This window comes from Malania oleifera, chromosome 4 (assembly GCF_029873635.1).
Source record: "Malania oleifera isolate guangnan ecotype guangnan chromosome 4, ASM2987363v1, whole genome shotgun sequence".
NCBI classification, from domain to species: Eukaryota; Viridiplantae; Streptophyta; class Magnoliopsida; order Santalales; family Ximeniaceae; genus Malania; species Malania oleifera.
The window spans coordinates 75906901-76051079 of NC_080420.1; the positions used below are offsets into that span (position 1 = coordinate 75906901).

Consider the following 144179-nt stretch of genomic DNA (forward strand, 5'->3'; position numbering starts at 1 on the left):
AATTAATTAAGTATTTTGGGTAAAGTAAATTACTCCACCCGAGGGCTTGCTGAGAAAGGCGAGTACGCTAGTAATTAATTGGGGGTACCAGAGTAGAGAGAAGCCACTTGTATGGGTGAGTGATCTTCCTTATTCTCGGTGACTTTACCTAAATACATAACTCGATGGCTTACTGAGAAAGGTGAGTGCCCTGGTGTTAACACTAGAGTAGAGGGAACCCACTTGTATGGGCGGGTAGATTTCCCTATTCTCAGAAACTAACAGTAAAGTACTGATGGTTATGGATATGTGATTAGATGATAAAGGCGTTGATCTTGTGTGATTATGGGCATGTTATCTGGCTTCTTGTGAACTGTGTGTACACTTTAGATGGATATTTTAATTATATTAGAAACAGTTCAACCAAACACTATTGTAAACTATTTCTTCCTTACTGAGAAATGTCTCACCCCATCATATGTTAAATCTTTTTCAGGTTATCCAGGTGATCGAGCTTAGGTAGCTCCAGGGAAGGGGAGTTTTGTGAGTGATATTTAAACGGTTATGTTTTAGTTTTTATGTATTATTTAATTTCTATCAGGTTTTGTATTATAGAGAACTTAGATGTGTGAAATGAGTTTGATGATGTACAAATATAGAACTCTGGTATATTATATCTGAGGTTATTTTATTATTATTTTGCGCTGCGTTATTGGTATCAGAGACGCGTGTCATTCTCATAACACTCCGGACCCCACATGGCGGGATCGGGGTATTACAACTATAATTTAAGATTAAATCATGAGGAATGACGTGGAGACCCCTAGATTCCAAGATGACAAGAGAAAAGAGACTCTCAAATTCCATTATTAAAAAAAATGAAATAAACAGTCATGCATGAAAGTCTAACATTTATCAAGACCAAATGAACTGCCATGCATATAAACCAAAGATTAATCGAAGTAGAGTAGACAAGCATGCATGAGAACTATCATTAATCAATGTGAAAAAAAAAAAAACTATTATGCGCAAAGACCTAGCATGCGATAAAAAATGGGCATCGACTAGGAATTACAAAAGGAAGGTTCTAGCACCCCCTATACATCAGTTCTACGAATGGTACTTTATTAGTTTAGGATTATCTTTAAATTCAACCAATCAACACATTTGTTCTTTCCTTTTTATTCATTTACCATCCTTTTAAACATTATGCAACCTTGTATAGATAGATATTGCCCTCGCCTCAAGATTCTCATAAGCATACATAGATATAGCTTCCAAGATTTGTTATTAGATAGATTTTATCATGTGTTTTCTTGTTTATTCAAATAACATAATGTTGACACCAGGCGTGGGTGGCTCGTTTCGATTGTCAATATTTTGGTGACTATTTAAAATTAGACAATTATAGACAACCTAACCATTGGTTCTCTAGCTTGCCTATTTATTTTTAGAAAATGAAGTCGCCACTTTATTTTAGTGTTAAATAGTCAAAATAAAGGAAAATATTTTTGAATATAGATTAGGTTTGGTAGTACCATTATGAAAAGGGAAGGTAAATCTTTTAATTCTTTTATGTTGGAATTCAAAGAACTAGCACCCTATAACACCCATTTCATGAACGATGTTGAAACCTTACTTTGTCTGAGGTCAATTTAGCAAAAAATTCAGTTAATTTGGAGTTTAAGAAGCATGAAAGTTAAGGTGTAGTCCCAAGAGGGGGGGTGAATTGGGTTTATAAAATTCTTTTAAGCCTTTTTACAAATTCACAATCCCTTTGTATACTTATCAAACACACAAGAATGTTTTGAATTTAAATATTCAATTAAACCAACCACAATCAACACTCAATATCAATCACAAACCGAAATACCTTTAACAATAACAACCAATAAACCAATCACACAATACTTAACCAATTTGTGAGAGCTGCAGCACTTCCTTATTTTAGCGTTTGCAAAAACTCAGTTTAAAGTTTTAATTAAAGCCCTGTATGAATGAATATTGAAGTACTTCTTTTAACCAAGATTTTCGCAAACGATTAATCAACTACCTCTTTAAGGTTTCTGCAAAAGATTAACCAACGTACTTTCTTAAATTAAAAGGTCTTCTCAATCTCAATTTAAGCTATTTGCACTTAGAAACACAGTTTATAAATGCTGAAAATTTAAAGAGTAAAGGTAAAGAGTAAGACCGAGATTTTTTACGAGGTTCGGCTTATACCCAGCCTACGTCCTCGCCTTAGACAAGACCACCTAAGGATTCCACTAAACCGTTCCTTTGTAGGCAGAACAAATCATTTACAATCCTTCCTTTAGGGTGGAGCCCCCTCTCCAAGTGATACCTCATGCTCAGTTACAATGATCCAATGACATGAATCATCAAAGAAACAAGGAAAAAAGAAACAATTTCTTTTGTACAAGAGATGCTCTCCGATAGAGCTGGTTAGTGCAATTGAAAGCACTAATAATCTTCAAAACAAATATCAAAAGAAATTGAATTGAAACTCAAGAATTAATTCACTAGACTTCTTCTCTTAATAAGAATCAACAATTCAAAAGTTTGAACTCTGAGAAGATTGATCAAAGACTCAAAATATCCCAACAATTCTCTGGGTGAGCAAGACAGCTTTGAGAGAGAAAGAGCAATTATGGCTTGAGAGTATATTTTTAATGTTTGGTACTAATTTGATTTAAGAAATCATGTATTTATAGGCTCAAAAAGGTTTAGTTCATGTTGCCCAAGTTACTTGGAGTGTTTCCCAAGTTTATACGAAATTTGGGGCACAAGAAATATAAATTTGAATTTTAAAACTTTTAAAAAATATAGTCGTTAATAGTGTTCAGGCATCTAAGGTCTCGGGGTCAGTCGCCTGAAGTTTTAGAACACAGTGTAATTTTCTACTTGAAATAAGATCAGGTGTCTGAGGTTGCAAGGGTCATGCGCCTGGGCCTATACAGCCTATTCAGAATTTGTTCAAGAAATTCTTCAAGCACCTAAGGTTTAATCTTCAATCGCCTGAATAGATATAAATTCTAATTTTCATTTTAGTTTTCAAAAACACTTAGTCATCTTGCTTTGTTATTTTAAAAGAACATTTTTCGGGGTTTTAAAATAAGGTCTCTAATTCCATGACAACCCCTAATGAGCTTCAAAGCATTTCAAAATGATATTTAGTATGAAGTACTTACATAATTCATCCTAAAGACTTAAACACTCTAAGCTTGAAGTCTTCACGTAAGTCTTTGTTTTGAATCCTCTTAGACTTGAGCTTGAGTCATCTTTAAGTGTCCACATGCTTTGAATATCTTGGTCCATTTGAGCTTTCTTTGGATCACTTTGTTGATGGAGTATGGCTTCATGGTCCTTGTGATCTTGAACTTTCATTGCTTTGATCCTTTTGAACTTTGTCATATAAGGTTTCCTGAAATGCCATCACTTAAACAACAACTTGTTAACATCACCTTTATTTGTTATCATCAAAACAAGATTCGAAAGTCATGTTAGGCCAACAAAGCAATTAAGAGTGAATTTGAAAACGATTAATTGAAAACATGTTCTCTTTTCCTGCATTTCAATGTGCAAATCTCAAATTCAAAGAATTGCAGAGCTTTAATTTTATGTTTTGAGAATCATTTAATTAAGAATTTGAGTTTATCCTCATTTAATATAAAATTGGATAAGAATAGGGTAAAAATAGGGCCCAAACAGCCCTTTTAAACATGAAAGTAAGCTCTTTTTAAGAAAAAAGATATTTGTGGAAGAGAAAAAGCAGGGAAACCCTAACTTTGCTCTATTTAAAGGGGATTAGGCTTCAAAGCAACACACATGAGAGAATGCAAATGGAGTGTACGTTCATTCCCAAGGAGAGAGAGAGAGAGAGAGTAAGAAAAGAAAGCAAAAAGAAGGAACCAACACAAGGAAAATCTAAAACCCTAGAGCGGGAAGGTCCTAAAATAAGAGCTTGAATATTCAAGCTAGAAAAAGAAGATCATTTAAACTTGGAGAAAAAAAAAAAACTATAAGAAGATCAAGGTAAAGTTTCATTCTTCAACTCTTTTTTTGCATCATTAAGAATACGTGACGTCTTCCGTATCAAAGTCTTTTTGTTTGCACGCCAAAAATAGGATTTTTTATATGTTTCTTGATGCATGAGTTTAAGCTGTGTTTTTTTCTACAAAATACTACATTAACGTTATAATTTCTTGGGTTTGATTGCACATGTTCAACCATATGCTTGAAGGTGTTTGTGATTTAAGATAACGTTATTTATGTTTGGGATGAAAATCAAAGGTAAATTAAGCATAGATTTTTAGGTCTTATTTATGTTTAAAATCGAAAAAAAAAATTAAAATAGCTAGAACTCGCAAAGAAAACACCATAATGATGGAGAGTTTTACAAGAGTGTCGTTGGCTAGAAAAAAGAGACGAGGATGGAGAGTTTAAAATGATAGAGTTTTTAGGTGCTTGAGGGGTTAAAATAGTATGAAATAGGTTAACTAATGTCCTTTGGGTAGAAATAGCAAGAAAAATACGGGAAAAATTCAAAAAAATATAAAATTTGGTTGTTGCCATGGTCGCCAACGACGGCTAGCCAACCTTGAAATAGTGCAATTTTTTAAAATTTTTGGTCCATATTTTTTATTGGAAATGATTCCTGGTATCAAGAAGAGATGAATGAAAAAAAAAAAAAACCAATGCTCAATTTGGAGTTAAAACGAAAGAGATATAGCCATTTGAATTTTTTAGGTTTCTAGCATCTTCGTCTATGATTCATTAGAAGATGACCAAAGAAATCTTTGGCCACCTCTTTTATTTTTTTATTATTTATTTATTTATTTAATAATCTATTTTCATTTTAAAAGTTCATAAAAATACTTTTGATGTTAGAAAATTATGAAAAGATAATTTTTCTTAATTTTATTTCAATTTTTTTCTTAATTTTTTTAATTATTTACTATTTTTTATTTTTTATTTTAATTAGTTTTTTTTTCCAATTTAAAAAGCATTTTCTTTTAAGTTTTTCTTTAAATTTATGCTTTGGAAATTTTAAGAGGCCCCTTTTCAACATTTAGAGATTTTTATTTGTATTTTCATACCTCCTAATAAATTAATAAAAATTCATAAAACTTACAAAAAATTCCTAAAAATGCCAAAAATTTTCAAAGATGTTATCATTCTATTTCTGAGATCTTAAAAGTGTTTTAAGCCCCTTTGCATCCTAATTTAAGTGTAAGGATCAGAGAACATATAAAAATTGAACTTCTTTGGCCCCTATTATCTCGTTTTGAGTGTATGTTTATCGATTGGTAAATGTTTGGATGATTGAATGATGCCAAATTTCAGTGGTCATACACGCTTGTGATGTTTGTTAGAGCTAATGATGGTTTGAATTGCCTATGATGATTTAATGACATATGACCCTCATTTATTATGGTTTAACTGCGACTTGTTAAAAAATTATGATTAAATCTTTATGTGAATGATGAATGGTCTAAATGAATGATAATATAAAAATTACAAATGCTAATTAATCAATTTGATGATGGATCCCCGAAGAACATGTTGTTGTTCTTCATGTGGTTCTTGAGATGTGGGAAGCCTTACAACACTTACGGGTTGCTTGATGGTTGTAAGGTAGAACAATATTTAGTGGCATGATAAATAAATTCACTAAACTCCTCTTTCATGTAGCATTGTATTATGTCATATGAATGTGATTGTATGTATTTAGTATTAATTTGAGATTGAGCATGATAGATGTGTTGTATAATCCATGTGATGAAACTATCCTTGCCAACATCATGAAACTTAATTAATGAATTCGATGACAAATCCCAGAGGAACATGTTGTTGCTCTTCGTGCAGTTCTTGAGGAGAGAGAAGTCTCACAACATTGACAGGTTGCCCAATAGTTGTGAGGTGAAATAATATCTAAAGGAAAGGTATAAAAAAGATTCAAATACCACCTTGATTAATGTTTGAACAATTCGAACTTATCATGGTATCATTCCAAAGGAAGGGTATGTAGGGGGTGCATAATACCTTCTTCTCACATAACTGAACTCCCGAACACAGCTCTAGAATGTAGACTAGAGACTATTGGTTCCTTGGACCCTAGGATTAGTTAGAGACCAATTAATCGGTAGTAATTAGGTGAACTTAACCACACCTAGATAAAAAAAAAAAAAGGTTAGTGGCGATTCCGTGAACTTATAAAGTGCAAGATAAAAGACATTTAGAACATTCTTTGGATAGTCATTCCCCATCGAGGCATCGTATCTTGATCCGCACGTGTTGACATTTTGGCAACTCTACTGGGCACTTTGTAGAGTTGAGCTAAAAGATAACGTTGGGATTAGTCCAACATTAAATCGAATACGGTCTTTAGATCTTGTATATATATTCTTTGATTGGTTGCTTTTCATGAATAGGGGTATATGCTATGGTTTATGTCATAATGTGGCATGTACACACTTGTAAACTTTATACCCAGACTATAAATTAAAAACCTAAATCTTGAATAATCATGATTCTCTCTTTAAATTATGCGAAAAATAATTAGAGTACCTGAATCCATTGGGCAAATCTTGGAAGAGTAGGCAAACCCTTTGGAGAATGGCGGGTAGGAGAAAAACAGTTTCTCTCTTTTGGCCCCAAAAGATGTTATGTTAATTACACAAATAATGATGGTTATTTTGTGTTTTTATAGGGTAAAGAGAGGACCAGTTTTCCTTATTTCATAATGACTCTCTTTCCATCAAAGATAACGCCCAAATAGGAAAATAATTGTTAACCCAACACGGCTTACTAATCTTATTTTGATGATAACAAATATAAGGTAATTTAACATGTTTTGTTGAAAGTGATGATACTTCAAGAATCAGTTTTTTTTAACTCAAGTTCAAGTAATCATGAAGCTCATTGCAAGACTACATGAAAAGGAAATGAAAGCTTAAAGGACATGAAAGCATAAATTCTAAAGATGACTTGATGAAAGCTAAAGAATTGAAGCTTAAAAATAAGATGGACTCAACCAATGACAAGCATGAAGACTCCAAGTTTAGAATATGTTTAAAGTCTTAAGAGAGTCTCTATGTAAGTACTTCATTCAAATGATGATATGATTGGATTTGAAACTTATTAGGAAACTCGTTGACTTAGAGACCACATTTTGCAAAACCCCGAAAAATATTTTTCAAAAGTTTTAAATTACTTAGACGAAAACAAAAGAACAAAAAGTTTTTGGAAACAAAATGGAAAATAAGTTTTTTGGTCTGTCCAAGCCCCTGACTGAGATGGCCTAGGCGACTGCCAAATAAACAGAAGGAATTTGAGAGAACCCAAGAGGACCCAAGCAATTGACTCTTTGTACCCAGTCCACTGAGTTTTCGAGAATTCAAATTTTAAAAATAACGGGAAGTTTCCAAAATTGAGTTTTTGAATTCTAAACGTTATGAAAACTTGAGAAACACTTCAAGTTACTTGGGGAACACGAAATACTCTTTTCTAAACATCTATAAATACCCTCCAACACAAAGGATTCAATACACAAAAGCAATACACAGTAATCAAAGCTTCCTTACTTACAATGCTCTCAAAAGCTCTTTTGCTCACATACGTTCTGAAATTCTCTACTGAGTTTTGCTGTGAAACTCTCTCAAATTTCTGAACATATTCTGAATTCTTTCCATCAAGAAAGAAGCTCACAGTGATATACTTCTAAAGTTTCAAATTTTTCTATTGTTATTTTGAATTGAAGTATATAGAATTGTGCTTTATTGTTGTACTAATCAGCTCTTGTAAAAAGTGTCTTTGTACACCAAATTTGTTCTTGTTTTTGTAGACGATTTAGGTTTTGAATCATTATTGAACCAAGCGTGAGGTATCGTTTGGAGATGCAAACTTTAGCATATTGAAGAAGGGATTGGAAATTATTACTTTTTTTAAAATTTGAAAATCAAAATATTAATTGACCAATTAAATATTTCACAAATCAAGGAATAGATTATTAAATTATTTCCAAATTTATTGACATATTAAATTATTTGCAAATCAAGGGATAGATTATTAAATTACTACAAAATAAGTTGACCTATTACAAATTTGTAATTAGATTAATTGGCCAGATTTAATATCACGCATAGGATGAGAATCATAGAGTCACTGTTGCATGCGTAATCTCGAGATTCCAAGGGGCAGATTGAAACACTGCTACCCTTTTGAAGATAGAATATATAGTTTTTTTGAAAGAAATATACTTATTAAAGACTTGAGATTACATTAGAGGATTAAGCATTGACCCTTAGCCTAGGCTGAAATTGTCATTGCATGTAAACAGATTAGAAGGCAAGGAGGATCTGTATAATTATAATATCATATCATTTATTAATTAACAATAATATTGTTATTAATGTATAATTATAACATAAATTTATCACACCCATTTATGTTAAAAACAGTATTAATAACTAAATTGAAATTTTTAATTTTTTAATATTAATTTAAATTTATAGATGGTTCTTTTTATTCATTCTATAATTTAATTATATTTTATTAATAATTAATAGGCTATAATGCATAGTAAAATAATATATGATTAATTTTTAATTAAAAATTTAACTAGTAATTATTTTATTTATTATTCTTAATTAATATTTAAATATTTTTTATTAAGCAAAAAAATTAAATATTATTTTTTGATTAATAATAATCTTGTTCTAATATATATTTATAACATATGATTATTTTATTAATTTATATTAAAATAATATTTTAATTAAATTAATATTTTTAATTTTTAATATTAATTAAAATTAATTTTATTTCAAACTTTAATTATGTTTCATTAATAATTGAAATATTAGATTGCATGATAAATTAATATATGATTATTTTCTTATGTATTTTCAAAATTATGAAAGTCACTAAATTTTCTTATATTTACAAAATTGGCCAACCTATGAATACTACCACTTATAAATGGTCAAAAGCTATCCTAAATTGTTTCTCAAAATTCACTTGAATAGTTTTCAAAAAAGGAATTCTAGAAAAAGTACTTATTACAATAAGTATTTGTTGTAATATAAATAATCGATACTTTTTGGTGAAAGTATTTATTTTAAATAATAAGTGTTATAAGTACTTTTTTAAAGTGCTCCTAAACAGGGGCTTAATCTGCCCGCCATCTTCTAATCTAAGCGATTTCTTTCTTTGACAATGCATCAAACCATTTTTTTGTTCTCATCTCCTTGCATGAACCTTTTTGTTTTAGCTCTTTGGATCCATTTGATTTCCTCCATAAGAAGCAGCTTAATATTTCTGTTGCTTCTCTAATCTTATTAATCCATTTAGCTTCTCCTGATTCAAGATTTGTTTTTTGATGTTGCCTACTTCCTTTTGGCGCCATATTTTGAGACATTAAGCCACAATCTTAAGCTTTTCATACACTAATCATGGGAGATCTTTAATGTTGCAGTCTCAAACCATTTCGAATAATTTCAACCACACCTTTTTTATGGAGCCAACAGTTTTCAAATTTAAAATTTGATGCCCTCTTGAACATCTTCTCTGCTGTAATTAGGGCAAATTGGAGAATGATCCAAACAATTGCAGGGGGGGATTGTAATTTAGGGTACCAGAAATATTTTTCTTTTTCCTTTTTCCCTCAGAAAAAATATACAAACCCCAACCAAACACCATCCCTTCACTATTTTTTTATTTTTTTTCACTCTTCCTCTCCTTTCCCCCTATTTTACCTGGTAAAAGTAAAATGCATACAAATTTCCATTTTCTTCCTTTCTTCCAACCGCAGGTAAGGCAAGGCATAGAACCCAAACAATCCAGGGGCTTGCACATAAGGTTTATTTAAACTGTTTCCAGTGGGGGCAGAAAATCAATACATTTGGATTGATCTTTTATAACCAGGAAAAGCATTCGAGGACACCAGCAAAAATCAAAAAACCAGTTTCAATGTATCACAAGCCCCCAAAATCCCTCCTTTCAAACACTGTACACGTCAATAAACACCCACCTCCACCAGGAAAAATGGAAAAAGATAGAGGCGTAAATTTTGAAAATAGAAATAAATTGGCCCTGAGGTAAGAATGCTGAAAGGGAAAAAGATGGAAAAAAAAAAAAGTGACCTCGGCTAGAATACTTGAAGCAGCATAAATGGACACAAGCCTTTATTCTATGCATCCTTCGAAATCTTTCTCGTGTTTTATGGTTTCAGGCACAAAGATGCTGGTCCAGGATCTCATGCTTGGATAGCTTGTATCATTGGAATAAAATTATCTGCAATCTGCACCAACTGCTTCATAAATAGACTTAAAACCATCCTTCTCTAAGCATTCAGCCAGTTCAACCTAAAAGCACAATAAAATTAAACAAATCATTACGGTAAATCCAGTGGAGCATGGGGGGCTTTCATCTTGTGTATCTCCATTTATGCAGCTTTTATTCGTTAAAAAAGAACATCAGAATGCAAATAGGTGCCAACCTATCAATAATGATTACTGCACAAAATTTTCATTTCATTATGGGCAAATCAAAAGCATATTTTGAAGAGCATGTGTTGTCTAATGTTTGGCATCAGAAGTATCTAGAGCCCAAATACCCAGCTTTAAAACCTTTTCAGTAGTTCAATTACTACAGAGAACCATATAAATTGACAAACGATTGCTTGTTCATTCGAGATAAATTTTAGTGTTTTGATCAATGCCAGGATTTTTCAACCAACCACAATGCAACCCAACATAACTCATTAACTGTAGTGTGAGCCAAATGGATATACTACCAGAGTTACCTAAATGGCAAAACCAAGCTTCATCTTTACAAATGTAACGAGCACACCTACAATCTAACTGGCAGAAGAGAATTCGTATTTTTACTACCGGTGCATAAGCCAGTGCCAACTTTTCCCTAGCAATATCTTTAGATCAGCATGCCTATAAAGCCAAAGCAAGAAGCAAGGACAATAATTGGCATTATCAATAAGGATTTGAATTTTGGCATTATCAAATAAGATTTCACTTGATGTCCATTTTAATTGGCCTGTATCACAGCATTATTGCAGCTACAAAAAAAAATAATAATGGCTAACAAAATTAAAAATATTAGAAATTTGATGGCTCTGTTCCAAGAAAGCAAGGCTCGAACCATGTGGAGAGCAGAAAAGCAAACAATGACAGATACTGCTTTAAAAACACATGAGATCGAAATGCGAGCAATTAACCATGTGCCAGGAGTTTGCAACTAAAGAATGTCATATTCATACTTATCCTAAAATATTTATAGAATCTCTCCCAGAATTATCCCTAGTCCAATCCCAACAACCAGTACTATGTCCTCAACATCCTCAGCATATAACATGCGTATAGGATTTCATCTTGAATGCATTCAATGAGGTCATCCACAAATGATCCAGACAGATTTGATGGCTGGCCCTAGACAGAAACCTATAATGATAAAAAATACACCTCTCTCCCACAATTGCCCTCGTGCTAGTTACGATCCTATCATACATGTCAATGTAACAACTAGATATCTACTTTCTCTATACAACAAATGACTTTTATCTCGCAACCCAATCATAAGTTAATTTTTTGGTTCTAAAGTGATCATATATATATATTCCATTTTTCTCCCCATACCTTTCCATACATTACCCAGTCGAAAAATAATCTCATGTTCTTTGGATAAAGTAGGATTCATTAGTAACAAGAAATGCATATAGCAAGGATGCTCGTCTGAGAGCATGATTTTAAAACCAACATGGTGAAATTACTGGGTTGGTCAGACCGAAAGAATGAGTGGGTCAACACAGTGGTTGAACTAGTGATGTCAGCACATATATATATATATATATATATATATAGTGTGTGTGCGTGTGTATAAATATATACAGACCACTAGAACCAGTGGGTCAACACACTGGTCAAACTAGTGATGTTATATATATATATAAGCAGCTCTGCTGGGAAGGTGTGTTTTATCTAGCAGCCACAGGTTTGAATTCCTCTCTGCACAATTCATGATTTTTTTTGGGTGTATTTTAAACAGACTGGGTCAATCTAACCAGTCCATCAGTTTGGCCAAGTCACTCCAAGTTGCTCAATTCTGGCCAACAGGCTCCGGTTTTGACTCATTTCCAGGTTTAGGATCTAACCTATACAGGGCCATGACCTGTCCAAAACCATGTCTCATAGTCTTCATTATCTCCTTGACATAATCCCCAATTGCGACTGAGATGACAGTCGAACTAGTAATGTCAGCTCATATATATGTGTGCGCGTGTGTATATATACATACAAACCACTAGAACCAATGGGTCAACACACTGGTCAAACTAGTGATGTCAGCACACACAGACACGCACACACATATATATATAAACAGCTCTGCTGGGAAGGTGTGTTTTTCTCTAGCAGCCACAGGTTTGAATTCCTCCATGCACAATTCATAATTGATTTTTTGGTGTAATTTAAACATACTGGGTCAATCCAGCCAGTCCACTGGTTTGACCAAGTCACTCCAAGTTGCTTGATTCTGGCCGTTAAGCTCCGGTTTTGACTCATTTCCTGGTTTAGGATCTAACAGTCCAAAACCATGTCTGATTGTCTTCATTATCTCCTTCGCATAATCCCCAATTTGGGCTTGAGATGACGATCGAACTAGTAATGTCAGTTCACATATATGAGTGTGTGTGTGTGTGTGTGTGTGTGTGTGTGTGTGTACATATATATATACAGACCACCAGAACCAGTGGATCAACACACTGGTCAAATTAGTGATGTTGGCACATACAAACGTACATACATACATACACACACACACATACACACACACACACACATATATACATAAGCAGCTCTGCTGGGAAGGTTTGTTTTTTTCTAGCAGCCACAGGTTTGAATTCTTCCTTGCACAATACATTCTTTTTTTTGGTGTAAATATAAACAGAGAGAGTCAATCCAGCCAGTTCACCGGTTTGGCCAAGTCACTCCAAGCTGCTCAATTCTGGCCAGTAGGCTCTGGTTTTGACTCATTTCCTGGTTTTGGATCTAACCTATACAGGACCATGACTAGTCCAAAACCAAGTCTGATAGTCTTCATTATCTCCTTGGCATAATCCCCAATTGGGACTCAGATGACATAGAACTAAATATTTAACCCATTCAAAACTATTCCAGATCAAGAAACAGAAATTAAACCTACGATGCTAAACATATAGGAAATTACTCTCATGTCATCACGCAAGGAAACCAGCACATGCAGCTAGAAGAGTGAAGTCATCATGTTCAATGACCTAATCATTTGTGTATTTGACCCAAAAGAAAGCACTAAGATGTACTTTTGCTTTATTGAGGACACAATAGAGCAAATGAATAGTAATCACATTCATGCCCTCACAAACCTGTTCACTAAGAGTCAAGCTAAAATTTGACTTGGCAAAAAACTTGCTGTTCTTACACCCGACATTTCATTACCTTCTGAGATTTATCAGGGCCAAAAATGCTTGCCAAATATTAAATTAATCACAAATCAAGAAACATCCCATCATACTCAATTTGAGACCTATTTAATTTTTTTTTTTTTCTACTTTGAGTTTTATTTAAGCTTTCCACATGAAAAATTATCAGTTGACTGTTATATCTGACCTACAAGCACAAAAACTTTAGCAAATGTGCCCTACAAAACTTAACTAAAAGTTATATACATTTGCACTCTTATACGCATCTCTCAGTTTACCTTGAAAATGAAGTCACAAAAAATTAAAACCACACCTTGATCTGTGGAATAAGGGCAGGTCCACCATAGGCAAATGCTGTATAAATCTGAACAAGTGTTGCCCCAGCTCGTATCTTCTTATATGCATCCTCACCACTGAATTAACAGCATAAGATTTCAGTCAATAAGTCCTATGCCAGTCATTAATTTTATCAAAAATATTTGACAACACCAAGAATAAACAGATCTGTGGGCCCCACAGCTATTGATTATGTTGCTTCTGAGAAGATGTTAGAGACAATGTATTATCTTGAGTTTTTACATTTTTGGTTTCTGCACTGTTTTCAATGAAAAACAAAAAAAAAAAAAAAAAAGAGGGAGAGAGAGACAGTACACTACTCATTTACCTGCTAACACCCCCACAGCCAATTAAAGGAATCTTTCCCTGAGAAAATAATAAAAGTATAGTAAGGCTATTGCATGGAATATCCAACACAAGTATCAAATGGAAAGGGAACTAAAACTTTTAAAAGTTCAAAACACATGACGGTCTGCTTTTCAGTGCCCAACATTCCCCTAAATAAATAATTATGAGCTATTTTATCATTTGTCAATCTTCTTGTTAATGGTTATTTTAGTCTTTTAATATTATTAAATGTGTTAGTGTAATGTTAATTAGTGAGAGTTAGTAAGGGTATTATGGTTATTAGAATGTATTTGATATGTATTATAAATAGAGAGACAGACCTATCTATGAGTTAGGTCATTCATTTAATAAAAAATCTCAACATGGTATCAAAGCTTGATCCAACCCAAACCCTATCACCAACCCAAACTCAACTGCCACCAGAAAACACCCTCCCATCGCTGCCTTTCTTTGAGCCACCACAACCTTCATTATTTCATAGAACCAACCATATTGCCAAAAACAAGACCCTTGGAACCATAGCCCTACAAAATCCCATTTCCAAAAACCTCCCCATGCGCCGACCGAATGCCGGCAGCCCCAACCCCACGCACTGGCAAGTGAGAGTGTTCTAGGCCACTTTTTTTTTTTTTCTTTTTCCCTCCAGCATTTTCTGATCCCTCTCCCAGACCATATTACCAAGCTATTGAGCATGTTTTTTTCTCAAAGATCCAACCTTTTTCAACCATGCATTTGTTGTAATCTGTTAGTTGTTGTCTTGTGTTCATAAAGGCTATTTGTGAGTCTCTTGGAGCAGTAGCAGTGTTCATAAGTTGATTTGTGAGGCTTTGGCAGTGTTATAATAGTTTTAGTGATTCGCCTTGTTTGTGGTTGTCCCAGTTAGTTTTGATTGTTCTTCTTGTTTGACAGTAGTGTGGCTGCTGGTTTGTGAGTGTTAGGACAGAATCTATGAATCCCAAAAACATATTTCCTTCTTCGCTACCATAGATAACTGTGGATGGAAAGTGTAGACACCCCAATTTTAACCAGGTCGTTCTGAGAAGACCCTTGGTACTAAAAAGTTGAACTTGTATTCCCGGAAATGGGAGGATCCGATTGAGTCCCAAGTCTTCAAAATTGAGTCTTTTTATTTTAAAATTGAGACATGTTATTTTCAAAAATTGAGTCCCGTTTTATTTCAAATTCGAGTCCCGATTATTTTTAATTGTGTCCTTTTCAAAATTGATTTTTAAGAATCCGTATTTCTAAATTAGGTCCCATATTTTAAATTGAGTCCCAGATATTTAAAAACTGAGTTCCAGTTATTTTTAAATTAGAGTCCAATTTTAACTTATTTTTATCGAGTTTACTTTTATTTTTATATTTATTTTGAGTTTGGGTTCTTTCTTTTCCTGGAATTAAGTCCATTTTTTTTTTCGGGCCTTTCTTTTAATAAAATTAGGCGCATGGGCTTGCGTGGCCCACGCTCACTTAAGACCTAGGGTTTCATTTTGGGGCTTATAAAAGGAGTTCACGCACACACCCAAAGGCAGAGCTACGGGGGCGGGGAGACCAAACAAGAAGAAAAAAGAAAAACCTCCGAACTCCCTCTCTCCCATTCTTTCATGCACACACCCACACAGCCCTACTGCTGCTCCTCAAACCCCTCTGCAGCCCCACTCGCCCAGCTTCATTCATCCCTTCTCACGAACACACTCCCAGACTCATAACCTCTTTCTCTCACCACAACCGCAATCACCTTCTCCTTCGTCACCGCCGATGTATCCAGCTCCACGCTGCAAAGCAGCCCCGGCCATCCATCACGATTATTCATATCGATGCCCACAGCTTCTGGCCATCATCTCTCCATCCCCAGCAGAGTCGCCAAGCTGTCGCAATGTCCCGGAGATGGAATGAGGCAAATGAAAAATATTATGTTGTATTTTCGGAGAAAAATAGGAATGGAGTTGCTACTAACCTTTTAGTGTGGTTAGAACACTTGATTATTACCCAATTAAGGGTAGAATCGGTCTGCGTTACTAAAGCCAGGATTGGGAGTTTGGTTATGCAAGGGGAAGGTACAAACACCCCCTACACACCCGTTCTTACGAACGGTACCTAATTAATTATGAAATTATCCCAAAGTAAATTTAAAAAACATTTTAGGTTACTCCTTTTGTGAATTTACAATATGTACATGAAAGCCTCACACAAATATTTACATAATAAATATATATTCCCTCAGAAACGGGGTACATGAAGCTCAAAGAGCTCATACCATTTTGTTAAAATCATAGGGATATAAAATCAAAAATAATAAATAACAAAATGATAAGTTAAAAATAACACAATTAAACACACGTATGATTCAAAATAGAATAATGATAGTCATAATAATAATAATGATAACGAATACAAAAATAATATTAATAATAATAATAACACTAATGATGATATACAATAATAATAATAATAATAATAATAATAAATGATAATAATAATAATAATAAATAATAAATATGATAATAATAGTAAGTAATAATGATAATGATAATAATAAATAATAATAATAGGAATAATAATAATAATAATAATAATAATAATAATAATAATATTTATAGTAATAATAATTTACATATTTTATTTACCTTAATATTGACACCCAATTAAAGATATACAATACACACATATATAAGCAATTAATTAATGAAACAAATCAAATTTTAGATTTTATGGCCACCAAAACTAATCTATAACCCTAAATATATAAATTTATGCATGTATTATATATCTTTAATTGGGTGTCAATATTAAGGAAAATAAAATATGTATATTATTATTACTATAAATATTATTATTATTATTATTATTTATTATTATCATTATCATTTATTACTTACTATTATTATCATATTTATTATTTATTATTATTATTATCATTTATTATTATTATTATTATTATTATTGCTATTATTATTATTGTATATCATCATTAGTGTTATTATTATTAACAACAACAACAACAAAACCAAGCCTTAGTCCCACTAAGTGAGGTCGGCTATATGAATCCTTTTCCGCCAATTTATGCGATCATGGACCATTTCTTTTGATAGATTCAAAGATATTAAATCCTTACTCACTATCTCCTTCCAAGTTATTTTAGGTCTACCCCTACCCCTTCTACTGCCCCCCACCTATTATTATTATTTATTATTATCATTATCATTTATTACTTACTATTATTATCATATTTATTATTTATTATTATTATTATTATTATTATTATTATTATTGTATTTCTTATTGCTATTATTATTATTGTATATCATCATTAGTGTTATTATTATTATTAATATTATTTTTGTATTCGTTATCATTATTATTATTATTATTACTATCATTATTCTATTTTGAATCATACGTGTGTTTAATTGTGTTATTTTTAACTTATCATTTTTTTATTATGATATTTTCTTTATTAATTATTTTCGATTTTATATCCCTATGATTTTAACGAAATGATATGAGCTCTTTGAGCTTCACGTACCCCGTTTCTAAGGGAATATATATTTATTGTGTAAATATTTGTGTGAGGCTTTCACGTACATATTGTAAATTCACAAAAGGAGTAACCTAAAAGGCTTTTTAAATTTACTTTGAGATAATTTCATAATTAATTAGGTACCGTTCGTAAGAACGGACGCGTAGGGGATGCTTGTACCTTCCCCTTGCGTAATCGAACTCTCGATCCCGGCTTTGAGAATGCAGACCGATTCTACCCTTAATTGGATAGTAATCAAGTGTTCTAACCATACTAAAAGGTAAGTGGCGACTCCATTCCTATTTTTCTCCGAAAATACAACATAATATTTTTCATTTGCCTCGTTCCACCTCTGGGACGTTGCGACAAAAAGAATTATGTTCAGTGGTCTAAGGTTGTTCAAGTTTGTTTAGCAAGATTAGGAAAATTGAACCACTTGCTCCAATCTAATCCTTCTGATGAGAAGAGAAAAGAAGTGCCAACTTAGGAAGATGATTTGATTGTTTCCCTCTTATGGAATTCAATGGAGCCCCATATTGCTCGGATGTGCATGCATCTAGATACATGCAAGGAGATTTGGGATTATGCCAAGCTTTTGTACTCTAGTAACATTACACATATGTACGACTCCTAGGAGCACTTTCAGTTACAACAAGGAGATAGTAGCAATACAAATTATTTTGTTGGAGATCTCTAAGTATTGGGCTTGAATCTCAAGTTTGAGGCAATCTGGTCCCAAATACTTAGTAGTTCAGAGTTTCCATCATTTTCGGATGTTTATTCTTATGCCCGACACACATTCTCCTACTCTTGCATCAGGCTCAAGAGGACAGCCTTTGCCACGCATGGTGATTCTAGTTTTCAACCAAGCAAACCTCAAAATTTATCGAGGCGGTTCGAGCGGTTGTGCTAGTAGAGATGGAAGAGATAGAGGCACTCCTCGCAAGTGCGCTCATTGTAGACAAGGTAATCATACTATTAAGTAGTGTTGGGATCTCCACAGTAAGCCTTCACGTGTTGCCAACACAGCCACCACCGACTTCACACCTCTGGGGCCAAGTTAAGGTGTCAAGAGCAGAGTATTTCACACCTTGTGAAAGGTTGTGCAGCACTAGCTAAAGCACTCTTGCTTAATTAGTTAGCCAAAGATTGTTGCAGTTTACCAACAAAACACATTCATAGCAATTGAATGAAATGTAAATGAAAGCAATAAGCAATTCATGAAAGTAAATGTCAAGCAAGAGGTAAACACGAAAGCAACGTGATTCATTGAGCAACATCTCCGTAAGAAACATGTGTTTAGCAAAGGAGGCAAGTAGGCTAAACATGTTTCCAATGACTAGTGAGTTTTAAAAGATTGATGAACACTCCCCCCCCCCCCCAAACCTAAAGAGCTTTATATGCTATTTTAACTCTAGTACTAGGAAACATTAAATTGTCCAAGGAGCCATACTCCCATTTTTACACTAGAACTTTAATACCATGAAAGCAATAAACCTATACTAGTATTTACATTATGGTAACCCATTCCATGCACACGAGACAAGCGGCAAATGACAAGCATAATGCCCTTCATGTGCTTATAATGCAGCCACCACCGACTCCACACCTTTGGGGCCAAGTGGGGGGGAACGTAGAATACTATGTCAGTGGAAAAGTATTTTAAGTTCCAATAGTATCGAGTGTCACAACAAGCTTCTCTTCCCATTGCATCTCTTGCCCAAACAAGTAATCCCACAACATGCCTGTCATCTAGTACTTCTCATCCTAGTCCTTGGGTTATAGACTCTACTAGCGCTAATTATATCACGGGTATACCTAATTTCTTATATACTCTCCAGTATCTTGAAAACTTACCTTGCGTTACTCCTGCTAATGGATCCACCATTGTTGTTAAGGGAATTGATACTGTAAAAATCCCACTTATTCTTTTCCTCTTCCTTCAGTTTTGTATATTCCCCAAGTTTCCATTCAATCTTATGTTAGTTAGCAAGATTTCCAAATCCATACACTATTCAGTAACATTCTTCCTTGAGTCAGTGGTCATTCAAGATTTGACGATGAGAAAGACAATTGGTCATCCTCTGTTGGAAAAGTTGAAATGTCTAGTTTTTTATTTGCGTTTTGTGTCTAGTCTTGATTATGTCTTTTGTTAGTTGAGAAAGCATCTTCATGTCCCTTTTGCTTCTCGAGTCAATAAATGGGCTGCAAGCCCTTTCATGTTAGTTCATTATGATGTTTGGGCTCCTAGTATAGTTGTGTCCAATTTGGGTTTCCAGTACTTTGTAACCTTTGTGGATGATTATTCAAGGATGACTTGGCTATATTCAATAAAAGATCGTTCTAAGTTAAGTCATATATTTTGTGCCTTTTGTTCTAAAATAAAGACTCAATTTAGTTTGCCAGTTCAAATACTTCGGAGTGAGAATGCTAAAGAGTGATTCAATACTTAGTTCACTACTTATTTGACTCAGTTTGGTATTGCTCATCAATCACCTTCTGCCCACACTCAACAAAATCAGGTTGCAGAGAGGAAAAATAGACATATCCTTGAAATCACTCAGGCCTTTCTTTATCAAATGGATGTAACCAAAGTGTTTTGGAGTGTTCCTATATTTACAGCTTGCTATCTTATCAACAGGATGTCGTTCCTTGTGCTTAATGGTAAAATTCCCTACTTTGTTCTCTTTCCTAATTCACCTCTATTCTCTCTACCTCCTATTCAGGTGTGCTCTTTGTACATCAACTAACTCTTGCAGTGGATAAGTTGGATCCTCGTGCTATAAAATGTGTCTTTCTAGGCTACTCATATACTCGAAAGGGATATCATTGTTATAGTCCTACTTTGCATCGCTTCTTTGTTTTTTGCAGATATTACTTTCTTTGAGTTTACACCATACTACACTTAGTCCCTCAGTGCTTCTAATCTCAGTAAGTCTCTTGCTCCACCTAATCTTCCAAATTCTAGTTTGTTAGCCTTACCCAATCAACCACCCGTGTCTACATGTTTTTAAGTCCTTCTCATTGTCTTTATCATCCTAATTTGGAGGTGAATCCACGACGAAGGCTTCAAGGAAGAGTTTCCCCTCTAGCTTCTACTACCACGCTTGTGGTTTCCTCGTCTAATAATCATATTCCCCATGATGTTGATCCTACCATTGTTGTCCCAAAAGGTAAACACAAATGCATACAACATCCCATCTCCAACTACGTTTTCTATGACTTCTTATCACCCCCCCCCCTCCTTTATTGTTTTGTTAATACTCTATCATCTGCTTCTCTTTCTAAATCTATTTTGAAAGCCTTAGCCCACTCTAGATGGAGGAATGCCATGGTTGAAGCAATGAATGCTTTACATGACAATGATATTTGGGAATTGGTATCACTCCTTCCTAACAAATCTACGGTTGATTGTAACTGGATATACACTATGAAAGTCAACTCTGATGGTTCTGTGGCTCGCCTGAAGGCACATCTTGTTGCTAAGGGGTATACTCAAGTGTATGGTTTGGATTATTCCGAAATTTTTTCCCGATTTCCAAACTTAATTAGTATGTCTATTCATCTCCTTGGCCACCACTTATCACTAGCCTCTGCATCAATTAGACGTGAAGAATGTCTTCTTGCATGGAGATCTTGAGGACAATGTCTATGTGGAGCAACCACCTGAGTTTGTCGCTTAGGAGGAGTCAAGCTTAGCGTGTCGACTTAAGAAGGTACTATAAGGTTTAAAATAGTCTCCCAAAGCATGGTTTAGTCGATTAGTTTTATAGTACTTGAGTTTGGCCTTCAACGATATGTAATGGATCACTTTGTGTTTTATATACTTCATCAAGTAGAATCCTTCTTATTGTGTATGTGGATGTAATTACAAATGATGATGATCAAGGTATTCATAACCTTAAACATTTTCCACAGACTAAGTTTCAAACCAAAGATTTGGGACCATTGAAATACTTCATTGGTATAGAAGTATCTAGATCCCGTACGGGAATTGTTTTGTCATAAAGGAAGTATGTTCTTGATTTGTTGGATGAGACTAGGCTGTTGGGATCCAAACTGATTGATACACCCATGGATGCTAACAGCAAGTTAGTGTTGGATATGGGTGATTTGTTGCCTAATCCTATACGATATTGAAGACTTGTTGGAAAGTTGAATTATCGCACAGCAACTCGGCTAAAGATATCTTTCGCAACAAGTGTTATTAGTCAAATCTTGGATTCTCCGAGGACAAGTCATTTGTATGCAGCAATTTGCATCTTGAGATATCTCAAAGGTGCACATGGGAGAAGTCCCTTATATCGAAATCGGGGTCACACTTATATTTAGGGATATACAAACGCAGATTGAGCTGGTCACCTTCCAACCAAAGATCCACAACTGAGTATTATATCTTGGTTGGTGGTAATTTGGTTTCTGGGAAGAGTAAGAAACGAACTGTGGTGGCCCCATCAAGTGTTAAATCAGAATATAGAGTTATGGCTCATGCTACGTGTGAACTTGTTTGGCTGAAGAACATGTTGAAAGAATTGGGTTTTTCACATTCTCAATCTATGGAATTGATGTGTGATAATCAAGCTGCTGTTTGTTGCCTCCAACCTTGTCTTCCATGAGTGAACGGCACACATAGAAGTTGATTGCCATTTTGTTTGGGAGAAACTTGAACAGAAGCTCATTACTGCCGCTTATGTGAAGTCTGATATGCAGCTTTATGATTTGTTTACTGATGTAGGATGAGAAGCACCCATTTGGATGGATCATATCGACCCAATTTGGAGGCTTATGTCAAAGAATAGGGTGAATGGTTTATTGGATCCGAAATCCAAATGTACTTAGCTATTTAGTTGTTTAAGCATATGTGTGTAGTTTTGTTGTATTAGGATTATTTATGTTCAGGGCTTGTCTGTAGTAATTGTGTATTCTAGGGGTATGTTAAAGTACTTTTAGGGGTATGTGTGTAATTTCATATGTTTATAGGCTTTCTTATAAATAGTGTGTGAAAGCCATGATGTGGGCAGTTATTGATGAATGTGAATTGAAGTGAACATGAGTTCCTCCCCAGGTATCTCCTCTCTCTTCCCTTCCCCTTCCTCCTCCTCTTCTAATTTTCTCCATGGCTGCAGAACCTTGATGCTGCCCCTGCATCATTTGGTATCAGAGCCCAACCATGATCTCCCTTCTTCCATTTCGATCCACCCATTCTCCCTCACTCTTCTCCTTTTCTCTTCCTGTTCTTCCGTCTCTTCTTCTTCTTTCTTCTATGTTTCTGGTCTCCTTTTCTGTCCATAATTCACTGCTGCCCAGCAGCAATCTGCTCTCTTCTTCTTCTTCTCTTAATTCTCTCCCATAATTCACTCAACTCTCTGATTTCTGAATTCTGTTGATGTCTCCTCTACTTGCAGCAGTCTCTGTCCAGCAATTAATCTCTTTGTTTCTTCCATCGTCTTATTCTTCATCTTCCAATCTCTCCATTAATCTCTTCTTCTCTGTTACTCTCTCGTCTCATCATTTCCTTTCTGAAATTTCAGTGGTAAAAAAAAAAAAAAATGAAAAGCCGTTCTGCACTTTCAGAACTTTTCAGAAAATTCCAGCCGTGTCCCCATTTCTTCAAACACCACTATCCAGCCACCATCCTGCAACACCACCCACACCACCTAAAACAGAACCCCTCGAAGCCCTTCCCCTCAAAATTTCATCACCAACTGACCAGCCATGTAGCTCTATGCGCCACCTGAAATTCTCCAGCCGCCGCCCCATTCAAAATCCACCATAGCTGAAAATTTTCTTTACACACCACCACCGTCATTCGACTCATCACCCTACAATCTACCGCTCACCAGAAAATCATTTCCGGAAAGTCTATGCTGGCAACTCACATGCCTCACGGCTGGTGACTCTTGAGTGGAATTTTGCCGGACTCCCTGCTGGTGCCAGAATTGCAAGAAATTGGTGCCCAGCCATGAGATGTTTCCTCATGATATTTTGATTTGCATCATGATATTTTGGTTCCTAACTTGAAATTGTGTAAGAAAGCGCAATAATTTGGCATGCAACCCTAGAAATTGTCGCTGCCAGCATCAAAAGTCAGGTTTTATTTTGCTATTTGTGAGTTTTGCTAGTGAATTTGTTTCATTTTTTGCGTGATACTCAAGATTAAAGGTGACTTGAAGATTGTTCTTAAATAATTGAAAATGAAGTATGTGATTTGCTTCATATAAGTGCATCATGGTGAACAATGTTGAATTTTCTGCAAAGGTGGAGTTGTTATCCAGTAGGGTACAAAATATGGAAAATGCTTTGGAGATTTTACTGGTGCTTTGAATAGGCTAACAACCAAAGTTGCAGCCTTAGGTAAAAGGCCCATAGAATTTCCTACCAAACAAGATTGTGGAACAGCTACTGTACCTCATGCTTTTGAGTTGTGTAAAAGCCAAAATTATCATTTGAGTAAGGGAATTAAACTAAAAGTCTCAGATTTTAATGGTGATGGTTCTTCTGATGAGTTTGATGATTGGGTTTATTCATTGGAATACTATTTCCAATAGCATGAATGACTAAGGCTAGAAAGTTGAACTTTGCTGAATCAAAATTGAAGGGAACTGCTCAAATTTAGTGTATTAAACAAAGGGAAATCTTTAGAAGAAAGAGATTTGGTCAGATTAAAACGTGGCAAACCATGCAGGAACAGTTTCTGCCTCCCAATTATCAGCAGTGTGTTCATCTCCAGCTCTTTGATTTGAAGCAAGAAGAAAATGCAGTGATGGAGTACACTAGTAGTTCTATCGTTCAGCTACTCGTGCCGATATAGAATGGAAAGAGGACGTTATGATAGCTTTGTACGGAAAAGGGTTGAAGCCAACTATTGCCTCCAAACTTTCTGCATGTCATCTCATCACAGTTGGGGATGCAACACAGGTTGCCATTCAGATTGAGGAGATGCAATGCAATCCTCCTAGAAGACAGTGATGGAGTACACTAGTAGTTCTATCATTTGGCTACTCGTGCCGATAAAGAATGGAAAGAGGACGTTATGATAGCTTTGTAAGGAAAAGAGTTGAAGCCAACTATTGGTTCCAAACTTGCTGCAAGCCATCTCATCACAGCTAGGGATGCAACACAGGTTGCCATTCAGATTAAGGAGGACATGCAATGCAATCCTCCTAGAGTTGCATCAGCTCTTGGATTTGAGAAGAGCACTAATGGAGTGGTACAAGAGAAGACAGTTGAGCAATTGGGTAAAGGTGTTTAGACTAATACCTCTTGGAAGACTCCTGAGCATTCTGGTACAACTTCTAAGAGCTAACCATCACTCAAATGCTTTAAATGTCAAGGTTTTGGTCATCGAGCTGCACAATGTCCTAAAGAATTCATGGCTATTGCAGAAAAAGAAGAAGATGATGATGATGATGATGATACTCAAGTAGTTGAAGCTGAAACAGAAATTCCAAGTGACTTAGATGATGATGGCAATTTGAGAACCTGTTTAATGCTTTGGTATATGCTCTCTTCCCACAAAGTTAAAGAGATAGAGGATTGGAGGCAGACCAACATCTTTCAAACTCAAGCGATATGTCAAAAACAGCTTTGTACTTCGGTTATTGATCCTGGTAGTTGCACAAATGTAGTTTTTGAAGAAGCTGTGAAGAAGTTAAATTTGGAAGTTGATCCTCATCCCGAATCATATAAAATTGCTTGGGTGAATAATACCCACTTGAAGGTTCATGATCGCTGCTTACTTACCTTCAAGATTGGTTCCATTACGGAGACAGTATAATGTGATATCCTTGCTCTCAAAATTTGTCACATTCTTTTGGGCCGACCATGGTTATTTGATAGGAAGGTGAAGCATGATGGATACGAGAATTCTTACTCTCTCCATTGACAAAAAATAAGTATATGTTGATGTCATCATGAATTCTTCCACTCACCAAGTTGAAGCGTACTGCTGGTTCCTTTCTTATGAAATGAGTTGGCTCTATTCATGGTGATGGACTACTTGGTACTTGTCTCTTCGGAGACATCTGACAAAATTGGATTTGATACAGAGAAGGTCAGCATGGCCCCTGCACAAGGATGACATGCATAAATCGAGAAATGGACTCCTTGGTACTTTCCCCAACTCAATGAGTCAAGTTCTTTTCGAAAGGACGAAATTGATGTAGGACAAGAAGCGGCTATTTGGATAGATCATTTCGACCAAATTAGGAATCCTATGTCAAAGAATAGGAAGAATGGTTTATTGGGTCTGAAACCCAAATGTACTTAGTTATTTAGTTGTTTAAGTATGTGCATGTAGTTTACTTGTATTAGGATTATTTATGTTGGGGGCTTTTTTGTAGTAATTGAGTATTCTAGGGGTATATTTGTAATGTGTGTAGTTTTAGGAGTATGGGTGTAATTTCATATGTTTAGAGGCTTTCTTATAAATATTGTGTGTAAGCCATGATATAGGCAGTTATTGATGAATGTGAGTTGAAGTGAAAGTGAGTTCCCCCCTTGGTATCTCCTCTCTCCTCCCTTCCCCTTCCCCTTCCCCCTCCCCCTCCCCCTCCCCCTCCCCCTCTCCATCTTCTAATTTTCCATGGCTGCAGAACCTTGATGCTGCCCCTGCATCATTTACCAAAGCTTCAGAACTCGTTTTTCTGTAACAAGCTAGAAGCATATGCTCCAGCTTGAGGGGGTGTGTTAATGGTTATTTTAGTCTTTTAGTATTAGTATGAGTGTTAGTGTTATGTTAATTAGTGAGAGTTAGTTAAGGGTATATGGTCATTAGAATGTATTTGATATGTATTATAAATAGAGGGAGAGTCCTATCTTTGAGTTCGGTCATTCATTTAATAAAAAATCTCAACACTTCTTAATCCACATCAACTAAAGAGCAGCAAGATACAAGAGAAGAACATAGAATAAAGCATCTGGAATGCATTCATAAGTTACCTAGTTCAATGATAATTCAACTGTTTAATCTATTTTATCATTGTTTAAATGCCAAAAGATTGCTACATACCAGCTTTAGATTTAGTTTAGATTAGATTTTGTATAATACAAGACCAGCATCACCCAACCAATAGGTGGACTATTCACTGTATTTATGACTGCTAAACTTTTAAATGCCAAGTGTCTTGATAAGTGCAAAATGGGTGTGCCACAAGAATTCATCATCGGAATGCTAGTGTTTGACAAACAAAGAACATGACTAGAAATTTGTTAAAATAATGGTGTGATCAAATCATGCAATGTAGGCATGCTAGTGCACATGAACATGCAGCACAAGAAATGAGAACTCCAATGTAACATGACATAATTTCTATCTTCTAAATACTATAAATTTGTTTGTGCATACCACCAAATTTATAATTTCTATTAAAAAATAAAGGCCATTACCCAGTACTAAAAAATGAAAAATAAAATGAGGAAATTTCTAGAAAGATCAAAGAAAAAAAATATTCCCAGGTTTATGGAGCAAATAAAGAAATCTGAAGAGATCCAACTAAAATACACATCTAGACAGTATATTACTTCACTGGAGGTGAGCTCTCGATGTTTTCACAGTAAAATAAATAAAAATAAGAAAATAAGAATATTTAGAAGATATATCTACTGAAAATCCAATCTCTAATGTGATCATGCAACACGCAACAAGTTTGCAGTTTTTCAACCTAGTTTCAGGTTTTGTTTCTTGACAGTAAGGTCCAAGGCTTGAGGAACTTAAGCACAGAAAAAGGTTTACTGATGGTAAACATCCCCAAGGAATCTAGGATTGCCAAATTATTCCAAAATTGAGAGAGAGAGAGAGAGAGAGAGAGAGAATTTTAAGAAAACAAAACAAAAAAAAAAAAAAGCTGACAGAGGAAAACAAAAGAAATTTATTACGAATGAGAAAAGAAAAATTACAACCAAAGAGAGAATGACCAGTCCTAAAAAAATAAAAAATAATAAAAATAATAATAATAAAATAAAATAAAAAAAACAACAAAAAACAAGGAAAAAAGTTCCCAAATTACCCTTCTCAACCCCTTCCCATCATAATTTATAGCACAATTTAAATTAGCTAATTCACGTTGGCCTTTTCTTATCTTAAATATACCACCATCCACCCTAAAAACAACCAAATCCATCTTATCCATCAACAGGGGGGCTTCAATATACTTCACACTCACCTCTTCCAATTGATAGTCAGAAATAAGAAAAATTCTATTATCGACCTGAAAATAGGAATGTCTGCCACTAAATGTAAGGATTCTGAATCATTACAATATTGCTGAAATTTTTCATTCAACATTAAGTGTCCATCAGCACAGCCTCACTACCAAAACTACTCCTGTCCTCATACTCATCACCCCTTTTCCTGCTTGCCATTGACAAAGTACACTCACCAACCTTCTTCTGCATGCATAACCATATTAAAAAAATTATTTCAACATTAAGTGTCCATCACCAGCAGCCTCACTACCAAAAACACTCCCTTATACTCATCACCCCATTTCCTGCTTGCCATTGACAAACTACACTCACCAACCATCCTCTGCAATCATAACCATATTACTCAAAAAATTATTTCAACATTAAGTGTCCATCACCAGCAGCCTCACTACCGAAACCATTCCCTTATACTCATCACCCCATTTCCAGCTTGCCATTGACAAACTGCACTCACCAACGTTCTTCCCTGATCTCTCACCTCAGCTAGGCTTCCCCAGAGAGTGAAACTGCCATCATCATTCCCTTTTTAAAATTTTATTTGTATGCATCTCTTGATGAAGTCATTTTTCCTCTAAAATCTTGTGCATCTCCACACCAGCCCCCATTGCTTTTTGACATGTAAAAAAATCTTGAAAAGAACCCTGCAATGAACATTGTTTTCCATTACTGGCTGGGTAGTCGACTTCCACCACTGTTTTCCACCTTACAAATGTGGTCATCATTAAGGATCATCCCCAGCATCCAAAATTACTTCCTTTATGATTTCTTCACCATGCACTTTATCTTCTGTTCTAGAAGTATTCTGATTCCGGATTTAAAGTCACATATATATATATCAATGATATCAGCCTCCCTCTCAGCAACCTGAGAATTCCCCTCCAATTGTGCCTGCAAACAAGCCCCTTGCTGCTTTGATAAATTGCAAATGGAGTTCTGAACTTCACACTTTCTAGTTGAATGGTCTGTATAAGTTCCAAGTGTAGCAGACCCATTTTCTTATGAGCTTCCAAGTTTTATCAGTTTGTGGCATTACAGGTATTTGCACCAGGAAAAAAGTCCATACATCAGTCTCCACATTGGGCCTTTTGGCCTGACTATTAATTGAATGGTCCTTTGTACTTGGTTATTGGAGATATTTCCCATTACAACTGTCAGAGGTTATATATGTCTTCAGTATTATTATTGAGTGTGTTAGTATGTTAATTAGTGAGAATTAGTAAGGGTATTATTGTCATTAGAATGTACTTAATTTGTATTCTAAATAGAGGGAGAGACCTATCTTCAAGTTAGGTCATTCATTGTTAATCAAATCTTAACACAATATCAGAGCATGATCCTATTTAAACCCCATTTCCCTCAGCTATCGCCGGAAAACACCATTCCCGCAGTTTTTCTTCCCAGATCCACCTCCATCTCATACTAAATCACAAAACCATTCATACACCCAATATTAGAACCCCACGACAACCCACCCCCACAAAACTCCATCACTGGAGGGCACTCCACGCGTCGGCGTGTGAGTGAAGTTCCAGCCACTTTTTTTCTTATTTTCTTTTTTTCTGCCATGCTCTGATTCTTTCTTTAGACTATATTATCAAGCTGTTAGACCAGTTTTTTGCTCAAAAATTCAACCTTCTTCGACCATGCACTCACGGCATTCCGTTAATTTCTATTCAGGGTTTTTTGGAGGCTTCCTTGTGAGTTTTTTGGAGCCGTGGCAGCATTCATATATTCAGTTGTGAGGCTGTGGCAGTGCTATATCCATCAGTGAGTTGTTCACCTCATCTGTGGCTGCGTTGGTGCTTCACATGGTTTGTGATTGTTCCAATTATTGATTCTTCTTCTTGTTTTTTGTGTGGTTGCTGATTTGTGAGTGCTGTGGCAGCGCTATATCCGTAGGTTAGTTGTTAACATCATCTGTCGTCGTGTCAGTGCTTCACATAGTTTTTGATTATCCCAATTAGTTTTGATTGTTCTTCTTGTTTTTGGTGTGATTGCTGATTTGTGAGTGATGGGATAATCAAAAAACAACTCAAAAATTGGATTGAAAGAACTATGTTCAATGGTCTAAAGCTGTTCAGATTTATTTAGCAAGAATAGGGAAATCTGACCACTTGCTCCAATCTGATTCTTCTAATGAGAAGAGAAAAGACATGCAGATTCTTCTAAGAACAAGCTTCTTTTCCCATTGCATCTCTTGCCCAAACAGATAAGCACACGGAATGCCTGTCATCCAGTACTTCTCGTCCTAGTCCTTGGGTCATAGACTCCACTGCCACTGATCATATCACAGGTATACCTAACTTTTTCTCCACTCTTCAATATACTGCAAATTTACCTGACGGATCCACTACTGCAATCAAGGGAATTGGGACTGTAAATCCCACTTCTTCTATTTCTCTTCATTTGGTTTTATATATTCCCAAATTTCCTTTCAATCTTATGTCCATTGGCAAAATTACTAAATCCATGAATTGTTTAGTGACATTCTCCCCTGATTCTATGGTTATTTAGGATTTGAAGACAAGGAAGAAGATTGGCAAAGGGCGTGAATCTGATGGACTATCACTTTGAGTCGCTATCTCCTACCGCCTGCACTACTGCTGCCAAACCTTTCCAAATTCATTGCCTCCTAGGTCATCCTTCATTGGAAAAGTTAAAATGTATTGTTTCTAGTTTGAGTTATGTGTCTAGTCTCGATTGTGAGTCTTGTCAGTTGGGAAAGCACCATCATGTTTCTTTCGCTTCCCAGGTCAATACACGAGCAGAAAACCCTTCTATGTTAGTTCCTTTAGAGGTCTGGGGTCCTAGTAAGGTCGTGTCCAAGATGGGTTTTCGGTACTTTGTGGATGATTATTCAAGAATGACTTGATTATATTTAACAAAATATAGTTCTGAGTTATTTCATGTATTTTGTTCTAAAATAAAGACTCAACATGGTTTGCCATTTCGAATACTTTGAAGTGATAACACTAAAGAATTTTTTAGTGCACAATTCACTACTTCAATTTGGTATTGTTCATCAATCGTCCTATGCCCACACTCAACAAAATGGGGTTACAGAGCGAAAAAATAGACATCTTGAAATCACTCGCACTTTACTTTATAAAATGCATGTACCTAAAGTGTTTTGGATTGATGTTGTACTCATTGCTTGTTATTTGATCAATAGAATGCCATCCTCTGTTCTTAGCGCTAAAATTCCCTACTTAATTCTCTTTCCTAATCCATGTTTATTTTCTCTTTTTCCTTATATATTTGGGTGTGTTTCTTTTGTTCATCAACCAACTCCTCGGGTGGGTAAGTTGGATCCTCGTGCTATAAAATGTGTCTTTCTGGGCTAGTCATATACTCAAAAGGGATATCGTTGTTATAGTCTTGTGTCGCATCGCTTCTCTGTCTCTACCGATATTACCTTCTTTGAGTCTACACCTTACTACACCTAGTCACTAAGTGTTTCTTAGCTCAAGAGTCCCTTCCTTTGCCTAATCTTCTAGATTCTACATTGTTGTCCTTGCCCAACCAACCATCTGAGTCTCCATGTAGTTCAAATCCTTCACATCACCTTGATCAACCTAATTTGCATGTGTATTCACGATGGTGGCTCCAAGGAAGATAGTCCCCTCTAGCTTCTACTACCACGCCTTTGTTTCCTCGTCTTATGATCATACTTCCCATGGTGTTGATCCTCTTATTGCTGTTCAGAAAGGTAAACGCATATGTACTCAACACCCCGTTTCCAACTATGTTTCTTATGAGTCCTTATCACCCTTCTATTATTATTTTGTCACTACTCTATCATCTACTACCCTTCCTAAATTTGTTTCAAAAGCCTTGGCCCATTCAATGTGGAGGGATGCTATGGTTGAAGAGATAAATGCTTTACATGACAACGATACTTGAGACTTGGTACCCCTTCCTCCTTACAAGTTTGTGGTTGGCTGGGTTTACATTGTGAAAGTCAACGCTGATGATTTTGTGGCTCGTCTAAAGGCTCGTCTTGTTTCTAAGGGATACACTCAGGTGTATGATTTGGATTATTTTGATACTTTTTCTCCGATTGCCAAACTTACATCTATTCATCTACTTGGCTACTACTTGTCATTGGCCTTTGTATCAGTTAGATGTGAAAAATGCCTTCTTGCATGGTGACCTTAAGGAGGACGTTTATATGGAGCAACCACTTGGGTTTGATGCTCAGGGGGAGTCAAGCTTAGTGTGTCAACTCAATAAGGCTTTATATGGTTTAAAATAGTCTCCTAGAGCATGGTTTGGTCGTTTTAGTGCAGTAGTACTTGAGTTGGTCTTCGATGGTATACTGTGGATCATTTTGCGTTTATCATCATAATTCATCAGGTAGGATCATTCGTGTTGTTTATGTGGATGATATTGTTATTACAGGTGATGATGATAAAGGTATTTGGAGACTCAAACTTTTTCTACAAACTAAGTTTCAAACCAAAGATTTGGGACCGTTGAAATACTTCTTAGGTATAAAAGTATCTAGAACTCATATTGAAATTGTTGTGTCACAAAGGAAATATGTTCTTGATCTATTGGATGAAACTGGCTTGTTGGGATCTAAACCGGTTGATACACCAATGAATCCTAATAGCAAGTTAACGTCGGATATGGGTGATTTGCTACATAATCCTAGACAATATCGGACATTTGTTGGAAAGTCGAATTATTTCACAGTTACTCGGTCAGATATATCTTTTGCAACGAGTGTTGTGAGTCAATTTTTAGATTCTCTAAGGACAAGTCATTAGGACGCAGTAATTCACATCTTGAGATATCTCAAAAGTACACCTGGGAGAGGTCTTTTATATCATGATTAGGGTCACACTTATATCCATGGATATACAGATGCAGATTGGGTTGGATCATGGTTTTAAATCGCGGTAGCGGGTAGCGTAACATAACGGTAACGGGTGTAACAGGAAGCAGCATAACGGAAAGCGTGTGTAACGGCCGTGAATTTTTTTGAAGCACGCACAACCTTGTGCGTACTTGCATATTTTAAGCTTTTAGCCCTTCTTAGAAAGAGTTTTAGTGTATTTTGTATCCTTTAGTTCGAGTAACTAAGTTTTTTGATAAGGGCAACACATTTACATTTGTTTTAAACCATCAATGATAGAAAAATTACACATGTGTACGTATTTATACTTCTCATTTTTCTTATTTGTGATAAATTCTTATGTGCGCTAAATTAATTAATAAAGCAAGATACATTATACACGACACATAAGACAAACGAATAATACAAATATAAAATAGCTAAAAAAGAAAGAAGGTTGAAGTTGAAAAATATAGAACATAAATATCACATTACTAATATTGTCAAAATAAAATATTTTCCTATCAAATTGTTAATTAATGCATCTCGTGTGAGTATTTATAGAAATAGTAAATTTTGTATCATTGTCATCCTCATTATAATATTTTTCCCCTCTCAACATATGGTATATTGAGAATGATTTATGAATGAAAGGGAAAAAGTGCGAAGAAAAAGTAAAAAATAAAATAAATTTTTTTATGTAACAGTCCTATAGCGGTTACGTAATGGCCGTAGCAACCTTTAAGTAACGGTTGCGATCCGTAACGGCCGCTACAGCCGTGATTTTTCTTCTCACCGATTTCGTGGTGTGTAACGGTATCGGTAACCCAAAAATCGCGGCCTTTATTTAAAACCATGGGTTGGATCACCTTCCAATCAGAGATCTACCACCAAGTACTGTATCTTGGTTGGTGGTAATTTGGTTTCTTGGAAAAGTAAGAAACAAACTGTGGTGTGGCAAGGTCAAATGCTGAATCTGGATATAGAGTTATGGCTCACACTACCTCTAAACTTGTCTGGTTGAAGAACATGTTGGAAGAATTGGGTTTTTTGCATTCTCAACCTATGAAGTTGATGTGTGATAATAAATTTGCTCTTTATATTGCCTCTAACCCGGTCTTGCATGAGTGGACAAAGCACATTGAAGTTGATTACCACTTTGTACAGAAGAAACTTGTGCAAAAAGGTCATTACAACCACTTATGTGAAGTCATACATGCAGCTTGCTGATTTGTTTACCAAAGCATTGGGGTGCTCGTGTTAAATTCATTTGTAACAAGCTAGGAGCTTATGACATTTATGCTCCAGCTTAAGGGAGAGTGTTAAGAGGTTATATATGTCTTTTAGTATTATTATTATTGAGTGTGTTAGTATGTTAATTAGTGAGAGTTAGCAAGGGTATTATTGTCATTAGAATGTGTTTAATTTGTATTATAAATAGAGGGAGAGACCTATCTTCAAGTTAGGTCATTCATTTTAATCAAATCTTAACAACCATTAAACTTTTACATTGGGCCAAACCCCAGTCCAACTTGTCTAATAGAATACCCAAATCTACAACTTGAAACACCCCATGCCCAACACAACTCACACCAGCTCCTCTAGACTTTCAGTTTGCACTACTAAAAGGAAACCCTAGCTGAGCATCTCTTGCAACAGCCGACCTACCTCCTTGCCTGAAAACCTCATAGCTGCCATACTTCATGCCCATGACTCATGAGGAACCAAATACACATCTCCTTTTTCATTCATGGCCTCACTCCATTGATAAATATCCTTTTATCTTCTCAAAAGACTCTCTTGAATAAAGATGCTATGCACCTGACTCTAACTGATCTTGATAACCTTACACAAACAATCTTGAGTTATCTCCTTTTAGAATCTCTAGGAAAAAAAATTCAGTAATCCTTACGATGAGGTTCCACTCTGTCCACAGGATAAAAAATGCTCCTTCAATGACATTCCAATGAATGGACTGCCTGCATGGAAATATTTTTTATTTGGTTCGAGTTGCAAGATCCTAGGAATGTGCACAGAATGCCCACATATTTGATTCAACATAATTTCAAAAAGACTACAATTATAGATTTGACTTATGAATGGAACATGTAAAGAATGATCATATTTCCAGAACAAATACTTATCTAGAATGTATACCAAATTTAATCCATATCCTAGAAAGTTTGACCATCATAAATTTAAAATATAAAAAATAAAATCCAACATATTATAATATCATTACTTTCATTTTTTATATATTTTTTTAAGGATTATTTTACTAGTAATCCCTGTCACTCTCACTAAAGTGCATGCCCATGTGAATATCAATATATGACTCGTGTCTCTATTATAACATGGCAATTCTAAATAGAAAACGTTAGAATAAAATCATAAGAATATGTATGCTGCGCGTCTTATTTCCCTAATATTGTTATTTTCTTAGAGCATCACCCTGTAAAGGTGGAAGCTGTAGGTTCGAGCCCCATCACACCTGATGAGTCCAATAAAGACAAACTCATATTTTCTTTTTCTTTTTTGCGTAAGGATAGAAGGAACAGAATCCAAGAGGGAATAGGGCTATGCAATGCAAAAAAAAGTTTTCCACAGGAAATAAAAACTATTAGCCCCACATGTAGCTTATGAATAAGTAATTTGCTAGATAATGAGTAAGGAGTACCCAGTCTTTCTACTAAATAGAATGTATTGAAGTCATAAATCATTAGATACTTTTTAAAACATGTATTTTTTTTTAGTCTATTTATAAGGGGAGATCATGTTGAAAAGGTGACCAATTCTTTTGTTTCCTTGGGTCATTGGCCATCTGCAGGGCTATTTGGGATGAGACTTCTAAGATTACAAAAACATTGCACTAAACTCAGAGAGACTTGTAATATGGGATGAAAGAATATCACAAAGGAGAGAAAATATAAGAGAGCAAAAGCTAAGAAGCTCTTAGGAGACTGACTATTAAATGACTTAAGAGGAAAACAGAAAGATAAAATCTTAAGGTAGCTGAAGCATTAGAAAGCTCAAATCTTATTCAGGCCTTGCTTATCAACTCAAGACCTCTCCACTTGATTCATCAATGCCAACAATTTCACTAAATTTCTCACAAAAATAAATATTTTTTTGGTCAAATGCATGTATTATGCAACAGCCATATGCATGGGGCTATTCATATAAAAAAATGTGTGGTTTCGTTTGACAAAAAATCCACAAAAGAATGCTATGCTCATAGTTGACAAATCATGCTCTCCGTCTTTATAAGCTGTCGTTTCCATTTTTCGCTACAAAACCAAAACAATATGTCGAACTTGTCACAAGCAATTCATCCGACTATCTATATGAGAAAATACACTGAATGAGTAAAACTCTATCAAAAAACATCAATCTTTTGCAAAAATGGGTACGAACCACTATTGAAGGCCAAAATGACAGCATCAAGAAATATTTTTTGGAGAGACCCTTTCCAAGAATCAAAACTCAGACAAAACAGACAGAAATTTTAAGACCATTGAAAGCTCGCTGCATGATGCATGTGTAATTTTAGCTGTTTCCCTGTACAATTCATACATCCACACATATTGCTGCATTTTGACCAGGAAAGGGCTCATTTCCATGCTACACCAATATGGCAGCTTGAGGATTATCAAAAAAATATAACAATAACCAGCATACCCTTGTCAGAATATACATCTCCTTCAAAATACTGGTTGAAAGATCAAAGAGAGGCTTTCCACTTAAGCCACCGGTCTCTTCAGCTACCCGATTTTTGCTTACAGGATCTGGTCTTGAAATTGTTGTATTTGATATGATCTAGAAGGAACAAATAGAACTCCAACTTTAAAAGTACATTTTTTTCCTCCAAGACAATTCACAAGCAAGATTTAATAGAATGTACAAAATATATATAAAAACTTATCACTGAAAAAGAGCATTATAGTGTGAAGAATTATGCACTTCTTAAGAAATCATGTTCAATATTTTGTTTTGAGTTTAACAGATTTTTATTGAGATCTAGATCGTTCTTAAGTATTAGTGAAAAGATGCCCAACTGCTGGGAGAACTTGTTCTTAACATTTTTTTTTATTGGTATGAACCAATAAAAAAGCAGTGGTAAGATTAAATCTTTCAAAGTAATTTTTCTATTATCAAAACATAAGATGAAATTAAGAAATTTCACCTAGCATAATTAATTATGATAGAACAATGAAATGCACAAAACAGGTTTGCTAATACATTACATACACCACTGCAATTCCAAATAATCACTGTGATGTAGCATGCATACATATTTACATTTTCTGTCATCTTTGTTCGTATTTCCACAATTTCTTTCAGACTATTTTTATTAGATAATTTCTTCCAGATTCTGGAGTACAATTAGTTAAGAGTAGCAATTGAGCTTATATAGATTTCTAAATTAGCTTCCTTGTTTCCAAGTACTGTTAGCCTATAAAAGGCCTTTATGTGTTAGTTTTCTCCCAGAATTTTGAGTCTGTGACATCCCAAACCTCCCACATGGTGCAGAGTCTTCTGCACTGGATATTGTGTTTTCTCCATAAGGCAGTTCTCCTGTGATTGAACACTATCTATCAATGTCCTGATAGGGTTTGGAAAACCAACTTAAATTGCCATGCTTGTTGGTGTTTTACAAGGGTTTTTTATAAATTTCAACTCATACTAACATGGTTTAAAATTTCAACTTAATTCTTACATTTATTTCTTAAAATAAATAAATAAACAACAACAACAACAACACTAGGAAATCCCTCCATTGTTGCCACCATTGATAACAAAAGAATCCAATCAGCCTTGCTGCAAAAAACTGCAGCCACCTTCAGCCATATGTGCTGTCATGCAGCCAAGCCATCAGCTGTCATTGGCACATTAAAATCTCCACCTTCCATCCACTTACTGACAGCACCACCATCACTCATTGTTCATGCTGTCATAATCCAATATGCTCACATCTGAAATTCCTTTGCTCATCAAAGAGGACACACTCACCATCAAAGCACATGGATATCATCTGAGATTGCATTGCCCTGTCACAGCCCCATCATTGACACATTATCAAGACACAGCATCAGATTTTATCATTGACTTCACCACATCATTGAACATGTCATCCTCAATTCATTGCCACATAATCAGTTCTCTGCACAATTTTTCAAGAAAATGGTTGTTTTCTGTGATTTTTTTTTTTTTATTCTTGTTACAAAGATTCTATCCTTCGCACCATAAAATTGTTTTAGTAATTGGTGTGATACTTAGATTGAGACAGGAATCTATTAAACTCTGCCAACAAGAAATAGAATCTGCTCCCTAGTAAATTGATTCAAATTGGGGCACTTTAATGCTCTTGATTGTCTAGCATTGATAGGAAGCAACGAAAATGAATAAAGTAACCTCTCAGGTAACGGCTCTCAATTGCCAAGTATTGCTTTGCAAAATCTGTTTGATTCTAGTGTAAATGCAGTTGAATCCATGTTCCACACTCATAATTAATATTAATCCTTTTTCTTAATAGAAAAAGATCTACTAAAACATGGAAGAAATTATACAAAACAGGGAAATCCATTCTCCTAGAAAAAAAAATGAGGGCAAAATACCCTCGGGAAAAAAGAAGAGGGGGCCATTATCTTGAGAAGACAAATCACATATCATGCTAAAAACCTTGTAAAACTTCCTTCTGATTGCAACAAATCAATTTTTAAATTCTTCTAGGAATCAAAATCTAGGTGAAAATTTAACTCATGAAAGAATTTTTGCTTGCCAACAAGTTCTGTCCAGATAAATGAAGAAAAGGAAGAGCCTTACAACAAATGCATCGAAAAAGATTTACAAGAAAAAAAATAATCAAAACTTCTAGACTCTCAAGTCTGATATGGAAGGAAGGGTAAAGTGGGCAAGAAGCTCCACTAGATGACAAAGCTCCTCTGCTTCCCTATCATTCATAATTCTAAATAGAGCCCATTGTCGGCCCGGGTGCGCGTCTAGAGGGGGGTGAATAGACGCTCTTCTCACTTTTCACGGATATGAAAATTTTCTACAATCACAATATTATCTTGGCAAGATGCAAGAGTATTATATCACAATTTACATTCAAAGCAAATAACAATAAGCAAGCAATATGAAAGAGGAAGGATAAGAAAAACTTAACACGGCGATGTTAACTTGGTTCGGCACCAAGCCTACGTCCACGCCTTGAGATCAACTCAAGGATTCCCCAAATCCACTAAGCAACCCTCCTTCACTAGAGGAGAAGCCTTTACAATCCAACTGCTCACTAGGTGCTCACCAAGAGTCACCTTACAAAGGCTCACAAAGAACCCTTCAACACAATGAACTTGAAACAATGAGATACAATAACAAAGTGCCCCTACTTGAGCAGATATACCTACACCTCACACTTCTCTCTCTTTGCAAATGATGTGTAAACAAGAGTAAGGAGCAAGAGAGCTTGAGAGTACAAATGAAACCCTAGAATGAATGCTCAAATGAATGTTATCAACAACCAAAGTGCTTAACTTGCATGAAATAATGCACAAGACGCATTTTAAAGGCCAAGGGGGTCAAGCAAGGCGCTGGAAAGCCGTTGGGCAGTAATGGACATAAGACAATTTGAAAACTAGTCGTTAATACGCATTTAATAGTGTCTGCTGCCTGACATTCGTCAACAAGGTCACTCCTTCGTCGACGAGTTCCATGCATGCGTTTGTCGACAAACGCAAGAAGGCATTTCATCAACGAGTCCCCTGTGTACGTCGACGAAATGCCTTATTGCGTTCGTCGACGAAATACCTTCTTCCATTCGTCGACGAATCCCCTCTATTCGTCAACGAACCCTTTACTTGTATTGATGAGAATATGTTCAGAAATTAGTTTTCATCCAAGTAAAGGTTCTATCTTGTCCAGATTTAAATTTTACCAATTTTAAGATGTCTTGGTTTGATAAAACATGTTTGAAAGCCTTTTTGACATCTTATACAGGTTAAGTGAGTCGACATGCATGTGTATATCTCGAAATCATGTTCTAACCTACTATGAGCTATATGCATGTTTGATTTGCTCGTCTCTTGCAAGATACTCTTGAAACGTACCAACTGCACATGAGTTACAACATTAATCTCATACACACAACCCAACGCATATATGTAGAAATTATAAACACTATGCTTGAATGGTTGAATTTCGGATGTGTCGTAGGTTCGGCTTTGTTGATGATGGTTTGCCTATTTTATATATATATATATATATATATATATGTATATATGTATATATATATGTATGTATATATATATGTATGTATATATATATATATATATGTATATATTTGACCCTAACGCTTGTCTTGGAGTTTTCCTGTGTATCTGAACTGAGCCTGAGGAGAAATGTTAGTAAGCTTAAAGAACTACTAATGGGTTGTTGTCATCAAAACAAGCTGGAATGAAAGCCCTTAGCCACTAGGTCTAACATTCTCCCCCTTTCTGATGATGGCAAACCATTTTTGTTCTTTTGAAGGATTTTTCAAGAAAAATTGCTCCCCCTCAAAGTATGCATATATGTTAAAAATGTAACAGTTCCTCCCCCTTAATGTATGCACTATGTGATCATCATATTTAAGTTTGGAAAATAAATTCAAATGAAATTTCGGCAGCATGCCGTCCATAAATTAAGTATTTTCCATATTTTTAAACCTGCATCAATTTAATATTCTACCTAAGCAGTTCAGTATCACCATTCAACACAATCAGTTCAGTATTTCTATTCAATCACAAGCATCTTAGTAGAAGTATCAATAATGCATTTAGATATAGTCATATTCAGCATCTGTCTATTTGTGATTACAAAGGTGGTGTAAGGCAATTTGCATCAGGACATCAAAAGTGATGCAAATTCAACAATATGTTAGAACAAGAAAAAGAATCATCACCACATCAAAGTATCTAAAACAAAACGAAAAAGAAGTCATCACTACATCAAGGTATCTAAAATAGAGCCAGCATCAACATCATCAATCCTACATCATACATCATCATCCTACATATCATCATCTCCCCCTTTGCCATTATAAAAAAAAATGGGAGGTGGCGACCCAAAAGCTACTCCAGGGGGCGATCCAGTTTGGCGAAGATGGCAGCCAGGGCATCGTCAATGGAGTCAAAGCGTGCGCGATACTGATTGGCTTGCAGTGCCAGAGTCGCATCAATAGAATCAAAACGGGCACAATTACACTGATCAGATTGTGCCATGGTGAGCTATAGGCCATCGAAACGCTCCAGGAAGGATTAATAGTAGGCTCATCGGCCTCCTCATCTTCCTCCATGGCAACCTGTACCTCATCCACTGGTGCCCTCCCCTGCTCATGAACCTTTACCCTGTGTTCGTATCCTCGTCTTTCTCAAAATGCATGCAGCGCAGAGTAGCAAGTCTTATGTAAGATATCCTGGCACAAATGAGGCCGAAATAATTGAAAAAGGTGGTGAGTAGGCAACCGTACGGAAGACATCCCCGTTGTCGTTTCAGACTCTCCATCATATGTCGAATAATGACTGTCGGCAAGTAGATGCCTTTGCCATGCCACAAACAGTACATGCAGAAGATATCCCCCAACGTCACCCAGTGGCATCCACCGGTCCTTCAGGAGAAGTTGTACATGATCATGTGATGCAGGACCCGAAATTCAACGATGAGGTCCTTGGATTTAAGACGGGCTACAGAAGGAATGTGGGGGTCACCGATGATCAGTTTCAGAGCCTCGTAAGAGTCAAACAAGTCAAAATGAGTAGGCTAGGAGGCCTTGGGATAGCCTTGTATCGGATAGTGCTCGCAGCCTAAGACCTGAGAAAATGTGTTGTCCAAGAGGCGAATATGGTTCCACGAACCGTAGAATAGGCCGCAACACCTCGATGGGACGGAACAAAATTTGCATAAAATTCCCAGACGAGCTCCTCATATACAAGCTCTCCCAAATCAAACAACATATCCCATCCAACCGCCTAGATTTTGGTTAATAAAGTGGGGAAATGAGTCTGAAGGAAAGTCGAAGGAACAATCTTACCGTGCACGATGAAGCGCTTGGAAATGTCATTCTAATACTAGTAGGCGGCTTCAGAGGAAACGAAGCACTGATCAGCTTCGGTGGAGGCTTGCTAGGACGGTTCAGTGGGAGGGCGCTAAGAGGAACCCTCGCCAAGCTCGGGGTGAGAGGCTCTCTTCTTCGAGCGAGGGGCCATCTGAAGGAGAGGAAGAGAGGGTGAGAGAGAGCTAGGGAGAGGGAGGTAGGGCGCGAGAGTGAGCTTAGGAAGAATGGAGGGAGGGCTGGGAAGGGTAGGGTTTAGGGTGTTGAATGAGGTTCAGAGGGACGAAGGAGGGATGAAGGGGCCGAGAGCTAGGGTTTGGGGCTTTAAAAAATCAGACAAAATGCAGGGAAAGTTAAGTAGCCCTAACAAATTTTGTCGACGAATACCCTGTGTTCGTCGACGAAGATCTTTGTACTGTTCGGCAACGAATCCCCTATGTTCGTCAACGAAGTGCTTCATATTATTCAACAACGAATGCCCTGTGTTCGTTGACGAATAGATCTTCATGTCTCAGCAACGAATCTCCCATGTTCGTCGACGAGGTTAGTGAAAACTACTGTGTTTTATCTTTTGGGAGTTTTGAGCCAATGAAAGACAACTTGTTGTTCCTAAGAGAGGTTCTTGGAAGTGCACGTGCCCAAGGCATGCCTAATTTTGCTGAATCTTTCTTCGTTTAGGGGTTTTGTTAAAATATCAGCCAGTTGATTTTCTGTATTTACATATACTAACTCAACATCCCCCTTTTGAACATGATCTCAGATAAAGTGGTGTCGTATCTTAATATGTTTGGTCCTAGAGTGCAGGCACAGGTTTTTCAAGATATTGAATTATCACAATGGATTGGTGTACCTTTTATCAAGATTTTAAAGTCTTCGAGTTGTTGCTTCATATATAAAGCGTATGAACAACAACTACCGGTTGCCATATATTCAGCCTCGGTGGTTGAAAGAGCAACCGAAGTTTGCTTCTTGCAAAACCATGAGATAAGCAAATGTCCTAGAAAGTGACATGTTCCACTAGTACTCTTTCTATCGGTTTTGCACCAGTCGTAGTAAGCATCTGAGTGGCAGGTGAGGTCAAAGGGAGCAATTTTAGGGTAAAAGAGTCCTAAGTCATGTGTCCCTGCTAGGTACCTAAATATTCACTTAACGGCATTAAGATGTGACTCTTTCGGGACATGATTGGAATCTAGCACACAAGCAAACACTGAACATAATATCTGGCCTGCTAGAAGTAAGGTATAATAAACTACCAATCATTCCTCTATATAACTTTTGGTCAACATTCTTCCCTTTTTCATCATTGTCAAGCTTTGTTGTTGTGCTCATAGAGGTTGCTTTGGGTTTTCCCGCTTCAAGTCCAAATTTCTTGAGCATGTCCGTGACATACTTGGCTTGATTAATGAATATTCCATTTTTCAATTGTTTGATCTGCAAACCAAGGAAGAAAGTTAATTCATCCATCATACTCATCTCAAATGTCTCCTGCATAGTTCGAGCAAATTCTTTACGCAAATTTTCGTTTGTGGCCCCGAAAATGATATCATCTACGTAAATTTGAATGACCAACATATCATTTTCCTTATGTTTCAAGAACAAGGTAGTATCGAATTGTCCTCTTGAGAAGCCCTCTTCCAAGAGGAATTTGCTTAAACGTTCATACCATGCTCTAGGTGCCTGCTTAAGTCCATATAGGGCTTTTAAGAGTTTAGAGATATGTTCAGGGTGAGTATGACTCACAAAACCTGGGGGGTTGTCTAACGTATACTTCTTCATTAATGAATCCATTTAGAAATGCACTCTTGACATCTATTTGAAATAGTTTGAAATTTTTGAAACAAGCAAATGCAAGTAACATCCTAATGGCCTCAAGTCTAGCTACAGGGGCATAAGTTTCATCTTAATCAATTCCCTCTTGTTGGTTATACCCTTGTGCAACTAGTCTCGCTTTATTTCTCACAATGTTACCATCTTCATCTTTCTTATTCCTAAATACCCATTTTGTGCCTATTATGGTTCTGTTCTTGGGTTTAGTAAATAATTCTCATACTTTGTTCCTTTCGAATTGATCAAGCTCCTCTTGCATGGCAATGATCCAGTTTTCGTCATTTTCAGACTCCTCCAGGTTTTTAGGCTCTATTTGAGATACAAAGGCTATGTGATTACATCCACTTCTTAAGTGAGACCTAGTACTAACTCCTTGGGATGGATTACCAATGATAAGGTCAGTTGGGTGGTTTCTAACAAATTTCCATGCTTTAGGTTTTTCTTCAGGTCTTATAAAATCTTCCTTAGGTGATGACTCTTGACGATTATTCTTAATTTCTTGGGAATTTTCATTTTGTTTACCGTCTATCTTAAGTTGCTCAAATTCCCTCTCAATTCTCATTGAAGTTATTTGATCATCCTCGTCAACTATTTCTTTGGGTGCATGAGGGTGTCTCATAAAAAATAACATGCATTGATTCTTGAACAACTTGAGTCCTTCTATTAAATACTCTGTAGGCCTTACTGTTCATTGCATACCCTAGAAAGATCCCTTCATCGGATTTTGAATCAAATTTGGCTAAGTGATCTCTATCATTTAGAATGAAGCATTTACATCCAAAAGCCTTGAAAGTGTGAGAAGTTTGGTTTTCTACCCTTCCAAATCTCATATGGAGTTTTCCCTATTTTGGATCTAATAAGGACGCGGTTACTAGCATAGCTGTACTGACGGCTTCGGCCCAAAAATATTTTGGAAGTATAGAAAACCGAACGTCTCACACTTCAGGGTTTTTGGATGCAAATGCTTCATTCTAAATAATAGAGATCACTTAGCCAAATTTGATTCAAAATCCGATGAAGGGATCTTTTTAGGGTATGCAATGAATAGTAAGGCCTACAAAATATTTAATATAAGGACTCAAGTTGCTCGAGAATCAATGCATGTTATTTTTACAAGCAAAGTGTTTATAATTTCTACATATATGCATTGGGTTGTGCGTATGAGATCAATGTTGCAACTCCTGTGCAGTTGGTATGTTTCAAGAGTATCTTGCAAGAGACGAGCAAATCATACATGCATATAGCTCATAGTACATTAGAACATGATTTCGAGATTTACACATGCATGTCGAGTCACTTAACCTGCATAAGATGTCAAAAAGACTTTCAAACATGTTTTTATCAAACCAAGACAACTTAAAATTGGTAAAACTTAAATCCGGACAAGATAGAACCTTTACTTGGATGAAAACTAACTTCTGAACATATTCTCATCAATACAAGTAAAGGGTTCGTCGACGAATACAGGGGATTCGTCGACAAGCACAAGAAGGCATTTCGTCGATGTACACAGGGGACTTGTCGACGAAAAGATATCGAGACCACCTAAAAGTTCAAAATAGGGTCGTCGACGAATACAGGGGATTCGGCGACAAAGACATACTATTGGTTTGTCGATGTACATAAGGGACCCGTCGACGAAAAGAAACCAAGACCGAACTGAATTCAGAACAGAAGGTTCGTTGACGAACACAGGGTCTCGTCGACGAAAGCATGCATGGAAGTCGTTGACGAAGAAGTGACCTCGTCGACGAATTTCGGGCTGCAGAAAGCATAATATGCATATTAACGGCTAGTTTTCAAATTGTCTTATGTCCATTAATGCCGAACGGCTCTCCAGCGCCTTGCTCATCCCCTTGGCCTTTAAAATGAGTCTTGTGCATTTATTTCATGCAAGTTAAGCACTTTGGTTGTTGAGAATATTCATTTGAGCATTCATTCTAGGGTTTCATTTGTGCTCTCAAGTTCTCTTGCTCCTTACTCTTGTTTACACATCATTTGCAAAGACAGAGAAGTGTGAGGTGTAGGTATATCTGCTCAAGAAGGGGCACTTTGTTATTGTATCTCATTGTTTCAAGTTCATTGTGTTGAAGGGTTCTTTGTGAGCCTTTGTAAGGTGACTCTTGGTGAGCACCTCGTTGTAGCTCTTGGTGAGCAGTTGTATTGTAAAGGCTTCTCCGCCAGTGAAGGAGGGTTGCTTAGTGGATTTGGGGAATCCTTGAGTTGGTCTCAAGGCGTGGACGTAGGCTCAATGCCAAACCACTTTAACATCGACGTGTTAAGCTTTTCTTATCCTTCCTCTTTCATATTGCTTGCTTACTGTTATTTGCTTTGAATGTAAATTGTGATATAATACTCTTGCATCTTGCCAAGATAATTTTGTGATTGTAGAAAATTTTCATATTCATGAAAAGTGAAAAGAGCATCTATTCACCCCCCTCTAGACGCGCACCCAGGCCGACAATTGGTATCAAAGCGACATTTCCAAGTGCCACATTGTGCACAGTAAGATTGTTCCTTCGGCTTTCCTTCAGACTCATTTCCCCGCCTTATTAACCAAAATCCACGCGGTCGGATGAGACATGCTGTTTGATTTGGGAGAGCTCATCCGGGAGTTTTATGCAAATTTTGTTCCGTCCCATCAAGGTGTAGCGGCCTATTCTACGGTTCGGGGAACCATCATTCGCCTCTCGGACAACACATTTTCTCAGGTCTTAGGCTACCACCTCTATCCGATACAAGGCCTTCCCAAGGCCTCCTGGCCTACTCGTTTTGACTGGTTTGACTGTCACGAGGCTCTGAAACTGATCATCGATGACCCCCACATTCCTCTCGTAGCCCGTCCCAAATCCAAGGACCTCACCGTTGAATTTCGAGTCCTACATCACATGATCACGTACAACTTCTCCCCAAGGACTGACGGACGCAACTAGGTAACGTTAGGGGATATCTTCTGCATGTACTGTCTGTGGCATGGCAAAGGCATCTACTTGCTGATAGTCATTATTCAACATATGGCGGAGAGTCTGAAACAGCAACAGGGATGTCTGCCGTACGGTCGCCTACTCACCCCATTTTTCGATTATTCCGGCCTCATTCACACCGGGATACCTTGCATAAGACCTGCGCCAGACGACACATATACTGAGGCTACTCTGCGCTGCATGCATTTTGAGAAAGACGAGGATACGAACACTTGGGTAAAGGTTCATGAGCAAGGGGAGGGCACCAGTGGATGAGGTACAGGCTGCCATGGAGGAAGACGAGGAGGCCAAGGAGCCTACTGTTGATCCCATCCTGGAGCGCCTCGATGGCCTACAGCTCGCCATGGCACAATCTGATCAGCGTAATCGTGCCTGTTTTGATTCTAACATATTGTTGGATTTGCATCACTTTTGATGTCTTGATGCAAATTGCCTTACCCCCACCTTTATACTCACAAATAGACAGATGCTGAATATGACTATATCTAAATGCATTACTGATACTTCTACTAAGATGCTTGTGATTGAATAGAAATGCTAAACTGATTGTGCTGAATGATGATACTGACCTGCTTATGTAGAATATTATAAACACTTTGCTTGAATAGTTGAGTTTCGGATGTGCCGTAAGTTGGGCTTTGCTAATGATGGTTTGCCTATTTGATATATATATATATATATATATATATATATATATATATGTGTATATATATATATATATGTGTATATATTTGACCCTAACGCTTGTCTTGGAGTTTTCCTATGTATCTGAACTGGGCCTAAGGAGAAATGTTAGTAAACTTAAAGAACTACTAATGGGTTGTTGTCATCAAAACAAGTTGGAATGAAAACCCTTAGCCACTAAGGCTAACACCCTCATCTAGAAAATTACAAAGAAGAAAACTAAATTATTAATATTTGCCCCAACAAGTTTATAACAAGAAAAATGTAGTCAAGGATGCTTATGCTTCTTCTAGTTTTGCATAATCTGCAAATACAAGTCCGATCATTGACTCTAAGAAGCTCTTCAAACTACAATTTTATATCACCACAAAAAAAAGGAGTCCTTGGGCCACAAAACTCCCCATTTTGCAATGGTAAGGGGAGGTTCGTCATACTGTACACAGCCTCAACCCTCCTTATAGTTTTATATTGCCTCAAGATTGTTAAAATTTCTGCTTTCCACCACCGTTGAAATCAAAAAAGGAGGGAAATCCCAAACTTACTAGATTTCCTTCCAAATTCAAACAAATCGCAAAACATTTATGGAAATCTCATATTTTCAAAAAACAATTTCCTTCTTTTTTGTTTTTTTGAAAATTTGACTCTGGAACAAACTCTCCCTAAAATTCAAATCTTTTAGTTCTGAAATCCTCTAATAATAACTCAAATATAGTGTTGTTTTCATAAAGCATCGATGATATTTTGAGGTTTTAATGACTTAGGTACATAATTTCAAAGCATTTAATTTGAAAAAACTTTCAAATTAGATGGAAACTAAGTGTTTCAAATTGAACAATGTGCGACAAAGCAAATTAAAAAATGTGAACAAAATGCTAAGAAATTTGATAAATTCTTAGCATTTAAAGGTTTAAGGAAAATATGGCTAGATGGAAGGGGATTACCTCTCAAAACGAGGAAGACTAACCCTCATCAAGAGTAGCCCATCAAAACTCCTAGCATACTATATGTCCCTCTTCCTTATTCCTTGCTCGGTAGCCAAAAGATTGAAGAACATCAGAAAAGATCCCAGTGGGGAAACATGGAATAGGAATTTATATGAAATCTAGTCATTTCAAAAAGGTGATTTGGGTTTCAAGGTCCTCTCTATTTTCAACAAAGCCCTCCTTCGTAAATGGCTATGGAGGTACATGAAAGAAAAATTATCTATTTTGGAGAAAAATCATTGCTCCGAAATACTGCCTTAACCACAATGGATGTATGTCTAAAGTTATAGAACCCCGTGATCTTGCAAATGGATATGGAAAGGCTGGAAAAGCTCTTTCACTTTTATCAACTTTGAAATGGGGAATGGGGAAAATATTTATTTGTGGCATGACACATGGTCTCTTTCATCTTAGCACAAGATTCACCAATATTTTCAGCTTGTCCTGTGACCAAGACACACTAACTAGTTTTCTGAAAGTCCTTGGAGATGTGAATTTCTCATATCTATCCGCTTTTTCTTCCTTTGAAAAAATTCACTTCGGGAAAGGTAACTGTATCGGGTTTTGGGAAGATGTTTGAGTGGACTGCTGGGGTGGGATCAGGTGTCTTCCTTTTACTCAGCTATATCGCCTTTATTCCCATCACAATGAAGGGATTTCCCCTTTTCATACTGTTGGAAGGGATGCTTGTCCTTGGGCCTTTCATTTCAGAACGGATTTGAATGGTAGAGAGGTGGAGAGCTGTCTTCTTTAATCTTTACTCATTCTATGGAAGGCTGTCAGTTCCCCGGTAGGAGTGATGGTAAAATTTGGTCTTTGAACTGTTTGGGGGAATATTCTTGTAAATTTTTCCTTCCTCATCTTACTAAGATTGATGTGATCTTTCCTCACTATCAGGGTGTTTGGGAGGCCAAAGTTCCTTCCGAGATAAAGGGTTTTGTTTAGTTGGTGGCCCTTAATAGAGTTAACACCAACATTATGCCACAGAGTAGGAGGCCCTCTAAAGCTGTCGCCGGACACATCATATGTGTAGAAACAGTTCAGAGGATGTGTCTCACTTGTTTATCCTTTGTTCTTTTTCTAGGAATTTGTGGAATTCCCTTATTTTTCTTTTATTTTTTGTATCTTTTTCTCCTGCTTAATTTTCTCTTTTCCATCCACCAAAAAAAAATTCTATGATTAGCATTCACTTACAACTCGCAGGCAATGGTATAATCTGTAACATTCCCTTTGGTGAATGCCCAAGAATGGGATAGAGGTAATTTCACAGAATATTTTGGTAGCCTTTATAAAGTTTCATAACACCTCCCAATGAGCCAAAGAGGATCCTTGACAAGGATGGCAGCTTTTCAGTCAGCTTATTCTATAGGAAACTTATTTGTCCTGCAGTAACCAGAAGCAATTTCCCCTGGAAACCAATTTGGAAATCTCTAGCCCCCACATAGGTCGATTTTGTTTGTGTGTGTGTTTGTGTGTGCGAGGCAACTATTAACAAGCTTCAAAAAGGGGTACCCCTTGCTAAATCTTGATATACATTGTTGGCCCACAACTTAATAGCTTAAGCTTTTAGGTGAAGTGGTAATCTAACATGGTATCAGAGCCGCTTACCAAGAGGTCATGGGCTCTAGTCTTGTTGCCCGCGTTTACTATGTGGTATTTAAAAAAATTATTGTGTTCCCTATCATGGGTGCTATTTAACGTGTGTTTATCTCTCCATGTGCTATTGGGCTGAACGTGCGGGGGAGTGTTAAAACTTGATATACATTATTGGCCCACAACCTAATAGTTTAAGCTTTCAGGTAAAGTGGTAATATAACACCCCTTTAGTGCAAGGAAGAAGCTGAAAATCCATTGAACATATCCTCCTTCACTGCCCCTGGACCAGAAACCTCTGGAATCTGGCCGATGTTCTGGTCAGGTAAAGTGGGAAACTGATAGAAGAGTGAAGATGAAATCTGGGCCTGGGAAGGCATTCAATCAAGCAAGGAAGAAGGAAAGGAACAGAGAGACCTTTTTAAGGTCCAACTAAATTGCTCACTACTATCAAAGGCAGATGGATTACCAAACTCACTTCATGATATATTGGTTTGTAGACATTTAGACAATTCTTGAGTACTACAGGTGATTCTTTTCTTCTTAGATTTGGTTTGTACTCAGGTGGCACCCTCTTGGTGCCTTCTAAAGATTTCTCTCCTTGCCGAAAAAAAAAATGTCTCTTCAAGTTTTGATAATCTGGAGCTCTTTATATTCATTGAACGCCCTAATGTAGTGTAAACAAATATGTCGAAAAGTACACAAAATATATGTCAGATTATTATGTATGTGTTAAAGCTTTAACAACACCCCCCCCCCCCCTCCCCTGCAGATGCAGCTGAACAGCATGTGGAGAGATAAACACGCAGTAGTTAACACCCATTACAGGGAATAAAATAATTTTTTTTAAATACCACACAATAAACACAAGCAAAAAGACTAGAACCCAGGACCACCCGGGAACTAGCTCTAATACCTTGTTAGATTACCACTTAAAAGCTTAAGCTATTAGGTTATGGGCCAACAATGTATGTCAAGGTTTAACAATATGGATTTTATATTAAATTGACCTCTAACATATGGTCAATTTATATTTATTACTATCACTTCTCAACCTCTCTCTTAATGAATATATAAAATATATATTAGATTAGATTCCCATGCATGGGTTCTATAATATATTGACCATTGACATTTGATGAGTTATAATTTACTACTAGATAAACACCCCCCACCCCCCACCTCAAGAAAAGAAACACAGGAAAAGAAACAAGAATTAGTTTGACATGTTTACATAATAAAAATAACATTTAGTTGATTTACGAATTACATTTTATTATATATATATCCTTAATAAGTTAATAGTTTCGCTGTGATTACACTGTATATGCAGTGTACTTCATCATTTTCATGTTTTTCTTGCAATATTTTCATTTGAATCATGCATCATAATGTCTATTAGTAGTTCCCAAAATTTCACAAATGGCGTCCATGTTTTACTACTATTTCCATCTTAAATAAAATCAAATCAATATCAGATCAAAATCAAAATTTCCATTTTGTTAGGATTCAATTTTTTAGTCAAATCAAAATTTAAAGCGTTGCTCCAAACTTACCAAAGATGAATACCCATCTAAGTTTGAACAAGTAGCCAAGAATGCTCAAGAGTTCCAAGACATGCCCTGATATCATTTGTGGTATTAATCTGGTAAAGCCTCGACATTCCCTTACTATCTCTTTTCTTTGTCCCTGGTGCATAGTGTTATTCTTGCTTTCCTGTTACTTAAGCCTCCAAGCCTTGTCCCACATTACCTAGAGAGACTTTGCTTCACCTCATTCTTTATGGGAACACCTTCATGGACCTTTTGGATAAGCAATCACTAACAGTCTCCCACCTGCGCACAAGGCAAGGCACAACCCATTCATTTCGAGGGAGCTCACTCCAGGAATGGGTTAACAAGGCACAATACACATGATCCACAAGGGATTGCAAATTCTAGGTTTTGAGTCTCACAGGTGGGCCATCAGAAGATAAAAATGCCAAAATTGTATTTTCAAATTCATATCCAATTAGGTATATAGAGACAGATTTAGAACACCATTAAATAAAAATATATTTACAATGGACTTTTATTTCTCCCTTCTGAGTTTCTGTCAAGTCATATATGGTCAATACAAAGCAATTTTTTATGTTATTAATAAGAAAAATTCTGCTGAGAATCAGTTAAGAATGATCAACCTTAAAACCAGAACTAGCAAAGCCTCATGAATCAACAGCAAGAGCATAGACATTCTGACATCCTAAGTATTGCTAATGTGCAAGAGACAAAATTATCAACACATGTACACAAAAACATAGACAGTGGCAGCATAAATTTGCAATTGATTACACGTTGATAGAGGATTTCTAGACAAAAAAGGACTAATAACCCTTAAACTATTGGAGCATGGGTGACATAATTTACCTACTGATAAACCAGGCAGCAAGTAGATTTATAGTTAAATGCAGGAAAATTACCACAATATGACCAAAGTTACCAAAAATAATAGCATAAAACAAGCTTAAGATTCTAAATTAAAAACATTAAACATTCAAAGTTAAAGAATAGAAAAGTTTTACCAATCCATCCAAGCGGAGAGCAACAGCAACCTAAGGCCATGGAGAAGGAACCATAAGACTACTGTATGTGAATGCGTATAAATAAATATCTGAAAAAGAGCTTTAGCTTACTGCTGCAATATCTTCAAGGTCTTGTTTGGACAAGTCCGGAGCAATTTTCACAAGCAAAGGAGGCGGACCCTCCTCACCCCATTGCATTTCATCACGAGCAGCTTGAACCTACATGAAAATCAAAACATTAAGGCCTACATTCTAACATTGATCAATGTCATCAATTACACAGAGTAAACTGTAAGTTCATGTCTAGAGATCCAAACCTTCTTAACAAGGTCCTTTAATTGTTTCCTTCCCTGAAGCATACGCAGTCCAGGGGTATTAGGTGAAGAAATATTAATTACCTACAAAGGAGCATACAATTGCATTGTAAGATTAGGAGGAAAAGGGGAGTTTAAAAAAAAAGCATCCAAAGTTGAGACATCTGCAACTGCCAATAATGCAACATTATCCCAAAAATATCATGTTCACAAATTATGACAGTTCACAGTTATAAACTTTGGTCACTATTCATGCAATAAGCAGGTTAAAAATAAATGTTAATTAATTCAAAGTGCAAGTGAAAATAAAACTTGAACAAACTAGAGATAACTTCCTTCTTCTGTCACACGACTTTTCGTTTCCAATATTTTATAAATCTTAATAAATTAATAACATGATTCATAGAGAAAATCCCCACATATATAGTGCAGACCTTCAGAGTTTAGTTAGTATTGAGAATATTATCAGAGTTTATGAGGCAAAATTACTTCTCCAAACCAGAACATCAAGGGATGACCATTAGAACGGAAGGTTTTTAGGAAACTCTATGGATGGACTTTTGTCATCTTTTGGTTTGCTATTAGAATGGCTAGAGCCTGAAATGAAGGTTTTTGCAGTTTTAGCTAACAAGGTCTTCAATCTTGGGACCTTTCCTATTTCTTACCTTGGCCTCCCCCTGGGCACCAAGTTCAAAGACAACGGTGTTTAGGATCCTATCATTGGCAGGTATGAAAGGAACTGGCTGGATGGAAAAGGAATTATCTCTCCAAGGGTGGCAGAGTCACTCTCATCAAAAGCACCTTAGCCAATCTCTCTGTTTATTTTATATCTCTGTTTCACATCCCATATGCAGTTGCAATAGGTTTGAAGGGATTCAAAGAAGATTCTTTTGGTGAACACGGCGAGGAATTCAAATACCATCTTGTTAAATAATGGGGTATTGTCAAACAAACCATGCATTAAGGGCGGGCTCAGCCTTAGATCCCTTACTTTCAACATGGTGCTCTTGGGGAAGTATTCGTGGAGGTTCATGTCTGAGAGAAATTATTATTGAAGGGAAGTGATTGCCACTACATATGGCCATCATCACACGGTAGGGTTTCCAAAGAGGCTTCTAATGGCTATGGAACAAGTGTTGGAAATTCATTAGTAGTATTGAGAATATTATCAGAGTTCATGAGGCAACATTACTTCTCCAAACCAGAACATCAAGCAATGACCATTAGAATGGAAGGTTTTTAGGGAACCCAATGGATGGACTTTTGCCATCTTTTGGTTTGCTATTAGAATGGCTAGAGCCTGAAATGACGGTTTTTGCAGTTTTAGCTAACAAGGTCTTCAATCTTGGGACCTTTCCTATTTCTTACCTTGGCCTCCCCCTGGGCACCAAGTTCAAAGAAAACGGTGTTTAGGATCCTATTATTGGCAGTTATGAAAGGAAACTGGCTGGATGGAAAAGGAATTATCTCTCCAAGGCTGGCAGAATCACTCTCATCAAAAGCACCTCAGCCAATCTCTCTGTTTATTTTATATCTCTGTTTCACATCCCATATGCAGTTGCAATAGGTTTCAAGGGATTCAAAGAAGATTCCTTTGGGTGAACACGGAGAGGAATTCAAATATCATCTTGTTAAATAATGGGGTATTGTCAAACAAACCATGCATAAGGGCAGGCTCAGCCTTAGATCCCTTCTTACTTTCAACAAGGTGCTCTTGGGGAAGTACTTGTGGAGGTTCATGTCTGAGAGAAGTAGGAGAATTTTTTATCTCACATTCATTTCAGCGTGGGAAATAGAGGATGTGTTTTTTTGGCATAATATTTGGTGTGGCAAGTCCAGGATTAGCTCTTTGTTCCCTTCCATTTATAGGCTTGACTGCAATAAAGATGCCCTTATATGCCATCAGCAAGTTCCCCTGATCAGGAATGTTTATGATTAGGAGATTGGTACTCTTTTAAATATTTACAGTAGCTTCTACAATGTTCAGAACCGGACCGCCTCTAATAAGCCTGTTTGGGCCTTGAGCAAGAAGCGTATTTCACAGTCAAGTCCTATTATAATCATCTTAGCTGCAGTGTGTCAGAAATTTTCCTTGGGAGCTCGTTTGGAAAACAGGAGCCCTTCGAAAGTTGCTTGCTTCACTAGGGAGGCTGCACCGAGAAAGATCCTCTCTTTTGATAACCTTCAAAGAAAGAGCTTGATTACCTCAAATAGGTGTTGTCTCTGCCTTGAAGAAGCAGAATCAGTGAACCACATCCTTCTTCACTACCCATGGACTAGGAATCTCTGGAGCTTGACCATTTCCATGGTCAAGTAGATATGGGTCACGGCAGCTTCAGTTGAGGGTGAGATTTCGGCTTGCTCCAACAAAATCAAAAGGAGGGCTCTCTCTTTTATCCCCCTTGCTTGTTTTTGGGCAGTTTAGAAAGAAAAGGACTAGAAGGATCTTCAGGGAACAGTTTCTTCTTTGCAGACTGTCTTGGATAACTGAGTATCTAAATCCCTGGTTGGCATTTCCGTTATTCTTGATTTCCTAGATATACTTCTACGATCGGTGTATTGTTCTCACTGTACTTGTTTGGCATCCCCTTGATGCCCTACTTTTTCTAATGATATTTCTTCTCTGATAAAAATTTTATATATTAAAAAAAAAAAAAAAAAGTGATCTTCAATCTTCCTCACCATCGTTTCCCTATTTTAGTTCAATGATATGTAATCATTCTTTGGATCATTTTATGTTTTTATTTTGTCTAAACAAATCATTATCCTTCTCTCATGATGATGGAGAGCAACGTAGGAATAATTCTTGAGGCTAAAATGTGTGGGCCATTGAGGTGAGCTTGTCTCACAAGCTAAAGTAGGATAGGTTAGGCGAATCTCTCATAAACCATGTCTGGAGTGGCTGAAATGAAGGCATGGTAGTCAAAGGCGCAAGGCACATCGAGACGCAAAGGGTACTTGAAGTCAAGGCACGAAGCAAAGGAGCACACCTCACGAAGGTGAGGTGCACAATTATTTAAATTTTGTACAATGCCTATTTGGTGGATAATTGATATATGAACACACCAATAGTGATACTTGAATTTAAAATGCCAAAATATTCAATACCAAAGCATAAATGCATAGAAATTATGACAACCAAGTACCAAGTTCCAAGTGAAAAAAAGAAAACATAGTTCGACATAAGTAATTACGCATGCAAGAGTTCAAGCTTCAAATTAGAAATGAAATGAAATTGCCAGGCCGAAAGTCCAAAAGCATCAACATAGTTCAATATCAGAAGAAAATAGCACAATAAAAGATTCCAAAGTCTAAAATCTAAAATTCCTCCTCAATCATCAGTCATCACTCATCATCAACAAAGTCTACCAAGATATCATCATCCTCCTCTTCATCATCAAAATTTTCTTCTCCAACATCTTCTTCCTCTTCTGTCTCCTCTACACTGTCCACTTGGATCTCATCCTCATCTACAAGTTCCAACACTATAGTCCGGCCCCTAGCACTACTAGATGAAGCTCTTCCTCTAGAAGATGATGACATATTCGCACTTATTCTTGATCTAGTGTGATACAAGGGGTTATTTACTCCAAAAGCTCTAGCAACAGAAACCCAAGTCAAAAGATCATCTTCAAACACAAGTTCATCATCTTCATTGGAATCACTATCCATCCTACCAATCGACCACTCATTACTATCATCGATGTCCTTTAGAAGGATGGGATCAATGGTGTCACACTTGTTGTATCAATGCCTCAAAGTTTGATTATATTTCACAAATACCAAATCGTTCAAGTGTTGCTAGGCTAGCCTATTTCTACTTTTTCTACGAAGCTGCATGAATTTTAAAGTAATATAGTAAATAATGATTTTAAAAAGTAGTAGACTGGTAGTTCATGTTCTTTAATCCATGATATCCTAATGACACGTTGGAATATGATCCAATTTCTTTCACAACCCGTAGCACTACACATGAGGCTAAGGATTTTCACAGCAAACTTTTTCAACTTTGGAGCCAATGATCCAAATGATACCCACTATTGCGTTGTTATAAAATAAATTTTAAATGAATACCTACTAGCTAAATAGCAAAAATAATTTTAGATAGAAAGAGGTAGTAAAAATGTCACTTTACCCAGTGCTTTTATCTTCTTTTGTCTCACTACCAAATCAATTCCAAAGAGCACACTAGCGCTAGTGTAATTTTTTAACACATGTAAAACTTTATCTTGCAATTCATGGGTTGGCACCAACCTTGTAATGCATTTGCACAAACCCGCCATGATTTCTTCATCTTGTGAAATGTGGGGGTTTGAATAGAAATATTCCGAGTTCAAGTAGTGTGCAGCTGCATGCAAAGGTTGATGGAGTTTGTATTACCACCTCATATCAATAATTTCAAATGCATCCTTGAATTTATCCGCTCTCTCACTGAAAGCCTTAGCTATGGCTTCCTTAGCCATATCCATTGCCTCATAAATATATCCCATTGCAGGTATCTTTTTCCCATCAACCAAATAGGGTACATGGACAAGTGGGCCTGACAATTTAAGAGCATAGACAATGGTACTCCAAAAGATAGGCATCAAAACAATACTAGTTGATCTTTTGTCAGCTGCCTCCTTTGCCCATTTAGTAGTATTCTAATCTTCAAAAGTAAACATCTTCCTCAAGTTGTTCTATTGAAGGTGGATCGAACGAAGAGTGATGAAGGAAGTTGCAAATATTGTAACTGCATGTCTTAGTAATTCCTTTCCTCTGGTGAACTATCTCATCAAGTTCACCACACCAACATGATTATAAATATAACCATTCAAAAAATATTTCCCTTTTCAAAGTTGTATGAATTGTAGGCATCTTCCCAATATCCTCCAATATTAATTGAGGCAATGGGCAGCACATGGTGTCCAATATAAATGTGGCCTCATTGCTTCCAACAATCTCCCTATTCAAAAATCAAGGAGTGAATCCATTAAAATTTTAAAATAAACAATATATACACTATAGAATGTAGTTCTAGAAATAAGTTTTTACCTACTGCAACATAGTTTGAAGCATTATCAATTACTACTTGAATCACAATTGATTCTCCAATTTCCTCCACCATCTCATCAAGTAATTTGTACATTCTATCCGCATTCTTGACAATATTAGAAGCATCAATAGACTTGATGAGCACTGATCCCCTTTGAGAGTTCATTAAGAAGTTAATTATGTCCTTATTAGCAATTGAATCTCTCCAACCATCAGACATAATCGAGCATCCATATTTTGCTCATTCCTCGTTATGGACCTTCATCAACTCTTTCGTTCGACTAACTTTCTTCTTTAGGAAAGGAACTCTCACTTCATGATAAGTAAGCAAAAGATGATTTTCTAGTTTGAAGCAGCTTCATGACTCATGAAGACTAGCAATGACAACTCACTAGTTTGAAGCCTCTCGCTTGTTTGAAGGCTCTAGCAAAGGCTCTCTCGCTAGCGGAAGGCTCAAAGACTCGAAGACGCGGGGCTTTTGTCAATTGGGTTCTCACCAGATTGCTCCACAAGTGTTATTAGTACTTCAAATGAGATAATATATGTTGGAAGAGGGAGGCAGTGAAAACTAAGGAATCAAGGTTACGGGATTTTGTGGGTTTGGTTCAACTGGGAAAGAACTCAAAGGCAGGTTTTGAAGCCCTTGTCTATAAATATGAATACGAATCTGTTAAGTGTGTAAAAACTTCACCTAACAAAATATCTCTATTTTTTTTCTTTTTATATAACAAAGAAATTTGAAGCGCAGCTTAGGTGCAACAGTAAAGTTGTCGCCGTGTGACCTAAAGATCAAGGGTTCAAGGCGTGCAATCAGTCTCTTGCAAAAATGCAAGGTAAGGCTGCGTACTGTAAACCCATCGTGGTCCACCCCTTCCCTAGACCCTACATGAGCAGGAGCTTTGTACACCAAGCTGCCTTTAAATAAACAAAGAAATTTATCAAGGGAAGAAAGAAATAAAAATATAAAGCAAAGGATAAGGCATAATCCTAGTTAACAAGAAACTTAAAAAACAAAAAAAGGGAAAACTTAAAAACATCACGAGGTGAATAAAGCGAACCTCTTCAATCCATATGCAAATCATTCCTAGAAACTCCTTTCAAAAGGCCATTGAACTGCAACAATGCGGTGCAAGAAAGAGCACTCTCCTCCAAACCAAAGCAACAATAGTAATAAACCCTTAAAAAGTATAGCATTATGCTCCAACCAAATACACTAAATAAAAATATCACACTAGAAAGAGCATTTGTTTCCTTCTTTCGACCCCTAAACCAAAGAAGCAAATTATTCAAAAAAGAAGAGCAAACCCAATGCTCCCCACTAACACCAACTAGCTTATTCTAAATGCTCGAGGAAAAGGGGCAATGTAAGTACAAATGAGTTCAAGTATCCCCACTCTGGTAAAAGAACATAGTAGAAAGATATAAAGCAAAGGTTAAGGCATCCCCCTAGGCAACAAGAAAACATAAAAAACAAAAAACATAAAAAAGGTAAAACTTAAAAATATCACAAGGTTAATAAACCAAACCTCTTCAATCCATATGCAAATCGGTCCTATAAACTCCTTTCAAAAGGCTATTCATATAGGAGGGGAAAAAAAAGGTACAAACGAGAACAAGTATCCCCACTCTAGTAAAAAAGTGTAGCAGTAAGATTAAGATATAAAGCAAAGGATAAGGCATCCTCCTAGGCAACAAGAAAACTTTAAAAACAAAAAACAAGAAAAAAGGGATAACTTGAAAATATCACAAGGTTAATAAAGCAAACCTCTTCAACAAAAATAGAGCGATGCAAGATAGAGCACTATACTCCAAACCAAAGCAACAATAATAATAAACCATTGAAGATAAAAAGCATAGTAGTCACTTTACTCATGTTGTAGTAGTAGTTGTAGGCCTACCTCATGCTTTTACTTTTTTTGATAAATAAATATATATAATCTCAAAATATCCTCTCCTATCTTTTTTAATCAAATAGGCATGCCTGAAAAGACCACCTAAGCCAAAAGCCCAAAAGGAATCTAGAGAAACCACTCTATCCCATAAGAAGTAAGATGCTTGATCTTTGAATATCCATATGGTCCAAAGAATGGCATACAGAGCACAACTACAGAACACTTTCGCTTTCTTAGTTTTCCCAAACCCTCAAAACTTCAATAACTTAAAACCATCCATTGCTTGAACTTGAAGAGTCAGCCACACTATGCTAGCAAAGGATAACAACTTTACTAGATCTCCTCCCTTATAACTCATTTGTATTAATTCTTGAGTCTTGAGAACAAAAGTCTTTATGTCAAGAGGGAATTTTAGCCTTACTATTAAATTATCCCGAGAAAAAGGAGAAGGTTATGAGGATTCCAATGAATGCATTAGAAAAGATTAAGAAGTGAGTGTATCAGAATTATCTGCAAGCCAAACTTTAGTACCCCTCTTCATATGTGGAACAAAAGAACCCAAATTTATATATAAATGCTCATCAATCTCCCTTCCATTTTGCTTCTGAAAGAAATCAAAATCTCATCAAAGAGAGCTGCCCTCCAAATAATAGAAAGAAGCAATAGGATCATTATGCATGGAGAAATTTAAAAAGACGGGGAGAACCAAAACTCAAAGGATTTTCACCAACTCCTGCCAAAAGTAGGCAACATAACCATGATCAACCTTATAGCAAGTGAGGGCAAAAAGAAACAAGTCATATACCTTGGAGACGAACTTCTAGGGAGTCTCATGAGTAGCACAATCACTTCCTTTGACATCCCACCATTGCAACAGAGACCATGCTAACTGTTAATAACATTGTGCCAAAGGGAGCTTGTTTCTAAAGGAATCCTCTACAACAATTTTCCCACTTCAGAAATACTTTTAACACCAATCCAGTCCCAATCCCCTAAACTTAGATCTCTTAACAACATCCCAACTGAAAAGATTATTAAAGCAATATATTTGGAAAAAAATACCCTTCATTGTTTATTAAAAAATAAATTACATGGGCCTATAATTAAGCACTATATTATATCTGATAACAATATCCTCAGTTTTCAAGTTTGTTTATACAAAAAAACCCTTTCCTTAGTTCTGCAGGAAGTGTCACAGAAAAACAGACTTGACATGATTTTACTGAATCTTTATCCTGTAAATGCGCTGACGTACTTAGGTTGGCAACCCCATGGCGCCCTTTAGCCTTTTTTTTCCTTTTTTGCTTTTTTACTGGTCAAAAGCAATCAATTAAAGGATTTCAATAAAAAGGTGTGATCATGATTCATGACACAAGTATATAAAGAGGTGCAAGTGGAGAAACTATGATAAACATGAAACAGAAGAAGAGGCATGTACCAAGTAATCAGCGTACTGGGATAAGGTATGGACCCCTTGCACATAGTCTCCAGCAGCATCCTCACTTGACTTATTTTTTCCAAGGTTAACCCCAAGAATGCCAGGACCAGCTTTCCCACCATGTTTAGAATCATCATTGGATGACGATGAAGTTACCAAAGTATCATCTAATTTCCTTTTACCATGCTGTGCACCCAAGCGCTTTGCAACAGCAACAATTCCCTCACTATTAAAGCCACATCGGTTGATAATGGCACTGTCCACAAATTCACAGAGTTTAAAAGCTTATAAATCAGATACAAAAATTTCCATAAATTCAAGAAGAAAATTCACAAGCTCAAGCACTTCACTAACTTCCCATGTGCATAGGAAGTTATCTCTACAAAACAAAAATGTATTAGCACACAACCAACTGAAAAAGAAAAATAGTAATTCATATAAAGGAACTAAGATACGACATACATTCTTACCGTTCGTTCCGTAATCTGAAGATACGAGGCTTTGGATTACCCCCCTGAGGTACCGGGGTTACAGAGCCAACTTCTACAAAGCCAAAACCTAAACCTAGTAAACCTTCAACAGCCTCAGCATTTTTATCAAAACCAGCAGCAAGACCAATTGGATTGGAAAACTTCCTTCCCCAAACTTCCAATCCTAATATTGATGGATCAGGCCTCTTTTCCCTTGGTACCCAACTGCGAGCTGCAGCAGAGACAGCTAGTCTGTGAGCAACCTCTGCATCAAGAAGAGCAAACAAGGGATTCACAACTTTCGTTGCTGAGAATAGCCAGCCACTGCACAAAATTTCATGCTCTGTAAGTTAATCATTATGGAGCAGCAATGAAATAAATCAGGAGTCTAAAATTCAGTCCAAAAATTAAAAAATAAAATAAAAACTGTCCCCATATAGCCTGATCTGATCAATTAACAGAAAGGAGGCAGTCCAAATAATATAATAGATGGTCAATGTTCAAATAATGAAAACAAGCAAATGCCAGAGAACAAGATGCATAAATATTAAATAATGCATGTAATATAAACATACACCAAGTACACGTGAGACCCTTAAGATAAATAACTCCTATGGCAGCGCTCTCTCCCAGTGTGGTGGCAGCAGACCAGGCCACTACTGCAGCAGATAGCTGAGAGAGAGAGAGCGAGAGAGAGTTTGGAAAGAAAGGAAGGATGTAGTCCCCAGCAGCTGTGGCACCATTGCCAAGGACAGAGGTGGTTAGCCACAGGCAACAATCCCCTGGGAGTTGGTTGCAAGCCACCATGCACAAGACTGCAACTTATGGTTCCAAAAAACTAAGTTTGGAAAGATGGAGGCTAGTGTGCAGCAGTTTTTGCATGCACCAGTATAGTTGACCTGATTGACCAAGCCCCAGGTTGACCAGTTCCCTCCTTTATTGCTGTTGCTGTTGTTGTTGTTGTTGTTGTTATGTTTTCTATTCATTTATTCACTTAAAAATAACAGCCTTAGTCTTGTTATAATTATTGTTTTGTTGTTTTCTTGGATCAATGCTAAGATCACTGCTTTGTGACCAGCTCATCATGGATTCAAGTCCAAGAAAACAGCCTCTCTACATAAAAGCAGGGGTAAGGCTGCATACACTATGACAACCGTCCCCTACCCCCAAAGTGAGGAGCCCTGTGGCCTGGGGCATCCTTTTTTAATTAAAAACAAACCAAAAACACCAAAAAATTATAAAATTCCCTTAAATTTTGAAGAAATTTCCAAAAATAATGTGTCTTATTTCCATAGGTTTTTAGTAGTAATTATTACTATTATTGTTTTGTATTATTTTTATTGCTTTATCATTATTCTTGTAACTTTCTAGTTTAAAATGCCACTATCATTTGTTATTATTATTACTACTACTATTTTTTAATGTGGGTTAATCCTCTTGTTTCTAGGTTATTATTGCTATTTATTTTTTCAGTTTTTTCCCAAAATTATCCCCAAAAAAGCAAGAAAATTTATACAAAATCATAAAAATCCCAAAAGAATCAGGAAAACCCAGAAAAATCCCAAAAAAAAAAAACAATAATAAATCAACAACTAAGTGTTGGAGAAGGCATTGAACTTTAAGAAGAAAAGCAATATTGAGCCTTATTTTAGCCTTGTTTGAATTAACTCTCGTTTCTTGCATTTAATTTGTGTTTTATTTTGACCTTCCTTACTGCTTAGTGTACATGTCTTTCTTAGATTAAGTACTCGTTTAAGTTGTGGTCCCTTGGTTTTTCTGTGTTTGGTCATGCTTGTCTCTCATATCTCAATCTTGCCTTAAGAAGGATGGTTGGAAGAATCCTACCAGATGGTGCTTTCTCTCGTCTCCCTAGGCACAGTGGAGATATTCTCCTTTAAGACCGGATGGTCAACAGAAATGAGTACTCTCATCAATGAGAACGGCATTGGCTATGGAGGGCCAACATGAAATTCCTCTTGTTTGTCAAACTTGATTTTCAACAAAAATTCCCAAGACAAAATTTTTCAAAGCTTTATTTATTTAGTTCTCCAAAGAAGAAAGCCCTGTATCTTAATTCAAGAATTACATCTCCTTCAAACATGTTTCATTCAAATTGGTGTGCAAACCCAATGCTTTCATTCAAAACTTTATCTCTTTCAAACATGTCTCCATTCAAATCACTATTCAAACCCTATCTCTTTCAAAACTATCATTTTCAAACAAACAATGTCTATCATCTTATATTCGAGTTTACAAAATTACTGTTTACCATGGCCACCTTTCTTATAAAGAATAGTACTAGGGTCCTAAATTCTATGAGCCTTTATCTTCTGTACTCTTTGAAGGTGACAATCTCATTGAATGATCAAAGGGGATTTGTTTGTATTAAATTCATTCTTCTTGTTCAAGCATACACACAATATACAAAGGTAGTCATTCTTAGAATAGGTGACAATAGGGGTTCCGGTTGACAACTTACTCTTACCAAGGTTAGTTGACCACGTTCACCATGCACCAAACCCATCCTCCATAGTGTAGACTTTTTAGGGTTTTTCTTTGTTTTCCCTTTAAAAAAATAAGGTAATGACTCTACTTTCTTGTTTTTGCATCATTTTTAGTTAGTCTTGTCTTTTTCCTTGGGTTTTCTTGTTTGGGAGTGCCATGCCAAACCCCTCATCAGCACCCCTAAACAAAATTCAATGTTGACAACTTGGTGACTCTACTGGGGATATTTGAGAGTCAAACCACTCTTTTTGTGTGTTGCCTTCTTGTGTTAGTTTGTTTTCTCTAGCTTTGTTTGTTGAATCCTTCAGTTGCCTATGTGCTCCCTTATTCTCCTACGTTGCCTCTTTATTTCATTGTGTGTTCGTACTGTCTAATAGCATTTTTGTGTTATGTTTCAGAATTGTTTGTTTTCTCCTTTACATTTTCATAACTCCTGCATGCACTAGACACGAACACATATTACAAGAGTTCTATATCCAAATTCCAAACTCATACATATTAGGATTAGGAGAGAGATGAAGAAGACAGACCTCTATGAGATGTTATCCGCCACATAGGTCTTCTCGAAAACCTCTCACTCAGATAGAACCCTTTCTCCTTCAAGCCTCGATGAGGATCCATGGTCGTGCTAGCCAATGTTGGCAATAGTGAGGATAGCCTAGGAGCCTTTAAAACTTCAAGATAGAGTTAGAACTCTGCACTAATAGCCTTGTATCCAAGTCACTTTATATTAAAGCCTCCATCAGCAATCTTAAGTCATGCATAACCCTCTTTTACAAGGGCACCAAAAGCCACATTTTACTGCTAATTTTGAGGTTGTTACGCTTTATGGTAACATCATGACACTCAAAATTGAAGAAACATTGTAATAGTGAAATCCTTGTGACTTCCTGACTCTTTGATTTCATGAAGCAACTTTTTTGCAGGTTATAGTTGTTGGATGTGCATATCTATATTAATTTTTCTTTTGCTCTTCATATATTCTTCAATCCCATTTTAGACAAGATTCTGCACCTAACAAAGAATCAGCCCATTGCCCATGACCCATCATTACCGACCCAAGGGATGAGAAATGGATACTCAAAAGACACAACAAAGTGAGAGATTTTCAAACAAAAGGAATGAGGCATTGGAGAAGACAGTGACAGATTTGGTGGCACTAATAAAGAGCAAAGCTACAAGAGAAGATACATCCCTCCACCACCACCTGAGGAGGCTTCACATGGTAGCTCATCATTGATACCACCAACATCACAAGCACCAATCTATGTAATTGTGCATGATATGATAGTTCCAAAGGTACAAAAAAGGGCAAGGGAGGAAGAATAATAGGGAGCACATAGCATTTAAAGAAGATCAATTGAGATCAACACAGGGCATGGAGGACTTTGGAATAGAATATTTTGAGGAACTTTGTCCCTTTATGGACTCAGTCATACAAACTAATTTAAAGTGCAACACTTTGATAGTTTGTTAAACACAATCGAACTAATTGTCCAAGAGTTCGTATGCTGGGAAGATTTCGCATGCTCAAACAATAAGAAATTGTTGATCCATGTGTTTTAGGAGAGAGCCTCTCTAAAGTGGCTTTGCATTAGTATGGATCCCTGGATAGGCGCAAGGTGGAGAGGTGGAGAGATTTGGCATATGCACTCTCGTAGTAGTATAGGTTTAATGCCAACATGGCTTCCAATAGATCGAATTAGTAGAAGATAGAGAAGGAAGGACAGAAACTTTCAAGGAGTATGCCCAGCATTGGGGAGAGGTCATGACACAAGGACAAGCTCTGCTCTAATAAGGTGATGATGCACATTTTTATTAGGACCATGCAAGGAATATGCTATGACAAGCTGTTGGGGCATAGTATGACCAACGTTCACAGTCAAAAATGTGGTGGTTATCGCAGAATAAATTAAGCATGGTATGAGGTTAGACAAGATTGTCAAGTACATGACATCATAGCAACAATCACCTGCAAACAAAAGGGCTTCCTTTGTCAAGAAGGAGAAGGAAGGAGAAGCCAACATGGTGATCCATAGGGCAGGGAAAGAAAGACAACAACTGATTTAGCAAGCCTATACCCAACCAATCTACCAACATTATCCTTATCCAACTCAACCACACGCCCCATTTTTTGTACAAATGCATCCTTCAGCTATTTACCCCATGGAGAACCAGATTGCTCCCACGAACCAACCCAACATGCACCCAATATAACCTGCTAAACCCACACCTACTGCATCCAATCTTAATCCCATGAACTCAACCCAAGAAAATCAAGCTCCCAAACCAACGCAAGAGTTTAGCATCTTTACCTATACCATTATCAGATTATACTGATATTAGCCGCCCAATGCAAAACTGCACTTGTACCTATAAAAACACACCCTGCATCGAAGTGGCATAACCCTACCATGTGAATTCCACATCAATACCCTAAGAGATTCTGCGGAAAGATGTATTGCCCTCAAACATCAAATGCAGAATTTGATTGATGCTAATAATAAGAAAAAGGAAAATCCAAATGAAAAGACCAACCCATTGTCGAATCATGGTGGTCTTGAACAATTTGGAGAATTGAAAATTGTACACAAAAATGGATTTCAACTGCTGACTCTTAACTGGAGAGAGCCTAATATGATTACCTTCTGCTTTGCCACATCCATTCACTGTGACAATCAACTATGAACCATCATTCTCTCATGGCTTAACATGTGGCCACTAGTGAATTTTGTTTTAACAAGCAGAAACTAGAGAGTTTTTGTTTTTATAAGTGGCATTTTTTATTTTTAAATTGAATAAGCCCAATTGTTTTACTTTTCATGCATATATGAATTGAGTTGTGTCCCTATTGCTTCTTACATGTTTTCTTCTATCCTATGTTTGCAAGTGTGCCCCTATATTTGCTCCTCTCTCCTACATATGCCCTCTACTTGGTCCACTTTTTGCATCTGTGTAACAACATCCCATGCTCAAGAAAATGACATTGACTGCAATAATAGAACCCTGTTCCATCCCATTGAGGATGAGGAGAAGTTGGGAGTTTCAGTAAAGTTGTTGATATTGCTAGGACAAAATAGTGACGCACCAAAGGTACCCTTAGATGCTGACTTAGATAAGCTCAGAAGTTGGTGGTATCTTCAAAGTGCATCAACCAAAAAATAATAAATGCAATAAAGAATTTCATGCAAATCCAAATTTGATTGTAACAAATAGTTGAATCATTATGCTTTAAAATGAGAATCTATGATGGATGGCCAAGTTTGGCAATCAAAATCTCCTCGTTTACTTTGATAAAAGGCCAATATCCTTTGATGCCTAATCGAGCCTCCATGATTATTACTATTTCCTATCAATCCCTAGTTTATGTTCTTATTCTTGCATGCGCTCCAAATCTCATGTTTCACTTTTAACTAGTGAAGGATAAAGGTAAGATTACGAGAGGCCTTCCTTTCAGCTACCCTTCAAATAAAATATCCAAACATCTAGCCATTTTGAGCCTAAAAATTTTCTGTCATGAAAACCCAATCCAAGGTTCACTCTCCATATCGAGATCATTTTAATCAATCCCCGATACAAGGAAAGTTTTTATTTTCACAAGAAGTTTTTGGCGCCATTGCTGAGGACTATTTATTTTCTATTACTTTTGATACCAACTAGTTCTACATTAATTTGATTTTTCTTTATCTTAGTATTAATTTTTAGTTTTGTTTTTATTTTTTTCTTTTTATTTTCAGGCTTCCTGAGTTGTGCATGAGACGTACTCGAAGCTTGGATTTGACCCTGAAATTGAACGCACCTTTCAACGTCTGAACAAGGAGAAGAAGAAGGTTTCCACAACCGAGAATGAAGCAATGGAAGATCAGCTTTAAAACAGGACTTTGGGAGATTATGCTGTTCCTTTGGTCACCGGAGGTACTTCCAGCATTAGACGGCCTGCCATTCAAGCCAATAACTTTGAGATAAAGCCAGCTATTCTTCAAATCGTGGCCTCAATGGTGCAATTCAGTGGCATGCCATATGATGATCCAAATGCTCACATAGCTAATTTTCTAGAGCTATGTGATACTTTTAAACATAACGGAGTTTTTGATAATGCTATTAGATTGAGACTCTTTCCATTCTCCCTCCGAGACAAGGCAAAGGCATGGTTAAACTCACTTCCACAGTTAACTATAACTACATGGGACGATTTGGCTAAAAAGTTTCAAGCAAAGTTCTTTCCCCCAGCCAAAACCATGAAGATGCGAAACGATATCACCACTTTTGTCCAATTTGATGTGGAATCGCTTTATGAAGCTTGGGAGAGGTATAAAGAATTGATTAGAAAGTGCCCACATCATGGACTTCCTGTTTGGATTCAAGTGCAAACCTTCTACAATGGTTTGCAGCCTACAACACGTACAATGATTGATGCGGCAGCCAGAGGGACTTTGATGAAGAAATCACCAGAAGAAGCATATGAGTTGGTGGAGGAGATGGTAACCAACAATTACCAATGGCCAGCAGAACGAGTGACATCTAAAAGAACCCAGGGAGTTCAAGAAATTGATTCTTTTTCTGCTTTAGCTGCTCAAGTTGCAACTTTATTTAAGAAATTAGACAATATCAATGTGAGTGTCATTCAATCCACTAATACAATTTGTGAATTTTGTGGAGGGAATCATATGGGGGTAGATTTTCAAGTGGGAAATCCATTCACCAACAATAGTTCGGAGCAAGCAAACTTTGTGTCGAATTACCAACGACAAAACAATCCTTATTCCAACACTTATAATCCAGGATGGCGAAACCACCCAAATTTCTTATGGAGCAACTCCCAAAATGTTTCCAAGCCTCCACCAGGTCTCCAAAATCAACAACAAGAGAAGAAGTCGAATATGGAGGAGGCAATGACACAATTTATGGCCAAGGTGAATGCTAGATTTCAAGATCATGACATTGCTCTAAAGAACAACGAGAACACTATGCAGAGCATTGAAAGGACAGTTGGTCAATTGGCAAAATTAATGTCCAACAAATCTCAAGGATCACTTCCAAGCACCATGGACAACAACCCAAAAGAGCAAGTGAAGACCATTACTTTAAGAAGTGGAAGAGAGCTTAATTTACAAGAGAAAGAGCAAAATTCCAGAAGAGAGGAGCCGATCTGCAGCACCCACATGCAGCACCCACCCCTATCCCGAGCCAATTTGTGGAAAACTCGAGAAATCCTCCCGTTTCTTCTTCTCATACTTCTCTTTATGTTCCTCCTACACCACAAGCTCAATGATGTCACACGAAAAGACCACTTTCCACTCCCTTTCATTGATCAAATGTTGGAACGGCTCACCAGTCATGCTTATTATTGTTTTCAAGATGGATACTCAGGATACAATCAAATCCAAATTTCACCAGAAGATCAAGAAAAGACTACTTTTACTTGCCCATATGAAACATTTGCCTACCAGAGGATGCCCTTTGGTATGTGCAATGCTCCGGCCACATTTCAACGATGCATGATGGCCATTTTTTTGGATATGGTGGAAAAGTTTATTGAAATTTTTGTGGATGATTTTTCTGTCTTTGGTTCCTCATTTGATAATTGCTTAAATAATTTATCTTTAGTTCTACAAAGATGCGAAGAAACTAACCTTGTACTTAATTGGGAAAAATGTCATTTTATGGTTCAGGAAGGAATTGTACTTGGGCATAAAGTTTCTTCCAAAGGCATTGAGGTAGATCGAGCCAAAGTAGAGGTCATCGAAAAATTACCTCCACCTAGCACAGTTAAAAGCGTGAGAAGTTTCTTGGGACATGCAGGGTTTTATCGTTGTTTTATTCAAGATTTTTCTAAAATTACTAAACCCCTTTGTTCTCTTTTGGTTAAAGATGCTCCATTAACTTTTCCAATTATTGTTTGCAGGCATTTGAATTTTTGAAGAAGAAGCTAAGTTCAGCCCCAATAATATGTGCACCAGATTGGGCACTTCCATTTGAATTGATATGTGATGCAAGTGATTACACACTAGGAGCTGTGCTTGGACAAAGGAAGAACAAGGTTCTCCATGCTGTCTACTATACGAGTTGTACCTTGACAGATGCCCAATTAAATTATGCTACTACGGAAAAAGAATTGTTAGCGGTGGTCTTTGCTTTTGATAAATTTAGATCATATTTAATTGGGTCAAAAGTAATTGTTTACACCGATCATTCTGCTCTTAAACACTTGTTAGCTACAAAGGAAGCTAAACCATGGGTACTTAGGTGGATTTTACTCCTACAAGAATTCGATTTGGAGATCAAAGACAAAAACGGAACCGAGAATCAAGTAGCCGATCATTTCTCTAGACTTGAGCACACAACCAAAGAGGCAGCCCCACTTTCTCCAATAAATGAGATATTCCAGGATGAACAACTCTTTTTTCTACCTCTAACACAAGTTCCTTGGTATGCAGATTAAACTACTTTATAAGCAAGGTGATCAATCCAGATTTTACATACCAACAAAGGAAGAAATTCTTTTTGGAGGTCAAGTACTACTATTGGGAGGTACCTTTTCTCAACATGCATTGCAGTGATCAAGTGATTAGGAGATGTGTACCTGAGGAAGAGATAGAGTCGATCCTAAGACATTGCCATTCATTAGAGGTTGGTGGGCAACATGGAGTGAACAAAACGGAAGCTAAAGTGCTACAATCAGGTTTTTATAGGCCCACCATTTTTAAGGATACTTATGCTTTTGTTTCTTCTTGTGATAAATGTCAAAGGAGTGGTAATATTTCCTAGAAAAAATGAAATGCCATTGAATAATATACTTCTTGTTGAGCTATTTGATATTTGGGGCAAAGATTTCATGGGCCATTCCCTCCTCCTTCCTCAAATCAATACATTTTAGTAGTTGTGGATTATGTTTCCAAATGGGTATAGGCCGTGACCCTCCCTACAGATGATTCTAAAGTTGTGATGAATTTTTTGAGAAAGCAGAGATATTCACTAGATTTGGAACTCCAAGAGCAATAATTAGTGATGGGGGAAAACATTTTTGCAACTGCAATTTGAGGCACTCTTGAGAGAAAATATGTTGTTACACACAAGGTTGCAACTCCGTACCATCCTCGAACTAGTGGACAAGTAGAAATTCCCAACCGAGGGCTGAAACGAATATTGGAGAAAACCGTGAGCAACTCAAGGAAAGATTGGTCCAAAAAATTGGACGATGCATTATGGGCATACCGGAAAGTGTTCAAAACGCCAATTGGTATGTCCTCCTATCATCTAGTTTTCGGGAAGGCATGTCACTTACCGGTGTAGTTGGAACACAAAGTTTACTAGGCTATCAAGACTCTTAATTTTGACATGGAGGCAGCAGGTGAGAAGAGGATATTACAACTCAACGAGATGGATGAGTTTCAGCATGAAGCTTATGAGAATGCTCGCATATATAGGGAGAGAACCAAGAGATGGCATGATAGAAACATTCTCAAGAGAAACTTTGAAGTTGGCCAAATAGTTCATCTTTATAATTCCAGACTTCGCCTCTTTCCCGGAAAATTAAGATCCCGATGGTCCGGACCATTCACAGTAACAAGATTTTTCTCGTATGGTGCCATTGAGGTTTCTAACGACTCAAAAGGCACATTCAAAGTTAATGGTCAACGACTAAAGCCCTACTTCGAAGGAGATTTTAACAAGCAAAAAGTCTCCATTGATTTGTTTGATCAATGATTCAAAGAAGGAAAAGTCAAGCTAAAGACTATAACCAAGCGCTTTTTGGTAGGCAACCTGAATTTCTTTCCTGGAAAGTTTACTTTTATCCTTTCATTTTTTTCCCATTTTTTTTTTATTCTTCACATTGGGGACAATGTGTTCTTTAAGTTTGGGGGTAGGGGTAATTTATTTTAGAGTATCTATTTAGTTTAAATATACATACATATATATATATATATGTATATGTATTGTGAAAATCACAAAAAATATTACCTTTTCGTTTTGTTTTGGTTTTGGGTTGATGATCACAAGCCTATGATATTACCTAATTGAAATTGAATTGGATTTGTGGAAAATGCTAAATTTGTCTTGTTTTGTGCTTAATTCTTGTGTTTGCTTGATTTATTTGAATTCCTTTGAACACTTTTGCACAATACCATGATAGAGTATATTTATGTAAATTAGATATTTTATAAGATCTCACTGAACTCTAGAACCTATGATAATCTCTCGAGGCGAAATCCTAGGCAGCACACTACTAGAGAAATGATCTAGGCCATCTTTGGAACGTTTGAACCTTTTCTAGCCTACCCTAATTACCTATCTCTAGTCACCCCCTTGAGCCTTAAACACATTGGCCATTTTTCTTTCATTCACCACACCTTTTAACCCATAAACACTCATCCTACCTTTTCAAAAAAATTTGCTATTTGCTTAGTCATTGGAGAAGAGAAAAAGTTTGTTATAGAGTTAAGAGAGCAAGAGAAATCTTTGATTTTCTATTAAAAAAAAAAATTAATAGTACAAATAATACAACCCGAATAACAAAAAAATAAGTTTGGGGGTTGTGGAACTGGAGAAAGAAAAAAATAAACCCTCTTCTTTTCCCTAAACTTTTCCATTAAACTTCTTAAAAGATAAATACCTTCTGTGGTTGATCTTCTAGGCATAAAACCAAATTGATTTTTTGAAATCCTCATTTCTAGTCTTATTCTATTTTCAATTACCCTTTCTCATATTTTCATCATATGACTCATAATCTTAATTTTACAATAGTCATTATAGTTTTGAATATCGCTTTTGTTTTTGTATAAAGGCACTAACGTACTTTCCTCCATTCTTCTGGCATTTTCTTGGTTTTTACAATAGTGTTGAATAGATTAATAACCAAACATTTCTTTTAACCCCTTAGCATTTCCAAACTTCAATTGGTACTTTCACTGGTCCCATAGATTTCCCACTTCCTCATTTTTTTAATGTCATCTTAACTTCAAGGGCGCTAATTTTGTGAATAAATCTCCTATTTTTAGTCTTTTTCTCATTTATCACTTCCAAGTTCAATCTTTCATTTTGGTTTTAATTAACAACTTATCAAAGTATCTTCGCCACCTCTCTTTCATGTCTTCTTCTCTAATTAAGACATTAAAATTCTCGTCCTTTATATATTTTACAACACCTAAATCATTTCACTTTCTTTCTCTAACTTTAACAAGTTTATAAATGTCTTTTTCTCCTTCTTTTGTATCTAATCTAGTATGTAAAATATCATAAGCTCTATATTTGGCTTCACTAATAGTCTTTTTTGCTTTTTTTTTTTTTTCTCATCTCTTTATATTTTTCTAGATTTTCTATGCTTTCAACAATTTTGTCATATTTTATACCAATTTCTATTTGTCTTGACGGCTTTTTAGACTTCTTGATCCCACCACCAACTTTCTTTACTACCTAAGTATCTTTCTTTGAACTCACCTAAAACCTCTTTTGCTATCCTTACAATAAAATTAGTTATTTTTTTCCAAACAATATTTGCATCTACCCTACCCCCTACTGTCCAATCACACTCTTTGATCATTTTATCTTTGAATTTAATATATAATCTCCCTCCAAGCTCGACCATCTAGTCCTCTTGTGTTGATTTATGTTACTCTTTCTATTCTGTTTTTTAACATGTACATCTAATAATAGGACTCTATGTTGTGTAGCCAAATTTTCACCTGGGATAACTTTACAATCCTTACAAGATAAATGATTCTCGCTCCTAGTTAAGAAGAAATCTATTTGGCTTTTATCATACCCACTCTTGAAAGTTATTAAGTGTTCTTCTCTTTTTATAAAGAAAGTATACAATATAACCAAATTGTAAGACATGGCAAAATCTAAGATTGTATACCCGGCCTCATTTTTATCTCCATATCCATGGCCTTCGAGTATCCTCTCATAGCATATATTATCCTTTCCAATGTGTCCATTCAAATCAACTCCTATGAATGTTTTTTCAGATATTTGTATCCCTTGTAAAAATACTATGCATATCTTCCCAAATTTTCTTTTAAGATTTTCTGCTAATCCTATGGGGGGACCATACGCACTAATAACGTTCACTATCCCCAAGCCTAAAGTTATCTTGATTTTAATTATCATATCCCCTATTCTTTTAACATCTACTACATTATCTTTTAGGTATTTGTCTACAATAATTCCCACCCTATTTTTATGTTTCTCTTTACCAATAAACCAAAGTTTAAATCCTGATTTTTCAATTTCTCTAACTTTCTTCCCTACCCATTTCATCTCTTGAAAGAAAATTAAGTTAATTTTCCTTCTAAACATTATTTCACTCTTTCCATACTTTTGCCCATAAGAGCATATATTCCAAGTTGCTAATCTAATCCTATTTTCTTGTGCTAACTTCTTAGCCCTCTCCCTTCTATACTGACCCAGTTTGTTCCCTTGACAACGGTGGATTTGGTAAGAATTCATGATATAAAGATCTGACAAAGTTTTATGCTAGCTGTCAGATACCTAACATGACCTTACTCCTTTATTCGAGCTTGGAACCGGCTTTGCGCACAAAGATAAGTTGTGTTACACCTGCAAAGTACAAGTTTGAGTTTGTTTTTTTTTTTTTAATGCAAACTCATTTCACATAAACAGTTTTCTAAATCACACCCTACAACCGGTAGCAACCACACAAACAATACAATGCATTTGAAAAATCTAAAGCATACAATTTTTGGTGTAAATCCAAGCTAGACTAAAATTATGACAAAAAAAAGTGCAATAGTACTTTTTGAAAAATTTTGTATACTCCAAGATTTGCAAATGGAAACACAAAAACATAAAAATGCATATATTAAGCTTACAAATCATAAATACAAAATCTCCACTACTAACCAACTATTGGAATAATAATAATAATAATAATAATAATAAAAGAAATAACAAGAGAGGAGATCTCACCTATGGCTGAAACTAAGGTAATGACAACCGACAAAAAAATACTACAGTAAGTATTTTCTCCCCAAGATTGCAGACAAATGGAAAGAAACAGGCAAACAGTTTAAAAGCTAAAACATCCACAATTTTAAAAAGTAGTCTTATGGGGGTAATCTTGTAAATGATAATTTGACTTTTATTTCTTTTTCCCGTGTTTCTCTCCACTCTCTTATTAACTAACAATGTCGAGAGAAACTAGTTTCTTTTCTGCTCTCCTTTTCTCTCCTACAAGCATCCTTTCTCATCTCTCCACTTCCCTCCAACCAAATAGACCCATTAAATATTCTTTCAAATTGAAGAAATATGATATTCTTCATTAGTTAAGATAAATATTAGAACCATGACAGGTGACATTTACTTCAAAAAACATGGATCAAGCCATTAAAGGGGGGTGGAAGGAGAGGAAGAAGAAGCCATAAAATTGGAACAACCGCTTGAAATTGCAGATGCCTCATTTTATCTTTTCAAACAGAAAGAAAATTATGAGATTGGTAAATAGTCATACATGTATGCATGAATAACACTATCATGCCAAAACTAGAAACAAATTGTCACAATAACTAAGAAAAGGAATAATTCAACCATCCAAATGATATACCAGAATGTTGCTTCATCCACAGTGCTTGCATAAGCTCCTCCAGCTATAACTAGGCCTAAGGTGGCTCCTGTAAACAACCTTCCCTACAGCCCAAAACAGAATCAAACAATATTCCAACCAAGAAAAGAAACTGCACAAATGAAATCGTAAACCATGAAAAAATAAAATAGATCACAAACCAAGAAAAATTATTCAATTCACCAATAAGAAATAAAGGCATAGCTTTAGAAGAAGCCAAGAATTCAATTTATGCTCAAGACTGAATTCAGACATATATTTCCAATATCCAATGTCAACATATTGTACTTCATGTTTTCATGAGATATTCTAATGGGAAAAAAATTATCAGCAATTGGAATGAGACCAATTCAAGCAGAACAAGAACAGCTATCGGAAAACATAATTCACCAAGGTTTTTGAACAAATAAGAAATTCTCCAGGGTTATCAGAATACCTACAACAAGCCTTTCAACGACATCTAACAAATCAATATTTAGCTTTGCACATGAAAAATGCAGGGTGGGAGCATGAGGCCAGGCACACAATAGCTGTAATGGGAATGAATGTGCAGCGCACTAATGAGGATGAAATGGCTAAAATGGAGATTAGACTATATAGTGTAGGATTAATAATCTCAAATTACCAAATTAGAAAGTGCCGTTGATATACTTACAAAGACAAGCTTGATTAAAATGGTACACGAGAAAGTTTCATTTTGCTCCAGAGCTCTAAGTCAAAAATTTTTGAACTCAGGGATCTTTGATGTTAGCAAGCTTTTTGAATTCAATATCATTACTAGAGATGCCAAGATCGTACACAAATATCTTGATCAGTTAAAATTGTAAGCTACAGAAGTTGGTCAGATATTCATTAACAGGAAATAGTAACCCTACTACACAAGAATTTATTTGGAAAATTGACTACCACCCACCTACTTTAATTCCAGAATTTGATAATAGAATTAGAAGTTTAGGATTTATACCAGAACTTTTTATATAGCAAGGTCTGCTAACAACTGCCCATAAACAGCAAAGACTAACACTAGAAAATTATCTCAAAAGCTCTATTGACCAAAAGATCTCAAAATATTGCATTCTAACAACGACTGTCCACACATGTTGGACCAAAAATATATATAAACTTTGGGCGTCAACACACATTTGATGCGGCATGGACATGTTATCAACATGGCTGCAACATGGCTGGGGTCCTGGGGCACAAACAGGGAAACTTTCAAAATTGTTCAGAAGATTGGGATCTTATTTGTACAGATGAAGAACCAATCAAAAAAAACTTTAAAAAGAAATAGAAGAATAAGAAGAAGAAGAAGAAGATGTTAAAAAATTAAAATATTAGAGGAAAGGTGCCTTCTCCTGGGATCTTAAGGCATGTCGTTGTTTCTTGTATAAATATAATGTATCAACTAAGTTTGAACGTAAGTCGCTAACGTAATGATAACAATAAAATCAACTTCAAGCATTTTCTCTCCAATTCACCTGATCAAGAGCATTTTTGTCTACTAGATTATGGACACTATTAAATCCTTCTTCACTAGCTCATTCCAAGTTATTTTAGGCCTACCCCTAACCCTTTTCATGCCAGAAACAATACAAACTCACTCCTCCTCACAGGTGCTCTACTAGGCCTGAGTTTCAAATGCCCAAACCATATAAGTCGCCCCTCCCTTATCTTATCTACGATCAGTGTTATGCCTAAATTATTGTGTATACGCTTGTTCCTTTGTTTATCTTTTAATGTTATACCACTCATCCACCTTAACATTCGCATTTCAAAAGCTTTTAATTCTGTACTTGTTTCTTAGTTATCCAATAGTCTAAATCATAAAGCATAGCAAGCTTTATAACCGTCTTATGAAACTTTCCTTTTAATTTTAAGGGAATTCTCCGATCACACTTCACGCATGATACACTCCTCCATTCTACCCAACCTACTTTAATTCAATGTATTACAACTTCTTCAGTTTCCCCTTCTGCTTGCATAGTAGATCCAAGATATCGAAATTTATTAGTACTAATAATTTCTTAATTATCAAGTTTAATCTTCTCTCCAATACTCCTTACTTTACTAAAATTACATTTCATATATTTTGTCTTATTCCTACTGATCCTAAAACCTTTGGACTCTAATGTGATTCGCCAAAGTTCTAACTTAGATTCCACTCTCTGCTCCTACTTTCATCAATCAACACAATATTATATGCAAACAACATACACCAAGGGATCTCGTTTTGAATATTCCTGGTAAGTTCATCAATCACTAAATTAAAAAGATAAGGACTCAAAGTAGAACCTTGATGTACACCTACTGTGATTGGAAAATCTCTAACTTCACCTCCTATAGTCCTAACGCTAGTCACTACCATCATGCATATCCTTAATGACTTGAGTATATCTACTGCAAACTCCCTTCATTTCTAAGACCCACGAAAGAAATTCCCTAGATACTCTATTGTATGCTCTAGGTCAATAAAACCATATGCAAGTCCCTCTTCTTTTCCCTACACTTCCATTAATCTTCTTAAAAGATAAATAGGTTCTCTTGTTGATCTCTCAAGCATAAGACCAAATTGATTCTCTAAAATCCTCATCTCTAGTCTTATTCTTTGTTCAATTAACATTTCCCATAATTTCATTGTATGACTCGGAATCTTAATTCCACGATAGTTATTACAATTTTGAATATCGCCTTTGTTTTTGTATAAAGGTATTAACATAATTTTCCTCTATTCTTCTGACATTTCCTTGGTTTTTAACTTTTCATAATAATGTTGAAAAGATTAGTTAACCAAATATTTCCTTTATCCACTAAAAATTTCCAAACTTTAATTGTTATGCTATCTGGTCTTATAGATTTCTCATTTTTCATCTTTTTTAACACCAACTTAACTTCAAGACTCTAATTTTACGAATAAATCCCCTATTTTATAGCATAATTATATAATTCTTTTAATAAATGCATATATGTCTTGCCATTTCCATGATTTTCTGGATTTTTTCTGGGTCAACATGTTTGTGACATATCTCATGTTTTGGGTCTGCTTCTCAAGTGAGCAACCATAGGTTGCTTTGAGGTTTGTCACAAACAAAGCCAATCTATGTGTAAGAAAGCAATTTTTAGTTATTGTTGAGACCTGAGAGACATAAGTTAATGCATACATTAAAATGTGGGGCTCATCTCAAAAAGGGAAGAACTTTACAGTGTATAATTGATCGCACAATGAAATGAAATGCAAAAGAGGGTAACAAGGTTAATGGCTCAGAAAGGGCAAAACATGAACAAAAAAGGGAATGACCAAGTACATGGCCCGATGTGCAGGGAAAAAAGGAAAAAATGAGGCTTTTAGAAATTTTAAGCAGCAGTAAGAAATAGTTCAAATAGATATCCATTATTACTAATTACACAAAAAACAGCGCTAAAAAACTATCTAGGTCCTTGTAGATATATCATAGGATCACAGCAACCAACAAAGCATTAAAATATTCAAACAGAAACGAAGCTCTATTTGGCTGCCGATAAGAAATATAATTTTGAGAAGAGCCATCGAAAGTAAGAGTACTGTTTTACCAGAAAAAGTAAAGGACGATACAGCTCTGAATCTTACATTCTCAATGCATCAAATAAACCCAACACGACTACTAAGAAGTTTTTCACATTCTGAAAACCAGACAACCAATATCGTAGCTTTCAAATTTTCCTTTGCTCTTTATCTTCGTTTCCTCCATTTCCATTTTCTCAATAACGAAACCGAAGGCACAAATACACAGAGGCACACTCAGAAAGGGAGAGAGAATATACATACTTTCTTCGAAAAGTGAGGAATCTTGGGAGCAGCATCAGGGGCAGAACTAGCAGTAGAGGAGCGCCTGAGGCCTCGCAGAGCACCGGATTTCAGATTTCCACAGAATTTTTCCCTCAGAAATTTGCTGGAAGCCCTTGCCGCCATTAAAATCTTCTGCTCTCTATATCGTCTCCAAATCGAAGAAAATATTCCCAAACTCAAAGATCAACTTCAAAAGAAAGGAAGAAGAAAGAGTCCACAGATAGACATGACGACGGATGGATGAAGGTGTTTTCCAAATGTCTATAGATGAATGAGGATTTTCTCTTGCATGCAATATTCCAGTTACTATGATAGGAAGAGAGAATGAACGAACGAACTTGGGTGAGTGTGGTAATCTATCCAGAGCGGCTTAATTTAGCTGGTTTAACACGCGGATGCAGAACGCTGTGTTTGCCATTTCAACCCTAAGCAGCATGTACTCGCGCCTTTGGGGTTACATAACGTATATGCGCGCACATGCTCAAGTTTAAACCCGGGCCCATTAGCCCACTGCCACCATAGAATTATAAAAAATGCATGTGGTGATATGAAAAATATGAATTGAGTTATATAGGCCTCCTTTTCTATCTTTTTAATGAAATATCAAACATTTACTATATAGTAAAGGATATCTCCAGCCAATCTCCAGGAGTCCCTTTCTCTTGTCCACCTGCCAAACCCAACCTCTTAGTAGCTTCATTTACTTTAGGTCTTTAAATAGCCTTCTCTCACCTCTTATCTTTATCTTCCACCCCTTCCTTTTTCTGCCCCAATAAATAGTTTGCTATCCTTAGTGTCCTATAAAAAGGCACCCTCCCCCTCATTTGTAACAAACGCAGTGCTTGCTTGTATACACATTTGCATGCTTGAAGTTAAGCAGGCATAGAGAAAGAATAGGAGAGGTAAATAGAAGAGAGATATCTTATACGAGGCCGAAGATATTTGTACAAGGTCGGTTCCAAATAATCTTATAATTCCTCCCAAGATAGTGAAGCTTTTTATCCATCTGTTCATGAAGTAGGCATAGCTGAACCACACAAATTTTTCTCTCATCTCTATTTATTTTCCTACATTTTATAACACATTATCAGCACGAGACTCTAACTATCTGAGATATTTCTTTAAATCCTATTTAATTTATTTTTTGTAACTTTTACTCCACAAGAGTATAATATTCTCCATAAGAGAATATGTTTTTTTAAAGTTTAAAGAGTACAATTTTCAGAAGAGATTGTAAGATAGTCTTCCTAAAGATGCTATATATTAAATCTCTCTAAGAGATAGCCCTCCTGTAGAGACAATATATTTAAATATCTCGTATACATATTTAATTTTCCAAAGAGATAGACCTCCTGAAGAGGCTATGTATTTAATCTTTAAAAAAATGGTAAATATTTACCTCATAAAGAGGGTATTATATTTTTAATCTCTCAAAGAGATTTTAAATTCGACCTCGTGAAGAGATGAAACGTTTATTATCCATATGAGGTAGTATATTTAACCTTCAGAAGAGATGGTAAATTATTACTCAATTTAATATTGTAAATTGGAATCATACTCCTAAAAAGTACAATTTGAGAAAAATAATATAATGTTTCTAAAGAAACATATTTAAGTACCCCAGAAGGGTGGAAATAATATTATATTATTATCTCAATTTTATTTCAGTTTTCACATTTTGTTTTCTAAATTGTCTCATTATTTATAATTTATTCGGATGTCGAATTTAAGTAAAGTTGAATTTGTTCCCCTTTACATCAAAGGCAACAATTATTTATCATAGATTTTTGATGTTGATATTCATCTAAATGCAATGAATTAGGGAAACACTATTTTAAATAAAAATATCGCATCCCTGCAGGATCGCGCAAAGGCTATGATCTTTCTCTATCATCATTTAGATGAAGAATTAAATACTAAATACCTCACTGTTAAAGACTCATTTATCCTAAGAAAAAATTTAAAGGATAGATTTGACCACCAAAAGACTATGATTTTACCAAAAGTTCGATATGAATGGTTGCACCTGGTTGCAAGACTTTAAAATGGTTAGCGAACATAACTCAGTTTTGCATAAGATTAGCTCAAATCTAAAATTATGTGGTGAAAATATTACTGATGTACATGCTTGAAAATACTTTTACTACTTTTCATCCCACTAATGTACTTCTGCAGCAACAATATAGGGAGAGGAAACTTACAAAATTTTCTGAACTTATATTATGTCTTCTGGTCGCTGAGCAAAATAACAAACTTTTGATGAAAAATTACCAAACTCATTCAACTAGTTCGACCCCATTCCCTGGAGTGAATATGAACACATCTCATGGTCGAGGACGAGGCCGCAAGTGTGGTCGTGGGTATGGTCATGGTCATAGTTGAAATAATCACTGGCATCAACGTGAGATTACGATCCCCAAAAGAGGGATGACCCCCATAAGAGGGATGACCCCTAGAAGCGGGATAATGGTCAAAATCAGTGACCCAGTCATCATGAAAATGAATGTTATATATGTGGAGGAAAAGGTCATCGATCGTGTACCTGTCGTACGCCCAGACACTTGGTAGATCTATACCAAATCTCAATAAGAGAAAAGGAAAACAGTAGAGAAATAGAAACAAATTTTGCTGTTAATATTGTTCCACTAGACCTATATGTTGGACCATCTAACTCTGTTTATCAAGATGAAAATAATTATGCAATATTTTAAGATATAAAGTAAGCAATATTGTATTTTGATTTTAATAAATAAATTATTGTATTTATTGTTATTATGATCAATTATAATAATGGATTTTTAAAATATGTGTTATAGTGTGAATTGTCTTAAAGTTTTGATCAATTCTAAGATGTCTTTGGAAGAAGTTTGTTTAACTGACAGTGCCACAATACACACAATTCTTCGAGATATGAAATATTTTCATTATTTGAATATATCTTCAGCAAATGTTAATACAATATATGGTTCTACAAAGGAGGTTGGTCAAGGCTTAGTTCAGAGGTTTTGGGGGTTTGGTCAGGGCTTAGTCTTAGGTTTAGGTTCAGGGAGTTTTGGCCAAGGCTCAGTCTTAGGTTCAGGGTCAAACTCGATCTTAGGTTTGTCTCCCTGTATTCACGATTTCATACACAGTCTAGCATAGTTAGAATACAACTAAGGAAAGGAAAACCTATCCATTTTACCTCCTACCTTCCTCTCCTTCGGTCTTCTTGTCCTCCTTGTATGTTTGTAGAACGTTTGTTTAGGGCGTCCTCCTTTGTTGTCCTTTTGGGTTCTGAATGTGGGCACTATGGTGTGCCTTCTTCATATGGGATGGTTTGGCACTGGTGGTATGTGCCTTTTAAGGAACTGGCTCCTACTCTTGGGAGCCTATGCAGGATTGTTGCAGCTTTTTGGAACTTCTCTCAATTTCTTTCTCTCCTTCTCTCACTTCTATCACAATTGCTCAATTGTCTGTGCTAATTGCTCTCTTCTCCCTTCTAATTTCTCCCCCCTTCTACCTGCACGAGACTCCCTATTTATAGGGAGTCTAGGCAAGGTCCAATTAGCACTCAATTGCTTCTTTCCCTCCTAGCAAAAATCCGTTCCAACAGAAATATGTTCCCTTATTCCTGCGATGGAGATTCGAGCAGCTAGTGGAGGGAATATTTCAACAGTTTGTGATCTCTCTCGAGAACCTATTGTGCACATATTTATTTTGATTTTTAATTTAATAGCTCTAACTTCTTTGATTTTTCTTTCTAATTTGGTGAACAGGACCTCCCCGAGATGCTTCAGAACGTGCTTTGACGATACCTTAGAAGACTTTGATGTGACTTTAATTGTATTTCCTTTGTAATTTCCTATATTTGCACATTTTTCTATATTTCCCTTTGTGTAGTTGTACTATATTTCCCGGTATTCTTACTGCATGTATTGTATTTTCTTTGTACCTCATGCCCTCTAAAGTATTTCAATTGGGCCACTACTTGTGCATGAAAATAAACAAAAATTAAAATTCCAAAAATTTCCACGTAATCAACGAAGGATTTTACCCCACCTAAATTTCCACAACCCGGTCTTAAAAATCGGCACTTAAGAGCATGCTTAGGTGGGTAATTTATTTGTAACCATATCGGCTTAGGGACTTGGTAAAAAACAAATGTGAATTAAGAATTCAAGGACTTTCAATTAATCAAACAATTTTTGCTAAAGTAATGATTTTAAGGATTCCTAACCCCACTTAAGTTCCCTCAAATGACCGGTTAAGGACACTTATGAATGGCTAAACAAATTAATTACAACCCGATTAACTTAGGAGCTTAGGAATAGTCCATTAATAATGTGCAACCCCAACCTTTAAAATCTAAACTTAACTCGATACAGAACCCCTATTTCATAATTAAAATGACGTGGTAAAAATTAGAGTGTCTACAAGTTACATCGATTCTTGCCTCAAAACACTCTCTATTACATTATGACTTTGTTGGATGTGCTTGAGTCCTTCTAAGTGAGTGTCCACTTTGATCTTTCCTAGTTGAATGTCCACTTGATCTTTGCATTTGATCGAGTACCTTTATGTCTTTTTCACTTATACCTGTACTAACTTGATCTGCAAAGATAGGTTAACTTGGAACTACAAATTAGGTTGTTATCACCAAAATATATCAACTATGATCATGTAGCCACTAAGGCTAACAGATGAGTTTGTAATACTTTTTTCCATATGTAGGCTCATTTTGATTATGAGTTTTTGTTTTTTTAAAATCGAGATAAATGATGGCATAAATGTTTATTTGCTTAATATATAAGATTGTATTATGATGGCCTATTAAGCTATAACACACCTTAATAGTGTGGAGTTATTCCACATGTGTATATATGGTAGGATGGACATAAAAGCCTCATCCTAATTATTGTCCATGATATGTAGGATTCTCATTGAGATATGACTCTTGATCCCATAAAAGGCTAGGCTCTTCTCCTAAAGCCAAACCAAAACAATAGTGAATTGGGTTTAATTAAAATAAAGGTGCTTGATTAGAAATTTAAAGCAAATACAAAATAATTTAAACAAAATCACACAAAATAAAAGCAAAAAAATAAAATAAAAGAAGAGCTATCCTGTAATGCCCCGACCCACTAAGTAGGCCCGAAATGCTACTAATCCATTCATTTACCTAATAATTTACATTTTAATATCATGTACGCAACGGGAAATATAAATATAATCTCCACAAATATAATATCAGAGTTTACTATTTCTATCTATAATCCAAAATAACTATTCATCACCTATATTCTCATATATACACATCCAGTATTCACAATCATCCATATCTCAGATAACTTAAAATATAAAAAATAAAACATAACTTAATAAATATCCCAAAATATCATCAAATATATATACCCTATCTCTTTTTATGTCCCAAAAATGTTATAAAAACCTCAAACTCTCTAAGCCCGATCTCAAGGAGGTCCTGAAAAAGATACATTTGTATTCGGGTGAGACACATCTCAGCAAGAGAAGAAACAATATATTAAATTAGCGTGTAACCAACATGAGGTTTGTAAATAACATATTATACATCATTAGCAAATCATTAACATAATTTCTAAAATTATTTTCTAATCTTATTCAAACACATGTAAGATATTTTACCCAAGAGATTACTTAAGGATATGAGTGATTACCCGTCCATACAAGTAGCACCCCTCTGCTCTGATACATTAGGTAACCCAAAGGTCACAACTTAAACATACCAGGACACTCACCTTACTCAGTAAGCCCTCAAGTGATAGATTAATCTCGTACTCACACAGTTCATACAAAATTTTATCGGCGAAGGCTCCAAGAATAGGGAAATCTACCCACCCATCTAAGTAGTTTCCCTCTGCCCTAACATGTTATGCAACCTATTGCTACACCTAATACAATCAGGGCATTTGCCTTTCTCGGCAAACCCTTAGGCAAAGAGTTTGCCTCGCCCAAACGTAACATGTTCTACTAGCATAAATACTGATAATACTATAATACATTATTTTGTTCGTCATTATTCTGCATTTCTCAACTGTTCATGTTTTCATCTTTTACTTTTCATTTCATTTCACTTTACGTGGCTCTTTCTCATTTTACATTATTCACATTTCACATTTTATTTCCGTTTTATTCATTTCCATTTTCATTTCATTTTATTTCATACCCAACATCTTTCAGCTATTTTACCCAGCATCTTTCAACTGTTTTACCCAACATCTTTCAACTGTTTTATCCAACATCTATCAGTTGTTTTACATGGTTGCATTACCACACTCACATGCAACATATTTCATATAACATTTTCATACTCAATTCATTTCCTACATATCTTGCATCTCATACTATAACATATTTCCACACAGCATTCCTATTTACTTATGTCACACTATTTAGTAATAAAATTAATATATATTTCCTATAAAATAAGGCAACCCAAATTTAACATTCACATGCTGGAAAAATATCTTTAATTTCTTACATAATTATTCTGAAAATATTTCACTTTTATCAGTTCAATTTCACGTATACGTATATAATAAAATAACACTAAGCTCAGAAAATAATTTAAAGGGTTAACATTTTAAATCCATACCAAAACATATACATGTATATATAACACAATTCATTTTCTATTAAATTTATAAAAATTCTAATTTAATATATATTTTTCCCCTTACCTGATTTCTTGAATTACACCAATAGGGACACTGAAAAGATACTTGCGGCGCTCACCTGAGTCCTGAAATAAAAACCTTAATTCCATTAAATCAACCCTAAATAAAGTACTATTTTAATATTTCTTAAGCTTATAAATTTCAAATAAATAATTATACCCTAAAATATAACCAATTTACTTAATTTCCCAAATTCCACTCTCGCTTTAGAGTTGGGTTTAGGAAAACCAAATTGAAAATTTACACCGGTCAAAATGACGACGATCGCAACTAGAACTCTGTGGTGGTGTCCGATCGTCGATTTAACGGTAGAATTAAGAAGAAATTGAGAAAATAGGGAAATGTTGCGTTACCCTAGGAATGGTACTTACGCCGCTTCCAAGACAAATCCGCTCCAATAGAAATGTAGGTGGCGGAGTTAGGAATCCAACGATACCTTTCATTTTTTTATCACTCGAATATCCACCAAGGAATTGAGGAAAGAAAAAGACAAGAACGGAGGAGTGGGAATGAAGAATTCAGGGGGAAGGACGTCTCAGTTCTATGTCTGCAGAAAGATTTCAATTGAAATCTTTCCTTCTTATTGCTTTCAAAGCAATCTATGTTAACATATAATATAATATAACTTATATTATAATATAATATTATATTAATATTATTTATATATATATATATATATGTTTTACTTTAATTCTTATGTGTGTATATATATATATATATATCTTATCCTATTATTTATTTTATGAATTCAATTTAGTAATATTTAATTAATTTAATTTTATAATGTTTAATTAATTAATTAATTATTAATAAATAATTTTAATTTAATTTAATTTTTTAACTATTTCTTTTATTTGTTTATTTAATTAATTAATTTAATAATGTTTCATTAATTAATTAATTAATTAATAATTACTCTTAATTAATTTTTTTTTCTGAGTTATTACATTCTTCCCTAATTTAAGAATTTCGTCCCCGAAATTTGATAAATACTATTCCGAATAAAATCTCTCGTAACCCTAACGAATCTAAGTTAACCTCGAATAATAACAATTAGGAACTCCACAAACTTAAACTAAACTCGCTAACAATTCTCAATTTAAACATCAAACACCTATCTGAACCACCAACCATTACCAACATCCTCCTTCAAGGATTTCCCCCTCACACTTAATAATTTCAACTTTCGAATTCTAATTTCAAGTTCCAGTCTCTCTACTTGGAAACATCATCGTCAATGGATTTACCATGATTTTCTAAAACTCTAGACTGATTCAAAAAATCACAGAAGTCCATCAAGGGATTTCTGCATCCAGGTTTCAAAACAAAATCCTATAACTCTCAACACCTACCTACTACTCATTTCCTATCCTCATTGTCATCTATTCCTATACTTTGGTATTTATCATCTCTAAATCTGTAGAACCCAAAACCTAATGCTCTGACATTTTCCATAACCATGCGATGTGAATCCCATTACACTTCCAGCTGGACATTGTTCTGATACCATCTGTAACGCCCCAACCCACTAAGTGAGCTCGGAGTGCTACTAATCCATTCATTTACCTGTAATTTGCATTCTAATATAATCTCCACAAATATAAATCCAGAGTTTACTTTTTCTATCTATAATCCAAAATAACTATTCATCACCAATATTCTCATATATATACATCCAGTATTCACAATCATCCATATATTAGAAAACTTAAAATATAAAAAATAAAGCATAACTTAATAAATATCCCAAAATATCATCAAATATATACCCTATCTTTTTCTGTGTCCCAAAAATACTATAAAAACCTCGAGCTCTCTAAGCCTGATCTCGAGAAGGTCTTGAAAAAGATACATTTGTATTCAGGTGAGACACATCTCAATAAGGGAAGAAACAATATATTAAATCAGCATGTGACCAACATGAAATTTGTAAATAACATATTATACATCATTCGCAAATCATTAACATAATTTCTGAAATTATTTTCTGATCCTATTCAAACACATGTAAGGTATTTTACCCACGAGATTACTTAAGGATATGGGTGATTACCCGCTCATACAAGTAGCACCCATCTGCTCTGATACATTAGGTAACCCAAAGGTCACAACTGAAGCATATCAGGACATTCATCTTACTCAGTAAGCCCTTAAGTGATTGATTAATCTCGTACTCACACAGTTCATACAAAATTTTACCAGCGAAGGCTCCCAAAGATAGGGAAATCTACCCGCTCATATAAGTAGTTTTCCTCTGCCCTAACACGTTATGCAGCCTATTGCTACACCTGATACAACTAGGGTACTTGTCTTTCTCTACAAGCTCTCAGACAAAGAGTTTGCCTCGCCCAAATGTAACATGTTATACTAACATAAATACTGATAATACCATAATACATTATTTTGTTTGTCATTATTCTGCATTTCTCAACTGTTCATGTTTTCATCTTTTACTTTTCATTTCATTTCACTTTACGTGGTTCTTTCCCATTTTACATTGTTCACATTTCACATTTAATTTTCGTTTCATTCATTTTCATTTTCATTTCATTTCATATATAACATCTTTTAACTGTTTTACCCAACATCTTTTAGCTGTTTTACCCAACATCTTTTAGTTATTTTACATGGTTGCATTAACACTCACATGTAGTATATTTCATATAATATTTTCATACTCAGTTCATTTCCTGCATGTCCTGCATCTCATACATATAACATATTTCCACACAACATTCCTATTTACTTATGTCACACTATTTAACAGTAAAATTAATATATATTTCCTATAAAATAAGTTAACCCACATTTAATATTCACATGCTGGAAAAAATACCTTTATATTCTTACATAATTATTCTAAAAAATATTTCACTTTCATGAGTTCAATTTCACATATACGTATCTAATAAAACAGTCCTAAGCTCAGAAAGCATAATTTAAAGGGTTGACATTTTAAACCTATACCGAAACATATACACGTATATATAACACAATTCATTTTTCATTAAATTCATAAAAATTATGGTTTAATATATATATATTTTCCCTTACCTGGTTTCTTGAACTAGGTCAACAAGGACCCCGAAAAGATACCTGCAGCGCTCATCTGAGCCTTAAAATAAAAATCCTAATTTGATTAAATCAATTCTAAATAAAATACTATTTTAATATTTCTTAGGCCCATAAATTCCAAATAAATAATTATACCCTCAAATATAACAAATTTACTTAATTTCCCAAATCTTACTGTCGCTTTGGAGTGGGGTCTAGGAAACTCAAATTGGAAATTTACACCGGCCAAAATGATGATGATCGCAACTAGGACCCCATGGTAGTGCTCAATCGTCGATTTATCCATAGATTTAAGAAGAAATTGAGAAAATAGAGAAAAATTACCTTACCCCATGAATGGTACCTACGCCGATCCCACGACAAATCTACTCCAATAGAAATGTCGGTGGCGGAGTTAGGAATCCAATAGTACCTTCCGTTTTTCGATCAGCCAAATATCTACCAAGAAATTGAGGAAAGAAAAAGACAAGAATGGAGGAGTGGAAACGAAAAATTTAGGGGGAAGGACGTCTCAGTTCTCTGTCTGGAGAAAGATTTCAATTGAAATCTTTCCTTCTAATTGCTTTCAAAGCAATCTATGTTAACATATAATATAATATAACTTATATTATAATATAATATTATATATATATATATATAATATTATATATATATATATATATATACATATATGTTTTACGTATATATATCTTATCCTATTATTTATTTTATGAATTCAATTTAGTAATATTTAATTAATTCAATTTAATAATAATTAATTAATTAATTAATTACTAATAAATAATTTTAATTTAATTTAATTTTTTTAACTATTCCTTTTATTTGTTTAATTAATTAATTAATTTAATAATAAATAAATTAATTAATAATTACTCTTAATTAAATTTTTTTTTTCCAGGTTATTATATATGCGAACACTTTTGTCGTAGTTCAACTATCTCAAGACTATGTCTATACTATTAATGTCTTAGCCAACTTGAGGTTTCCACTATCACCAATGGAGCTTACAATGTTTTATTTATTTATTTTCTTCAAAGAGTCGAGGACATCAAATATACCTATTGTTTTAACAAAGAAAAGAACACCGATAGCTTTGAATGCAATGAGGGAATGATCCCTACAAGGAATGATATACAACTCAAAATGAAATGTGAAACAAAAACTCTCAAATGAGAAAATCAAGTTATAGCAAAAAAGTTATGGTCTTTTCTCTCTTTGAAAAGAGGAAATCAAGAGATTAGGGAGAGACTAAGAGTAATAATATTACACAAAGTGTAAGCAATAATCTCCCTTATGTTTCTTAGGCTTTAAGAGCATATATGTTGATCAAATTATTATATTTTTACTTGTTAGAATGTGTCAAACACTCCGATCAATTAACATATACCTTGGGTCCTTGAACCTATCACTAGTCATTATCAACATGTCTTGACGCGGTCAACCCAAACACCTAGACTTGAATGGCTACCAAGTGAGTAAAGGATCAGATGATGGTTTGCAATGATGAAGTTGCCACTAACATGTACTTAGGTGCGGTTAGATCACATATTGCAAGTTTCTTGGTCTTTAAGATCAATCTTATGTTCAAAGGTATTTACAATCTCAATCTATGCAACTAAAGTAGGGTTAGGGAATACAGTTATGTGAGGGCAAAGTATTAACAGACCTTACACAAATGGTACCTGATTAATGAAACCGAACTACATTCCTTGAGGAGACGATCTGATATTTTTGGGCTAATTATTACACGACATAACTCCTATACTTGGAATAGCTTTCGAGCTACTCATTTTTAGAAGTGAGTCAAGTTTTTGGAGCCATTTTCGGGGAATGTTAGTTTTAGTTTCAAACTAGTGTTTTTCCCGTTATTTTGATTTTTTTCATGAAAAAAAAGAAAAAAAATGAGTTTTGAAGAAAATATGACTGCACCTGCACAACACAATCTTATAGAGTTTTTTGCAGCCTACATGCACCACCACTACACCATTTTACACTATTTTATTTGATAACGCATTTAATTTCATGACTCAGCATGGGAGGATGTCATTGATAGCTCAGTTCTATGGGATGGAATCTGAGTATTCTTATCAACACCTGATGGAGTTTGAGTTGACTTGCAATATTTTTTTCCTAATACTAGAATTGATGAATTTACTAGACTTTATTTATTTACTTCTTCTTTGAAGGATAGAGCGAAGATGTGGTTCTTTGATGCCTTATTCTGTCTTTAATTGGGTTGATATGGAAGTGAATTTCTGCATAAATTTTCTCCCTCACGGAGAACTCAATTTTTGCAATAATAGATCAGTCAATTCAAGTATGCACCCCCTTATCAGTTGTCATATCATCAGACTGTCTTTCAACATCTGTATCAGCCATAACAGATCTCTCAGAGCTATGCATCTCAAGGATTTCAATCTAATGTAGCACCTGCTCCACTGGAGAAGTCTCTTGAGGATACACTTCAGAAATGTATGTAGACCGTAAATGAATTGTAGGGCACCATTAATGAGATGAGCACGAAGTTGAATATCTTAAAAAAATGGAAATTTTCGGTAGAATCTCAGCCTAATCCTAAAGAATACTAGCAACAATAACAACAAATATATAATGTTTCTCTTGAGACTTCAAGAAGTGGAAAAGAAGTTTCCCATCTTGAGATACTCATCGACAGACAAACAGTTGTCCTGACATTAGAAGGTACAATAAAGACAGATGAAGTCAAAGAAAAATCAAAGGAAGCAAGCCCAGAAGTGAAGAAGTCAGTTAATGAGGAGGCTGAGACTAATAAAGAGTACCAACCTGTGGTACCTTATTCTCAGAGATTAGCAGTTGTGGAACCATCTCTCCTAGATGGAGTAAATGTCAAGGAGTGCAATGCTAAAACAAATCTTTACAGTGGTAAGGTGAATGTTACACTAGATAAAGAGGATGAATAGAATGGTGAGAACTTAAATTTCAAGAAATTAGGTAAAAATTCTAATGTTGATGTTTCTGAAGAACTGAAGGTAACTGTTCCGACACTTTTTCCTCAGAGACTGGTTCTTAAAGAATTGAATTTCTTGGAAAATATAATGAATAAAGATCTTTTCTTGTTAAAACAAGGAAGGCAGTATGCACATGTTTCTTCTGGTACCTTAGAACGCATTGACTTATTTGAGGCTAACTCTTATGCAGGTGACAAGACTAATTCATTGTGGCGACTCAAATTTGGAGACTTTCAAGTTCAATTTATAGACCAGACCCACGAGATGAAATTCCTCCAAAGCCTCCATTAGACATGCTGTGATGTTTTTCTTTCCTTTGTTTTTCATTTTGTTTTATTTTGTCTTATTTTAATTTATTAGCAGACACATTTGCCTTTAGTTTCAATTTTTATTTTCCTTTACTGCTCTACCCAGGTACTCTTCTACTTCCCTTATTATCATTCTTTTGCTTCTTTTTTCAAACATTGAGGACAATGCAATATTTTAGTTGGGGGGAGAGAATTTGCATGTGCAATTGTGTGCTTTCATGTGATAGAATTTCAATGTGAAAATTGCATGTGATATTTGCATCTTAATTAGGTTCACCTTTTGAGAAATACTGGTATTAAGCTCAGAGCATGCTAAATTCCTTATTTGTGAATGTTACATGCCGAAATTTTTTTTCTTTGTTTTGAGGATATGGAACATGTAGGGTATAGTGTAAATCAGAGTTTAAATCAAAAGAGAGCTTTATCCATTTTATTTAATTGTAACCAAGAGAAGGATGTTAGAAGTTTTGCTACACACACTACACAGGTTAGAAGACTTAGAAAGACTACCTTAGATCATTTCTGATTGATATACATTTCAATTGTTTGAGACTCTAATGAATCATATCCTAATGACTTAGAAAAAAAAAAGGTTTAAAGCAAATGAAAACAAGAAACAAGCCAGGGATCAGTTGCGAAAAGAAGTAAAAAAAAAAAAGGGAGTAAAAAGGGGGAAACAGTTGTGTATTGGAAATGACTACCTATTACCGAGGTCCTAACTAAACAAAAAGTGGGTACCTTAGTGTAGTAGCATGACCTACTACCGGGGTCATAACTAATCAAGAAAGTGAGTACCTTTTAAAGTGTAATAGTATGAAAGCTGCTAGTACAATGATTTTGAATTAGAGTAAGACCATGCGGTTGTCTCATATTAATTTGTGTGTTGGAAACCGTTAATGTTTGCTAGTGGTCAATCTTGGAATTCTGATCCTCTCTTGTACATGTGAGCTTTGTTACACTCCATTATCTTGGTTATTTTACTAAATGGTGTATAAATCTCTCAGTTGATACTTAAATTTGATTAATCTGTATCCTGTGTTCCTAAATTTATTAAACATATTTCATGGCATGTAATTTTCATAAGTATTGAAATTTTGGTTGCTTTTCTCCTGATTTGATTGCATTCACGTTATTTGTTAGGGACTAACAAAATGTTAGTTGGGGTGTGTGATTATGCATCAAAGATACGTAATTAGGCTTTTAAATTCATGCATTGATGATTATAATTTTAATTAAATGCCTAATTATGTATAATATTTTAGCGTCAAACTCATTTGATAATCGTGAGATAAATAGCCTATTTTTGTCATAGATTTATGGCCATTTGTGTCCTATTATTGCAGGACAATTTTTTGGACATTAAAGATGTACACGGTTTGTGAGCATGAAGATGTGTCGTGTACGTGAGGTGAAGTTCAAATCAAGACTGTGAGCATTCGGGATTTTCATGGACATTTAAAGGATAATTTTCGGAAGCCGAGCAATGCACGCAAAGAGAGGCCATTTTTGGACACTACTTTGTAATCTGTGCGTAACTCTCTCATCCGACCTTTGATTTAGATGATTCAAAATTTTGTAAAAATCTAAGAGAACCCTCTACAACTTTCATGTTTTATGTTTTGAGAAATAGTGATTGCATCAAGGTCGAAATCGGATGTGAAGTTACCATATGCTGTTTTTATGGACTATTTCGACATTACTTTGTAATCTGAGAGTAACTTTCTCGTTCGAGCTCCGATTGAGATAATTCAAAATGTTATGGAAAACCAAGGAAATTCTCTACAATTTTCATGTTTTGAACTTTGAGAGTTATGGGCTGTAGTAAGGTCAAAATCGGACTTGTGTGCTGAAAAAAAAAAAAAAAGAAAGAAATAAGAAGAGAAAAGAAAAGAAAAGAAAAAATTGATTTGACCCGGCAATGCAGTCGGGTCCTCTTGGCATGTTGGCAGTGAGGTGCTGGCATGCTGAAGGGAGGTTGGAGGGTTTGAATTAAAAAAAAAAAAAGAATAACAAAGGAAGGAGGGGCAGTAGGTGCTAGCAATGAAAAAAATGAAAAAGTAAAAGTTGGTGGTTGGCAGTAGCCCTTTTTTTAGCTTAGTAGGCGCTGGGCAGCTGAATTTCAATTGGGAAAATGTGAGGGCAGTAAAGGGAGAAATGCAAAAAAGAAAAAGAAAAAGAAAAGAGGCTAGGGGATAAAAAAGAAAAAGAAGCTAGGTTTAAAGAAGGAAGCGAGGGAGCTGCTGCGGCCGTGCGTGGAGACCCGAGCAGCTGCTCCTCAACTTCACGGCCACTCCATCTCTCTCTCTCTTGTTAACTAGTTTATTGTTATTTATTTTATTTTGTCATTTCAATACTTGTTTTAATATTCAGTTTCAATTAATTATTACATTGAATACTTTTAATTTGAGTTAATGTTGAGTTTAGATGTTTGTTTAAATTAGTTGGTGTATTAATTTATTTCATGGTTAAAGAGTTTTTTTTTTTTTTTAGTTCTCTCTCTTTTATCTTGAGTTAATTTAATCTTTGTTCTAAGTACTTTATTGTTAAGTTTACTTTGCTTTATTTAGAGTTAATGTTGGATTAAATTTATGTTTGTTTAAGGCTTTAATGTTTTAGTTTATTTTTATTATTGAATGCTGGTAGTAGATTAATGAAATTTTCACTTTGGTTCGTTATTTGAATATTTGAAGCTTGGGTTATTTCTTGTCATTTATTTGATGCGTAATATGTTTGTTTAAAGCTCATTTTAATGCATTGTCGTGAATACTTTATTGTTGGGTTGATTTCCATGTGAGCTCATTTTTAATGTGGATTTAATTTGTTTAAGTATTTGGTTACGTTTAAGAATTTGGGTGGGTTAATTTATTTTAGTTTAGGATTTTGTTTAAATTTAGTTCATTCACTTGTTTTAATTGCGCAAAATTTTTTCACAAACCCCAGAAATTGAATCTAAACCATGTTCAGTAAAATTGTTTTTTTATTTTCTTTTTTCTAGTTTTTACACGAGTTTGAAACCGAACCGCATTCCCTGAGGAGATGATCTGACTTTTTTTGGCTAATTATTACACGACATAACTCTTATACTTGGGATAGTTTCCGAGGCAATGGTGCCAAAAACTTGACTCACTTCTAAAAATGAGTAGCTCGAGAGAATACATATGCAAAACAATACCCTAGATTGTCTAATACAACGATCGAGAGAACACAAAGTGATTGAATTAGACAAAATGCTCCTTAAAGTAAAGTATGTAAAATTTACCTCTCTTTGGTTCTTCATTATTGGGTTACACACATGCAAAACGATGTCATGTAATACATTCAAAAACTAGATTTTTTTAAAAAAACTTATAATTTTGTGAACATTAAAAAAAAAAAAAAATGATATCTAAGTAGTAAGTGTAGACATGAATGAAAATGGAAACTCTTTTTTTTTTTTTTCCTTTTTTTGAGCTTTTTCACACCAACAATAGTAGCAACATTCATATGCTCACACTAACATACTTATATTCCCATGCTTGCATACATACACTTAAGTGCACTAATACACCCACTTCCCATAGTGTGAAGTGTCAAGCCCATGGCACCGGGTGATCAAATAAACAAGCATAACAAGGAGCTTGTTGAGCAACATGATTGTCATATTTGATATTGATAAACCCAAATTAATAGGAATTTTAGTAAGATGTTTGAAATTATTATTAATGGACAAAGCATTAGCCTAGTGGCTAATTGAAAATTAATTGTATTCATATTTTGTTGGGAACAAATCTATAGTAAATCTTCTCCTATCATCTGTAATGTCACATCAAAATAGAAGATAAGACAGCTTTTCTTTGGGACATGGTAAAACCAACCAACCACATTTTTTCTTTTGGATAGAATTACAAAAGCATGGATACCAATTGTTTTTAAGAAGAAAAATGAAAATGTTAATGAGTTGATAATCAGAATTTAGGGGAAAAATGAAGTTACAAATCAACAAAAGGGCAAACGAGCCCATACAAAAACAAGGGCAAATTTAGCCATCCAATTATCCATACAAAAATCTTATGCTTATCCATTAACTTACAAGATCAACAATGGAAATTGTTGTCATGAGGCTCAAAGCACACTTGGATGCTCAAGTATAATTTACAAACAAGATTAAATTTTATACTGACTTTGAGCATATCCATAGCAAAGAATCAGTTTAATTCCATAATCAAAATGGGAAACGAAGGGAAAATGCGCTTCTCAATCGCTTGGAACGACTGTTAATAATAACCAAGATTGAATTGCATGGTGCCTCTGAAGCAGGTCTCTGCATATTTTAATCCGGTATTCTTGATCATTTCCAAAAACCAAGCCCTTAGAATCTCTCAACGTACTGTCAACTCCTCTCTTCTATGATGAATCTCAACATGGAACCAGCCTGTGAGACAGTAAGTCATTATTCTACCCCAAACCTGGTCCATCGCTTCAGTGAGTTCGAGCTGAAGTTTGAGAGGTGATGTAAATTTCCACTCAGTTTAGTGCCAGATCATGGAGAAGATCAGCTCAATCCTTCAAAATACTCTGAATGAATCACCAGTAGTCTCCACATGAACAGCTTCCTTCCTCAAAACAATGGAACCTATTTAAATCTCGAACCACTATTCTTCTCTCAACAATCTTTGAGATAAATTTCATTACAGTATGGCAGTCTACACAAGTTCTTAAATTCTTGAAGACCTTAATAGGAGTTCCTGGTGGAGTAGAAATAATTCCAAATGCAACTGCAAGCTTTTCACTGTGGTAGGAAAGATCTTGCTCCTTCTGCTCATCCTCCACATCATGCAGCACAAAATTTGTGTCGGGGACATATCCTTCTTCTTTCATCCTCTTTGAAAGCTTCCCCAGAAAGTCATGTATTTCCTTGGATTTAGGGTGGGAGGTATCTCCTACTAAGAACACATGGGCCTTTCTCTTGATCTCAATCCAACTAAAACCTGGTTTCTTCACCACTCCTCTATCATCCATAGTCTTTCTGATCTTTGCCACTTCACTCCACAAACCAGTTTTAGCATAGATGTTGGCCATTGTAATATATGTTGCAGCATTCTCAGGCTCTATCTCAAATAATGCTTCGGCTGCTCGTTTTGCCAGCTCAAGGTTTCCATGAATTCTACAGCCACCGAGTAAGGAAGCCCACAAAAACTTATCCGGTTTCACAGGCATTTTATCAATGACATTTTCAGCTTCTTTTAACCGGCCAGATCGGCTCAATAGATCAACTACACAAGCATAATGATCAGCGGAATGTGTTAACCCATGTTTTTCTGTTATTGAATGGAAATACTCAAGCCCTTTATCCACTAATCCAGCATGAGTACAAGCAGAAAGAACCCCAACAAAAATAATGTGATCAGGCTGGATAGGTGATTTAAGTAGCGACTCAAATAACTGAAGAGCCTCATCAGATTGACCGTTCTGAGCATATCCAGTAATCAGAGAAGTCCATGAGGCTAAATCTGGTCGGGGCATCCCTTTAAAAACCCTTCTTGCATTCTTAATATTACCACACTTTGAATACATATGTACAAGTGCACTAGCTGCAAATGATAACGGGTCAAATCCAATCCGCATCATGTACCCATGAACCTGCTTCCCTAGACCCTCGCAAGCATGATCTGCACAGGCATTAAGAATCCCAGCAAATGTGAACTCATTAGGCCTAATCCCTGAACTCATCAAATCCATGAACAATGCAAATCCTTCATCCCTCCTCCCATCCTTAAAGTATCTATCAATCATTGCAGTCCATGTGACAACATCTCTATCGAACATCCTGTTGAATATGCGCCGAGCCTCCTCTGTGTTCCCACATTTCCCATACATGTCTAACAAAGCACTCCAAACGATAGCATCTGAATCAAGCCCAGTTCGGATTATATAACCATGAATCTCCTTCCCAAGACGCAAAGACTGAATGGCAGCAGAGGCAGCGAGAATGCTCGAAACAGTGAACTTGTTGCACGTTGAGTTTCCATCCCTTTGCATTGCGCTATACAAGTCCAGAGCCTTTTTTGGCTGGCCATGGCGAACAAAACCAGATATCATTGCCGTCCAAGAGAAATTATCCCTTTCCGGCATTTTATCGAACAACTTGCAAGCCTCCTCAAGTTGCCCAGCCTTCGTGTATCCCACTATCATGGTATTCCAAGAGCACAGATCCCTCGCAGTCATTTCATCAAATACCTTCTGCGCATCCACGAGGCTACCGCATTTCACATACATGTCCATGATGCGATTGGAGATGAAAGGCCCAGGTGCGAACCCAGAAGCCTTCGTATGAGCATGGACTCTTTTTCCCGCCACGAGAGCTCGCTGTTGAAGACAAAGTTGTAAAAGGGTGGAGTATAGAGCAGAAGAGGGGCGATCAATACGGTCTAGAATTTGAATAGCATCTCTCAAACGCTTTTGTTCGCATAATATGCTTATGGCTTCCTGGAATTTCTCCTCCCTACAGAGGCGGTTTATGAGCCTATCCTCACGACCTTCCGATTTGAAAAAACTTCTCTGGATGTGGTGCTTAGTGAAGTGGGTCGCTACAGACGAAGAAGAATAATAAGAAGGAGAAGGAGAAGGAGAAGGAGAAGGAGAAGAGCAAGGAGAAGAGATCGTCCTCTTGAGCAGGAGAAGAGGTTGCCTGAGATCGTTTAGTTGTCCTGCCGCTCTCATATTCAATACGCAGCAGAAGCCGGACTATGGTCGCTCACGATCAACGTAGAAGGCAGAGGTTTTGGCGCGCGCGTTTCCTCTCCCCCCGCCCCTGCCCCTGCCCCCCAACTTCAACGGCACACTAACGCACTATCCGAGTCCAAACTCGGAGAACAACAAAATTGAGTTTTTTCCCGTTTTATTTTTTTTAAAATATAAAATAATACATTTTTTGAAAAAATATTCCCTTGAATAACTCTGACGTAATCTCACTATTTGAAGTAGCCAGATTTGCTGAAGTAACGAGATTTAAGCAAATCTCGCTATTTGAAGCAGCAAGATTTGCCACATGCCATTCTAAAAAAAATATATTATTTGATATATTTTTTAAAAAAATGATAAATTGGGAAATAAATTCTTTTAATATATATTTTTTAAAAATGATAAATCAAGAAATAAATTTTTCTATATTATAAATTTAGCATTTATTATTAATTTTGAGTAATTAGCATTTATAAATTGGAAAAGTTTTGTGAAACTTTCTATACCCGTCCTGCGATTGGAAAATTTACATATATAATAATTATTTGAAACTAATCGTTGATCGCGGGCAAGACAGTATTTATGATGATCCAAAATAAATTTTATTTTAAGAACACACTTGCGTCTCTCCCCTTTTTATATTTATTATTTTAAGAAATAATAATAAAAAGTTATGAAGATTTATTCAAATTTTAAAACACAAAATTATTTATGAAATTATTATATACTATATATATTACACTATTTTGAAATTCTCTAAAATATCCATATAATTATATGTAATTCTTCCCTCGTATGCATTGCTTTGGTTCTTTAATTTAAAACAACAATCCCAAAAATTGATAATTTAATTGAATTAAAACATCCCCTAATTTTTACTTTTTTATTTTTTTATTTTTTATTACTCATAATTTTAATATGTATGGGTCTTTTGGAACATTTCAAGTGACGCCAAACCGTCTAATTAATCTCAATAATTAGAATTTAAACTATGATATCATTTTTACTTTTTTATATTCATTTTTGTACAATGAAAAAACAGTTTATCACAAAAAAATCTTGTATTAAATAAATATTGAAATTACTTCTCGTAACTTTGCAGTGTTAATAATAAGTATTTTTCTTAATTTATTGATATTGATATTGATAAAAAATCTTATATTGAATAAATGTTAAAGTAATTTTTTTTGTTGTGTCAATATATATATATATATATATATATATATATATATATATATATAAATTTCAAGTACAATTAAAATTGGTAATTTAAATAAAGTTCAAATTTTCAATTTATTATGCAATAAATTCTTTTAATATATATTTTAAAAAATGATAAATTGGAAAATAAATTATTCTACATAATAAATTTTTTTGCGTAATAAATTATTTTAATATATATATTTTTTAAATAATAAATCAGGAAATAAATTTTTCTGTGTAATAAATTTATCATTTATTATTATAATAATGATAAATCGATTTATTACATATAAGAATTTATTTCTCGATTTATTATTTTAAAAAAAATATATTAAAAGAATTTATTTCCTGATTTATTACGCAGAATAATTTATTTTCCGATTTATCATTTTTTTAAAAAATATATTAAATAATTATTTTTTTTTTGGGAATGACACATGACAAATCTTGCTACTTCAAGTAGCAAGATTACGTCAGGGTTATTTCGAAAAATATTTTCTCGAAAAAGGTATTATTTAATATATTTTAAAAAAAGGGGATAAAACGGGAAAAAACTCAACAAAATTCTATAGGGACTCATCATTTAAAATATCTTTTTGAGCCAGTTTGCGAGTCGAAGGCGGCAACGTTCGTTTGGTATCTTGTATGGCTGTATCATACTACGGTCCTAGCGGGCCGAATCTTCATAATTAGGGCCTTAATATTATTTTTATTTAAAATTAATTTTTCTAACTTTTTGAGTCTAAAATCACTAATTAAAGTTTTATATTTAAAACTTTCAAATATTTCTTTTTTCTATTGATAATATAGTCAATCTATTTAATCTTTCTTGTGACATAATTGATTGCAAATAATTTTTTATAAGTAAGGTGGGAATTATTAAGATTTTTATTGCATTTGAGAGAGAGAGAGAGAGAGAGAGAGAGAGAGAGAGAGAGAGAGGTGAGAAATGTCGTTACATAATTGAAAATTAGGGAGAGTAATGAGAAAGAGTCAAACAGAGAAGAGAGAAAATACACGAGGAATAGGAGAGAATAAAGGGGGCATGGGTTGAGTGTGTTGAGAATTAAATATGAGAGAAAAATTGTTAGCCGTGAGAATGTGAGGTTTTTGTGAGATGCTTTTTGAAAATTAAATAACTTAGAGATTTGACATTTTTAAGATTCACAAAATATATTAAATAATTCAAACCTACTAACATAAAATATATATAATTATGGGACCCCCAAAATATTGAAGCACTAGGCAAGATATTCAATGGCCTATACAGTGAGTCAGCCCCGAGTCCTACTCTTTTTACATGCTGACGCTTATCAATGGCTGCATTTTTCTCTCAAAAACTAGGAAGTATTCTGATTACCCCTTCGTCTCTCACTATCAAATGTCCCCGAGAAACATGCCTTCTTGGTCACAGCTTCCATATAAAATGAATGGTGTTAATTTAACTTTTAATTATATAAAAAAATTCTTCCATGATCAAATATTGATGAGTAGACTTTACATGTATTTTTTAAGAATTTATAATGGGTATCAAATTACTTCTATTATGACCTTTACTATCAAGGTATAAAATCTCCTCCAATAATTCAATCGCACCGTCCAAAGTTAACACGCCGCTCCTACACCAACCTTTGCCTTCACGTCCAAATAATGGAAGCAAAGAGAGTAAACATTGAAGCAAAGTGTTAGGGAGTGACAATGTAATGGGAAAAAGGGGGAGTGAGATACTGCTATAATTGTATTCTCCAGGGATTTAGAATGAATATATGATTATCTGTGTTATCGTTTGTATGGTTATTCTCTTGTAGTTGAATAATACAAGTAGTCTTTTTCATTGTGGTGTTTTGTTGCCTTGGATTGTGATGTCTCTGATTGTCATAGTCTTATTCGGTGTATAAGAATATATTGCTCGTGTGATATCCTATTGTTCCTTGGTTTTCTTGAGTATTGAGACTCACCTGGTGCTCGTGCTTATAGGTTCGAACGTGTGAGACTTGGCTGACTTGTCGAGAGAGAGCTCTCAACGAGTGCCACACGACCCTTACTTGAGTCCCATTTTGGGGGTCCGTGACAGTTGGTATCAAAGCACAGTGTGTGCGAGCACCATGAGTGGTAATATGAGAAACAAATCGGGAAAAGTGAAGCGCATTAAGGCGCTTAAGATGAAACTTGTAACCCTGGAGACAACGTGCGGTGAACTCCAAGGGTTGGTGGCAACATTGATAAAGGAGAATGACGTGCCAACAGAGCTTGAGGCCGCTGAAGAAAATCCTAACGAAAATCTCTATGGGGTATCAAAAGTTGTAGAGAGACTTGAGGAACTTGAAAAATTCATTCCACGTGTGAAATCACTGTAGAAACGGCCAAGAAAGCTTGAGGCCTTCCAGAAGAGTATTGAGTAGTTGGAAACCTTTGAGAGTAGGTTGGAACATATTAAAGGCATATTACCATCTCTTTCGTCCCAATAGGGAGAGCCAATAGAGCTTGAGGCCTCCTTATGGGGGCTAACGGATAATTTTGATTTCCTCGCAGAAGATGTTAAGGAGTCCATTACTGCTTTGAAGAAAGATTTGAAGGAGATGGGCAATGTCCAAAGTGCGGTGGTCTAGGTCCAGAGGGATTTACAAGAGATAACTGTAAAAGTGAATGCAGTGGCACAAATAGCCCGAAGGCCGGTTGTAGATACAAGTAAGGGTTTTCAATTGAAGGTACTGAAACCAAAAAGTTTTGGGGGTACGCGAGATTCAAAGGAGTTGGACAATTTCTTCTTTGATATGGAGCACTACTTCACATGCTCTCAAGTGGATCTAGAAGTGGACCGGGTAAATATGCCAACGGTATACCTGGTTGGGGATGCAAAATTATGGTGGAGAACTAAATGGAATGATATTCAACACAATATATGTGTTATTAACACGTGGGAGGGGTTGAAACAGACGTTAAAGACCCAATTCTATCCAGAAAATGTGGAGTACATATCAAAATGCAAAGTAATGGAATTGCAACAGATCGGCTCAATAAGGAGTTATGTATGAGAATACCAAGTCTTGATGTTGGACATCATAGACATGACCAAATCAGACAGACTGTTTCATTTTCTTCGGTGTTTGAAGACATGGCCAAGGAATGAACTGCGTTGGCAAGGTGCCGGTGATCTCTCTTCTGCTCTCGCTGCTGCCGAACGGTTAGATGATTTTTCAAACAATTCTAGGAAGCAAAATTTCCCTACATCTGCCAATAATGATTCCAGACCCAGTAAAGTGTATAAGCCCACAAATGGGGGAAGGGATAGAGAGATAAATAGTTCTTAGAAAGATAAAAGAGCGTCCATGAATAAGGAGTGGAGGGGCGGACGAACGGGGGGTGGAGAGCGTCGACCGATCTCTTGTTTTCTTTGCATGGGACCGCATCGAGTGGTGGAGTGCCCTAAACGAAAGACTTTGAATGCTTTAAAGGCCCTTCGAGGGGAAACCGAAACCCCGACAACAACCCCAGAAGAACAATAGAATATGGTGGGAGCATTGAGATTTTTGGGGGCATTAGAGTGCCAAGTAGTTACCAACAAGTCTCAGGAAAAGGGGTTAATGTATGTTGATATACTTGTGAATGGAAGGAAAATCAAGGCCATGATTGATACAAGAGCCATCCATAATTTCATTACTGATTCTGAAGCTCAACGGTTAGAACTACAAGTAGATAAGGATGTGGGCAAGTTAAAAGCAATGAATTCTCAAGCGTTAACCACGGTGGGGGTGACACCTAAAGTGGCTTGCCAAATGGGGTCATGGTTTGGAACAATTGATTTCACCGTGGCACCCTTAGATGACTTTGACGTGGTATTGGGAATGAATTTTCTTAAAGTGACACGCTCAATGCCGATCCTAGCTGTAGATTGTCTTGTGATAATGGGAAGTACACCTTGTGCGGTCCCCGCAACCTACAATAATTTTGATGAGAGGAAGTTGCTTTCAGCCCTCCAATTCAAAAAGGAAGTAAAAAGGGGAAAACCTTCTTTCGTGGTTCTACCGATGGTCTCAGAAGATGAAGAGATAGGAAAATATTCAATTGAGATTAAGGAAGTTCTAGAAGAGTTCAAGGAGGTAATCCCGAAATAGCTACCTAGGGTTTTACTACCTCGACGACAGATTAACCACGAAATTGAGCTTTTGCCAGGAGTAAAGCCGCCAGCACGTGCCCCTCGCCACCGGAGTTAGCTGAACTTAGAAGACAACTGAATGATCTAATTGCAGCAAGGTTCATCCGTCCTTCAAAAGCACCTTTTGGGGCCCCAGTGTTATTCCAGAAGAAACAAGATGGTAGTTTGCGCTTGTGTGTAGATTATCGTACTCTTAATAAGGTGACGGTTCGCAACAAGCATCTCATTCCACTGATTGCTGATATTTTTTACCAGTTAAGTACAGCTAGATATTTCACTAAATTGAACTTGAGATCGGGATATCATCAAGTGCGCATTGCAGAGGGAGATGAACCGAAGACCACTTGTGTCACCCGGTATGAAGCATTTGAATTTCTTGTCATGCCTTTTGGGCTAACAAATGCACCTGCTACCTTTTGTTCTCTAATGAATCAGGTTTTTCGGGACTACCTTGATCAATTTGTGGTTGTTTACCTTGATGACATAATGGTTTTCAGCGCATCCTTAGATGAACATAAAGATCATCTTCGGAAGGTTTTTCAAAAACTCAAAGAAAATCAGTTATATGTAAAAAGGAAGAAGTGTGCTTTCGCTCAAAAGCGTATTAAATTCTTGGGGCATATCATTGAGGAGGGCTAGAGAAGGATGGATTCAGTTAAAGTAAAAACCATCAAGGAGTGGCGAGCACCTACATCCGTTAGAGAATTGCGATTTTTTTTAGCCTAACCAACTACTATCGAAAGTTTATAGAGGGGTACTCTAGAAGAATTGTATTATTAACAAATTTACTGAGGAAGGGGGTACCATGAGGGTGGTCAGAAGAGTGTCAATCAACATTTGTTGAATTGAAGGAAAAAATTGTATGAGATCTTGTGCTAATCCTTCTTGATGTGACAAAGTCGTTTGAAGTGCAAGTAGATGCCTCAGACTTTGCATTAGGGGGAGTTCTTTTGCAGGAAGGGCATCTAGTTGCTTTTGAAAGTAGAAAATTATCGGGTGCCGAACGGAATTATACAGCACAGGAAAAGAAGCTTCTCGCGGTGGTACACTGTCTTCGAGTGTGGAGGCACTATCTCTTGGGGTCCAAATTTGTGGTAAAAACAGATAATGTGGCAGTTACTCACTTTTGGTCACAACCTGGACTAACGTCAAAACAAGCTCGTTGGCAGGAGAAGCTAGCTGAATTTAATTTTGATTTTGAATATAAAGTAGGGAAGACAAATGAAGTGGCCGATGCTTTAAGTAGAAAAACTGAATTGGCAGCATTGAAACTCATCAGTCATCTATCAATTAGTAGGGTGGCGTTACCTTTGAAGAATCTTATTAGGGAACATTTAAGTATAGACCAGCAGACACAGTCACTAAGCAAACTAATAGAAGAAGGGAAGACACGACAATTCTGGGTAGAAGATGGACTGATAATGACTAAAGGTAGGAGAGTCTATGTGCCCAAAGTTGGAAACTTGAGGAAAACCTTACTAAAAGAGTGTCATGATACATTGTGGGCTGGTCATCCAGGATGACGAAGAACTCAGCCATTGATTACACATGGGTACTATCGGCCGAATATGCAAGATGATGTGATGAGTTATACCAAAACTTGCTTGATCTGTCAACAAGACAAGGTAGAAAGAAAGAAGACCTAAGGTTTATTGGAGTCATTGCTAGTTCCGACCAAGCCATGGGAGAGTGTCTCTTTGGACTTCATTTCCTTATTGCCAAAAGTAGAGGACTATGACACAATTTTGGTGGTGACTGACCGGTTCTCAAAGTATGCAACTTTCGTACCAGTCTCGAAGTCATGTTCAGCAGAGAAGACAGCTAAACTATTCTTCAAGCATGTGGTGAAATATTGGGGTGTTCCAGAAAGCCTAATCAGTGATAGGGATGTTAGATTCATGAGGGGATTTTGGGGTGAACCCTTTTGCTTGATGGATTCAAACCTTAATCTGTCCACCTGCTATCACCTATAGACAGATGGTCAAATCGAACGTTTTAATGGGATGCTGGAAGAATACTTGCGACATTTTGTTAACTTCAATAAGAAGAATTAGGTTACTTTACAGGCACGACACAATTCTATTTTAACTCTATGAAATTTTCTGCGACTAATAAAAACCCTTTTGAGATTGTGATAAGTCAACAACCGACTCTCCTGCACACTCTGGATGGTTCATACAAAGAAAATTGCCCGAAAGCATACAAATTCATGAAAAATTGGTTGCAAAATATCGAAGTTACTTGAGTTCAGTTAGAAAAAGCATCGAAGCGCATGAAGAAATGAACGGACAAAGGAAGACGACCACAATAATTTGAAGTTGGAGATCTAATTCTTGTAAAAGTGCTGCCAGAGACATTTCGCTTTTTTCGCGGCAAGGATAAAAAGTTGTTACGCCGTTATGAAGGTCCAATTAGAGTGATCGAGAAGGTGGGACATGCATCTTATCAGCTTGAGCAACCCGAGTGGATGAAAAGCCATAGACGTCCAGTCCATTCCGTGTTTCATGTAAGCAATTTAAAGTTATTCCACAAAGATGAAGCAAATCCGCATCGACAAAAGTTAAGGAAATCAACAATATCCAGAAGGCAGCCTGTCAATAAAGAAGTCCAGGAGATTATTGCAGACAGAATCGTCAATGCAGAAGGTCATCAACAACAACAATTTCTGGTTCAGTAGCTGGGGCTGGGGGAAGAAGAGAATAGTTGGGAAAAGGTAGAAAATCTTCAACATGTCATATAGAAGACTGAAGATTTCAGAAATTCAAAAACAACAACATCAACTTCGACATTAGAAGAGTGAGAAGATATTCTACAACACATCGACGAGGACGTCGATAAAATGAGTGGGAGAGGATGTTAGGGAGTATTAATGTAATGAAGACAAGGGGGAATGAAATACTGCTATAATTGTATTCTCCAGGGATTTAGAATGAATATAAGATTATCTGTATTATCATTTGTATGGTTATTCTCTTGTAGTTGAATAATACAAATAGTCCTTTTCATTGTGGTGTTTTGTCGCCTTGGATTGTGATGTCTCTGATTGTTATAATATTATTCGATGTATAAGAATATATTACTCATGTGATATCCTATTGTTCCTTGATTTTCTTGAATATTGAGACTCACCTGGTACTCGTGCTTGCAGGTTTGAATGTGTGAGACTTGACTGACTTGTCGAGTAAGAGCTCTCAATGAGTGCCACATGAGCCTTACTTGAGTCCCATTTTGGGGGTCCATGACACAAAGCTTAATTCATTAAAGACATATGTGGGAAAAATCAGGATAGGAGCTCCTGTCACTCTTGGCCTGAATTTAGTAGAAAAAGTGAACCTCAAATATCAGTCTTTCCAACTGTTACGCTGCATTAGGAGTAATAATTCAAAGCTTGGGTTTCAGATTATATGAACTTCAACAAAATATAATATAATAAATTATATTAAATTTTGTTAAAATCCACATAACCCAAATCCAAAACTTCCAACTTTTATATTTTCAAACACAACATTAGGATTTCAACATTACTCTTCTTTATATATGCTATACTGAAATTAACTGAAATCCAACCAAACTTGATAGTATGTTACATTCAATTCAAATTCACACAATTTCAAGTTGAGGGCTTCAGGATCACGCTTCCAAAATTGCGTAAATGAGGGAGCAAACAATGAAGCCATAATGGGCAGCACATCAGGAAATCGAATTAACCCTCACAAATCATCAAGTTTTTTTGTAGACCCAGTATTCATGCAAGAGCATCAGCAAAATGCTTGCACTTAAAAAACCTAGTTTCTGGCTAAAAGATGCTTTCTGCATCATGCCTATAAGTGATAAGCTGTCAGTACCTTTTATAAAACTTTCAAACGTATTAATCCTCTTACTGAAACAAAAATTTGCAACAGCTTTATAAAAAAAAAGGGTCAATATTGCATCTTCAAATCTTAACTCACCGCATCATCGACTGTCAACTGGGAACTGCTTTTACTTACATTAAACAAAATGCATCGACCCCCCAGGCTGGATCTGAATAACCAATTAGCATATGAGAGAAAAAGTATGTTTCATCTTTTTGCAGTGCTCCACATAAGACGTCCAACCAGAGGTGATGCATTACTACTCCCTGAAAACCAAAAGCCCAAAAATACAGAAATATCAGGTTTGTTGATCAACAAAACAAAAGAGAGCACACTGGAATCAGATTCACCTTGCACTACTAATTTCTTGTTTTGCCTTCTTTTTTAAAAAATAAAAATTAAATTTATACCTTTTTCTCAAAAGGAAAAAACAATGGGTATACAGGATGTTTTTTCAAGTCATATTTTACACTGATGGGGCATTCTGTAGGTTTCAACACAAGTTACAATGCCCAAATAGATATGATATGGCAATATTATTATAGTTCCAATGCATAGTAATGCCAAAAACAAAAACAAAAAAACTCAAAACCTCAGAATTTCACAAAAAAATAAAAAAAAAAATTGCCAGTTGTGAAACACTTCAAAGCTATTAAAACAAATAGCCAGTTATGTTTAACAAAGCCAACTGTTCATGCGACAGCTAATTAGACACTAAAGATACAAAATTGTATTGTATATCCTCCAATTTGCTATAATAATATAAGTGCAAGAAGATAACTCATGAATCTAAGTTCATGAATTCTTCAATCCCAGAGTGGTGCACAATTTAAAAAAAAAAAAGACAACCCCAAGCCACAAGGCTCCCCACTTTAGGGTAGGGGGAGTGTTGTCATAGTGTTCCCAGCCTTAACCCTGCTTTTATACAGTGAGGCTGTTTCCTTGGACTTGAACACGTGACCAACCTTAACAATGATCCAAGGTTCGCCTTCTGATGCACAATTTAGAGTCAAAAAATTTTACTAACCATATGGTTATCCTTTCTTGTTAGAATAAAAACTTGAATGCTATGACTAGAGAGAAAGGGGACGAATTTAGGATGAAGACATTAAAATAATTGAGGTAATTGAAGAAGGAGATGACAAAGGGGGCGATAAAGAAGAGACCGATGTTAGATGATGATGATGATGAACTTGATTGAGGTTTTGGCCTTTTTAGAATTTTTAAAATGTGATCATGTCGTTAAACATGCTTTATTATACTATTTTTTTCATTTTAAAAGTAGATTATCCCTTTTTAGTTAGGTATTCTTGAATTTGTTACTTGTTACTGGAACTTACAATTCATAAATTCAATTCATGATTCAAAGAACATGTTTCTTGATTCCACATTTTATTTCACAATTTGACCCAAAAAAAATGTTGAACAGCATAAAGAAAAAAGAGAGGGGAAAATTGAAGAGATTCGAAAGAGAAAATAAGGAAGAGAGGATACAGAGAGGCGAAGAAAAGGAGAAGACAATGAAGAATACGAAAATGAAGGGAAGAAAATGGAGAGAGACAGAAGTCAGATATCAATTTGGCAATTGCATTATAAAAATGCAATTGCATTATAAAAATGCAATACATAAACCCCACTTTAAAAGAAAAACAAATAATTATGAACGAATCCTAAAGAATTAGCATACCCAAAATAACCATAAATTAACTAAAATTTTTAAATAACCAAAATTTTCAAACTAAAACAAAAATACTAATTTCTAAATCTATTACTACAGCATAAGCACCATTTCTCCATTGGCAATCCTGCATCAAACTATCCCTGTAAGGGAAAGAAATACTAAACATCGAGCACTAAAATTGCACTGACAGCAACTCCACAAGCTAAAAGGTCCTTCTGCTGACTTTGCAATCTTAGGAGATGCTTCCAATATTTTCCTTCAACATTTTCTTGCTGAAAGATCTTTTATCCCAAATAATTCCAATATCTTGACAGGGTGAATTTCTTGCTGGCTGATGCCTTCAGATTGACTCAAATTCTCACAGGAAATTACTTAATCTTGCAAAAGAAACTCAAATTAATGCTGGCAGAGTTAATTTCCTGATGTAGCTGTTGAAATTGTAACCAATTGATGCAGATTTCTTGTGAGATTCAAATTCTCACCATAATTGTCAATATCTCAACTCAAAAAAACTAAAATCCAAAAATATCGCAATTGAATCACAATTTGATGCAGAAGAACCAATTGCCCCTCTAAAATATGTATTACAAGCTAGCAGTTTGGAGTCAAAATCTTGCGAAACAGTTCAAAATATCATGGCTGGAATGAAAATCTTGAGGTTCAGATCAATTTTCAGGTTCTAGAAGTCACTCACTCGTGTTGTCAGCACATAAGTCACCAGGTAGCAACTGGATGGTGATGATGTCTGGTGTAATGGTAGATCAGGGGTAGGGATAGTTTGGTGCCAGTGTCAAGAAAAGACCAGCAAATAGGAGATCCATACAGGCAGCAGCTGGAAATTCTATCACTAGCTCATGGGGCAACACATATGCTCAGATGGGGATGGAATTTTGAGGTGAGCCTTTCAGAGGGTTCTAACATCCATGGTGAACGTGTCGCACAAGTCTCAGAGGGTTCCACTTGCTACCAGATCACAAGTGGTTTGATGGATGGCAACAAGGCTGAGACATCCAACTCTGATAGTGGGCAGTGCTAGGGTTAAACCTGAAGTGTAGAAACTGAAACAAGGGGGTGACAGCTGTAATTTTCAGGCAATGAACAGGGTTGAACACTTATCAGTACAGTTATCTCCTGTCCAATTGGAAAGCTTCACAGATACTAAAGAGCAATTGATCAACTACAATTTGTGTGGTCCAATTTTTTCTTATGCACAATTTCAATTTTTTGTGGATTTGGATAGAAGGAAACCATTGCTTGCAATTTGAGACAACAATCACAGCAAAGAAGACATTGGAAGGAATACAGCTTTGCTCTAACACCAATAAAAGAAGAACAAGAAGAGACGTAAAAATAGATGATATAAGTATAATTTCAATTTATAACTACATCCTAATAATAACATAACAGAGTATTCATACACCTAACATTAAAAACAAAACAAATAATCATAAAAAAACTCATCAAGAACTATAACACCCAAAATAACGCTAACTAAAACTTCTAAAATAACCAAAATTTTCAAACTAAAATTAAAATCTTAATTTTCAAATCTATAGCTATAACATAAACACCTAAAGGTCACCATTGGTGGTCCTCAAATCCTACAAGCATTGTAAATTCCTATCTTCAACTCCTTACACCTATTCCTTCTTAACAGAAGCAGGAAAAGGAAGGGGCAGCAGCGATGGTTATTATTTATTCATTCTTTTCAATCTTTTTTTTTTTTTCCGGTTTTGCTTCTTTTTTCCTTTGTTGGGAAAAGGGGGCTTTATCAATAACAAAATAATAAAAGCACTACCTTTAAAGAAAAAACACATATCATACAAAATCTTCTTCAAATGTTCTTACAATTCTCCAGCTGTTTGAGAAGATCTCTAGTTTGAAAATTAATTTGGGTAAGCTGCTACTGATATTAGTTCTACTGATCTTTGGAGTTAGCCTCCTTAGTTGGGTGCATTCTCTTAGAGCAGCCCTCAACTTATTTAGGAGTTTCTTTGGGGGGAAATCCTATCTGTTGGGTTTTGGGACCCAGCAGCGGATGGAGTGTCTTAGCGATTAGATGGGTGGAAGGGTGCTTTGTTTTCTCCAGCTCATCATATCACTCTCATTCAAGCTTGTCTTTCTAGTATCACTCTCATTCAAGCTTGTCTTTCCATATCCCTCTGTATTATTTGTCTATTTTTACAATTTCAAGAGGAGTTACTAGTAAGATTGAGAAAATAATGAGGGGTTTTCTTCGGTTAGGTGTACGGGAGAAGAGGGATCATTTGATTAATTGAGAGACTCTGTAGGACTAAGGAGGGGGAATTGGGTCTTGGTCATTTGGTGTCTAAAAACACTGCTAATTGAGCAAAATTGGCTGTGGAAGTTTCCCTAAGAAGAAAACTCCCTTCGCAAATTATAGAAGGTAAATTTGGCTCGCCGGCTAATGGATGGGATGCTAATCTGGGAATAAGATGCTGAGAGTCCTTGGAAGTGTATTGCCCAGATCCATCTCTTTTTTCTCCTCATATCAAATATTTTATGGGCAATGGGTCTCAAATTCATTTTTGGAAAGACTCTAGGGCCAAAATGTTGCATTTTTCATCTCTTTTCTCCAATTACATTGCCTCGCATTTTTCATCTCTTTTCCTTAATTACATTGCCTCTCCTTGATCCATAATGATTTCATTGCTTCCTTTCTTATTTCAAGGGGGTATACTACTTGGGATTTCCATTTTCATCTCTAAATGATAGGGAGGCAGGGAAACTCCCTTCTTTGTTATTATTTCCAGAGGGAAGTCATCTCTCAATTGGAGGAGATAGACTTTGAAGTTTGAAACCATTCAACCTTAAAAGCCTCATACCAACCTGAACCTTCTCCAAAATCGGTGTCTTGTAGCCTATCTTGTACCGGGCAATCAAGACGATCAATAACTAGTTTGATCAATAGGAAACAGTTCCTTTTTGAAGAAAAAAGGAGCTCTAGGAGGGTTATGGAGAAATCCACGTGACACATCTTCTCCATGTTGTTCTCAGATGAGGAGCGTCACTGGTTGTCGAAAGAGATGCAATGGTTCCTATACTTGAAAACCTTAAATCCTTAGGTGAAAACATTTAAGACACCCAACCATATCATCCTGGTTTGCCTAAGAATTAATGCCTCTGGGAAATTCATATCGATGGAAAAAATCAAAGAATACTAGTCAAGGGGGCTACAGATAATTCAGATGATGGAGTAAAGGCGCTCGGCTGGAAGAAATTTTGGGAAGCATCACTCAGAAAACAGAGGAAAGAAATCCAGTCAATCCACGTCAGAAGCTACAGCGCCTGGACTGTGGCTCCATGAATGTGGGTGGGTAGAAAAGTCTGTCTTCTCAAGATTGGAAGTTCAGCTTTCTTGGTAATGGAGGAACTCCGATGATTTTGGCCATAAAGGTAGAGATATTCCAGAATGGAAACCCTAAATACATGAGGAGCAGATATTTGGCACACCTGCTTTGGGTAAATTTTAAATTTGAATGGTGCACCCAGTTAAGTTGGCCTGGTCCTTGAGGCTTCAGGATCAGTGCAGGGAGGGCCCAGAAAAACAAGATAAACAAGCCAACGTAATGGTGGGTTCAAAGGAGGCTTGTAAGAAAGGAGAGATGAAGCCCAATGAGCAAGTGAAAGAGGCTCAAAGGAGAGCCCATCTGAGTCTCAGCCATTAATGCAGTGGGGCTCCTAAGCCCAAAGTAGTTGCCTCACCCTAGGTCCAGATCTCTTGGCACTTGGGCACAAGTTAACCAGAAGCCCATAAATAGTTCATGCACAGTTGCCACTGGCAATCAGGAGAAGCAAGCGCAAGTCTTGGGGAGCTTGCAGATCACGCAGGATAGACTTGCATTTGCCTGAGCAGACCTTGAACCAGCTGCCTGAGGTTTACAAAGATGGAGGCAGGTGAACAAGTCACAAGGAAAAACAGGAAGCATATAGTGGAGGACATTGAAGGAGACATACTCTTCAGACTTCAAAGATGACAATTCGAATCTCTCTTCATATGAATCTAGGAATGAAAGGGCTACGATTGAGTACTTGGAGAGGAATGATGGTGAGATAGAGGGTGACTTGGAGGTAGGTCAAGACACTGAATCTAAAATGGCTATAGACTACAAAGATGGTGTTAATTCTGTTCAGAGAGGTACGAATTCCAAATCAAGAAGAACCTAGCCTTTCTCCATTGGGAACGCAGCTTGCTGTCAAGCCATCTCCCAATTTTCCCATTGTCCCCAATTCCAACCCAATTTCGAAGACAGTGCACCTCTGCAACTACCATCCAGATTCCCACCAGGTAAACAAAATCGCTTCAGTTAGTATTCTCCCAGATTTGATGTTATCCCAAACAAACTTTCTATCATCCTTGTGTCAAAAGGAGTTAATGAAGTTTGGGGGTGGTTTGTCTTCCAAAATTTTGGACCTTTTAGATGATGAGTGGGAAAATCAAGATGCTCAGGATCTCCTAGACAAGTCAGGTGGTTTTCAGGGAAGTCTAGTAGTGAGTGGTGGGTGATGCACATGCATGGAGGGAAGATACTGTAGAATCTGTTAGATTAGAAATCTGATAGATTAGGATAATTACAGGAAGATATAGTGACAAAGAGAGATCTCACACGGAAACATAGCCGTGGAGGCTATGGAAGGACTAAGGAGCCATCAGGCTCAACCCACACTTCCAGATATTAGTAACTGCATCCAATCTCGAAAAAAGAATACCATTCTGAGCAGATCAATTGTTAACTAAATGAAAACAGAAAATTCTGTACTGCACCTTCATAGAATTGTTAACTAAATGAAAGCAGAAAATTTCTGGACTGCTCCTTCATTATCTAGACTAACATATATATAAATACAAGACAGCCTTACATATTAAATGAGCATAAGAAAATTACCATGCTTGAATACAGGTCTTTAATTTTGATTACAAATGCATCCCTTCTGTACTGCCCTTCCCTATTCTCTAAATGATTCTTCTCCCCAACCTTTTCATCTCCTATACTCTCCTCTTCTGCAAACAATTCTTCTCCCAGCCTTTTCATGTTCCTACATCTCATTTTATCTTTTCTCTGTGGTATGCACTAATTTATACACTCACATATACATACGTATCCTTGAGAATGATAGTATTTTTTTCTAGTCTAATTCTAAAACCAATCATGGAAAGCAAAACCTGGATATTTGGAGAGACAGAAAGTAGGCACTGGTGTGAGTGGATTGCCGAAGAAAGGAGGTTATGGCAGTATGTTCATCTCGTCCAGCGAAAGCCAGTCTCAAGCTGAGGTGGGATTTAAAAAGGAAGCTCTCAACATAAAAGATTCCCCTTTTGAAGACATACAAGAGCTTGACAACAATGGTAATGCTTAAATCCTGATTAGATGATCACCACGCATATGATGATAATGATGATCATGATGCTTTGAAGATGTACATGTTCTTGATTATATATAATGATGATGAACCTAGATGGATTTTTGAGACTTTTGAAACTCTAAAGAATATATATACATTGAGAGATCAAACACAACAGGCTCGAAGTACTTCTCATTTTTGAGATGACGTGATTTTGATTGGTTGGTGTAAGAAGTTTAGAAAAGGAGAAAAGAAAAATACATCTTGGATTTATGGAGTAAATTCTTATTTCAAAGGATTTTTTTTTTTTTTTTGGGAAAGAAATGATTTAGAATGCACAATGGATCTACTAAAAAACACTCATAACAACTATTATGCAGAGAGGCCATTTCCTTGGACTCAAACCCATTTATTATTCATTTTAGCCACAACTAAAATGCAAAAAAAAAAAGGTACATATAGTTTATCTAATTGCCAGAGAAGGACACCACATAATATAGGAAGTCAAAATTCTTTAAAAAAAATTTCTTTAAAAATGTAATTTAGTGTTGTTCAAATCTGGGAGTAGAAACATTTTTAGGTTTAGTCTCTTTTGTGAGTACAGGAATATAACAATCCATTTGTTTAAAAATGTAATTTAGTGTTGTTCAAATCTGGGAGTAGAAACATTTTTAGGTTTAGTCTCTTTTGTGAGTACAGGAATATAACAATCCATTTGTACCCCTATCCAAATCAAATTGAAAATAGATTATCTTAATTGATAAAATTAGGTTAGGGGTCTAAAACAAAATTCAGAATATTAATTAAGAAAAGGCCCCTCATGCAAAATCTTGTATTATTCAACCTAGTCATACTAAAAGTGACTGTCCAAACACCACTTATTTTATGAGTACTTCTAATTAGCACTTATTTTGACACAATCAAAAAGTACTAATGACTTTCAGTTCACTAAAACAACAAGAAGAAGCAGCCTTAATTCCCACTAGGTAGGGTCGGCTACATGAATTTGTTTTCTCCAATTCACTTGATCGAGAGCATTTTCCTCTACTAGATTAAGAGCTATTAAACCATTCCTCACTACCTCATTCCATGTTATTTTAGGCCTACCCGTACCCCTTTTCATGCCAAAACAATAACTAACTCACTCCTCACAAGTGCTCTACTAGGCCAGCGTTTCAAATGCCCAAACCATCTAATTTGCCCCTCCCTAATCTTATCTTCGACCAGTGCTATGCCTAAATTATTGTGTATACGCTCATTTCTTAGTTCATCTTTTAATGTCATACCACTCATCCACCTTAACATTTGTATTTCAGAAACTTTTACTTTTTGTACATGTTATTTCTTAGTTACCCAACATTCTAAACCATAAAGCATAGTAGGCTTTATGGCCGTCTTATAAAACTTTCCTTTTAATTTTAAGGATATTCAACGATCACACTTCACGCCTGATGCACTCCATTTTACTCAACCTGCTTTAATTCTATGTATTACATCTTCTTTAATTTACCCTTCCGCTTGCATAATAGATCCAAAATATCAAAATCTATTAGTACTAATAATTTCTTGATTATCAAGTTTAATCTTCTCTCCACTGCTTCTCCTTACTTTACTAAAATTACATTTCATTTATTATGTTTTATTCCTATTTATCCTGAAACCTTTGAACTCTAATGTAATTCTCCAAAGTTCTAACTTCGATTCTACTCCGCTCCTACTTTCATTAATCAACACAATGTCATATGCAAACAACATACACCAAGGGATCTCGTTTTGAATATTTCTAGTAAGTTCATCAATCACTAAAGTAAAAAGATATGGACTCAAGTAAAACATTGATGTACACCTATTGTGATTGGAAAATCTCTAACTTTGCCTCCTACAGTCCCAACGCTAGTCACTAATTTATCATACATATCCTTAATAACCTCAGTACATCTACAACAAACTCCCCTCATTTCTAAGATCAACGAAAGAAATTCCCCAGGTACTCTATCATATGCTTTCTCGAGGTCAATAAAAACCATACGCAAGTCTCTCTTCTTTTGCCTAAACTTTTCCACTGATTGATTCTATTGTTGATCTCCAAGGCATAAAACCAAATTGATTTTTTGAAATCTTCGTTTCTAGTCTTATTTAATGTTCAACTACCCTTTCCAACAATTTCATTGTATGACTCATAATCTTACATCACCTAAATCTTTACATTTTCTTTCTCTAGCCCTAGCAAGTTTTTAAATGTATTTTTCTCCTTCTTTTGAATCTAGTAAATAAAGTATCATAAGCTCTATGTTTAGCTTCACTAATAGTCTTTTTTGCATTTTTTTTGGCCTCTTTATACTTTTCAAGATTTTCTATATTTCTACAACTTTGCCATATTTTATATCAATTTCTTTTTGTCTTAACAACTTTTTGGACTTCTTGATCCCACCACCAACTTTCTTTACTAACTGAGTATCTTTCTTTGGACCCACCTAAAATCTCTTTTTCTATCCTTACGATATAGTTAGCCATTTTATTCCAAACAATATTAGCATCTACCTTATCCCCTACTATCCAATCACACTTTTTAATAATTTTATCTTTGAATTATACTATATTATCTCCCTTCAAGCTCTACCATCTAGTCCTCTTGCGTTGATTTATGTTACACATATACTAAATTATCTTTTAGGTCTTCGTTTACGATAATTCCCACTCCATTTTTATGTCTCTTTTTTAAGTGTACCAAAATTTAAATCTTGATTTTTCAATTTCTCTAACTTTCTTCCTTACCCATTTCATCTCTTGAAAGCAAATTAAGTTAATTTTCCTTCTAAACATTATTTCCACTATTTCCATACTTTTGCCCCTAAGAGTCCCTATATTCCAAGTTTCTAAACTAATCCTAGTTTCTTGGAGTAACTTTTTAGCCTTCTCCCTTCTATATCGACCTTGTTTGTTCCCTCGATGCAGGTGGATTTGGTAAGAATTCATGATATAAAGATCTAACAAAGTTTTAAGCTGGTTATCAGATACCTAACACAACCTTGCTTCTTTATCCAAGCTTGGGACCAGCAATGAGTACAAAGATAAGTTGTGCTATATAAGAGAAGTACAAGTTTTGGTGTTTTTTCTTTCTTTTTTTTTTTTTTTGAATGCAAACTTATTTCACATAGATAATTTTCTAAAACGCACCCTACAACCATAGTATTCAAAGGCGCAAGGGACACAAGGCGCAAAGGGCACTTGGAGCCGAGGTGCAAGGCAAAGGCGCACACCTAAAGAAGGTGAGGCGCACAAATATTAAAATTGTGTACAATGCCTATTTGATGGGTAATTGATATATGAAAACACATCAATAGTAATCTTAGAATTTAAAATGCCAAATATTCAATATCAAAAGACAAATGCATAGAAATTATGACAAGTGAAACAAACATAATTCAACATAAGTAATTACGCATGTAAGAGTTCAGGCTTCAAATTAGAAAGGAAATGAAATTGCCAGGCCGAAAGCCCAAAAGCAGCAGAAGAAGCTGAAAAAGATGAAGAAAAACTGAAAAAGAAGAAGCTGAAGAAGATGAAGAAAAACAAGAAGATGAAGAAGAAGAAGAAGAAGAAGAAGACTTACTAGTTTGAAGCAGCCTGACAAATCACAAAGATTGGCGATGACAACTCAATGGCTCAAAGCCTTTCGCTTGTTTGAAGGCTCCGGTGAAGGCTCTCTTGCTGGCAGAAGGCTAGAAGAATTGAAGACGAAGGTTGTGCGGATTGGAAGGCTAGAACCTGGAAGACGAAGGGCTCCTACGAAGGCTCTCTTGCTGGTGAAGGCTCTAAGACTCGAAGGCTTGAAGATGAAGGTGTTTCGTACTAGTTGGAAGGCTCAAGGACAAAGGTTGTGTTGGTTCAAAGGCTCAAACCTCAAAGACGAAGAGCTCCTGTGATGGCTCTCATGGCTCTCTTCCTAGCGAAAGCTCGAAGACATGAAGACGACGCCTGGATTGCTGGCTTCGTGCTGGTTCGAAGGCTTGAGGACAAGCCTAGACCTGCTAGTTCAAGTTGACGCCTTTGGCTAGGGCTGGGGCAGGGGCTGGTTCAAGTCTGATTTTGTTTTCTTTCTCGAAAGGTTTTTTCTTAAAAAATGAAGTTAAAAGGTCAGATATCTCAGGCACAACTCACTACACCTGAAGCCTCAGTACACCTACTTGAAGTTCACCTCGCCTCAACCCTGATGAGGCGCAAACCTTGTCACCCCACTCATGGTTATCAAAATCCCGATCCAGATTGTGCAATTCTATGATCCTACAATCCATATTTGCCTAATTGATCTAGATCTTAAGTAGAATCTTAATAAAGTAGGATCATAGTAGGATCTTATCTAGATCGTTAGGATCTCGATCCTACTGATACTACTTTTGCAATGGAATATGGATTTTTCCTATTTAGGATTTTAAAGAAAAAGGCCCAATATATATATTATTGGCCCAAACAAAGACTTTTGCATCGACACAAAATTTGGTCTAGTTGGCTCAAATGCATCAAAATTAGGGCAACATAACATGCATGTTATAGGATTTGCTCAATCCAAGTCAAGAGCAGTTGAGAATCTCTTGAAAGCTCTCTTCCTTCAAAATTGAAAGCTCTTTGAAAGCTTAGAGTTCTTGATAGACATATCCTAGGTTGTCTATCAGTAGGCTTGGAATATTCCTTCTTCTAGCAACAGTAGAGGTAAAATTAGAGCTTTGAGATCAGCAGCTTCAACGAATAGGGAGTTTCACAATCAGGGTGAGAGCTTAAAGTTGCAAGCCTATAGCCGTTATGTGTTATCTTTGTAGTTCTTATTACTTCTTCCTTTTTTTTTTTTTCCTCCTATTATTGACAAGCCAGAGACCTATCTTTTTTCCCAAAGCAGAGAGCATGTAGATTTCTCTTTCCTCTTCTTTTCTTTGCCACTAACAAAAAGTTCTTCCTTTTCCTTTTTTTCCTTCATCTCCTTCTTCTTCTCATGGTCTGATGACAAAACCACATAAACTAAGAAATTTACATCAGTTCATTGAATTAAGATCAGCAAATTCTTCTTCCTTCTTCTCTTCATTCTTTTTTGCTTTTCTTTATAATTATAATCAAGGTCTTAAATTTCAATTTCGACAGAAATTTCGATTTCAAAGTCAATTTCAATTTTGATTTGAAAAAATAACAAAAATTAGTAGTAAAGCATGGGATTCTTTGTGAAACTTTAGAAATGGTTAAGAAACATAATAATATAAGTTTTAGGACTAATATATTACAAATTAAATAGATTAATACAAATGAAATCCATAAATTATTTAAATATTATTTATTATACAAATAATGATAATTCAGACATAAATGGTTAAATAAAATGTTACTGTAAGATTATTTTTTCATATAATTTCAAAAGTAGTTGTAATAATCTTTTGTTTCAATAAAATAAATTAAGAGAGAAATTTCACTTCACTCCTAAATCTCTCATTTGAATTCTTACAAATTTCAATGCATATAGTTAAAATTTCGACAAGTTTCGCTAAAATTTTGAAATTTTGATAAATTTTAGATGATTCGTTGAGATTTTGATAGAAATTATGCAAGACGGAAATCGACTGCCATTTTGATTTCGAGGGTGATGGAAATCGAAAATTTCGACAATTTCATAGAAATTTAAGACCATGATTATAATTATTAAATAAACAAGCTAACAATAGTCTGCCCTTTGTAGTTCAGGCTGTTTAGATTATTTGAAAGAAAAACCTGCTAGGTGCTAGCTAGCAAGCTAACTACATTCCTCAAATATACTTTAATTTCTTGAACTTACTACTAAGTTTTAAGAATTATTTTATTGGGAGTTGTCATAAATTTCCAAATATATAAAATTTTAATTTATTTTACATTGTAAGTAGAATCTTACGATCCACGATCTAATCCTACACACCCTCCCAAGGATCCTATGTAGGATCCCGATTCTAACAACCTTTGCCCCACTACGCCTTGCACCTAGGCACGCCTTTGACTACTATGCCTACAACCAGTGCAAACCACACAAACAACACAATGCATTTAAAAATCTAAAGCATACAATTTTGACATGTGAATCCAAGCTTGACTAAAATTCAAAATACTTGTGCCAAAGTAATTTTTAAAAAATTTTGAATACTCCAAGATTTGCAAATGGAAAACACAAAAATGCATATGTTAAGCATGCAGATCATAAACACAAAATCAACTCTACTAACCAGCAATTGAAAAAAAAATAGTAATAGTACAAATAAAAGAAATAACAAGGGAGGAGAAGATCTCACCGGTGGCTGAAACTAAAGGGCAATGACAACTGATCGACTAAAAATACAACCTTAAGTATCCTTCGCCAAAAATTTGATGCTGCCAACGAAAAATCAATTGAAGAATATTGAAACAACGAGGTATTGCAAAAATTCTTCAATCCAAATTCAAGCTTCAAATTCAAGATTGGTGATGGAGTTGAGTAGTCAATGGTTCCGACATAACCTCTCACTAGACTAACGCCCCCTCACACATAACCACATTGATCAAAGCTAGATGTTTCTTTCCGGCACGATCTTGAGATAAAAATGTGCGATTTTGCATATTTTCAATTAAAATTCTATTGGTCCAATCCTTTGGAAGAACTCTGAATTTGGTGTTTGTAGAGACAAAAAAAAATATGAAAGTGCAAAATTTTTTTGAGGATATGATTTCTTCACTTCCAAGAAAATTAAATTCAGGAAGTGATAGTATATATAACTCAAGATTTCATATTAGAAAAGCTGGATGACGAAGAAAAGAAGAGAGATAAGCTTCGCAAGATGACAAAGGAACTCATACAAGAAACCACCGTGAAGAACACTAGAACAATGGTGAGAGAGGGAAGAAAATGAAGGGCGGCAGGAAAAGGCCAAGATGTCAAATTTCTTTGCTACTACAACAAGCGACAGCCAAACCCAAATGAAGCACGGGGGCCAAGGTCCAGATGATGCTAAACCACTGCACTCAAACAAATTTGTGTCCCTTTCCAGAATTTTCTACTAAAAACTTTCAGAATTATTGTAAGGAGAATGAGTTCCTTGCTGCACATTTATCAGCAACAGAAGAAGAAACAAGGATGCTTAAAGAAGCTTTGACCAACAATAAAGATGAGCTGCAGGCTTCAAGAAACGTGCGTGAAGATGGCTGGGAGGATAAAGAGCTTAGAGGAATAAATACTGGCTCTTGATCAGCAGTGAAACTCCTCCAAATCAAATCTTGATTGGCAGCAAAACAGATACTGGCTCTTTAACAGCCACAGCAAATACATCCTGCAATAAAGCTCAACCTCTAGTGCTGATTTGATGTAGGACAAATACTAGAATTCAGAAATAGGGAGAGAATTGAGAGAATTAGGGGAAAGAAGAAGAAGCAGGACAGAAGAAGAGAAAGAAAGAATTAGAGGCAGAACAGAACAGAGATGAGAGAGAAAGAAGAAGAAACGAGCAGGAATCCTGCGGGAGAGAGACACAGAGAGAGCCTTCAAGCAGCAACTAGAAAGTATGACTTTCAGTTCACTAATTATTTTTCCAATTCAGTGCTTTTTTTTTTTTTTTTTCAGAAAAGTACTTTTCCATAAGCATGGTCCTAGTTGACACCTTAATACCAGAAAAAGTTAATGCCTTTTTTATTAGAAGCGGATGGAAATCTAGGGCCCCTTTCCAAGTGCTTCAAACAGTCAAATTATGATTTGGGACACAAGCGTACCTTCTTTTAAGGATTGGCTAGTTGGGTTATTTTCTATATTAGTTTTGCTTGATTTTAAAGATTCCAACCCATATTAGTGGTTCACATATGTTTAGGGTGGGTTGTTTTCTATATTAGTTTTGCTTGATTTTAGAGATTCCAATCCATATTGGTGGTTCACATATGTTTAGGGTCTAAATTCTTCCTCGTCATGGGACTTTTTTTTTTTTTTTTTCAAAGAGTGACTGTTTCAGTTTGTACAGTCCGTCGTGGAGGAGTCTGGGCAATTTCATTGTTATACATAATTCTAGGATAGACTAGGGAGTTGTAGGGTCTCAATATGAGGCAGTTTGATTTCTTTATACAGGATTGTGGGCTCAAGGATATTCCTTTTAGCACTGACCATTTCACCTTGAAAGCATCAAAATAAATAGACTCCCTCACATATTGAAAGATTCTTGTTCAACATGTGGGAAGATGTTTTTCCATATGTAGTGTAAGACAGCCTTGTGAGCAGGTTTTAGATCATTGTCCAATGCTTTTAGACCCGAAACAATGGGGCCACATTGTGTTTAGATTCGTGAACATGTGGTAGATGCACCCCTCATTTAGAGTGTGTGTGAGGGATTGGTTAGGGTGGTGTCAAGTCTAGGGATGGGAGGGGGTTGATGAAAAAACTGAAGTATTTGAAGATGAAGATGGAGCACTGGAGTAAAGAGGTTTTCAGGAATGTTAAAGAAGCTTAAAATAACATTTTTTTGTGAAATTTCTGGATTGGATAGGCTTGGTAAGCATGGATCATAGTAGTCAAAGGTGCACTTAGGCTCAAGGAGCACTGAGGCGAGGCGACCTTTAAGAGGTGTAGTGAGGCACAGTGAGGCCTGTCTCACAAATATTTTCCTTACACTTAGCCTTTTTTTTCCTTCTCTGTTGATCTCAGCCATCTGAATTTTGTGTGTGAGCATAGAAAAAAGTTAAAATCACAATATAATAGTTAGTTTATCCTGCATCTAATATCTTTCAACTTTCAGCAAGTTAGCAGTCTCTCAGAGGGAAAAAAAAAAAAGAGATCTCAGCGTCTCAATAAAGGTATAGCTTCAATTAAAGGGCAACCTTAGATTCCTAAGGCCAACTCTCAAGCTTTAGTTGAAGGAGTCTTTTCTCCATCTTCTTCTTCTTCTTCTTGAAGACTAGTCACCTCTCTTTTTCTTCTTTCTTCTTCTTCTTCTTTTGGAATTTAGATTGACCAAAATCAGTCATTCTGCTGCTCTGCTGGTATCAGTTAGAGCTGTTGCAACCCCTTTTTCTTTTTTCTTTATTTTTTGCTGTTTTTATGGATTCGGCCACTTCTTCCTGACATATCTGCTCAGCTGCTGTCAGACTTCTTCCTTCTTCTTTTCTCCTTCTTCTGGCACACTGTGCAGCTCTCAGCTAGAGCTATGAACCTCCCTTTTGATTTTTTTTTTCTTTTGCTGTCCTTTTTTTTTTGAGAATTTCTGCACCTTTTTCCTGAAATTTCTGCTTTGCGGCTCCTCATCTTCTTCTTTTTTGATTTTTTTTTTCTTTTTTTCTGTTTTATTTGGAAACTGAGCTATTTTTTCCTGGAAGCATTTCTTTTCTTTTCTTGGCTTTTCAGCTTCTGTTATCTGGAATTTCTGGCATTTCAGTCAGAACTGCACTGCTGCTGTTGTTGCTTTTTTTTTTTTTTTTTTGGCTTTATGCTGTTTATTTCTGCTTCTATTTTGTGGAACTTATGTCATGAACATCGCATATTATTGAAAATCTGTATTATAGTATTCATTTTTTTATATTATAGTATTGAATAATTTGATAATTTAAAATTCATTTATTAGTACCACTGAGTTTACAACCCAATAATTCATTTAAATAAGGAATTTTACAGACAAGTTTAATAAATGTGTGCCTCACCTTCATGAGGCACATACCTTCACCTCGTGCCTCACACCTAGGCTCCAGGTACCCTTTGTGAGTCAGTGCGCCTTGCACCTTTGACTATTATGGCATGATTGTTAGATAGGAGACTAGGACAAGAAGGACTAGGCTCTGTAATAATCTGGAGACTGGAGGTGTTGTTATTAAGGGAGGACATGAGTTAGCACCAGAAATTGATGGTGAAGTAGGCTATAGGCCGGGATTGCAACTCGGGATTCTTTCATAGAGTAGCTAATGGGAGGAGGAGATGGGGGGTGAGGGATTTCAAGCATATTAGCCTGGTCACTAGCCCTTACAAGATTCCGTTTGATGTCCTATCCAAGCGGCTGAGAAATGTTTTGGGGATACAGTGAGCACACCTTAGTCTGCCTTTTCATTGAAGACAAACAGATCTTATTACATCAGTGGCCAAAGAGGTGGTGGAGGATATGAGGAGAAGGGGCAAAGTGGGGGCTAATCTTTTAAGTTGGACTTCAAGAAGGCTTATGGTAGGATGAAAACTAGGGATTTTTTGGATAATCTGATGTGTAGGGAAAGGCATCAGGGTTGTGAGGAGGAATTGGATTAGATGGTGTCAGCGCTCAATAAATCTGTTATTGTCAATAGGCATCCTAGAGAGTAGTTCAGAGCTTCTCAGGGGCTTAGGCAAGGGGATCTACTATCTCCATTTTTGTTTACCCTCATGGCAAATGTCCAGAATGGTATGCTCACACACGCACAAGGGCTTATCTGGAGGGGACTCATCTCCAGTTTGTTGATGGCACTACAATATTTCTCGAGGACAATGTTGAGAACCTCAGGCTATTATTTTGTCAAAAATTTTCAAGAAGATTTCAGGATTTAAAATAAATTTGTCTATGAGTGGGGTGACGGGCACTAACATGGAAGGCAGGGATTTGGAGGTGGTGTTTAAGGCCTCGGCAGGTTGTGCTATTGTGGAATGGCCTCTCTCCTATTTTGGCCTCCCTCTTAGAGGCAACCCTAATTCTGTAGTTTTTTGGGATCCTGCGACTGACAGGGTGAGGCTGGAGAGCGGAAAAGTGGGTACTATAAGTGCCCAAGAGTGTAGCTAGGATTCTTGACATCATTTGTGAGCCCCAAGGAAAACAAAATTATCATATTTGTATCCTAATTGGAATATCCAGGTTATTGAAGCGTATCATATTTTGTAATGATATTTTAGTGAGCATCATTGCATTTATGCCTGAGGTCATTTGGCAACAGAATGTTTCTTATGGTAACAGAATAAGCATATTTTATATGATGGCATTTTTTTTTTAATCTTAATAATTTTCTAGTCATGGAAATGATGTTGGCTCACTGATTCATATGCTTGACAATGCCATCTTAGGTAGCTTCCACCCAAAAAGCAAAAGGAACATCTTAGGTAACACCGGCTTTTTTTTTTTTTTTAAGTTGGCAAGTTATTGAATGAATATTATTTTTTTAATATGTTGTAAATATTTATCACCACATTTATTATAGTAATGGACTACATATTTTGGTATAAAATGAATGGATAAAGGCCATTTTATTGATGATATAGGCCATTTTTAACATAGAAATAACATTTCACCAATTGAGGGGTGCTTTTGCAAAGAAAGGGCATTTTTTGGTAGTTGTGACAAAGTAACAAACTCAAGCACTCGAGGAGTGCAACATCATTCTCTGAAAACTGAGGTGCACTGTCATTTTTAGAAAACTCAAGGAGCTTCAATAGAATTTACCCTACTTGAAAAGACATCCTAGAAGGAAGTTAAGGTCCAGGTTACAAATTGAGGAAGTCAATAAACATTTTAAAAAGCCCATTGAGCACTTTAATTATCGCTTTTAACCTTTTTGCAAATTAGTCCTCTCATGAAAATAAAATTTCACACTCAATCTAAATAAAAAAAGAAATCAAACATACAATTATTAAACTAAAACATAAATCACACAATTATAAGCAAACAATTACAAAAATAGCTCACACAAATTCATCAATATAACATCATTGGACCATCATTGACGCATAAGCAGGCTAAAGTTGAGCAACCCAAAAGGATAATAATGATCAAAGAAAATAAAAAATTACTTGGACCAAGATTAGATGCCTATGGCTATGTAGAAAGTTTAAGTTGAGCAAACTGTAGAATGATTATTTATGATCATCTAAATAACAAAACAAAAATATCAACCTCAAACAAACAAAGGTGTTTTAGCCCATGGATCTGCACTTAGGATGGATATGAAGTTGCCTACTTATCCCTTTCTTGGAAAAAGGGAGTCAAACAAGTGGTAGTTACAAAGCTTCTACTCAAAAGGGCCTAAAATCATCAAAGATAAAACGCATACATCAATCTAAAAATATGCTTCACCATCCACATCATTCAGCCACAATCAATACACTCCAATGAAGCAATCAATCGTCCCATCGTTTAATCTATAAAAAACCATCCCGTTGTAAATAAAAGAAAAACAAATTCATGTTAGGATAATAATAAACACAAATAGATCTTAGGCATGCTCCTACTCCTCATCCCATATGAATTAAAAATCTCAATGCCCATAAACATACATTTTGCTCTTCAAAACTCTTTTTTGGCAAAATCTTGTTTCCCAAGCTCTTGCATTCTTCATAATAGCATTCAGTCACTCTCTTTTTTCCTCTTCCAAAAAATGAAAAAGGAATCTTGGTCTTATTTATAGGCAAACAAAAGCACTAGAGTCAGGGTTTTGCCTTGGAAGCCAATAAGGCCATCCAGTGGTCCAAAATTACTCCAAAACTATCCAAGATTAGCATGCCAGTTTGTGTGGGGTGCTGAAAAAAAGAACAGAAAAGCAAAATAACTAACGAAAAAAACAAAAAAAAGGAAACCACACATTAGGCATGATGAAGTGTTGTGTGGCACTCTTAGGACAATGTGCCTATATAGCGCTGCATGGTGCATAATTGAGCAACTCGACAAGACAGCAGTCAAAATGCCTATTTGTGCGATGCTTCCTATTCTATGATTGTCAGTTTTCGAAAGTATGTTTTTTCCCCAAATCTCACCATATCTATTATAATTTAGCCCAAAACTACCCTCATCTAATGGAATAAATTCAAAATGAGTTTTCATTTATCAAAGTGAAACCAAGGGTAATTGGGCTTAAAATGGGGCAATTTGAATGTCGGCTTCTTAGTCCATAGAGGTGTCAGCCAAAATGGGGTGTTGACAAAGCTTAAAGCTCTATTAAAATTTAACTAAAGGACTTCAAGTGGGAAAAAAAAAGAAAAAAGAAACACTGAGGTTACTTTTTTTTCTCTCCCCCCCCCCCCCCCTCCCCAAAAAAAGGTTTCCAAACCAATTAGCCTCAAGAATATTGTGGCTCAATTCATAGACTCTTGAAACTTGGTTCCCCGTAATTAGCTCAACATTCAACTTAATAAACAAGCTATGAATCAAACTCACCAATGCCCATGCTTGAATTTTACCCAGCCCTAACAGATGTTCAAGCCTACTCAAGCACCATGCAAAGACAAAGGGCTCCCTTCAAAATGGCTCAACAACATGACCATGCAAGATGCATCATATGAAATTGATCATTTAGGCAATAACCCATCAACATTTTCTTTGTTTAAATTAACCTTGAAAACCATGAAAGAACAATTAGGGAAAAAAGGTTCTCATAACTAACTGGGTGCCTAAAGGTGATTGTCAAGGAACCAGCCAAGCCTCATTCAAGACAATGAGGTGCAAGAAAGGACCATGCATTATTTTTATAACCTTTTAAAATACGTAAGAAATTTTCACATGTTTTTATGATGAAACTAGTCATTCTTTAACATAGATGCCAAACTTTCCACGATTTTTTCTTACAATTTTAAGACACCTACCTTGAACTTCCAGTGTAATCCAAAAATTCCAGACATTTACGGACCCTCATCTAGCCTCAACAAGCAATAAATTTATGGACCCTCGCCTCAACTTAGCAATACATTACTTTAGCTATTCTTACATTTCTAGAGAGCTTGCCACAACTGCTTGAGTTTCATTGCTCAGGAAAATAAACAAGCCCCATCATCCTAAAATAAACTAAGCCAAAGGATTTTTTTTTTTTTAAAAGGGAGGGGTGGTTTGGATGAAGGATTTACAATATTTAAGCCCAAAGAAGTCCTTAAGCTTGTATCATATCTTCATGACCACTCAGTCTCTTTACTCTTCCAGATGATTACAAGTACATCATATCACAATCGCACTGAGATCTCAACAGAAATCATTCATTTGCAGCCTAATCATTTACAACTTGTTTAGTTTGACATTGGAGAGAAACCGAGAAAAGAGAAAAGAAAAAGAACTGGGTTTCTGTCCATTTCTTTTGTTTGGCTCACGCACAACATAGAGAAGAGAAAAGGAGAAAAAAGAGCTGCTTCTTTTCTCCCTCACATAGAAGAGAAATTGAGAGAAATTACTCGAAATGGCTAAAACAAATTTCCAAAATTTCCTGCAGGGTGTTCTTGTAATACTTCAGTTTTATTTTCCCATGTTCCTCTCCAATCTTTCTTAGTTCCTCTCCAATCTTTCTTATTAAACCAAGCAATGTGGAGACTCATTTTCTCTTCTATTCTCTTATACTCACTCTTTTAATTTTTTTGTTGGCTCATTTCCATTTCTCAATTTTCTCCAGAACCAAATGGACCGTTACTCTACTTCAGGGTAATGACTATTCACAGTTAACAAAAATCTGAACCCTTTAATTCAACATATTAATGAGCGAGAACAAATAATCTGCTAGCTGCCCATATAAATTTAGAAGAATCAAGATATATATGCATACCACTTGATAAGCCACCCAAATAGGAAGTGCTGCATGATAGGAACCTTCTCCAAGACCTCTACTTTATACATCTTGAGCAACCCACTATTCACCTTGTTCCAATTTGGCACGCCGCTGATATCATCCAACAATGGTGAGTGCTCTGCAAAGGGGCCCTTCTTGACCTTCTTAATAAAAGAAATAGATGAAAGATACATGTACTCGTTGGAGAAATTGTCAAGTATGTCCTGATTGTGAATTGACTTGGGTTTCATATACTTGTGATCGACCAATTGCGATGACCCAAAAATGAACGGCAAAAAATGATAGTCGTCGAGACCCCAAACGCCATGCGATCCTGCAGGCTCAAGACAATACACATCCTGCAACTTTCTCATCAATTCAAGGTATTTAACAAAAGCCCTAGACACAACAGCCTGATAGTCGTCTTCCTTCAAGAGGCCTAGCCTAGCAAGACAGTACAACCACGTTGCAAAATTGGATTCATGCCCCGTGCCATAATCAATGCGGCTCGAGTTGCCAAAACTATCGGTGAAGTAGGGGACGATCTCAACCGTGGCGGATAGAAGATCATCGTTATCGCCGGGTAAAATTTGGAGCATCAAAGATGCGGCATTATCCGTCAATCGACCATGCCAGTCCCGATACGATATGTTACCGTATCGGGACGACTGATCGACGGGAGGAATGTCATCGATCCATTGAATTAGGGTTTCAAGGACGGAGATGATTGATCGAAGAATGGGGGATTCGATGCAGGGGTCGGAGATTTTGCGACCGCGGATGGATTCACTAAGGGCGACGACGAAGCCGAGGAAGTTGGTGGCGGCGGGGGAGGCGTGGAAGCGGCGGATGTCGTCCTGGGAGTGGATTTGTTTGCAGGGGACTTGGAAGTGGTAGGGCGGAGAGACGATGGGCACTTTCTGGGATTGGGGTACGGGGGTGAGGATGATGGCTTGTTGGGGGTTTTGGTGAGGAGGGAGGTTAATAGCCGGAGCACGAATTGGGCGGTAGACCGGCGGTGGAGAGGAATCGGACCATGTTGGTGGCGCTGGGCACATGGTGGCGCTGCCGCAGTGGCGGCATGTCGTAGTGGTGGTGGTGGCGGCGGCGGCGGCGGCGGAATCGGCGGAGGTGGTGGTGGGATGGTGTTCCATCTGGGAAGTGGTTTTGTTATTGAATGGAGTATGAAGTGAATGATTTTTAAGACGTCGCAAGCTGCAACTGGAAGAAGACAGTGACGGGGAAGGGAAATATGGAATGGGGAAATCGAGGCGATCGTCACGCGACTGTCACGTTCGCTGCCGGCCAAAAGAGTGAATGATCGCAAAATTTACAAAAAAACATATGCGCCGCCCATCTTACTATTAATTTACCCTTAACGGCCCATTTGTTTAAACAAATTTAAAAACCACTCATCCTACTTCCTCCTCCTCCTCCTCCTCCTCCTTCTCCTCTATTTTCCTGTACCATTATTCTCATGGAGAAACACTAGAGGCACCAAAATCGAGTTGCCATGAAGCTCCCAAGATTGAGCTGCCATGAGACCTTCAAACATTGAGATGCAATGAGACTCCTAGAAGCCAACAAGAGAAAACCAACTTGACTTGCTCGAACTAACTTGGTCTAGTCAAACTAACCTAGCCTGGTAAAACCTACCCAACCTGATCAAATTAACTTCGTTTGGTCAAATTGATGTGGTCCGATCAAATATGTGAATTGTGATGCAATCTCAAGAGAGAGTGAATTGGATATTTTAAAAATTTATTCAAGCACTAAAATAATTTTTGCCACGATTGCAAGCAAGTGATCTAACTATGTAAATGATATCAATATTCACAATAAATATACATATGAATGTAAATGTTCTTAAATATAAAGAGTTTAGGGAAGAGAGAATAAGACCATATTTTTACAAGGTTCAACTATCCGTGCCTACATCATTGTCTTTAGTAAACCATTTGAGGATTTCACTAATCCCTGAAATCGTCAAAATACAATATAAAATCGAAGTAGAAGTTGTACAATGAGCACTCTACGAATAGAACAGATAAGTGTGCTTACAAATCACACGCTAATACACTCCCAAATGAATATGAACAAAGCTCAATGGAGTAAAAAAGGTTTTCTAGGTTTTTGAATGAAATAAGCTTTGAATGATAATCTCAATAATAATCTCAGTGATAATCTATGTTGATATCCATGTTAAACATGTTTAGGGGCTAGGTATTTATATGCAAATTTTAATTATAACCGTTGGGCGTATTTAATAGCTTAATAAATGAAAATCTTAGCTGTTTTATGGTCGTTGCAATAATTATTGCGCATGCTTCGGTCGCCCGAACCAACTAGATATGGAATTTTCAAAAGACAATAGCAACTTGGTCGACTGAGCTCTGAGGTTCGGTCGCCCGAACTAACTAGATCTGGAAATCTCAAAATTCAGTAGCAACTCGATCGATTGAACTTTAACATTTAGTCGCCCGAACTACCTAGAGCTAGACTAGTGTTCAAAAAGTATCAATTCGATCGACTAAGCTCTTTGCTTCAGGCGCCCGAACATCTTGGAGCAACACAATCCTTTGTTTTTCATTCCAAAAATGATTTTAACATTTTGAAATAAGTTTTGCACTTTTATAAAAGATTTTCCATGAATATTAGAGTGCCTAGAGTCCAACTAAGTCACCTATGAGCTTCATCACAATATTCAAAGGTAATGTACTTACATAGGTACTAATTGAAATATACCTAAATAAATCTCCAATTCCAAGTCTTCAAGCTTGGTCTTTATAGTCTCCTCATCATAGCCCGATAAATTCAGCTTGTACGCTTCATGACTTTCAATTTGCATCTCTTAATTGTGCTTAAAAACCTTAATTCCTATTAACATACTTAATAACACTTAGATGTTTTGGTTTGTCATTATCAAAATGTGATGAAACCTTGTTAGGCCAACAAAATCAACCTAGCCTAGTCAAATCGACCTGGCCTAACAGACCTAGTTTAACCAACCTAAAATAACCAAATTCTTTGCCTGACCTCATCTGTCTAGCCCAAGACCCACATACCCACAATGATGCTCAACCATCCATTTTTGCTTATACTTTCATGCTCTCACTATGAATATCCATTATAGGGGGAGGCCCACATCTTCGAGACAGTTAGAATAAAAGAGGTCAAAGGACAAAAAAGGATGTAAGTTCACCAATGAAAGGGATGAGCACTCTAAATCCTCTAATTCTTTCTCTCTTCCACACTTTGATTTGAGGACAATTGGCTAACTTAGGCATCAGAGAGATCCCTCAGAGGCCATCAAGACCTCCTAAGAGCCCATTCTCGATTTTTTAGATTAGAAGAAAGAAAGATTCTTCACCAAATTTCGACCTAATCAACCTCTGAAGCGACGATCTATTTTCAAACATCAACAAAATTAGCGACTTCACTAGGCCGACATAATCACCCCTACAACCTACATATGTCGTCAACGAAGTGGAAGAAAGTCCCTTCTAAAGAAGCAAACCAACCCCTTGGCCGAATCACTTGAAGTTAAGGGGAAAGTGGTCTTCTACAACCTACAACATCTGAGTGACCCATGACCAATTCACCTCATTCCAAAAGAGGATCGAAAGAGTCCTTGACGATATTCTCTAGAACTAGCAAGCACCACTGCCAACACATAGCATGCCCACTATGGCTCCTGGATAAGAAGAACTACTGTTGGCCATCCCAGTTCCTAAAGTGGTTGTTGTTTTAATGGGAGAGCCTTTGACGAAACGAGCATGGCAGCAAGTCACTCTTCAACTATCAATGTAAAGTTCAAAGAGATAAATAAATGCTTTGAGAAGATATCCAAGGAGATGAAAAGAATGGAAAGAAAAATTAGAGTTTTTAGGCATGGTGCAAATAGACCTGCCTTTCACCACTATGGTTTTAGAAGCCCCATTACCTGAAAAGTTCAAGATGTCGCAAGTAGAGTCTTATAATGGAATCGAAGACCCTATTGATCACCTCAATACCTTTAGGTCGCTCATGCTCCTCCAAGGAACCCCAAATCCAATCATGTGTAGAGCCTTTGTAACAACCTTGAAGGCTTCTGCATTGTTACGGTACTAGACCCTTAAGCCTCACATAATTAGTAAATTCATTGAGGCAAGAAGTTTGTAGCCCCACTTTGTTAGTAGTAGGAAGATAAGAACCTCTGCTAGTCTTATGAATCTTCCCCAATGAGATGCAGAAACCCTAAAATACTTTATAAAGCACTTCATTGCAGCAATGTTAGTGATAAGAAACCTAGATTTTGATGTTGCCCTTACAGCATTCATTAATGCTTTGAACCTAGGTCAATTCCTCTAATCATTGGGAAAACAAGCACTGATAGACATAGGAACTCATTGTGAAGGTGCAAAATACATAAATGTAGAAGAGATGGTGTCAATGAGAAAAGAAATGGGTGGGACAAAAAGGAGGAAGTCAAATAGTCAAAATGTCGAGTGGAGCAGTTCAAAGAAGTTAAGGGATGCTCAATACGAGAAAAGCAAGAAGGACAAACCTATTATAAATGTGAGTTCAAATTTCACTCCTATGAATATGTCTCAAATCCTAGTGTTGATGCATATCAAAGACAAAGATTTTATTCAATGGTCATCCCCGATGAAAGCTACCCCAAAATGACGAAATATGTTGAAGTTTTGTAGCCTCCATAGAGACCATGGATACGGTACTAATGACCGCATTCATCTTAAAAGATTTTCTAGAAATTTTGGTACGAAGAGGCTGTTAGCTTTGGTGTATTCCCAAGAGGGGGGTGAATTGGAAATTACTTTCCTAGGTCAAATTCAAATCATAATCAGTATTTTCCAACCTAGGGTCCTTCGAAGCATTAACTAATTCAGTAGAAATCAAACTGAACCAGAATGTAAAGCAATTGAAGCAATCTTAGTATTTCTGAACCATTCACCATAATTAAAATGACAACATTCAAGTGCATAAATTTAAGTGTGGAAATTAAATACGACACAAGAAATGTTATCGGGGTTCGTCTAATACTGCCTACGTCCCCAAAGTGGCTCACAAGCACAAGGATTCCACTAAAACTCACTTAACGGGTGGAGCGACACCTAATACAATCAGGTTAATTAGTGGGATTGACCTCAACCTACACCTTACCAGGATGGCGCACCTACCTTTCCTAACTGGATCTCAATCTGGGACTATTCTACAGGGCTAGTCTTTCTCTTCAGGCCCACGTCTAGAATATAACAAATATGAAAATTTTCGTACAAACAAACGTTTCTTACACAAGCATATATGTACTACAATATGCACAGTATAATCAATGCACACCAAACATGTAAGAATGATAAGCTTAGTGGTGTATATGTGCAATCTACACTCAGTACAATAATAATCTCAAGTATGCACAAGAGTGTTCAAACAAGCTAATCTTTGAAAGTAAAGTAAATCAAATTTCAATATCGGATTAGTGTTTCAAAAATGCTAGCAATAATATTCAAATGAACTCAAAAATATTTTCTCAAATTGTATTAAGCACAAGAGTTGTTTGAAATCAAACTTTGTAAAATATTTTGCACATAAAAATTATTACTTAAGGAATCTTGCAATGACAATGCAAAGATCCTCAAGCTAATGAGTTTTCCCAATACTAGATTTATCAAGTTAAATCTATGGGAAGAATCCTAGCCAAACTCTCAATATAAAAATCAAACAATACAAATTTAATGAGAGTATAGGGCTATTTAGAATGAGGCACTAATAATCTAAACACTCTCTCTAAGTTTGGATGATCAAAGAAAATGAAGTAGGAGAGTATTTGGGAGTATTTAAGAAATATAGGCTTTGGAAATTTTCAGAGGATTTTTCACTAATCACTTTGCTAATTTCTCACTAATCCTTGCAAATGAACCCTCATATATAGAAATGGTGAAAATTATAACCGTTGGGGACATGTAAGGAATTATTTAATTTGTTTTAAAACGGTTTACCAAAAATAACCCTGTTTAACCATCTTAATCGTCGTAAAAATATAAGACAACCCAAGAGTTTCAAGTGGCTAACCTATGGTTCGGTCAATTAAACAGATTCAATGAAAAAAAAAAATGGTTTTTCAAAGTCCTGGTGCCCGAGTTAAGGTTCAGTTGGCTAAACATAACCAATTTCCACACTGTCCGTGGTTCCGATGCCCGGTCTGAAGTTCAATTAACCGAACTCATGTGTTCGGTTGCCCAAGGATGATTTGAACGCTGAGGTTCGAGCTGCCGAGTTGTTGGGAAAGGTCAGATCAGTGGTTTGATCGCCTATGGAAGATGCATTCAAAAAGGTTCAATTTGCCAAACATAGGTCACCATGTTGACCCGTCCATGGTTCGATCGACCGAGGCAGTTTGAATTGCCATGTTCAGTCACTTGAATGCCTTTTGATTTTTACCTAAGGTCATTTTCTTTGCACTAATTTTTCCCTAATAATATGAAAACTATGTTAGGGCTTTGTGCACTTAATTGTGGGAACCTAAGGTCCATTTAAGGTCATTTTGAAATGGTCCCAAAGATCCGACATTGGTTCGGTCAACCGAAGGGTGATCCCTAAGGTCTTTCTAAGGTCTTGAGCTTATAAGTTCCTACATGCATGATATGCAGATTATTACAGACCTTGGATGATTATTATTACAGACCCGAATAAGGCATAATATAAATTACAATACAAGTAAACATTCTAGGTCTCTAGTCTTCAAGCCTTCACATGCCACTGTGTGATTTCATCAATATGAACCTGCACACAAACTTGGCAGACATTAAATAGCAGAGTATTTGTTATGATCAAAACGGGATATGACCTATAAGGTCAACAATCTCCTCCTTTTTGACGATGACAAATACCTTATGCAAAAGTGGGTATAGCCAAGAAAGGCTCTCCCTGAAACTATACATAAGGGAAATGTAAAGATTTTAAAAGTTCAAACATAAAGAGTTTAAACGTAAAAGTTCAAACATTTTCCCAAGGTACCCTATTTTGCCTCTTTTCCCCCTTTTGGCAACAGCAAAAAGGGTTATGATAAACATGAACCACATAGGCATAGACATTGAGTATGAATCATTTGAATACAAGATATGTCTGAGAAAGTTTTTAGAAATTTTGGCAACATGCCATTTGAAAATAGAGCATTTTCCCAAAAATACCTGTGTAGAAATGACTTGATTGAGTTTTAAATTTACAATATATCAAAAACTACCAACTTAAATAGTTCAGTTTGATCAAGACTTATTACTTTCAGCATCCAAAAAGATAACATAATCATACAATGCACAATGAATGACAATGTATGAAATATAGCAATTACGCACACAAACAATATAACTGGTCATTTAAATAATTTAAATGACATGGAAACAAGGTTAGACCATAAATATACATAAACCATTGCAATTGAAACATATCATAAGACCCGTGGAAGATTTGACTTTAAAGCACACGACATATGATAACAAATAGTTGGTTTGAGCACAAACATAGTCTAAAAAGTTTGCATGCATTTACATATGAAGTTATCGAACTAGTTATGCATTTAAAAAAATTATATATATGTATATAGTAAATATGTATATCCTCCTTATGATATTTGCAAAAAGTACTTGGGGTGTGCTTGCTGAAAAATAAGATTTTAATTTAAAGCAAGCAAGTACAAATTTTCTGGTTTGTCAATTAAACATATACTAAAATATAACCAGAAAACCACAACCACAATGATCCTAAAGATGTCAGACAATTTAAAGCAAGGATCACATGGCAACCACAAACAAAATGTGGCAAAGAAATATATATCAACTTAAGATTTTCACAAAGATCATTTCATTTAAGCACATGCCACACTTGATTCAATAACAGATCTAAGTTAAAAAATTTGTAAGCATAACAAGATGGATATTTAAATTTAGATGCTCCCTCTATCAATTTGAATTCTAGTTTAGATGAAATAAGCTACTTATACTCATCAAGATTGATTTCACAAAGTATGTCAGGAGTATAAGCCATTCATTTTAAATTTCTTAAAATAAATATGCTAGTAAAGATTAATTTATTCTTCTATGCAACCAGTATAGTTATCCCTATGAATTACACATGCATCAGAAAAGATATATTAAGGCATAAAATGATACTCATAACCTAGAACAATCCATATCTATTAATAAACCATTAAACACTTGATATGATGTTCAGGGTTTTCTTAAGAGCCTCGATATTCAAAAAGTGAATTAATGCATATGAGATCTTTATTCTCTTTCTTAAGGGATGGAGCTTAGCTCACCTAAATGGTTGATGATTATACAAGGATGAAATTTAATATTCAATTGTTTTCAGTCATCTTTTCAAAGATATTTTAACATTAATTTTATCATAATCATCTGTGTACAAGGTTTTACTTTGGAAAAATTTCTATCGAAATTTCGGCAGCATACCATCTATAAATCGAACATTTTCCCATAAAACCTATACCTGATGGGTTCAAATAATCAATTTATGATTCAGCTCAAGGCATACGAGAACCTATATCCACTACCAGCATGCAATACATCACTACATCCGCCATGCAGGAGGCTTTCAGTACAGGCATGCAAACAGTAGTATTCAACAGTTCATAAAATATAATCTATCCATTAAAGAATATAAATAGTAGAGAACAGAGGAGAGATTTGAGTTCAGTATAATGTTGTCTATTCATCAAGGCATATAGACTACGATCATGAGAGCATTTAATATAAATAGTCATGAAAGAGAAATGCTCCCCCTGAGTTATGCAATCGACTCATTTTAATGCCTTTTTCATTTCTAAGTATTTTAGCCAGGATTCTTAAGACTTTCAATGGTTTAATCTTGGCGAAGAATTCTTTAGCTTATCGGACCAAAAAGTCACAATTAATATTCTTTCGATGTACAAAGCCTATATAGCCTCTTTTCTTGTGAATCTCAATTCGTGAAAGGCACGAGATTATATGACTTCCAATATTAATTACATGTGCATAGGCCACTTGAATTTTATACATTCTTCTAGATTAAGACCTAATGCAACCAATTATAGTCATTCAACATGTTGACCTGATAGGTCACACCTAGTTTTGATCATGACAAATACTCTTGATACTGAAGGTTGTACTAAGGCTTGCATGCAGGTTCACCCTACGTGTGTACTCGAATTGAAAGACATATCATGATGGCGTGTGGTGATCAAGCAAAAGAATGAAGAAAGTTGTGTTGCAATTTGTATCTACTATTAATTTTCTTCATTTTGAGATGTAAATTTAATTATGGACTGTACATCTATGGCTTGTAATAATTTCCATCATGCATGATAGGTAGGTATGCTCAAATTGACCCTAGATGCACTTTAGGAACCTACACGTAGTGCACATAGTCCCCAACATCACTTATTATATCAGGGGAGTTGAATGAAGCCAAATTGGACCTTAATTGAAAATCTTGTGAGAGGTCGAGCGACCGAACCTGTGGCGTTCAAATGGTCTCGGGCGACCGAACCGTGGACAAGTCAACATGTTGACTTGTGTTCGGCAGACCGAACAAAATTACACATATCTTCCTCAGTCACCTGAACCCGTGTCAGAGTACTTTTCACCAACCCGGGCGCACGAACCTTTAAGTTCATTTTGGCCTCGGGCATCTAAACTGCTCAATTCGGTTAACCGAATTGTACTCCGGGCACCGAAACTACAGTCTTTTTGGGGAATCGCCTCTAGTCAGCTAACTGAAGCATATTTCAGGTGACTGAACCTCAAAATGACATGTTTGGCTTTGAGTCAGTTTGAGCACTCGAATCTTGGACGGAGCACCCGAAACTCTCGGGTTGAATTAATTTTAACCGATTAAAATGGGGTAAAATGGGTTAATTTTTCTAATCTTTCATTAAACATTTCTAATAATTCCCATTGGGTCCCCAACGGTCATAAATCAGCTCTTGTCTATATATACATGTTCATTTGCAATAATTAGCAAGGATTAGCAAATTGATTAAGGCCGAAATTCTCTTAAATTCAAAAATCCCCTTTTTAGCCTATTATACTCCCAAACACTTATACACTTCATTCTTCTTGATCTTTCAAGTGTTGTGAGTATTTCTAAAGTGCTCTTGCATAATCTCACTAGTTCATACTCTCATTTGCTATATTGATTGTTTGATTTTTATTGAGAGTAAAGCTTTAAGTTCTCCCATCAATTTTATTTGATAAATCTTGTGTGGGAAGACTTAGTGGCCTGTGGTTCTTGCATTGTCATTGCAAGTTACCTTAGCCTATATTTTTGTGTGTAAAAATCATTTTCAAAGTTTGCATTCAAACATCCATTGTGCTTAGTATATTGAACATCTTGGTAAGGTTGTTTGAATCGTCTTGCTAGCATATTTGAAACCTTGATCTAATATTATGATATTTAAATATTGTGTTTCAAATCTTTCTTTGATATCTTGATTACTTATCCATACTTGATTGAGTGTTTAGCACACATTAGAGCACTGAACATATTTACATATCATTCGTGCTTGTGTTATTGCTTGAGCTATACTAGTGTACATATCTGCTTGTTAAAGAAGCATATTTTTGAGTACGCAAAATTGTATTACATTTGTTGTATTCCAGGTGTGGGCTTAAAGAGGGAGACTAGCCCTGTTAAATAGTCCCGAATTGGCTTACACCCGGTTAGGAAAGTTAGGTGCACCATCCTAGTAAGGTGTAGGTTGAGGTCAGCCCCGCTAATTGACCTGATTGTAAACGATGCCGCTCCACCCGTTCTTATAGTGTAATCCTTATGCGGGTGTGCAAGGCAGGGACGTAGGTAGTATTGACCGAACCCCAATAACATATCTGATGTTGATTTTATTTTCCACAATTTACATTCTACACCTATATTTTTATGTTTATTATTTGAATATTTGTTTGGGATTGTGAATATGTAGAAAGACCCTAGGTTTGTGAAATATTGCCTGCTAGATTTGATAAACATAGGAGGTAATTTTTTAAATACCAATTCATCCCCTCTTTTGGGATTGCACCAAAGCTAACACAACACATCTCCAAGGCTATGAAGCTCTAATGGATTTGATTTAAAGTTTGAGAGCTTGAAGGAGAAGTGAATACTCTTAAGGATTAAATCTTTATTAAGTTCAGGAGAGTATTTTGATAAGCAAGACAATATACAAAATATTTTCGTGCATGTAATTATGTTTAGGCTTGGGGAAAAAGCATCTAGAAGAGTATGAATTTTTGAATACAACTCTTTGGACCGTGGTATGTATCCCTTAGATATAATTATAATTATGAAGCAAAGATACAACTGGTGAGTAGATGGGATGTCTTATAATGAGCACTCAATATATATTAGTCATTTATGATCAATAGTGCTTCAAGCCTAGAGTGATGGCTAAACATTTTATTAGACATTTGAGGCTTTCAAGATGAGTTTACGACAAGATGTTTAACTAGAAGGATTTATTTCCTAAAACGCAGAATTGTGTAATGGACAAAGTATGCTTAACTTTAGATATTTATATTTAAGCATGAGTTAAGCATTTTGAATTAGTTACCTGACAAAGATGTTATGTCCAATTTGAAGTGGATACAAATACTAGGTTTTTATATTTTGACCCCGAACCACTTCATAAGCCTATAGTCATCACTACCCCTAAACCTAGGAACTAAGGGAAGATTAAAATATTTATATAATTTCTATTCGAATCTGATCTGCCTTAGATCCTACAAGGTTTGCTTTCATAACTACCCATGCCTTCTCCTTATCTAAGCCTCTGGCACTTCTAGATGGACAAGTAGATTGAAAGTGCCATTTCATTTTTTGAAATAAACAAATTTTATATGCTCGTGAAAGATTATGCTTATTTATTCATCTTTTACTCATTAAGTCATTTTTGTGATTGTGGGACTTGAAGTATGAACCCTTTTTCAAATATTTATTTCTTTTAATTCCTAAGGGTGTATCATCCTTTATTTCTTTCTTTAGGCAAATAATTTTTAATATCTTCTTAACCCTTTTCTTTTCTAAGGTGGCATGATATTTTCTTAGATCTTTTAATTGATTTGCCATTTTCTTATTTTTATTCTTCAAAATTATTTTTTGTTTAGACATTTGAACTAAAAGCTTATGCAATTTAGATCAAGTACATTCTAGTTCTTAACACGAAGGCATACTTTTATCATTAGACTAATTGCATGATTCAGCATAAGATTTATCTCTATAACTACCATATGAATCAACGCATGCTTTGTCAACAGATTTATCACAAGGAATATCAAATGATTCATCATACAATACATTGCTGTATTTTTCACCAGAATCATTGCATGCATCATTAATAGTATTATCAACAGATGATTTAGCATATGACATATCACATCATTCAACACAAGAATCATCAATAGAGGCAAAGATAGAATCATATACCTTAACGTCTGATAAAGCAATTACCCTTTCATTTACCACTTCCTGAGTGGTGGTTTCATTCTCTTGGGATTCTCCATATTTTCTTTCAACTTCATCCCAGGTTTCCTGTGCACTTCTACATGCCATAATCTCAAGCAAATTTTTTGTAACGACCTGCTATTTATTTTCCAATTGTATTTTTTTTTATACTATGAAATTTTTAATGCTCTGATACTTACTAGATTAAACCAAACCATTAACTTAAGCAGCGAGAAGCAGAATTCATATAAACTTAATCAAGAAAATATACAATATCAGAGTGTTACAATGTTCCAAAACTATACATATATGACTATTTCCCAAAATACCCTCAACTGGGTTAGGGTTATACAGAAATTCTCCCAAAAATACTCACTCTACCGACAGGGTGGTACTAAAGCCCCTCTACCTGCGAGCCTGATTTGCTCCCTTACCTGGATCACTTGAAAAATATTAAAGTAATGGGATGAGACGACGCTCAGTAAGACGAAATATGCTATTACTAGTGTATGGCAAATGAGTTACAATACTATGAAAATATGTTTCTATATAATCATGAACAACTGAATCTATAAATATAGTACAAATAATATAAATCACCACCTTTCCCATGTTACTTAACATATCTGTATTTTAGGTTTCTATACATAATACTTTTAATATATAAACATATATTCCCTATTTCTGTAAAACTTACATAATAATAATTGAAAACTTCCCTAGATGGATAACTGTATGTCGTGATTTAACCCCTCATGATTGTGTGGCCCGTAGGCGGGATCTATCCTGACTGGCCGACTAGGATAAACCACTATACTCCGTTAGTCTGATCAACCCTCCTCAACCTATATCTGATGGGGAGCCTGTCCACTCATGGGCATGTCATCGACCTACCTACCACATATTATCTAAATAGATGGTTGCACTCTATTCTATATATAGCTACGGTACTGTGCTCTGTAATCTTTATCTGTAATGGTCCATCAGGGTCTGATACTATATAATACATCTTTATATATAACTATCTGTTTTACCATGATTCTGTAATAACTGTATTAACCATAACGCTGAAATAAACTGTTTCTATAGCAACTGTATTTTTGTAATTAACTGTAAATATGTATGTCATGGTACTCTAAAACTGTATAATCATGGTATTTTGTAAAAGCATGTTTCCCGTCTGTATATTCTGTACAACATAATCCTAAATATACTGTAAAACATGTTTCTGTACTATATCTATATTCTCAAGCCACACATTAATTTAAAATATATTAAACATACTTGATAAACAGTATAAATTTCTGCTGTGAATAATAATCTGGTAATAACGTATAATTTATACTGAAAACATACTAGAATTGCCTAGCATAGCATATTTCCCTTACCCGATTTCTGCTAAAATCCCCATACTGTAACGAGTCCTACACCCGCAGGGTTCTCCAGTCAACACCCTGAAAACCATATATCCCAAAACAAAATATTACTATTCCTATGTCTACACATTTCCTACAACTGCTGGAAAGTCAAATTTCAATAGAAAGGTCTTACCCTGAATCTGGGATGAAATCCAACTTCGTCCCACCGACGATCCACTCCGGTAGACTTGGAGAGAACTTCCCTAAGAGTGTCATGGTGGCCTCAGATCGTTGATCCGGCGGCTAACGGGGTTGAAATCGAAGAGAGA

At 35.9% G+C, this 144179-nt stretch overlaps 3 protein-coding genes and 2 non-coding genes across 7 annotated transcripts; 1 reads left to right on the forward strand and 4 right to left on the reverse strand.

Moving 5' to 3' along the window:
- Window positions 1-9841: 9841 nt before the first annotated feature.
- Window positions 9842-80020, reverse strand: LOC131154556 (dihydroorotate dehydrogenase (quinone), mitochondrial). Of its 2 annotated transcripts, none has more exons than XM_058107393.1 (11): window positions 79459-80020; window positions 75639-75721; window positions 61571-61894; window positions 61101-61356; window positions 52740-52820; window positions 52534-52641; window positions 52423-52452; window positions 36382-36519; window positions 14118-14155; window positions 13767-13866; window positions 9842-10346 (listed from the first exon to the last, which is right to left on the reverse strand). In XM_058107393.1, the coding sequence occupies exons 1-11, from the start codon at window positions 79600-79602 to the stop codon at window positions 10272-10274; spliced, it is 1377 nt and encodes a 458-aa protein (XP_057963376.1). In that variant the 5' UTR covers window positions 79603-80020; the 3' UTR covers window positions 9842-10271. The 2 variants fall into 2 exon arrangements, with proteins under 2 accessions (XP_057963376.1, XP_057963377.1); XM_058107394.1 differs by having other exon boundaries at window positions 9842-10282; window positions 79459-79908.
- LOC131154727 (U6 spliceosomal RNA) lies at window positions 25666-25769 on the forward strand. The gene has a single exon (XR_009136640.1). It is a non-coding gene; the product is annotated as a U6 spliceosomal RNA (small nuclear RNA).
- Window positions 68318-68424, reverse strand: LOC131154637 (small nucleolar RNA R71). Its single transcript, XR_009136554.1, has one exon. It is a non-coding gene; the product is annotated as a small nucleolar RNA R71 (small nucleolar RNA).
- Window positions 80021-96547: 16527 nt separating the features above from the next.
- LOC131154557 (pentatricopeptide repeat-containing protein At4g37170) lies at window positions 96548-99372 on the reverse strand. Its single transcript, XM_058107395.1, has one exon. It carries the CDS (start codon window positions 99241-99243, stop codon window positions 97108-97110), a length of 2136 nt encoding a protein of 711 aa, XP_057963378.1. The 5' UTR covers window positions 99244-99372; the 3' UTR covers window positions 96548-97107.
- An 8930-nt stretch (window positions 99373-108302) lies between these two features.
- LOC131154558 (uncharacterized) lies at window positions 108303-131363 on the reverse strand. Of its 2 annotated transcripts, XM_058107398.1 has the most exons (3): window positions 130196-131338; window positions 130001-130114; window positions 108303-108743 (listed from the first exon to the last, which is right to left on the reverse strand). In XM_058107398.1, exons 1-3 carry the CDS (start codon window positions 131155-131157, stop codon window positions 108737-108739), a joined length of 1083 nt encoding a protein of 360 aa, XP_057963381.1. In that variant the 5' UTR covers window positions 131158-131338; the 3' UTR covers window positions 108303-108736. The 2 variants fall into 2 exon arrangements, with proteins under 2 accessions (XP_057963381.1, XP_057963380.1); XM_058107397.1 differs by having other exon boundaries at window positions 130001-131363.
- Window positions 131364-144179: the final 12816 nt, after the last annotated feature.

What these genes read in the sequence shown, in the direction of transcription:
- LOC131154556 (XM_058107393.1), bottom strand. Translation starts at nt 79,602, where the DNA reads ATGGCGGCAAGGGCTTCCAGCAAATTTCTGAGGGAAAAATTCTGTGGA. An exon ending in GTGGATGAAGCAACATTCTG is followed by an intron (nt 61,895 to 75,638) that starts GTATATCATTTG and finishes AATTTTGTGCAG; the next exon opens with TGGCTGGCTATTCTCAGCAA. An exon ending in AGATGTATATTCTGACAAGG is followed by an intron (nt 14,156 to 36,381) that starts GTATGCTGGTTA and finishes TTATTTTCTCAG; the next exon opens with GGAAAGATTCCTTTAATTGG.
- LOC131154558 (XM_058107397.1), bottom strand. Translation starts at nt 131,157, where the DNA reads ATGGAACACCATCCCACCACCACCTCCGCCGATTCCGCCGCCGCCGCC.
- LOC131154557 (XM_058107395.1), bottom strand. Translation starts at nt 99,243, where the DNA reads ATGAGAGCGGCAGGACAACTAAACGATCTCAGGCAACCTCTTCTCCTG.